The sequence below is a fragment of the Telopea speciosissima genome, chromosome 3, assembly GCF_018873765.1.
Source record: "Telopea speciosissima isolate NSW1024214 ecotype Mountain lineage chromosome 3, Tspe_v1, whole genome shotgun sequence".
Lineage (NCBI taxonomy): Eukaryota > Viridiplantae > Streptophyta > Magnoliopsida > Proteales > Proteaceae > Telopea > Telopea speciosissima.
Window position 1 is genome coordinate 26,682,615 of NC_057918.1, and position 144,179 is coordinate 26,826,793.

Below are 144,179 nucleotides of genomic sequence, written 5' to 3' on the forward strand. Positions count from 1 at the left end.
CCGGATCTAAAAGTTTTAAAGAAGGGAGAATAGAGGAACCCGGGTGACCCAGGCGGCAATGCCATAAATCATATGAGGATCCAGATGCTGCAACAATCAGGCGTGGAGGAACATCCAAGTAGTAGAGATCGCCATGTCGTTTACCCATCGCAAAAATCCTCTTCGAGCGAGGGTCCTGAAAAGCACAAGAAGTGGAAGAAAAATTAACTTCACAAGAAATGGTAGAAGTAATTTTAGGAATCGAAAGTAAATTGAACCGAAAAGTAGGAACGTATAGAACATTTTCAAGTGTTAAAGTGGGAGATAAAATAACAGTACCAATATGAAGAACAGGTGTTTGGGTACCATTGGGTAAGGTAATAGGTAATGGAGAAATAGGATCAGAAACACTTGAAAATAATGATAAATCAGAGGATATATGATCTGTTGCGCCGGAATCAATTATCCAAGGATTAGAGCCAACAGAGGATGCTAGACAAATGTTACCTGCAAGGTTTGCGAGAGGATGAGTATTACCAACAGGTAGGAGAGCCAATAGCTGCTCAATCTGGGCAGCAGACAAGATCGGTACAGAAGAGCTGGAGGCCGTGGCAATCAAAGATGGAGTTCGTGCAGGACCACGGGCTGCGGTGGTGGTGATCTTAGGAGTAGGTATGGCCGCGGCAGGTGTGGCAAATATGGCCGTGGAGGTTGAAGATGAATCATCTTCAGGCATGATGAAAAAAAAAAATTGAAAAACCAGAATCGATTAGGCTGATACCATGTTAAGGAGATAGCACAAATATGGGATTGAATTTTCTGTGTCTTCTCATTGGTATAATATGCAATATATATACAAAGAATGCAAGGGTCAATCACCCAACAAAGATGGAAAGAACCTAATCTATTCCTAAGAATATGTTACAGGATCAATTATCCTAGTCATGGGGTAGGTATGAAGACTTATATGGTAAGACATATTTATTATCAGAATAGCGGAAACAACCATGATTCAATGGGTCAGATCCACTTACTTTTTCTTTTGTTGATTTCTAATTTTTACATTTTTACAATAGAATAGATTTGATTGGAATAATGGACAAAGTAGGAATATTTGGTGATTCCTAATTGGAATAATTGGAATTAGGTAGATATTCTATCTCTGTCCTAGATTGGGACTGACCATGAAAATCTCAGCATATATAGTGAAAATAAAATGTTATGTTTCAAAGTATTGAAGTTTCTTTAGAACTTGACCAAGTTGAATTTCAAGTCTATACTGTATAACTGAATTTAATATGGTTCTTTCATTGATTTAATACGCAAAAAATATATTTCTAAATTAAGCCAAGAGTCTGTTTGTCATCTTGATAGTTGGACAGCTTATGTTGTGGAGAAGGGAGCCCTTGTGAATCAACAACAATGACAAAAATTCGAAGTTCATTTCAATCAGTAAGGCCTCTGTGCTGGTTTTACACTTTCATGCATTCTGTTAATGAATCAATGGCTAATGTAGGTTCTAAACAACACTATTAAGCAAAAGAAGAAAGAGAACCGATAAATGGGTAGTTCCACTACCTAAGGTAAGCTAATCTTTGACTTTGGGCCTCTTTATTATTTTCAGATGTGCTTCTTTGAGTTTCTTCCTACTTTAGCCCACCCCCACCCCCACCCCCCAATAAAAGAAAAAAGGCTACAGACCTAGAGTGACTGCATTTTTGTTTTGTTTGGGTACCCTTTAGTAGGGTGTGAACTTTATCACTATTCCAGTATACTTGCTGAAATTGGTGCATTGTATGTTACAATTGTCATTGCTATCCATTCTAATATTGGATTCTTACTTGCTTTATACTTTTTTTTGAATTATTATTATTATTATTATTATTTTTATAATGGAAACGCTTTGTAAGGTGAGACTAATATTTCCTGTCTGACTGTCATAGCTTGTTATCTGTACACTTCTGTCTTTTCTTGGTTTTTTTTTTAAAATTATCATTGTTTCTGAACAAAGACGTTTGCGATTTCAGACTACTATTTTCATCTTATATCTCTGATTCTATCCCCCACAACAAAGTATGCGTTTTGTGTAGCCCCTGAGGATTTTGTTTCTGTCACTTATTTTTGTTGTTGAGCGAATGCTTATTTAGCTACTTATTGAGATTTTAGTGACTAGAAGAACTCTATGTACTTGTGAGGTTGCTGATTTAATTGTTGCAATACCTTATGTGCTGTGACCATTAATATATTTTAGTATAACATTTTATCTTCTAAAATGGTTCTTGCCTGTAAATTCTGTCGTAGCAAAGTTGGCTGGCTGCAAAGGATCAAGGGGCCTATGGACGTCTCCAAGACCAGTGCTGCTCTCATTGGAGTGGCTCCTTCGCGTAACACCTACCTGTCCAAAACTATTATGTCTATTGGGGGCATGTCATGACTGAGAACCAAAACTATAAAATGTTTTTTGGTTGGGTTGAAGAAATTGTAAAATCTTTAAAGCTTGTTGCCTGGATTTGGTTCGTCCTCCCACCCCAATCCAGATTACAAAGAAGGGAAAAATTACTTCTCTGTATTGTTTTATACTAGAGAAGGTATGCAGTTTGTTGGATTCTTGCATCCGCATGGTAGCCATTTACGAATTCAGGATTTTCTATTTGTTGTATGTAGAGTTGTGATGTTTCTTGATGTTTCTTCCTATGGAGAAAAGACAAGTGTAAATTCAAGTGAAGAAAAAAATATTAGGCAATGCAATATTATTATTCTTATTCTTTCTTTGAACTATGCATGGAGTTAGAAAAGTCTTAATGACAGCATGAGTATACTCAACCTAGAATGTGAATCTAAATTCTTCTTCGTTAAGAGTCATTAACAGTGGACACAAAATGTAGGGAACTATAGTATGATCCATAGTTTGTAGAAGCTCGGAACTCTGACAATGTTGGGTACTTCTTGCTTTTATAATCTACTTGGCTTAATATATACTTCCTGAATTGGAACTCCCCTCTACCAACCTGATTCAGTCATTTTAGACGATACTACTAATAAGAGCCTAAATAACATGCTCTCTCTCTCTCTCTCTCCTCAACATAAAGACACACGTGTGTATATATATATACATATACATTTTTTTAGAGGGTGGACCTTGGTGCAACGGTTACGTTGCTCCATTGTGACTAAGTGGTCATGGTTCAAATCTTTTGAAACAACTTCTTCGCAAAGTAGGGTAAGGCTACAGTCATTATGACCCTCCTCAGACCTCATAGTGACGGGAGCCTCGTGTACTGGGTATGCCTTTTTTATTATATTGTCATTTTTTCATTGGCCTAAACTGAAAAATGTGTAGCAAAATTAGCTTTGTGAAAGTTGTGTTACAAAGCTAGCATGAGAATGGTATATTTGAAAAAGGAAAAATCTTGTTGTAACCGATATTAGAATTAGAATAAATATGTCATTTCATATGGGCAATGACAACTTCTGACATAATGTTGAGTCACTTTCAACTTATTTTGGATAAAAAAAAAAAGATTTACCTTGTATTTAATTGACTTTTTTTTTTGGGAGAGAGAGGGGGATCAAAAGAAGTTACAACTTCTAACTTCACTACCTTGGGAACAAGGCGCACCCTCCAAATAATTGCAATAGTTAATGCTTCTTTTTAGTTCAATTTCTAGCTAACACCACCTGCTTCACTGGAACCGTTCTGCAGTTGTAGGTAGATAATTTTTTTTTTTATATATATAAGTTTCTTTCCCCATGCCATTTTGACAACAAATCCAGAACCTTGTGCCTTTTGATATACACCAATTTTTTTTTAATGGAAGCCTGTTGAAATACATCAACTTGCTTCATTTATCTGGTAGACCTTCTCAGAAGGAAGATATTTTACAATTCAAGGCGCTAAAAACATCATCTAAAGCACTGTCACACTGGAGTATTCCTGGAACTTGATGCCTCCACCATGCTAATCTACTGTGAAGATCCATTAGCATCAGAACTCCCCCTTCATTTTCATCAGTTTTAAACTGGAGTAGCTCCTTGATACACTTAACCAAGTATCTGACAGCCTTAACTTTCAGCTGGTAAATAAACTCAATACACCTCTCTTCAATCTCAAATACGGAAGTTGATATATCTACAATTAAATCAAATAAATTAAAAACAAGAGAAGCTCCTGCTACGGCCTCCTTCCATTTACCACTCTCTTCAAAGCACCTAATTGAGCCTTCATTGCCATCATGCCCTTCAATTTTCCGATTCATATACTTACAACCAGTAGTTTTAGTTTCCACTGACCAAAGGATTTCACCATTTGCAGCATAGTGAAGCAGCAGCTCACATCCCTCTTCATCTAAATAATTGGAATACCCAATCAAGATGCCTAAAGAAATTCTTCTAAATAAACAATTTTGCTGGAGGTGAATAGCATGTGGTGCTTTCACATTTGTGGATGCACTACTGTTGACAGTCTTACTCCAATACCTTGCGTAACTGTCATGGAATTCTTTCAGCCAGAGTGCAATTGTCTGGCCATCATACTTCTTGGAGCCTGCATGATCATTATGGTTATCATGGAATTTGGGCTTCTTGAGCCTTTTCTTGCAGCCAACTGTACTATTGTTATGTGTACCTGAACCAAGTTGTTTTAGAGTCCATGATCTTGATGTTTCAGTGAAACATTTAATCAGCAGATCAATATGGGCTTCACTACTGGGAGTCAAAATCCATGCAAGGTACCTTGCAGCAGCAGTTGAATGTGCTTTTACATCATGTGTTTGCTCAATGTCCGCCATTGATGTGCATTTTGACAGGAAACTCTCTTGCCAATCTTTTCCAGTGAAAAGCAAGCCAACAGCAAAATAGAACCAACGTGGGAAGTCCATCAACATAGCCCTGTTACACAACAATTGAATAAGGCATGGATCGTTGGATAAGAACACCATTAATGGTTGTTAATTACGGGGCAAGAATTTACCAGATAGATTTATGATTTGTCATTTCCACCTTTCTTGCTGTTGCAATTTTCATGTCAGTAGGATCTGGATATTCTTTACTTCCAGGAAACAGCTCCATTATAAGATAAATCAAATGCAGAAAACTTTTGCACGACAGAGGTCCAGTTAAAATCACCAACAGTTTGTGTTCACTGGGGAAATATGCATGAGAAGATGGCAGCTTAGATCCCACTTCCATTGATATACCCCACCACATTGGTCTGGCTAGTACATCCAGTATTGATGAGACTAGTTCAACTTGAAGCTCTAGTACAGAAGCCAAGCCCCTGTGGAAAATAGCAACTCTTATGGATTAACAGATAGATTAAGTACACATTGATCTGGTGCATCAATTTTCAAGTCCTGGCATACTTTTCCTCCAAAAAATTAGAAGTCATGATAGCCTGGTAAAAGCATACAAGCCGAATAAAGTTATTGTGAAATAGAACCCCAGTAATAGGATTCTGAGCTGATAACTGCTTTACAGAGTATTTACATTTTCCCTTCATTATATGAATTTCTTTTGTTGTAAATGGATCTGTTTGTTTCTATGTAAGCTGACTGAAAAGTAAAAATTTACTGTAAAATAGGATTTTCCACCATTTGTATGGACAAAAAAAAATAAAATTATGTAAGATTTCATTTTCAGGAAAGTTTTACTATGAAACCAACAAGAGAAAAATTACTGTTATATCATGCTTTGGCTCTCATACAACATGGCTATTTCACATGATAGGAAGACATAAATAGAGGACCTGGATTTCTTAAATGACTGTTTAAGATATAGTCTCCTTAACGGGCACCTAGTTTTGCCACCAGATCAGATTGGACTGAAATTTTGTGTTCAGGTAGATCCCAAGATCCCCTCCTCAAGTCAAGTTTCAGCCAAATGGAGTTGGCCATGTGGCAAAACAAGCCTTTAAAAGTCTAGGACTGCCAAGAGGGTATGCGGGACTATGAGGAGGTGTATGGACATACATGGAAAGGTATCCATTACATGGGGGGATATGACTCTGAAATTTGACATGTGGCCTATTTAGACCATTCTCTAGATATCCAACGGCTGGATTTGCCATATCAGTCTTTTATATGGAAAAACTAGGTATGCCTGTCAAGGAGACTCCATCCTAAACGGCTGTGCAAGAAATTTTTTGCCATAAATAAATCATAGATGTATTTTTGTCCGTGACTAGAGCAGAGCTCACAGAAAACAAATATACAAAGAGAATTTGAATCAGAAGCAATGTTCTGAAACCCACTCATAGTATTAGATTCAAACATATGACTACAATTACAAACAAAAAACAGCGTAAGAATCCATATATGAGTCAGGAACTCACGTTGCTAGAAACCAGTTATGCAATAGGCACCTTGTCTCAATAAACATAGCAGGAGAAAGTACCAAGCATATGATTAACGAACGCCAATTCATCCTATCATGCAGTTCTTTGTTTACTGAAAGGAAAGGCCTTCGCACGGTCTCTTGTAAAACTCTTGAAATATCATGCTTCAGACTCAGTGGATTAAGGTACCACAAAAGCAACCTGAAATGGTATCATATTTTGCAACAAAATAAATAATAATTGCAAAGAGAAAAATCAAAGCGAATGAGAGTAACAAAAGAGTTGGAATGTTGAAGAAACAATTGAGAACTTTTACACAATGTCCATGATGGGGGTCCTCCTGAGACGCACCACAAGGGTTGGTACCTTTTCACCATCATGATTGATAGTATACACAAAAGCTCTATGACCAGTATTTGCACAGAACTGTCACCTCAGAATCTTCTGGATCAACGATGGGAGGGATCCAGACTGTAGATTTGTAGACTACCCTATCTATACATGAGAGAGAGAGAGAGAGAGAGATCTAGAATCACATATATATCCTACTAAGCATATACCTGTGATAGTGTGATTGTGATTGTGCGTGTGTGTGTGTCGGTGGGTGAGAGAGAGAGAGAAAACTATAGAACCCCCACTACCTAAATCTGCTTTAACCTTAAAATTATAGGCATGGAAGATATCATCAACAACCAAAGGCATAACAGAGGTAATTAAACCAAAACAAACCAATGTAGTGAGATTGTTTACTTTCACAACCAGATCATTGTAAATCTCTACAGGTTACTTCAGAATACCTCAATGGTATTTCATGGCTGTTGTCTGAAATGTCTTTTGGCATAAGCTGCTGCAACTCTGTAACCAGGATGTCTCTTTTATTGCTTGCCTTTACACTAAAAACGTGTTCAAATGGTAGTAGACTCTGGTAACACGATGCAAATGTTGCCACTCTTAAAACTGCATGTAACAGCAAATGGGGAAGCATCTCTGCAACATCAGGAAATTATGTTAAAAGACATGATTAAGACTTGGCAAGCAATGAACTGAAGTAACTAAACCATATCCCTAAGTAGTAACATCAGTATTGTTATCCCATTTTACTCTATTTAAGGACATAACTGTGGGGTTAAGTCACAAGTACTCATGCCTAACCAAGTCATTTACAATGTTCATTCCTCACCGGTGGATTAAATGGTATTCTTCCATGTGTTCACAGCATATATTCTCGGATTCTTAGCCAGAGTTAGTGGCTCAAGCTTCTATATTTAATAGCATTCTATAGATGACACTAAAAAAGTCCACTGTAATCGTAACTAAATAAAAAGAGAGCTCCCAACATATTTACAGCTCATGTTAACCGGAGGAGAAGCTTGATTTTTATATAATTTGGAATTATTAACTTAATCCCAAAACTTTGATAATTGAGAAACTTTAGATACGCTAATCTGTTTCAACATTTACTGACTCAATGCAAAAGATCAGTGAAGAATGCTACTATATGACTAATCACTTTGAAAACCCTAAGGTTTAGCCATCTAAATGGCTTAACTAATTTGTTTTAGGTATAGTCCTGAGTCCTGACCCTTCTATCTCAAAGGGTTTGGATACTACATCCATGTATTGATGTGTATGAGCCATATTCGTTAGGTAACCTCTATCAAGGGTTTGTTGTTGTTCTTGTCAACTATCCTGAGAGGCAACCTATAAGATATTGATTCAAGAGGGCTCTGAAAGTCAAGAATATCATCCACCGGCGGTCTCTTTAGAATCTAATTCATCCAAATATCGAAGCCCAGTAACAATGTTATTAAAAGTCAAGCAGCTATAAATGGTGCAAGTGGTCAATAATTGATTTTGAATAGAGATATTTTGAGGATTTAAGTAGGAAGCCAATACTAAACGCTGATAAAGCATGTTGAGGTAAATTTGGCTAACAGATATCATCATGATTAGCAAACAGCAAACAACGTAAAAGTTGAATAATAATTCTAACAGCATATGCAGCATATAGAGAAGAAATATCATTTCCTGCAAAAATCAAGTTATGAGCATCCCTGTTCAACCTACCATGGCTCTCCAATTTTCCAAGCACATCCACGCACACTCTGATCAATTCAGAACATTTATGGCTAGGAATTGAGCTGCCGACCAGAAGAAACTCATGTCTCTGAAAATGCAAAACCTTGCAAGATATTGAGGATGACAGAACGGTCACAATCGTCTGCACCAGATATTGGACTGTCGCATTAAAAACCTAGATAACGAGAACCAACACGAGATATAAAGAGATTAGGAGAGACAGCGAGAGAGAGAGGAATGGCATTAATATGGAGAAATTGTCAGAAAATTGCATTATTATGCAAAAAAACCGGGACGAACCTGGGGTCCTTTGAAGCACATCAAGGAGAGTGCGGTATCCAAAACCCTAACCCTAGATTTATCATCCAGGTTGATAGATTGATTAAGTGAACAAATTGCGGGATCAGCAACTTCTTCATTGCCAGTAGAAGGAATTTCGCTTTGGAGGTGTGTAGCGAGCTTCGCGAACAGTTCACTAATTTCTGGTGCTCCGCTCATGCTTTGAGGTTGGAAGCCCGGGAAATGAACCCTGCAACCGAAAACCTGAAACTAATAGTTACCCGCCAAAACCCTCGATTTGAAGCCTTAGAATGAGCCAGGCTGCCTCAAACCCGGTCCAGGTCTTCACAAGCCCAAACCCGAAAAATAATTGATATCAAAGAAGCCCAACCAAGTTGTCGTCGCTGATACCGATACGGATCCGCCGTATCGGATTAGATCGAACACTTTTGATACCACTGATAAAGTATGGGGCAGGTATCGGTATCAGCCGATCCGATCCAGAATTATAAGTTTGGTATCGGGTGTATCAGTTCAGCATCAGACAACTTAGAAAGGAAAAAAAAAAAAAAGTATTCTCTGCATGGCAGTGTGGTCCTTGTGCCAGGGTGAGGCCAATCATAGCATGCGCAAGAACATTAACAGGGACAAATTTTCTCATTTCACTACGAATGGTCATTGTGCCTTGAGCTGCGTTTGAGCGTGGAAACCACGCTATTGGGCAGTGTTATTCCCCCCCCCCCCCCAACCAACACACACACACACAAAAAAAAACCCCTTTTTTAGTCGATAATGCTGATATGTATTGATATCAGTCTCTGGTGATACCAATACAATACTAATACTTCAATCCATGTTATAACTTTTGACATATTTCTAAGAATTGGCTTATAAAATTCGAGTCAAATATATGCATTAGGAGATTTTAATTTTCAATCTGATTTGATAATAAAAATTAGGGAAAAAAAACACCACCCGATCGCATAGCGTATAACGCCCATGTGCCCAGACATAGAGGCGTGTGTAACAATTGTTGCATCCCTAGAAAGATGTAAATGACTAGGGGTGCAATCATTTCACGTGTCCCTTTGTTTGGGTTAAGGGGCAACATGCACTGGGCGACCAGGTGACGTTTTCTTTCCCTAAAAAGTAAAATCAAACCTGCATAAAGAAATAAAATCCATCCCATTCCAGTCTAATTCACACATGAATTTAATATGATAATAATATTCTGTTGTTAACAACAGGTGGGTTTTTTTTTTTTTTTTTTTAAATTTTGGCAACCTCATCCTCTTACCTCATTAATGGATACGAGGATTAAGAATTTTAATGGATGGTCGAAATCCAAGACCAATATAGGAATATGGTTATGACCTTATAGTGTAAATGTCAAACCTCTTGTCTATTGAAAAGTTGACTACTCTTCTTAGGGCGAATGATACAGTTGATACAAATCCCTTATGTATTTTTCTTTTTTAATTTAAAAAAAATGATACAGTTATGGATGATGATGATGTGTGAGTAGAGTTTGAGGAATTTAGACCGATTTCTACACCTTTGAAAGTCAATAAAACAAAATGGGAAAAAGTATTGTAAAACACATGTTCAAAAAATAAAATTGCACACTCCCTTATATATTGCTGTTCGTGTGGAGGAGATATGACATAGATGCCCCTCTTTCTATTGTTAGATTCAAAAAGGAGGTTTCCACATTCACCACATGTGTCCCTCCAAATTCTATAATAAGGAAAGCTTCGAGAGATGAGGAGAAAGAACATTGATATGTTTTACTCCGTCTCATCCTTGAGTATGTTTCAGTAAAATGGTGTTGATAACGTTTTCCCTGTTTCATCTTTGAGTTTGTTTCAGTAAAATGACGTTGATACAGTTTCCCATGTTTCATCTTTGAATCCGTTTTAGTAAAATGATGTCGATACAATTTTTCTTGTTCCATCTTGAGTCTGGTTCAATAAAATGATGCTGATACAGTTAACCCTGATCAATTATCGAGTCTGTTTCAATAAAACGACATTAATACATTTTACCATGCCCATCCCCTTAGAGTCCGCTCCAGTTTTATGTTGTTGGTATGATTTACCCCATTTTTTACCCAAGGAGTCCGTTCCATTTCTATTTCGCTAGAACGATCCCCTCCCCTTGGTCGAGTCCATCCTAGTCGCATGTTGCTGGAATGGACTGCTTTGGTCTTATGTTGCCGATACAACCCACTTTTCACCCTAATCGAATTCATCATAGTGCTTCGCGCTATAACGTTTTGCGACATTTATCTTGTGTCTGCCCTATCTCGTTCAATTAGTTATGAATACTAGGGAGAGAATGAGAGTTCTTCTCAATTATTATTAGGGGAAAATGAGCATGCTCGGAGCATGGCCCCTGTGCCTAGACAGAGGATGGACGAAATGATCATTCCAACCCCTATGAAAGGTGAAAATTCCATCCCTATTGATGCTTATGTAGGCCTACTATTGACCCTTATGCTGGTGCAAAGGCCACTTTGCTGGACAGAGAACTCTTCCACTTGTTATTATTGGATCCAATTTTTTGTGCCTTTCAAGTGTGGTGGCAGAAGTGTAATAATACATTTCCTCTCTCCACCATCCATGGTTGAGGGCACGACCGTGTCATGTTATTTTTTATTTTTGCAAAAAAATTATTGTAATTATTAATTTTTAGGGGTTAAATGACTTATCAAATATCTAGAGAACAAATAGATATTGATTCGATCCGAAAGCCCAAAGGAGTGTATTTGGGATTTTGGCTTTATCCTTAGCGCACACGTATTCGGTATCCCCTCCTCCCCTCAAGACGCAGATATATACTGCAAAGGTGCAGAGCAAAGCAACAATGGAAGTTATCGAACACTTCGAGCGTCAGGCATGTGGTTGTGGGAGAGAGAAGGCTTGACTTTGGAGAATTTGAGGAAACCCTAACCTTCCAAGTTTAAACAGAGTATTCGGGACGAAACTGTAAATGCATTGGATTTAGAAGCGCTTAGACTTCGAAGAACAACAAAAACCAGTAAAGGCCGTTTCTTCTTCTGTATTGTCTGTGGTTTCTCTCCCGTCCCGTGATGACGCGTTCTATGGCGATGGCTTCTTCCACTTTCTCATCTATTTGCTTCACTTATTCATATCTCATGGAACATCATCACTTACTTCTAACCCCCATGTTCATTGCCCTCTCCCTTGTCTCTCTTTGCGTGTTCTCCCTTTTTATGTTTAAAAGATTGAAGAGAACAGAAGAAGAAGAGGAAGAAGAAGAAGAAGCAACGGCGGCAGCTGAAGTATCGGCTCAAAACCCTCACTCCATCATCACATACTCTCCACCGAACACCACCGATAAAGCCCATCAGACTCATCCGCTAATTTTAGAGATCCTCTCATCCGATCCCTCCAAATGGGACTCTTTCCTTCCTTCTCATTTGTCCCTCAATGATACCGGGAAAATCGGTGTTAGCCAGCTTTCTGATGTGCCCAAGCTTGATAACGATGGTGGCGATTCTATCGCCCAGGATTTGATGAAAACTGGGGACCAGAGGGGGAAGAAGAAGAAGAAGAGGGCCAAAAAGAAGCACCAGAATTCCCCGGCGGACAACGGTGCCGAAGATGGGCGTCTTCAGAGTAAAATATCTATTGCACAAGACAAGAATGATTTGGATTGTTTATATCCCTTCACCTCCTTGTCCAGTGTAACGCAGAGGAAGATCAAACAGCAGTATGATCAACTTGTTAAGGCCCATGATTCACAGTCCTTAACACTGGCTCAGGTTCTACTTGCTTCATCCAGTACTGCTTACTGTCTCTTTTGTTCTTTTATCTTGCATCTATATGGAGTTTTTCACAACCTCTGTTCAATTCAAGGAATTGTGCTCGCTATCCAATTTAATATTTATTATGTATTTTCACGGATTAGTTTATAAATTTATGTTGGTTTCTGTGTGGATGGCGATTGACTTTTAATGACAACGAAATTGATGTGGTTAAGAACAGACCTTCCGATTCAAATCATGTTCTGTTGGGAAAATATGTCCGTTGTCTAATCACTATCGTTGTCATTCTTTTCCTTGATTCCATAGCCCATAAATTCCCATGATTTACTTTCCATTCATAAACTTTATAATCTTTCCCACCTTTATCATGTTCTACCTGGATTTATGTTCTGTTTGTACTGGACTGTTTTATACTTTACTCAGAATTATAAGGCTGGGGATGTCATTGTTGTACTAGGTTTCACTACTGAGAAGGGGGGGGGGGGGTTGAATCAGTAGTCTTTAGAAATTACTTTCCAAAACATCCCACTGACGACCACCAAACTCAAATACACACAATGGGCTGCCAAGAGCTGATTCAAGTAACCTATAAGCACCACTGGTTGGGGCACCCCGTTGGCCAGCTACAGTTCGTGTGTACCCTTGCTTTCCACTAAGATTGTTTAGGCCTACCTTGAGTAACACACCTACTCTGCACACACGACAACACTTCACAAAGTACAAATAACAAACCACAACATATAAATATACGTGGTTTGGCAATAAGCCTACATCCACGGTGCAATACCCATATTGGGTTTCGTATTTGCACAAATACTCTCCAACACTGCAACAACAGATATGATTTCAATCCTTGATCATACAAAGACGAAGGGCAACTAACCCAAACAGTCACACCCCTAACTGTGAGTGCCTAAGTCCATCTAGGCTTTTTATCAAATACCTAGTGAGCAACTACTCACAAGGGTATTACAATGCAATAAAGTGGTTGAAAACAAAATCCCAATCCCAACTAAGATCAACTAGGCATTTACAATAATATTCATCACCACCTAGGATCTAAGAATATAAAAATTGGGAAGAAATCACCTAAGTGGGAGCCACTTGAAGTTCTCCACATCCAGTCATCTCCACAAGCTTCAACATGCTCATACACCTTCAAAATGATGATCTCAAGCCATCTTCAAGCCCATCCAAGCACTCAAAAGCATTTAGCATAAAAAATCTTCACAAAACGCACTTCTGAGCACACATGAGTTCCTCCAAGCACTCCCAATGTGTAGCTCTCGAAAATCTGAGAAAATCTTTCTTTGAAGCATCAGAATCTGACCTAAAATGGCCAAGATATGGCCAAATGAAGTTGAGGGGCAATTCTATAATATTTGGGCCATTTCATGACAAACCGCTCATCACTACTTAAAGTCGTTGAATGCTGCACGTGACCAGAGTGTCGGCAAGAACATAGGCCGTCGGATCTGAGATATTCTGGCGTGTGGAATGTCAGTTGTTAGATCTGAATCAATTTGCACTTTGAAGAGATGATGCACAACAACCAATGAAACAGAATCTTGGGAACTTCGCGTGTGCACTGGCGCTACACAAATTCCGACTGTACCTCTGATGCGTTTGTCGCATGTGACACCGCACCTGCATAAATCCCTGCACAACTCATTAAAAGCTCGGCAGATGAAATCTCGTCAGACTCAATGGTTCAATGTAGCGCTTTTTATTGAGGTGCTTTTACAATCGCCCAATGGGAAAACCCGCGATGGAACCTGACGCAGCAAGTAAATCTTCCGCCAACCGATTGGAATCTGTGCCTGTGTGGCACAATCTGGACCAACCATCTCGAAACATACAAACTCCTTAATATTGCACACAACTCCTTGCGCCATTTTCACTATTTATTTTGATACCCCTTTGCCTTTTTTAATTTATTTTTAGGCCTGCCGACTTTTAGAATTTGCTTTAAAAGATAAACATGTTTGCTTAAAAAAAGTGCTTCCAGAATGCACTCAAAAGAAATGGGCCTTAGAAAAAATAAGGCATGGAAAACTCGCCCAAGGTAAAAGCCATGCGGCATACCCGACTGGCATATCTGCACGCGCAGGGGCTATGCCCCTTGCCAGCGTAGGGCCATGCCTATGCCACATGCTTTGTGGCCTTGTGCCGCAGGCCATGTGTGCCCTTGCGACGCCCATGCGCGTGTGCCATGAGGCCTTTTTGATGCCCATGCGTGCAAGCCTTGATGCCCACCCATGCATCTCTGAACCTGATGTAGCCTAGGTGAAATAAATCTCACTTAGGACCAGGTTCTGTTTTAGGGTTGGCCAAATGGGCAGTTTAGGGTAACTAGGGCAAAATTAGGGTTAGGAATGGGAGATTGAGTTAGGGTTTTATTGGGTAATGGTCTGCAGAATTTTAGGAGTCTATTAGAATAGGTTTTAATGAGGTTTGAATAAGAAATAGAAATTCAGAAATATTAGGGTTAGGGTTTTGGGTTTTCAGATTTAGGATCTAAGCTGAAACTAGGGTTTAGGAGCAGATTTAGGGGCTGGGCTTTAGGTCGGGTTTTCCTAGCAGGGAGGGGGTGGTTCGGCTGGACTTTGATGGGGTTTTGATGGCTGGTTAGGTCTAGGCAGATCTTAGGGTTTCTGGGTTTTATGTTGAGGGAGGGATTTAGGGTTTGTAGTGGATAGGTGAGGCTGCAACTGAGATCGAGTGGGAGGGTTACTGTGATGGGCCTGTGGTTAGGTTTTGAGTGTAATCTGATGAGGGAATAGGGCTGTGATGAATGTAGATGAAGCTAGGGTTTGGAGAAGTCGATTAGGTTAGATGGAAGTAAGAAGAAGAGATGATAAAGTTGCAGGAAATTGTAACTCTTACTGGAATTGCAGAATTTCAGCAGCAGCAACCTTGAAGAACTTGAAGGAAGAAGAAGACGAACCTCCCGATCTGCAAGATGCAAGGAGTCGCCGGATTACTCCAGCCCTAGCCCTTGATATTACTCACAAGGGGTCTTGATATGACACACAAGACAGAGAAGCAGCAGCAGTCATGGCGGCAGCAGCAAGAGGAAACAAAATTTCAAACATAATAGGTGGGGGAGCCTCCCACGATTCTACTATTTATAATAATAAAGGGGGGCCAAAAGGCCTTACAAATAATCAATCTAAAGCAATCCTAATCAGATTAGGAGTTGGGATTCCTAATTTGAATCCTAATTATAAAACATAGAATAGACTTATACTCTAAATAGGAGTATAAGTGTAAACAACTAAAACAAATAAAATAAAATACTAATCCCTCTAAAATCGTGGAGGGGAACTAAGAAGATAAACCATGAAAAAGACTGTTTTAACCCTAGGCTAAAAGAACAAACAAATAAAAAGGCTCCAACGAAAAATCAAAGAACAGCCAAATTAATCATGGTTTCGCGCATCAACTCTCCCGACTTAGAAACATTCATCTCTCGATGAATGGGTGAAATCCATGCAACGCTCCGGCAACTTGGGGTGAGCTTGTTGACTTCATGAATGGGAGTCCACGTACCATGCTTGTGTGAAGAAACTCGTCCACGAACCTTGTGATGAGGAGGATGAAGTAACATGTGGGCAGCAGCTTCAACACTTCCCTGGCAGAATTCTGTTGAAGTTATAACAGTGGGAATATGGTCTTCAAGTCGTGGGGCCTTCTCTTCGAAGAACCAAGGGGGCATCACAAAATCAATGTGTTCAACCTCCAAAGGGTCTTCAATATTTATAACCTTCTCATTCAGCCCCACCTCTTCAAGAACAGCAACTTGCTTGATACTGTCTCCCTGTGAAATGTTCCCAATTACCTTGTCACAATCGACCACATCATCCATGAGAGCTGGAGCAATTGTATGGACACCTTGAGCACCACCATCTAGATCTTCAAGGTGACGGTCTAAGTCTTCATCACTATCAGGGGGTAGTGCATATATGCCATGCTCATCGTGCTCTTCAGAGGTTTCCTCTGCCTTGGCAGCCACATTAACAGGTCTATGCTTTTGTGGGCAATCTTTGGCATAGTGCCCAAGTTCATTGCAATGGAAACAGTTGTGGGGTTCATTGCTGTCCATGGGAGCTTTACCTTTATAATCAGCACGTGGAGGACGGGAAGAACTACCAGCGGAGTAGCCTGATCGAGTAGGACCAGCAATAGAATTTCCAGTTCGGTTGTGACTAGTGGTAGTAGACTTGAATGCTGAAAAAGTTTTGACAGTACCCTCAATGGAAGAATCAAATCCTCTATTCCCAACCAATAATTCTTCAGCCTTCAATGCCTTCTCAAAACAATCCTTGACGTCCAGAACATCCACAACGCCAATAGCTCTGAGGATGTCAGATCTCAATCCCAACCGGAATCGGGACAACATCTGAGTAGCACTTTCTATTGTGTCAATGCGAGATGAGAGAGAGTCAAATTTTTGCATGTACTCGGATACAGTCATGTTCCCTTGACGAAGGGAGTTGAATTGATCTTGCATCTGAGCAGTGTAGTGTCTTGGTAAGTACTTCTCTTTCAAATCATACTTCATATCCTCCCAGTGGGTAGGTGCTTTACCTTCACGTTCCATGTCCCGCTCTACCTTGCGCCACCATTCTCGAGCAGAACCAATTAGTTTAGTGCGTGCCAGTCTCATCTTTCGGTCTTCAGGCAAATCATACCAGTCCAAGTAGTCATCTAGGGCAGCAAGCCAGTCATAGAATTTTTGTGGATCACCATGCCCATCATACTCTTTCAATTCTAGCTTGACCTTTTGTGTATCGAACCGCCGGTTAGTAGCTTCATCTCCAGTGAAGTAGGACCTCAAATATTCCTCAAAGTTAGGTCTTCGAGGTGCTTCAGTAGTTCTGTCCCTGTCTTCTCTGTAGTCATCTCTGTCATACCTACGTCAATCCCTGTAGTCTCGGTCATGTCTAGACTGATCTCTGTGGTCCCTGTGACGTTTGGGATGACTTCTATGATATTCATCCCTTCCCAGAGTTCCATGTACTTCAGAATGAACTTGGAATCTGTCTTCCTCTACATATAGAGGGTTGCTTACAAGAGGCACAGCTTGGCTTTGTTCTATTGTTGTCATTCGATCACCAAGAACTTGCTGGTCTGTTGAGATCTTCTGCAGCATAGCCATGATTGCAGCAAGGGAATCAGGTTGGGATGGTCGTGTGGGATCCATAGCAGGGCTGCCATGTTCAGCCATGGCTCTGATACCAATTTGATGTAGCCTAGGTGAAATAAATCTCACTTAGGACCAGGTTCTGTTTTAGGGTTGGCCGAATGGGCAGTTTAGGGTAACTAGGGCAAAATTAGGGTTAGGAATGGGAGATTGAGTTAGGGTTTTATTGGGTAATGGTCTGCAGAATTTTAGGAGTCTATTAGAATAGGTTTTAATGAGGTTTGAATAAGAAATAGAAATTCAGAAATATTAGGGTTAGGGTTTTGGGTTTTCAGATTTAGGATCTAAGCTGAAACTAGGGTTTAGGAGCAGATTTAGGGGCTGGGCTTTAGGTCGAGTTTTCCTAGCAGGGAGGGGGTGGTTCGGCTGGACTTTGGTGGGGTTTTGATGGCTGGTTAGGTCTAAGCAGATCTTAGGGTTTCTGGGTTTTATGTTGAGGGAGGGATTTAGGGTTTGTAGTGGATAGGTGAGGCTGCAACTGAGATCGAGTGGGAGGGTTACTGTGATGGACCTGTGGTTAGGTTTTGAGTGTAATCTGATGAGGGAATAGGGCTGTGATGAATGTAGATGAAGCTAGGGTTTGGGGAAGTCGATTAGGTTAGATGGAAGTAAGAAGAAGAGATGATAAAGTTGCAGGAAATTGTAACTCTTACTGGAATTGCAGAATTTCAGCAGCAGCAACCTTGAAGAACTTGAAGGAAGAAGAAGACGAACCTCCCGATCTGCAAGATGCAAGGAGTCGCCGGATTACTCCAGCCCTAGCCCTTGATATTACTCACAAGGGGTCTTGATATGACACACAAGACAGAGAAGCAGCAGCAGTCATGGCGGCAGCAGCAAGAGGAAATAAAATTTCAAACATAATAGGTGGGGGAGCCTCCCACGATTCTACTATTTGTAATAATAAAGGGGGGGCCAAAAGGCCTTACAAATAATCAATCTAAAGCAATCCTAATCAGATTAGGAGTTGGGATTCCTAATTTGAATCCTAATTATAAAACATAGAATAGACTTATACTCTAAATAGGAGTATAAGTGTAAACAACTAAAACAAATAAAATAAAATACTAATCCCTCTAAAATCGTGGAGGGGAACTAAGAAGATAAACCATGAAAAAGACTGTTTTAACCCTAGGCTAAAAGAACAAACAAATAAAAAGGCTCCAACGAAAAATCAAAGAACAGCCAAATTAATCATGGTTTCGGCTTCTGCATCAGAACCCTTGCTGCCCAACTATACCAAGCCCAGGTGGCCTTGCCACTGCTTCAACAAGCCATGTGGCCAATCATTTGCCACATCATCAAACCACCTAAATGCCATATCATCGCGTCACCTAAACCCCTGGTGGGCCCCACACACATTTAAACACCAAAATGCATGCCAATCTCAGTCAACATGTACTAAATGCATGAATACGCACCCGAGCATGATGCCTACCATGCCATGGCTAGGGAAAATTACGAAAATGCTCCTAAACCATAAACACATCGAACGTGTACTGAATCAACTCGAAAGCATCCGAAGCTCATCAGACTCATACTGAACATATTACCAACCACCAGAGCACACCATCTACCTTATTGGGGCCAGAGCAAAAAAGACCAAAATTCGCTTGGGCCTCAAAACACATCTAAGAACATGCAAATCATCCCAAGCGCATCTCTAACATCTCCATCACATCTCAATACTATCACCAAGCATTTCGTTATGCACACCACCTGACCCTTATGCTCAAAACATGAAAAATGGGACCCACATCATCAGAAGGCCGAATGCTATCAAAACACCTCGGAATGTGCGCCGTATAGGCCATATCCCCTCCAAACTTGCAACCTTCCCAGATTTGCTCCTAAATCGTGTGACCATACGGAAGTCAACATAACTTTTCCTTACAAACTCGGAATTCAATGATTTCAGTTGCGTTGGAAAGACGGCTCATCACACTACAACTCTCATTTCATGACTTCTTCAGATTCTGCCAATTGGATGTTCCAAATTGGCTCCAAAGTTGCCCCTTTCGTGTGCTCCTATGATGCACTTTCGCAAACTGACATAAAACAAAACCATGTTGCTTCCAGCCTCTGTCAAACATCACCAAACACCATAAAACACTTCCAAACACCTCTGAATACTACTACATATTCCCATATGCCTTAGTAAGCTATCTAACATGTGTTTGACCTGTTTGACGAATCCATCTATGCCAACTCAACCAGTACACTACCAGAAATGTTGCCATAACACTGTACATGTCTATATGGCCACTGGTACCCACTGACAATTGCCACACTGTACAAACAAACTTTATTAGCACATTTCTCTGCTCACAATGCCATCTGTGTGAGTGTGTTGCTCAACTGACTGTGTTGATAACAATGACAACAACACCATCCATAGTCCAACAGTTATGATGCCCCTAACTATGTTATGAGGCTCTCCAAAGTCTCCAAGTTATTTTGAGTACAAGGTTCGAAACTGAAATATTTTGCGAAACTATGAAATTTTGATCGAAACCTGGTAAGTTTCGGCTGTAGGTTTTGACTACTAGTTTTGAGGCGCAAATGGCCAAATTAGGTCCCGAAACTTATAAGTAATCCTATTCTAGGTCCTCTAACCATAATGGAACACGTAGATCATAAAAAAACCTAAAATGGTAGTTTAGCTTCGGATCCTAGGTTGGTAGTGTACGTTGTACATTGTTATATACTTTTATCTAATATAATTGATTATATACAAAATTTAGTACTAAAACAAACATAATTCAATTAAAACGACTAAAATATGCATTGGGAATGAATAAACATAAAATTAAAAATCATTTCATAATTATCTAATGTTATACATGGTTTATTACAAAGTAATGAATAAACAAAACTGAGTTTTTCTAGAACATTTCCCTCTTTGGAGTCTAAACTAGCAAAACAATACCGAAACATGGTTAAAATTTCACTGAAACTGCGAAATTTCGATGAAAACCATGCATTTGATACGAAGTGTTCGACTGAAATGATACAGAAACCTGAAACACGAAGTTTCGACCGAAACTTGGTAAGACCATGGTATCACACCTGGTTTCATTTCCAAACTTTGTTGAAACCGAAAAATTTCGCGAAATTTCAGTCACTTTGACCGAAATTTTGAACATTGGTTGAGTCTGGCCAGGTATTGAGTTTGGTAAACATCTTCAGCACCCAACTGTTCATCTGTTCCCCATCTCAATATATACATGAAGCACTAAAGCACCACTTAATGTTCAGCATGCTTCTACAACAGCTGTATTCCTGTAGTGGAATAAAGCTCCACCGAATTTAGGGAGGGGTGGTTGGGGTGGGGGGAATAAAACATAATCTCATAAAGGGGAATTCACCCCTTAGGCATTACTTGATTGGTCCAAGACCATTTTGCATTATGATCTATCTCTTTTAATGAAATTTTATCTGATATATAAAGTTGAAGAATCTAGAATATAAAGAAAGAAGCATGGACTACTGGAGAGACAGTGTTAGAAAAAATGAATCTTCTGAAGGTATTATAGAGAGATCTAATTTCTTGGTGACACAAATTAAGTCACATATGGATCAAGTCAGGGACTTGGGGGATAGGCATACAAGGTACTTCCAAGTTCCAATGTTCTGCCAATGCTACAAACAGAAATAACTAAATGACTAGATTAGAAATGAAAGGTGAGATAATTGAGGACATGGATGAGTTGAAAGATTGTTCATGAACGTCTGAATTAACTCTTTGTTATCTTGAGCCACTTTTGTTGTAATGACATAAATGGAATTTGTACCATGTTCTGATGAACGTGGCCCTTCTAGGTGATTTAGTCCCAAACTTCATGTAACATCAAAGAGGCTTCTCTGCTTTTACTTTCAAATATGCTTAGTTCAGAAGAAGTTGAGAAGAATAGATTGGCTTGTCAAGATAGACAAAGGCCATACTTTATATATAGAGATAAAAGATATTACATATATGGTATGATAGGTAAGGTATGAGTCAGCACTCTTATCCTCCTAACATACAACGAACCTAGACACATGAGCTGTCTAGTCAATCCTTAACACTCCCCCTCCAGTTGGTGCATAGATATCCCTCATTCCCAACTTGAAAACAACGGGATGGAATGCCTTAAGCGGTGAATACATCAGCTAGCTGATTCTCCGAAGTGATGAAAGGAATGCAAATTGAGCCTTGTTCCAGTTTCTCCTTGATGCAGTGTCTACCAATCTCAATATGCTTGGTCTGGTCATGCTGCACTGGGTTGTGGGCTATGCTAATCATGGCCTTATAATGCCTCAGCATTGGATCTGGATACCACTGATTGCTTCTTGCTTCTCCAAGTAACCAGATTACCTCCAAGAAATGTGCAATATCCTGAACCTGAAGTAGATGGCCGGTCATCAATGGAACCTGCCCAATCAACATTAGTGAAGCTAGTCTAATTTCACATTATTGTTGTTGGAGAATAAAATACCCTTGCTTGGAGCTGATTTTAAGTATAGCAGTATCCGATACAAAGCTTCAAGGTGGTTGGCTTGAGCAGTATGTAAGAAGCGACTCACAACACCCACAACATCAGCAATGTCCGGCCTAGTATGGGAGAGATATATCAATTTGCCAACAACTCGCTGATATCTCTCCTTTTCTACCAGGTCACCTTCGTTGCAGCTGAATTGGTGATTCACCTCAATTAGAGACTTTGCGGGCTTACATTCCAACATCCCTGTATCACTGACTATATCTAGGAGTATGTAAGAAGCGACTCACAACACCCACAACATCAGCAATGTGCAGCCTAGTATGGGAGAGATATATCAATTTGCCAACAACTCACTGATATCTCTCCTTTTCTACCAGGTCGCCTCCATTGCAGTTGAAGTGGTGATTCACCTCAATTGGAGACTTTGTGGGCTTACATTCCAACATCCCTGTCTCACCGACTATATCTAGGACATGTTTTCTCTGGCAAACGAAGATACCCTTATCTGAACGGGCTACTTCGATCCCTAGAAAATATCTAAGAGGTCCTAAGTGTTTAGTCTCAAACTCTGTGGCCAACTGATTTTTCAACAATGAGATTTCTGCATCTTCATTCCCTGTTATCACTATATCATCGATATCGACAATGGGGCCAGTAACTTTCCCATCCTTGCATTTGACAAACAAGCTATGATTAACCCCAACATGGCTTTGTTTGTACCCAAACTTTTGCATAGCCTTTTGAAATCTACCAAACCAAGCTCGAGGTGATTGTTTAAGACCATAAAAAGACTTTTGAAATCGACACACCTTGCCGGTTGTGGATGATGAGGCCAACCCTAGGGGCACATTCATGTACACCTCTTCCTCAAGATCTCCATTGAGGAAGGCATTCTTCACATCAAGTTGTTAAAGATTCCAGCCAAGATTTGCTGCACAAGATAACAAAGCTCGAATAGATTTCATCTTTGCAATAGGGGCAAATGTGTCCTGGTAGTCAACCCCATAGGTCTGGGCGAAGTCTTTGGCGACCAGTCTTGCCTTGTATCTGTCAACTGTTCCATCGGTTTTTTGAATACCAACTTACAGCCTACTGCTTTCTTTCCTTCAGGACGAGGAACAAGTTCCTAGGTTTCATTCTTCTGCAAGGCTTGTATTTCCTCCGCCGCAGCATTTTTTCACTTGGGGATATATAAAAGCTTCTAACCAATCATGTGGAATAGACATAGAGGACACAGAAGAAATGAAGGTATGGTAGGAAGGAGACACTGATGCATAGGAAACAAAATTAGAAATAGGGTGTTGAGTACATGTTTGAACCCCTTTTCTAAGAGCAATAGAAGCATCATCAGATGAGAAAGAGTTACCCGAAGTCTGAGATGGAGGAGCTGGATCTGGAAGTACTGTAGGAGTTGGATCCGAGAGCACTGGTGGATATGACGGATTTGTGATGGGCTATTGTTTCTGTTGCCGGGAGTAAGTGATTAGATCCCTTTGTTTAGTGGTATACTCAATGTTTGTTTCCCCTTGAAGCCGAACAATGTCAATGACCAAAGAAGGAAGCTCTTCCTCAACATTCTCCCCCTGAAGAGAAGATTGGTAGGTAATAGGGTTTATCCTTGTGAAAAGTAACATCCATGATAACTTTTTAGTGGCAGGGGGGATGGTAACACTTGTAACCCTTTTGAGTGGTAGAGTACCCAAAGAAAATGCAACGGAGAGCCTGGGGATCCAATTTGGAACGAGTAGGAGAGGAATTGTGAGCAAAACACATAACCGAAGACTCGGGGAGCGAGGAGAGAAGCAAGGGCGGGATCAGGAAGAAGACTTACTGGAGTTTTGAAGTCTAGAACACTGGAGGGAACCCGGTTTATAAGGAAGGCAGTAGCCAGGACTGCACATGGAACAAGAACTCGCCGACGAGATCTCGGTAATATCTTGGTTTTTTGCAAAACCGAGACGAGATCAAAGGTGAAATGGGAGAAATACACTGTCTTGGCCGAGATCTCGGTCATCTCGATGGGAAACCTTGGTATACAAACACTTATTTATGCCAGAAACCAGGACAAACACTTATTTATGCCTAACATCATTTAAGTTGAAAATTGCATCTACCGTCGAAAATCCAGTTTTTGTTCTTGAAATGGGGGGAGGACCTTTTATCCTATGGAATTTTATTTTTTAACTATTTTTATTGGATTCAACTAGGAGGTATTTGCTTATTTATGAATAATATCTTAAGTAAAAAACATATAGTTAAATGATATTAGGCATAAATAAGTGTTTGTCCTGGTTTCTAGCATAAATAAGTGTCTGTCCTAGTTTCCCACTAAGTTAAACTCCTATTTGGACTTTGATTTTGGACAATCTGATAGTGCCACTGTGTTTAAATAGCCCAAAATAGGCTGTATACCAAGATTCATGAACAAACTAGGTCAAAAACCCACCAAAACCATCAAATGAGTTAAAAAAAAAGTGCACCAACTCGCCGAGATCTCGGCCGAACTCGGTTTTTTAGCTGGGTGAAACTAGTACTGAAACCGTGTTCTCGAACCATGGGATTGCATCACCCCAATAGAATTTGGGAACATGGGTGGTAAACAACAAGGAATGTCTGGCCTTAAGAAGATGTCTGTTCTTCCGTTCTGGTATACCATTTTGTTCGGGAGTACAAACACAAGATGTTTGGGAAAATATACCGCGGGCATCAAGGTATTGAAGAAATGCACCATCAATATACTCAGTTGATGCAGCCCCATGTTCCCACACCCGAAGGAAGAAGTAGCCTTGAAATTAGGGCTTAGTTTGGGAGCCATAGCTTAGGTTTACATTTAATAGGTTCTATATTTAGTTTTATTTCAGCTTATTTGTAAACCTAAATTGAACCGGTTCAAACCATGGTTCAATTTTAATGATTTAATTAAGTGTCTTTTGTTTTAAGTTATTAGGGGTAAATAGGTCTTTTAACCTTTTAAAATTTTAAGTTGTTTTAATTAGGTCTCCCTCTCCATGATTTAAGTGAGGGAACAGTTTAAGTTGTATTAGGATTTGGCCTATGGCCTTTTATTATAGAAGTTCAAATAGTGGGAGGCTCCCCCACAAGTTTATGAGTTTTAAAAAAACCATATTGCTGCCTTTTTGCTGCTGCTGCTCTTTGAGAGTGTATATCCTTGTGGTTCTATCAAGGTGGAAAGGGTAGGTGGATCTCCTACGACTCCTTACACCGTGACGGCTGGTTGGATTTCCATTGAAGGTGGTTCTATCCTTCTCCATTGCTCAATCCAGTAAGTATTTTAGTTGTCTGCAATTCCCTTCTTCTCCTAATCCTCTACAGCCTATCCTATAGCCCCCCTTTTATTTTATTTGAATTCCCCCAAAACCCTAGATCTTCTTAACTCCAGCCAGCCTTCATCCTTCATTAGATTCAGGCCAAATTAAAACCCAGTTCCCTCTCCGCACCCCTTACACTCGACCTTAAGCTTTGCCCCATTCCCCCATCTTAAACCCTAATTTCCCCCCAACTTCATTAAACCCAAAACCCTAGAGTTTTCAGAACTAACACTTCCAGCCCTCACCTAGGCCTCATACCTTGGTCGAGTATTGTTCCCTACCAGTACAGTACTCGACCTTAGCCCCATGCCCTAATTCCAAGTTTTTTTTTTTTTTATAACGCGAATATTACCTGGGACCCGGGGCTGCCCCTATACTTTTATTAAGCTCCAAAAAGAATAAAGAATACACGGGGGGGACATGCCGCCTTACCCCTAACCCAAAAAAGAATAAAGAATTGTGAGAACCAAGGCACTAAAGTCTGAGAATAGGCAAACCAGCTCTATCCTCCCTCAGAATACGTTGGAAATCACCCTGTCGCAGCTGTGCCTGATCGTACGAGGTGGAGAGCCCTTCATTGCAAGCATGATTTGCCAACCAGTCGGCCGCCCTATTGCTCTCCCTATAAGCGGAAGTAATGCAAGGCCTGACTAATCCTATCAGCACCAAAGTTTCCTGAAACCAGTACCAGCCCTTCCATAAACCACAGTTCTTTCCATTGACCATACGCACCGTGGAGACTGAATCAGAGTTAACCACCACTCCAGAAAGGCCCAAGTCATAACATAACTTCAATCCATCCCTCAAAGCACGAAGCTCCGCAATAGCATTGGAGCAGGGGCCGTAGAAGTTAGCGAAGGCTGCCAAGACACAACCCTCCCTGTCTCTTATCACCCCTCCCCCCCCCCCCCCACCGTCTCCAGGGTTCCCTCTACACGCACCATCCACATTTAGTTTCAGCGAAACAAAGGGGGGGCACCAGTTGATCAGAGTCGGCCGAGCTATCTTAGGAGAAGGAGCCGCAATCCCAAGACTACATAGAATCTGCTGCCCCCTCATCGATGAGGTTGTTCCAAGCTTGAGTGGCCGCGGCAAGCCCCTCACCCAAACTTTTATGTTGTCAATGATGCTCAGAGCTGACCTCATCCTTTCTCCATGTCTTCTATTGCACCTTTCCTTCCACAGCTCCCACACAATCAGGGAGGGCAGGTAGCCAACAATGTAATCAGAGAGGCACTTGCAACTAGCCGACTCCTGCCAAAGCAAAATCCGGCTTCTGACATCTTGTGCAGGGATAACAGGGACGTCAAAGATCCCTGAGAAAAATCTCCAAACCTTAGAAGCAGTCCCACCTGCTACCAGGCAGTGATCCGTTGACTCGCTTCTAGGGTTTCTACAACAATTGCACTTTGAGGCCAGGGGGATACCAACCACCATCACCGACTCATCCGTGGGTATCGACCCATTAATAATCTGCCAAGTGAAAAAAGCAATTTTTGTTGGTAAAATCTAGTTCCAAATCCATTTGGATTAAGGAACCTCCGTCGAGCGGCCCCTCACAACATTCCAAACAGACTTAACCGAGAAACGTCCATCACTAGCAGGAGTCCATACCAGCCTGTCCTCCTCTCCTGAGAGCGTATAGCCACCCTGGAGGATGGCCTGTCGTACCTCATTGGAGTCTATTTGGCCTAAGCCAGCCTGATCCCAGATTCCAAGTTTAAACCCTAATTTCAACCTAAATTCTAAAACCCAAAACCCGAAACCCTAATCCTAAATTTCTGAAATTTGAAATTTTGTTCAAACCTTGTTCAAACCTTCACTGTTAGCTTCCCCTAGACCTGCCTAGCATTACCATATAAAAATTACCCCCCATTCCCCCAAACCTAACCCTAAAAATTGACCTAAACGCCTATTTTGCTCTATTGGAACTGCAGAACCAGCAGCCCCTTTGGTCCTTTGTCATTGGATCCTGGATAATTGGCCTCTAGTAGGACCTTTACCTATCTAGAGCTACATTATCAGTCCTATTATCGCTCCGCAAAATCCGAACCTGACCTAGAATTGGGTCTTAATTATAGTATGAAAAGACTGGAAGCAAGAAAGGCTTCAGACTTAGAGTGGAGAAGGTACATCCAAGTCAATCGAGTACAGTTATCAATAAAGGTAATAAACCATCGAAACCCTCCCCTAGCAACAGCTTTAGATAGTCCCCATAAGTTTGAATGAATAATGGAAAAAAGGAACAATACTTCTATTATCACTAAGAAAGTAGGAAGACTTGGTTAGCTTAGCGAGTTCACAAATGTCGCAAGCTAACCAATCCACATTCCAATGTTTTATTAAGGAAGGAAATAAATGACGTAAAACATGAAGGGAAGGATGACCAAGTTGGCGATGCCATTGATGGAGCTGAGTAAGAGCACTGTCAGCCGTAGTTGTCAAGGCGGCGCCTTGGTCGACTTGTGCGCCTTAGATGCCTAGTTGGTGTTGCCTTGATTTTGGACCCTCTCCAACGCCTTGGGTCGCCTAACCACCGTGACAACTAGGCTGTCAGCATGATTGATGTGAGCAGAAACAAGTGACGAGGTACTAACATCAGGAGCAAAGTAGTACAGTTCATCACACACCCTACCATGTCTAATCGTTGCTCTCGTCACCAGATCTTGAAAGACACAATGTGAAAATAAAAGTGAACACAACAGTTTAGGTCAACAGGAAGACGATATATGGGAAGCAAATTGGCGCAAAGGTTAGAGACGTGAAGAACTGATGACAAAGAAATGGTAGGGGAGCAGAATATTGAACCTTTACCAGAGATGGCAGACAGGGACCCATCAGCAACTCAGACCTTATCCTTTCCAGAACAAAGAAGATAAGTGCGAAACATGTTTGAGGAGCTAGTCATTTGATTAGAGGCCCTGGAGTCAAGAAGCCAAGATAAACTAGAACGAGAGGAAACATGAAATATACCTGATTGAGCTACGTGAGAAGCAGTTGTAGTGGAAGAAGCCATGGTGGGAGATGTCGTACCAAGCTAGGTCATCATACGTTGGAGAGCCATCATTTGTTCCGAGGAAAAAGGAGAGGCTGTAGTAGATGAAGAGCCATCAATAGTTTCAGAAATATGAGCCTGAGGGCAGGAAGAAGATCCCTGTTTTCCCCCTCGGTCCCCTCCTTTAGGGCGCCCATGAAGCTTCCAATAAGTTTCCTGAGTATGACGGGGATGACCACAATAATCACACTTAACCGGTTCTTTGACAGGAGCAGCAAGTTTAGTAGCAGTGCTAAGATCCACCTGATGAGTAGTAACCAGAGCTGAACGAGGAGGGGCAAGAGTGGGCAACATAGTAGAGCAACGACATTCCTCATGTTAAACCAAATTGTAAGCCTCAAGCAAGGTGGGAAATTTATCACGACCAAGAACGTAGACACGGATCTGGTCATATTCTGGGTTCAGCCTGTGAGAAAATCGTACACCTTTTCTATCTCACGCTCCTTCCGAAACGTACTAGCATCAGTATTACAAACCATGGAAACAGGTGATAGAAGTCCAACTGTTGCCACAATGTATTAAGGGTGGAATAGTAAGTTGGTAGGGACAATTCTTTTTGAGTTGTTTCACAAACTTATCGTCTCAATTCATAGATCTGTGCATATGTCTGTTTTACTGCATCCCAAAGTTCCTTGGCAGAATTCAATAGAACAAAACTGGGGCTAATAGTAGAGTCCATGGAGTTCAATAAGGAGGAGTGGAGGACACGATGAGGGCATCATTAGCCAACCGGGTATTAGCTGCTGTAGGGTCAGTAGGTTTAGGGATGTTACCAGTCAAGTACACCCCAAAAAATTATTACCACGGATAGTAAGAAGGCAAGCCCGAGACCAAGTGAGATAATTTGTCTTATTCAACTTAGTAGGTCCTATATGAAGAGTGGGGTTATGGCCATGGATTCCAAGACGACCCACCACACCACCCTCAACTCCCCCCTATAGAGGTTGCAATACTTTCCGCCATATAGAGTGGTAAAGATAATTTCATATGATAAGTGGGACGAAACTCGAGATAGAAATCACTCAGTAGAGAAGAAGCATAGACAGAAGATGGTAGCAACGAAGTAAAATCCCTAGTAATAAGATAGGCAGCAAGGTATAAGGCCTATAACGGCCTTGGCAGTGGTGTGTAGACCCAACACAAGAAGACGGGGAGGCCTAGCAGCGAGCAACGAAGGACAGGGGGCCTATTGAGGGTCTGTGTGAGGTCTGGATGCGAGCGGAAGAGGACAGAGGCCCTGTCAAGGCCTGGATGAAGGCAAATGGCGGTTGGAAAGGGCAACAGCCCTATCAGGGTCCTGAGTGAGTCCAGGTGAGGCGGAGACAGGCCAAGAGGGCTTTGATGGGATGGCAGAGAGGCCTGGGCGAAGTGGTAAGGCCTTAGTGGAGGCCGAAAGGATGGCAGGGAGCCTTGGTGGGTCTCGACGAGACCTAGCAGGAATCACAAGATTGACGAGAGCCTTCGTAGGGGCCTAGCGGAGACGTGGGGTTGACTGCAAGGGAGCAATGGCCTTGGTGGGGGCCTTTGGCGTGGCTGGTCGATGATCGCAAGAGGGCTGGAGCCCTTAATGGTGACCAGTGGAGAGGGCGGGAGCCCTAGTGGTGATTGGTGAGGACCTGGTGGCCGGTGTGATGTGGATAGAGCATAGAGCCATTGTGTGGTTAGCGGGTCAGCAGGTAAGTGAAGGCGGCACATCTTAGGTAGCTATGCCCAGCCTTGGGAGACCGAAGCGTCTCTGGTGAAGGGCTGACTTCTTGTGATTGGTGGCGAGAAAAACCTTGAAAAGAAAAAAATACCCAAAGTATTGGGCTCTGATGCCACATTGAGAAGAATAGATTGGCTTGTCAAGATAGACAGAGGCCATGCTTTATTTATAGAGATAAAGAGATTACATATATGGTATGATAGGTAAGGTATGAGTCAGCACTCTTATCCTCCTAACATACAATGAACCTAGTTAATCCTTAACATGCTTATATTACCGTCATTCCAGCTCATGTAGGGAAGTTGCATACAAGATTGTCTTTAGGATGCTGACTTATCTTCTACTTGGTCTTGTCCTTTTCACATGCGCTAAATTTATTCAACTGAAAGTGTGAGAGGACTGGATAACTCAACTTGTCCCATAAATATTGCCATATTTAAAGAGAAAGACATTAGGACTGCAATTTTTTTTGTTGGGAATGGGTACAGAACCCTTAGATCTGATGGTGTTTCCTAAGGGTATCTGCTAGGATGTTACGATGGGATGAAAATTGACCTGTTTTGAGGTACTCCATGGAAAGTGGATTAGCCAGTGCATTATTTGTACTTTTATTGTTTATCATAACAATTCTGGTTCCCTTTGCTTATTTGAGTGTATTCACTGTTAAAACTGAAGTTTTTGCCTCAAGGAGGAGAGAGTTTCTATCTTGGTTGTAATAGTGAATTTCTAGGAACCATTAAAGGATTTGGCTAAAGGTATTCTGAATGTTGGCTCACCATTTGACACACTCACCCTCCTTGTCCAAGCTGAGATTCTCTTTTGTTAGAAGTTATCGATTAAGGGGTTCACAGCACTGTTCATGTGAACAGTATTCACGGGCACTGTTCATGTGAACAGTAATTTTATTATTTATGATGTATTTCCTGTTATGCCCTTAATAGGGTTATGTCTTATTATATTGAATGAAGTGGGAGGTTCAACACAAAGTTGTGACTCTCAAGTTACAGCTCTCTCCCTTCTTCTCTCTTCTCTTCTCCTCTCCTCTCTTCTCTTCTTCTTCTTCTTCTTCTTTTTTATTATTTACATCTTTCACCATTTTGGGGATCTTTTTTTGTAGTTCTCTTGGAAAAGTTGAATCCTTTGGCCTTTTTCCCCGGTATTGCTTCAGGGGCGCTGATTCAGATCATAAGGAGGAGATTTGGAGGATATTCTAGAAGATCTAGAGGGGATTTGAGTGGAGAATATTCTGTTAAAGATATTCCTGCTACTATGAGGATTGTGTGTTTCACTTTATGGCTTCTTACTTTTTATTTTGTAGAATTGGATAGATATGTTACAGTCCATCATAGTTTCTATTTTGTAATCTTTTAGTATCTGTTTTGAAGGACGATTCTAAGTGATTGAGAGACTGGGCTTTTGCTTCTTTGGGTCAGTGGTGATGTTGTTCCTTGGACTGTGGTGATGCAGCTCCAGCCCTATTGTGGTAAAGCAATAGGTTGGGTTTGGTGGTGATTCCATTCCTGCAGGCCTTTGGTGGTTAATCCAAGGTCATGTCCCTTTTATTTAATCTTTCATGTTTAAAAAAAAGTGTTAGAAAATTCTGTTATCAATATTGGTTTGTCTCTATATGCAATCCTGTTGCAGTTGATCCCACTGGTTTTTCCCTGGTTCAAGATCAATTCTGTATTACAAACACGCACAAACACACACACACACACACACACACAGTCTTCCCTGGGTCAAGATCGATTAGTATGGTATGGTATGGGGTTACAATCATTTTGACACGCTTTGTTAGCAGAGCTAAATTCTTGTGTAATCAGAGGAACATCTCATTCATTTGACCAAGATCTGTCAACTCCTTGACTAGAGATGGGCACTTATAGAAAAGTTATAAACAGGGCCTTTACATGTGACTAGATGTGAGGAGTGTGAGGAAAGTCTTGGCTTTGGGTGAATCCACAGATCTGTTGTAATTTGTCTCTATGTTGTACATGTCTTCTTGCCATGGGCCAAATAAAATTCTTCTTAAAAAAAAAAGAGCATCCCATTGCACGAGGCTCTCTTTACCGCAGGGTCTGGGAGGGGCAAATGTACACAGCCTTACTCCCTGCTTCGCAGGAGAGGCTGTTTCCAAGTTTCGAACCCTCAAGCAACAGGTTGCAATAGCGCAACTTAACCGTTGTGCCAAGGCTCGCCCACTAAATAAAATTCTTCTTTATACACTTGAAAAAAAAAGGAAATTCAATAGAGAACCTTGAATTTGGCTGATGTAGGACAAGTGGCCTCCTACTTGCAACTTTCCTGGTTGCTGATATTCTGTTGTACCAGATAAACTTAATTGATGTTAAGATTTTGGTATAATTGATTGAGAATAATGGGATGAAAGATAAACCTAGAGGAAAACTAGGCCCATTGCTAGTTTGTAGACTGAAGTTTCTTCAATTGTATGATCGGCTTTATATGGAATCCTTGTCCAAGATTTAGAATTGAAAGAAGACAGCGTCTTTTGTAATGAAATTTATTTGTAACTCAAAATCTTAATTAAACATTTCCATCTTCATGTTTATGAATGAATCTCTATTACTGATCTGGTAGAGACCTTGATTACAAAGTGTTAAATGAACGCCTAATTAAAATAAAACTTCGAGAGGGAACATGCAAACAAACACCCAGCCACACACCCATATGCAATATCATCACAAACTGACACTTTGTACGTATTTTTGTCAGAACTTTCTCAACCCATGCTAGATTATAACGATCTTGAACTCGTGAGTTAAGGCATGAGAAACATTTCTGAATATTCCAAAATCAAGGTCAAGTTTGATGCTCGAAACATGACTGCATTAGAAGTGTTGTACCTGTGTCATTCACTTTTCAAATTTTCATAAACTGACTCTATAACTGCAGAAAAAGAATTCTAAAATATGTTCAAATTTCTAGTAAGAAAAAATATAACTTTTATAAATTATGATAAAAGTTTATGTAACAAAAGATTTGATCTAGGAAATGGAAACTTCAATTGATGAGGATTTCTTCTTTGTGTAGTCTGCCCCTCTGACCGTGATCCTTCACTGATCTTTTTTTTTCTTTTTTCTTTTTTCTTGGAGGGGGGGGACATTAATTATAGGCTTGCTCCCATGACATCTGTACGAGGAGTTAAGATTGTAGGTAGGTTGCATGATTGAATTTGCCAATTGTAGCTTAATCATTTGTTGATTTGAGAAACTTGGACTTGAAGGTTTGTCTTTCTTAAGTTAGGAATTTCTCGGCATTAGAGCTTTTGAAGAGTTTATTGCGCTCAATTGATTGAAAATTTTCAAATAACGGTGTTTATTAGGGTTGGCAATGACTCATTTTGTTTTGTGTTCGGGTCGTGTCAATTTTGAGTTTTGTTGAAATTACCTCGTCCCTAACCTGACCTCTTTATCGTGTGAAAGTATCCTAATTCCCAACCCTAACAATTCCCGGTTATTAATGGGTCATTTTTGTGTTGAGCCACAATAACGCATTATATCAACATGACATTAGTTTTGGATCATAACCCTATAATTTCATGTTGTGTTTATGTTGGGTTGACTTTTCATGTCGTAAATTGCCACCTGTAGTGTTATGAGTCATTTTTGTGTTGAGCCACAATAACACATTATATCAAAATGACATTAGTTTTGGATCATAACCCTATAATTTCATGTTGTTCATGTTGGGTTGACTTTTCATGTCGGAAATTGCCACCTGTAGTGTTATGAGTCCAAGTTCTTATTTAAAGTAAGTGGAATGTAGAATATATTTATATAGCTGATCCCATGACCTATCAGTACATCTGTGTTATCTTAAGTTGTTAGCACATTTGGTAGTTGGTAATTTTTAAATTGTCACTGTTAAAATGTGTGCATATGCATGTGAATTCTTTTTCTTCTAAACAGGTAAATGTGTTATTGTTAATAGAATATTAAAATGCAGCAAGTCTTTTCCTACATCCAAGAAGGTTTGTCCATTTTATTTACTTATTTATTTTTGAACCGGTGATTTTGTAGGTGTACATGTAAGGCTTAGCGCATTTAAGTTAATAATTCTCTAGGTGTTTGTCTTACCAAATTTTAAATCCTAAAGCCAAGTTGGCATTTGATCAAAATTGTTAGTTTGAGATGCCTATGAATTCCTTGATGATGTCGGGATCATGCGAAGAATGATAGGCTCTTCCAGTGAACGCATGCTTTTTAGGCCAGTGGGACTAGAGAGAACTTTCAAGTTTCAAGGTTGCTCCTTATTACCTACAAAAGTTTCTCCAATCCTTGCTGAGCTAGGATAGCTGGTGTAGCATCCATTGAAGTCAATCCTGGCCCCGCTATAATTATCACTCAATTAGTTGGCATATCACGTTACAACCACGAAGATGGATTTAATGCTGAGCAAAGCACTATTGCAGGCCAGATTTGGGTTTCTTTGCTTGTGACCTACTTGGGGTGGTACTTGGGCTATATTTTTATGTCATTAGGTGGGGTTTGTTGAGTCTTGACTGTTACGTGTGGTTAAAAGGGCCTTGCTATAGAAGGTTTTCTGTGTGGCAGTAGGAGTATCGCATTTAGTTATAACTGGGTTTATAGGTCTTGGGTTTAACTGTTTTTTAGGTTCTTCTGCTGTTCTATTTTTTGGGCTTCAGTGGGTTATATTGATTACTACAATTTTGTTTGTGTGTGTGTGTGTATGTGGGGGGGGGGGGGTTGGAAGAGGGGGGGATTAACAGTAGCTCACTCATATAGATTACTGATTCTACCAACAGCCCTAGTGACTCAGACTCGAGGCTGATACCAATCCGGACGATCCGATACCGATACATACTGTGTTTGGTATCGCTGATGTCAATTCACAAAACAAGTGCTTGCACTGGTTTCCAGAAGTGCCGTGTTGTGCTGTTTGCTTTTAATGAGAATTTGCTATTTTTATGACTCAACAACAACTATGTGTAGGTCTGTTACCCATATAATAATTTATCAATGACAAAGTGTTCTCCTCTGGCTTTGTGCTATATTCGTGTGGATTTGCAAGCCCTTTTTGAATGTGGGTTCCTTCAAACCATAAGATTCTTTTCCCTTGTTCCGCTTCCTTCTATTTTTATTTTTTGAAGTTTCTGTTACAACAACGTATTCCAATCATAGAATCTCTCTCTTCCAGCATCACGAAATCAATTCCTTTCTCACTCATAGCTTGCTCATATTGACCCTTGCCACCCCACCTTCCTCCACCATTAAAGCCCTAGCATTGGTTTTTTTTTCTCCATATTTTTTAATTTTCAGGTTCTTTCTCACAGAACCCTTCCCGGTTGTTAAAAATTCACATCCAACTTCACATAACCCCAAATCTGTTAGCCTATCCTATTCCATCTGTTCATCATTCTAACCCTAACTTTTTCACTCCTAGTGCTATGCTCCTATTTTCCTTCATCTAGAAGTTCTCTCTCTTTTTCTTCTCTCATTCAACTAATTTGTTTGGCTTGTGGCTATGTCGAATTCACTCCCTGAGGACTGTTATAATTGTGGAACCCTAATCATGCATCACATTTGGGATGTCCTGTAGCTGTTCTGAATCAGGATTTTCCACTTTAAGTCACCTTAGAGGAAGGGGCGAAGGGAAAGAGAGAAGTTTGAGTATTTTTGTATTTCTCTTCCCTATCTTAGTTCCACTTTATCCTTCCATTGAGTAGGCCTGTCAAAAAAGCCCAGCCGGCCCGAACCCGCCCTGAGCCCGGACAGGACCCAACCTGGATTTTTCAACCCAAAGGCGCGGGATTGGGTTTAGCATTACCCTGGCCCTGGCAGGGTCGGGCCGGGTTCGGGTTTAGGCCCCGGGCTTAGCCCAGCCCGGCCCGACCCGACCCTGTGCCATATAGGTTGGGCTTTTGGGTGTCCATATTTTGTACCGTAGGATTTAAGTTTTTTGTTTTTGTTAGAACCGTAGGATTTAAATTGGTTTAGAAAACGAAAAACCCTAATCTCCTAAGTCCTAACATTTCGTTTCCTCTCCCACTCAAGTGTCTGGATTAGCCTCATCTATCGTGCTCGTTTGGACTTTGGAGGAGAAGGCTGATGAGGAGAACTGCAAGGTGAGTTTGGAACAATTAGGTATGTCCGATTGTTCTTCTTCTTCCATATCTCTCTCTTGGTTCTGTCTCTCGCTCTCTTCTCTTTGCTCTTTCTCCTTTTTTTTTCTTTTCACTGGGTTGAACCCTAGAAGGGGTTGATCGAAGTTTCAGAGGGCAAAAAAGGGGTGGTGGGCGTTTTCGCTGGGAATCGACAGTGGGTTTTTTTTTAAGTCAAATGGCTGGGTTGATTTTCAGTGAAAATTGAAGAAGTTATCTGGTTTGGGGTCAAGGAATTGGGTGGGAATGAGAGTCGGAGGGATGTGTGTTTTGCTGTGAACGTCGAGGGTTTTTGTTTGTTTGTTTGTTTGTTTGTTTGTTCGCTGTTACAGGCTTACAGCAGGGGGTAATGAAAGGAGAATAGGTTGTTACTGTTGGAGTCGAGAGGGGGGGTTGGGGAGATGGGGCTACTGTAGATGATTTTTTTTTACAGCTCTCGGTGGCAGAGGGCAAAGGCATGGACGACAAAACTGGGTGTAGAATGTAAAACAGAGATCTCTTGAACTTTTGAATTAATAGATGGAAACGGATAGATACCCAAATCCATGTCTTTTCTTAGATAATTTTTTTTCTTAAATTTATCTTGGATTATTGAATATTTTTTTTGTCTTTTAGTAACCCGGCCTTCGGGTTAGTGTGATGGTATGTACATGTTTGATTTCATTACTGAGGACTTGTAGTACTGCAGTTTTTTTCTTCTTCCGATCTATCATCTATCTTTTGACTTTCAAGTTTTTTCTTTCCCGATTGATATTCATACATAATTAAGCTTAGAAAGGAGAGCAGAATGGGGAGAAATTTCAGATCTCAAGCTAACGAGATTCATTGAGTGTACTGTTTATAAACTGTTCAATTTTACTGCTTCAAATTCAGTTAAAATATTTTACTTGCAAGAGGCGGAATATGACAATCACAATGCTGACAATCCTAGAAACTTACAATCTGATCAACTGACATAGTAAAAATTACAGGCATAAGAAAAACCATTTCCAAAAAAAGAAATAAAAATTAAAGTCAGGGTCAGGGACAGGGTCAATCAGGGCCAACCCGACCCTGCCCGACCCCATCAGGGTCAATCAGGGCTGGGTCGGGTTAGGGAAAACCCTGGCAGGGTTGGACTGGGTTGAGGGACTCTTAGGCCCTGCCAGGGTTGGGTTAGGGTTTAGGGCAGGCCTGGCCCAACCCAACCCATTGACACCCCTACCATTGAGACTGAATTCTCTGCCATCTTTAAAGTCTATTTTCCTATATCTTTTGAATTCCATATGGAGTCCAACCATTGGTGGAAGGAATTGCAGTACAGGGTCTGGGTAGCTGATCCCAGTCCAACTTTTTTCTTGCATATGGTACACAGTTTCTTTTTCTTTCCTTGCCTTGAAAAATCCTCTTCTCTCTCCTTCCAGGCTCCTTGACATTTGGATGTACATCAAGTTCTTAATAACACGAATGAAAGAATATTTTCAATAATATCGTTTGTAGTCCCAAGCACTCTAACAATTCATTCATCTTTGTCAGATGGACCCACTTTGCCACAAACAAGGGAGGGAACTTGGTGGTAAAGATCTAGCTTATTCATTTGACTTTTTCTCAGCTTCCTTCTTCATGAATTCACATTTTTAAATATTATAAAGGAATTTTTGTGTAGTTTATGATGGAGAGACGTAAGATAAATTTAATGCACTGCCTCATTATTTTTGAGGGGCAGCATCTTAGGCATTTTTGCGTAATCTAGTTATATTTCTCCCACCCCAGAAAGTTTTCAGTGTAGTTGTGCTGACAGAAGTATTGTTCAAACACTTTCGGATCCAATTATCCAAGAAGTAGTTCATGTTTCAAAGTTCAATTATGTGAAACTTTGTGAGGAAGTTTGTTAAGCTTCTAGACACCTTCATTTTTTTTAGATCTCTTAGAATGATGGCTGCTGGGATCTTATCTAGAGTGGTGTGTATGAATGAGGTGGTAATTCCTGGCCACCCTGATAACTAACCTGGGCCGAGCTCTGTAATGCAGGGTTCATGTTGACCTTTCCAGCTTGATTAATATGTAATAACTGGGTTAGGTCCAGGTTGAGCACTTGCTCTTATCCTTATGTTTTGGGTGAGCAGCAGTTGGCTCTTATCTTGGCCCTTACCCTGGCTGAATCCACCTGAACCCACCGATTTCTAGGGTTAGGGTTGGATATAAAGGGTTGGGTGCTTTTTTTTTGGGGACAGGGGGGGGGGGATTGAGAAGCACTTAGTTATTATCCTTGGTCCTTAACCTTGCCCAATCCACCTGAACCCACCATGTTTCTTTGTTTAGGTTGGGTAATATTGATAAAATTCTTCTGAAAAACGTGGGTTGCTAGGATAGCAAATTGCTTTGGGTTCTTTCCTGGCTTCTGTCCAAGAACCACTGGTTTTGGAATTGATTCAGATTTTTTATACCTGTAGTTCTTTCCACTTGTGCTGTATGGTTAATTTCCTATTGCTTCATCTATTCTTATTTGTTTGTAGGAAAAAGCTACAAGCCTCCTTTGGTACGTGCTGTCCACGTACTGATGGTGTAGTAATATTTTAGGGGGTTTGAATCACCCCCCCCCCCCCCATATTTAAGTTACTAAATTTTCATATGGATGGACATGTGTTAAAACGTTTAGATGTTAATTTTCCTACTACACCAAAGAGGTTGCATGTTTTTTGGAAGTATTGCTTTTAAGGATTGGTTGATTAAAGTCTGGTAGGAGATTTTATGATTCTGCTCTCTCATTCCCATTTCCACTAGTTCATGATTTGGGTGGTAGATAAAAGGTGGAGGCTTTTCGTTTAAGCTTGAGATTTAGCTGAAGAAATTAAAAAGTGCTTAAAAAACAACCAAAAGATAGATATTCAATTAAGATCCAGTGTGCAGAGATTGAAATATAGCTGAAGTAGTCAAAAGTGTTCCACTACCCTGTACTCCTGAAGTGTGGACTTAACAAGGGGAGATTCCTTGCTTATTTCTTAATGGCAATGTCCACCTTTGTCCTTATCCGTAATCAAAATTGTATAGTATTTGAAACAAGGAATGGCAAAACTAGAGCTAATTTAGGAGTACCTCCGATGCATGATAAGGTGAGAGAAAATAGTTTGAGGTGCCATGTAGATGTGCAACGAAGATCTTTGAATGCACTGGTAAGGAAGAGTGAGTTGATTCAGATTGGAGGAGCTAAAAGAGCCAAGGACAGGCCTAAAATGACTCTAGAAGAAGTGGTAATGAATGGCATGCATAGCTTTGGACTGGTTACAAGTATGGGGTTTGATAGAGTTGATTGGAGAAAGAGGATCCATGTAGATGACCTCGTTTTGTTAGGATAAAGGTGGGTTGAGTTCAATTTGAATATTCATAATGACAGTCTTGGCAGGGATGTACCCATCAGTTTTCTTGTTTAAAACTGTAATCATATGAAAAAATATGAACTTCTATAGATGTTAATGATGACCTCTCTCTCTCTCTCTCTTTGAGGAAATGGTTGAAATTTGTGGTTCTTTCAGAGGGGCTTCTAATTTATCTTGCACTGTTTGGATGTCAACAAAGCACTTATTGGAAATTAGGGGATTACTGTGTTAGTTTTACTGAAATGCTTGTGTATACATCTGTTTCCTTGTTCCTGTAGTATTGGGAAATTGGTTGCCTGAGATTGTACGGGGTAACAACTTGTGACACATACAAGGGTGATTTCTTTGCAGTGCTGTGGGTGATCAGGTTGCTGTTGCTACCATCTCTGCTACAGACTTGCATTCAAGAACTCATTGGACTGACATGTAACTTAGAACTTGGCTCTAATCCGAGTCAATCATGAATTCTTTTTTAGTAAAAAAAATTCATTACACGTCCCATTATCTGTCATTTCAAGCCACATGGAGTCTGGAGGGCACCTCTGGTAAAACTGACTGTTGGATCTTTTTAACAGTTGGATGGGAAGCTTCCACCTTGGATTAGCCACATGTCAAGGCTCGGGTCTGATTTCCTTATGGCCCACCATGTTAGGCTTTTACTCCTGGTATTCTGAATGCTTACAGCTAGATTGCCAAAGTTGAATTTTTTTTCATACAAATTTCGAAACTTTATATCTTCTCATAAAAAATGGGTCAAGCTGTGAAACATTCCATATAGATTATGACTTGGAAAACAAGGCTATGAAATTTGAACACCAATAAAGATGCCTCGTGGAAGATATTTGGGGAAAAGCTCTTTAAACGGGCTGTGTAGGAATCCTTTTCCCGTCTATATTTGGAGGGCATATGGATCCTTCTGAAACTTTGTTGAATAGAGTCATGAAAAGACTAGTCAAGTGAATAAATGGCTTGGAGATATCTAAAAGAGCAACCCAGTGCATGAGGCTCCCACTACTGCAGGGTCTGGGAGGGGCAAATGTACCCAGCCGTACCCCCTCCTTTGCAGGAGAGGCTGTTTCCAAGTTTTGAACCCGCAACCAACATGTTGCAATTGCACAACTTAACCATTGCGCCAAGGCTCGCAACCAACTGCTTTGTAGGAGAAGCTTGGAGATTTCTAACGGGTTTTTTTTTTTGGTTTTTTGTGGAGGGTTCTCTCTCTTGATTGTTGTTTGGTTGATTTTACAAATCTAAGTAGTGTCCATTTGACTCCACCTAGGAACCTTACACACATACCAGGAAGAATTTCCATTTTAGTTTGGTCTAGTTCCTTGCTTCCCCTTCTTCCTTGTGTTGTCCTCTTATTGCTTAGGATCATTTCAGTTTGGGAGCCTATGTTTCAAGTACATTCAGAATTACTGAACATGTAATTTTAATGGATCACTTTTTTAGTTTGATTAAGGAAAGATTGAAATTCTATTCACTTCTTGTGATCTTAAAATGTTAGGGAATATAGTCAGTATTTTCTTTTTCTTTTTTAAAGTGAATAACAGGTGTGACTTGAGTACACCATGAAAATATTTAATTAACCTGCGACTAGTTGTGCAGGTTTATCACTTTGCTAATTGCTTGATTGAAGCCAGGAACGAGTTACAGCACAAGTATGCAATTCAATTTCATGTTAGAAGCTTTAATATGCTTTCTTTTGAACTTTTGTTTTATTATACTGAAAAACCTTCAAATCTAGATAAATGTTGACCTCTGTTCTTGTTTTCTTACAGGTCTGAGATCATTCAACGGAAATTTACAATAACAAAGGCTCTACTATTCAAGGCCGACAGGTCTTCATTTGATCGTCTTTGTCAGCAGGTTGGCGTACTACTATATATTTTTAGTACCATGTGGAAGCAAGTAGTTTTCATTGGACTTACTGTTGGTGTGACCTCCAAAGTTGGTTTATTATGTGTGCTATCATAGGTATACAAGTTAGAGGCAGAGCAAAAGAGATTAGAGGAGGATGCAGTCGTCTATAATCGGCTCCAATTACAGCTTAAGCTCTCACCGGCCTTCAAGAAAGTAATACTGCAAGCCTTATGGATGTTGTTTGGTAGTTCAACTGGTGCAAGATCTTGTTGTCGGAGTTTAAAACCCAGACCGAGTGTGGGATTATGTATCCTGTTTGTTGGGTGCTGCTGGTCATGCATTATGCAAACTATTCATAATCCACTCTATAAAGTTCTAGGAAATTGTTTGTTTTTACTGATGACTGTGAGCTCTAAGTCTCTTTCTCTCTCTCCAGATGCTTGAAATTAGTTCCCGCATGGAGTTGAAGGCTGCAGCCGATCAGCTGGTAGAAAGTAGAGACACAGAATTTGCTGATATCTCATTTGAGGAGTTGCTAGCACAAGAAAAGAAGGATGCATTCTGGTAGGTCACTGAAGGGTAAATTATCAAAGTGAGTAGCTTATGGGTTCTAATTTGCACTAAACTGCATTTCCACACCTTTGCAGGCACAGAAATGGAAAGCTGAGGTCATGCACAAGTTAGTGGCCCTGTTCATTTGGCTGACTGATGCTGCCATATACCCTGGTTCTTCTTGTTGAGCAGTATGTACATCTGACACTCAAAGATTTGCACTAAAGAGAAGATTTTTTAGCTGCATTCCTCTGTTAGGTCTCCCCCATACTGGGGAGGAGGGGTAGGACTTACCCGTTCTATTTTATTCTTTGTCTACTCAAAGCTAATCCTCTGTAACTGCCAAGATTTTTCATTTCGGAGAAAAGAACAGTTCACTCCAATAATCTGATAACACTTATCATTTTGTACAGAAATCTGACCCCATTGCTAATAATTGAGAACTAAAATACATTCTAACATTGCAAACTTAACGTGATATTTCCAATGCAAACCCAGAAGTCAATTCCTTGCTTCTGATTGACAAAACAAATCAAATATTAGATGTCTAAACATGAGGAGAGGGTAATCCATTATTGTTATTCCCGTTTTCGCAGACAAATTCTTCTGATAAACAGACAGTCTATGTTTTGGAGGGAGGGGGAATGGGGAAGAGTATATATTGTTTTATTCCCCATGAGGAGTCATCTTCGATGCACTGCAAACCAGACTTCCGCACCAGAGCATGGATAGAAGGTTGCTTTTGCAAAGGACTCTTTATGCATTGCAGCTAAAATTTAGCCATGCTTGTGTAACGAAATGTTTGTCTAGTATTTATTGACATTCAGCAGCTGAGATGGAAATCCTAAGAGTTTTACATGATTCTCAGTTCATCCTCTTTCCATGTAGTAAGTTTCAACCAAATATTGATTAAAACAGCCACTTTTCAAGCCTTGTTTATTGGAGAACACAAAATATTTGCAGAGCCAAACTGTATTTCAGGTTGGGGTATGATCTGAAGTTGACTAGGAACAATTCATATGGCTAATTCAGGTCATCTCCCATAATCTAATCCTTTGGCCTTCTTTTTTATCTTTTTCAAACGTGAATCACTTCTTCAAGATCATTTCTTCCCCTTTTTATGGCCTCGTGTATCTGCCAACATACCCCCTCTCCCCAAGCTTAATGGCTCTCCTAATAGACTACAACTCGTCATAATGAGAAAATGTTCTACTTAAAAAAAAAAACTAATAAATGACAATGCTTACAGCGCCTTTTTTTTTCCTTCAAAAATCTCTATCTTCTACTGAAAAATGTAGACTAAGACTGGAGTTTCGTGGAAAAAATAAGCCCTTTATCGGATTTGAACCGATGATTGATGCCGTATGAAAACTATGAGTCACAGCAAGTAATTCTTGGCAGTACTTTCCAAAACGTTTTCTTTAAAGCAAATCTCTCTAGAATCCGGACAATATCTCCACTCTGTAATCTCAATCACAATTCTATTAAACCTAGATTCAAAAGATCCAACCGAAAATTTGTTTGATCTCTTGACTTCTTCTGAACTGTGTATTCAAGTGGAACCCTTCTACAGATGACAGCCATAGATTGATGGGTACTAGATGATAAAATATTGATTGTCGAAAATATCTCAGCTGCCTCACCCTGTATCTCAACTGTTTTCATTGTAGTCCTTAACCTTCTTGCTTTCAGATCTCTAAGCAGGCAAGAGTGGTGGTAGGAACTGAAGGGTCTTGATTTTCCTGGGAACAGAGTGACTTTGTGGATTACTTGTAAATTATTTGCCTACAAAGTGGATGGTATAGCTTTGGGTGAAAAATTCACATTCGAGAATTTTATTTTTAAACAGTGGTACAGACTTTAATTTTATTTTTACAGGGAGAGGTTTTTCTAGTTTAACAAATCTAGTGGATATTTCTAGATGAATACAAATATCTGTCACCTGACAAATTAGATAGAACTGAAAATTTGTGAATGAATAGACCCCAGGATCTTTTGCTCACAATTCAAGTTCCAGCCCAAACAGATAAAGCTTTGAAAATCTAACAAAATGTTGCTTGCCCATCAAGAATGACCTTGAATTGTTGTAGCAAGGTCCTGGGATCAAAACCCCAACAACTACCATTGGGGCAAGCGGTAGTGTGGCACCTTCATCGGCCCAAGAAGTTCTTGATTCAGACCCCAACAACAACAACATGGCCTTATCCCAAATAAATGAATTTATTACAGGGATCTTTGCTCTCCAACCAGCTCTATTCAATTAAGATTGAAGCTTAAAAGTTTCAGCAAGAATTTGAAGTGGAAGGGTTTCCAATCCCTCCCTACCTACCAAACAATAAGGTTCCCGGTATAAAATTTTCCCTGCAAGTGATATTTTACATGAAAATTTCTTCCTGTAAAAAAATTTCTTGTATTTCAATGTAGTTTTCACAATTTACATAAAAAGGTGAAAATTTTATTTTACCAGAAAAATTTTCTTTTTCATGAAAATAAATAGAACCCAAGGGAAAAAAGACAATTGTTATCCCTCTCAATCTATTCTAGTCACTCTCACTCCACTGTAAAAAGTGGAAAAGGAAAGCTGTCCATCAAACAACTACCATGGCCTCACACTACTACGAAGTTACTACAACTACCAAACAAAAAACCAAACTAAAACCTTTTGGTGCATCCAACCTCACCACCACCTTCAAGATTTTCAACCTTTCATTGATTGTTTCTTTTGACTGGTAGAAGGTTAGACACGAGAAAGAGGGATTTTGGGTAATCTATAGGCCATCATGAATGAATGATAAAATGTACATTTATTTGTTGCAGACTGATGTGCATATCTGAGAATCTGTTGGAGAGAAAAGTTGGATTTGAGGAGTTATTTTGGGTGGGTAATTCCAAAATCCAAAATCCAAAATCCAAAATCCAAAGCCCAAAGGACAACCGACACTGAATCAAGTTAATCAAAACAGACTATGGAGAAGATTTGAAGACAAAAAAGAGGGAGAGCGCGGGACTGGTATTGTACATATACATACGAAGGAGAAGGAGAAAACCCTAGATTCCCTCCCTCAAGTTATCAACACGTGGAACATGGGAAAGTGTGCAATGTATTGGTTGGTTCTCCTTGTTCCAGCACACTACTGCACTTTTAATTTTTAAAAGTAGTGTTGGAGATACTCATTTGATATGGGAGTTAAATCATCCCTTGCCCCAAGGCCAAGAGTCCAAGACCCAAGTTCCTTTGTGGAGTGGTAGTGAAGTAGTATATACAAAATAAAAAAAGTACCCATGAGATCATATCTCATCATTGATTGATGGGTCCTATGGCCTCATCTATTATCTATCTTCAAAAGGAGCTAAGGTTAGACAAAAGGTGGATTTCTGGCAATCAATCCAAAGCTTTATATTCTCTTGGCCAAGCTTCTATGCTTTGATTTTTAATCTTTTCCAATATATTTAAATATTTTTTTGGGATGAAATAAAAATTTTCTTTTCCAATATATTATTAACTGTAACAATCTTTGATGAATGGTTTCAGAAAATCTCCATTTTTTGATATTCAGCTCAGGTTCTTTTCATCTCTCCTAAAAGGGGTGTATTCCAACAGCATGATCATGTTTGGTCTTCATTTTTTGTTATATTATCTTTTTGGTCAAATGTTCTTTGTGTCGGGGTGTAGGCTGCGCTCAAATACATGGGGGTCGGCAAAATGACCACCTTGTCCTCTGAATGGCAGGAATACCCAGCCCATTTGTCTGGGCTCAGGCTGCACTGCGGCATAGAGAACATCAACCCTATCTTTTTTTTAGTCAATAAGATAGCAATAAGATAGCAGAAAATCAATAAAACTTACCTCTTGTAACAAGATCTCTAAAGAGTTTAACAAACACGTGAGGAATGAAACTCTACTCCCTATCAGTTTGTGGGCTCTTCTACTTAGACTCTCAATGACACTAATTGAGGGGTCGGCCCTAATTATTCTTTTAAGTGAAACTTATCTGTAAAAATTATGGAGGTAGAGATGATGATGATGGCGACGATGATGATGATGATGGCGGTGATGGTGATGACGGCGGGGTGGTTCATACTTACCCTCCAAATTTACTTTCTTTTTCAGATGGTTAGAACTAAATCATTCTGATCAGTGACACTACCCAAGAGTGTGGGTACCCATTAGTTGATAACCCAATGAGTGTTACTTGGACTAATTAAGCCAAGCTCTTTGTTTTCGGAGGTAAAAGAAAGTGGAGGTTGTGAGATGCAAAATAAAGTAATAATCAAATTTGTTTTTGTTAACTAATGCAATAATCATGTCGGACTGATGATTAAAGCCTTTAATCCCTTCTCCATCTTCTTCCCAAAAAAGCTGTAACCAGGGAGGGAGTTGGGAGTTTGGGGTTGGGACCTATTTTGAGGTATTACTGTATTAGGGAATGGAGAATCTCATTTGTTTGTTTATGACAGATTGCAGAAACAGAAAAGGACATAATGCCAGATTGTTTTACCCTTTCTACACAAAATCATCAAAAGAAAGATTAATTGAATCCAACAGCCACGAGAACAACAGAAGAAAGAAGATGAAGAAGAAGACAGTTTAGTGGGTTCCACTCCTCTGTTCTTGGGGAGGAGGTATGTGCCAAAACTAAACAAATAATGGAATCTCCCTATTGATATGAATGGCTACTTTGATCTTGACTAGTCATTTCCTCCTCCCAACAAAGAGCTTCACTCCTCATCAGGCTTTGGGATGCAAGGACTACTACATACATCACCAGTCGTCTCCACCACTCTTAATACTATTTAACATCACTACTCACATAGTCACTATATTATATGATATTTCTGCTTTCTTTGGTGGGGTGAAGTAAAGGTTTAGAGACTTTGAAGAAGGAGAAGGAGAGAGAGAGAGAGAGAGAGAGATCCACTACCTTTAGTACTCTTTTAACATCACTAGTCACATAGTCTCTATATGATATTTCTGCTTTCTTTGATGGGGTGAAGTAAAGGTTTGGACTTTGAAGGAGAGAGAGAGACAGAGAGAGATTTTTGGTATCAGATCGGTCAATATATATCGGTATCACCAGTACCCGATACATAAGGCTTAAGAGAGAGAGAGAGAGAGCACAATATCATATCGAATGATACATATCAGTATCAACAGAGCCCGATACGAATACATATTAGTATTGCCGGAGTCGATACCGTTACAGTACTTATGATATCGGCTCCTTGGGTCAAAAAAATGGATTTTTCAATCAAGAAGTGAACTTTTGATATTGTGGTGTTTGAAGGTATGAAGGTATTGTGAAATGTGATCTGTATCTTTCGTCGTGGAGTGTCAATCGTTTTCTTTCATTCACATCACCTCTTAGGCTGTTTACTCCACACAACCCTGCCAGCCCTACCAATGGCCAAAACAAAAAGACCAAGATTCAATTAGGTTGGCATGGAACTGTTTCTCATTTCATGGATTGTTGTCTCCCTCCCTGTGAGGTAGTAGTAGTAGTAGTAGCATCAGAAGACATCCCAAGCTGGAAAGGACCTGGTTTATCGGATCCTATGCAGTTAAAAGGAATTAATTAACAGAGATAGTGAAAGGGAAGAAAGAGCTGGATTAGACCTGAAGAGATGAGATCATGGATTCATGAGATTGAGACAGAAAATCTCTTTCTTTTGCTTTTCTTCTTCTTTCCAATATACAAATGCCAAACATGATCTCAACAAAGTTAGCTCTCAAGATCATAAGATCAGATAACAAATTCTCAAACAAAAGCATCCAATGGAAAACATGAAAAAAAAAAATCGAAAAGAGGGTTCTTTAATTTAATACATTCAATACATCCTTAATTGAAAAAAAAAAAATAATTATTATACCCAATCCATCTCTATTTGTTTCTCATTTTATCACAAGGTGTTGGGCTAAGATTGAGACTTGAGGGGTCCTTTCAGAATTCTACTGTGATACAAAGAGCTCTGAAAATCCACCACCACAGTGATAATGCTGGAGGAGTCTATTAGCTTCTCTTACCCCACTTAAATATGCTCCATGGGTTGTAGAATAGTGTGTTCTGTGTGTAGCTTCCCCTGCAAATAGAATTTGAAGAGGAGAAGCTTCTCCAACACATTCACTGTTGTTGTTAATGTATGGCAGTGGCACCGCCATTAAATCCAAATCGTCTCCACTTGATCCCACTGCTACGTAACTGTAAGAACCCAGAAACAAAGGATTGCTTCCCCATTGGCTCTTTAGAACCCTAGTGAACTTTACAGTCCCGTTGCTGTATTCAGGTGAATTAACAAGGTTTTGGGGCTCGGAATTGGACAAGAAACTAGATACAGTCGTCAACACTCCGTTTACAATCTGTTCATCTTTAAGTGACTCGAGCGCCAGAGCTTCTTCTCCGGCAAACCAAGAGAGGATAACACTAGAGTTCTTGTAGATTGGACAGATTGAAGCTGTCTTCCGCATCCACCAGGGGATCTTCTGGTTTCTTGAGTCCGAATTAGAGCGGTGGAACACCATTTCCAGGAAGGGAAACGGTTCAAGATTCTTGCTTTCTCGATCCAATTGCAGAAATAGCTTGTTAACGACGCCAAAACCAAGTCTTGAAATCGCTTCGGTTTTGAAGGAGGGGAGTGGAGGACTGAACATACCTGACTCTTCCCGAATCCCAGCTTTGAGAACCCCCAATGACACTGTGACTATGACATGATCGGCCACCATTTCTGAACCATCATCGAAACAGAGCTTCACAGGCCTCCTGCTGCTGCAATCCCCTTTATTCTCCCTCTCCAACGACCTCACAAGACCTTCGGGCTGCCACTGGATCCTCTTCACCTTCCTACCCAGTTGGATCAAACCCGTGGGAAGTGCAGACGCTAGCCACTCTACAATGCTCAAGTATCCCTTGGCAATGGTGATCTCCTCACCTGGGAACCCACGGTATTCGCTCTCGGCATTGAAGTCCAGGGTTGAGAGGTCCCCTGCCGAAGTATAAGTCCTCTCCGTGTTCTCGTGCATCGCAAAGATGGCTTCTTGGAGCATTTTCGTGCTCCAACTGCCGTACCCTTTGACATCATCTCTCCGTTTCACGGAAGCCCAGTAAGCTTCGATGGCCCGTCGAAGAAAAGAACCAATGCTGAGACCCTTCTTATTGGAACCCATTTTAAGAGCTCGAGCTGCAATTGCCTTGTAATCGACATCGACACCGCCATTGTTGCTGCTATCAGTGGCTTCTGCTTCAAATAGCATCCCCTGAGCGAACTCCATCATATTCCGGTAAAGAGCGAAAATGGGTTCAACGATAGAGGGTTGAAGCTGAAACCCACCTTCACCGACGGTTAATGGGTCTTCAGCGAAACCGTCCATGCGCTCCCATGGCTGGTCAGACTCCAACGCATGGATTTCTTGGGCAATCTTGTGAATTGGGCTTCCACCGATGCCATGGATCCAGGTGGCGCCCATCTCAATTCGGTCACCACAGAACTCCGACGTGCGAATTCTCCCACCAATCCTGTCTCCTCCTTCCACAACGCAGAGCTCAAAGAGCTCTGTTGCAGCGGTGGCACTATAGATCTTATGGGCAGCTGTAATCCCTGCCATTCCTGCTCCTATAATCACGATTCTGGGTTTCTTGACCACCATGGTTGCTGGTTTCACAATCACACACAGACGCAGACAGAGACACAGATAAAGAGAGATAGCAGAGACAATGAGATCAAGACAGAGAGGGCAAGCAGAGACCAGAGAGTTGTGTTAAAACGTTTGGTTGGATTTTAACTTTAACAAGAGATTTATAAGTGAGGAAGGAGGCGATGAGTGTTTTGTGGTTGAGTTGTTTGTAAATAAAGAGGGGCAGTGAAAATTGATGATGTATTAGGGAGGACCCCATTAATGTTTATTTAATTGTATTGCTTGAATAAAGACGAGTCACTCCTTTTATTGGGGTCAATTAGAGTAATTAGAATACTAATAAATCACATCTCTCAGTTCATTAAGATTAGGGAATAGGGTTTAGGGAACCACCATCCCCAAATCTCTCTTCTTACTCTTTTCAGCTCATTGTACTCTTTGCCTTGTTATTAAAGTACCCAAAGTACCCAACAATCAACTACCAAAGCTGTGATGTGTTGTTGGTTCTGAACCAAGTGGACATACGGAGGAGAAGGGGGAAACAAAGAATTATGTAGGGGGGTTTTCATCTTTTCTACTTAGGCAAAAAGTCATGTGCACAGTCACATGTGTATTTAGGATAGAATCTTCACTTCAGCTGTTGGAAAAGTATAAAGTGATAACTTGTTGGGGAAGTATTTTCTGTCTGAGAGTGTGGCTCCTATACTTACGTGAGATTCAATCTATGATTTCCTTTTGTTTAAAGCTATAAGAGGCAGAGATGTCATTTTATAAGGAGGAGAGATATAGACACAATGTTGCAGGTGTGGGAGCCACGCTCCGAGACAAGAAACTTTCCTCCTAAATTGCAATCTCATTTTGGGAAAATGTTCTTAGGGGAGGGGAGGGGAGGGGAGGGGAGGGGGGGGGGGGGGAGGAGGGGTTGTAGGCCATGCCCAAACACACTGGTGGACGAAATGACCGCCCAACCCCCTAAGATGCCAACATGTCTGCTCTCATTGGCTGCCGTGCATGTGTAGTCCCTGTGTTCCCCTACAAAGAATGCTCACATATTTGTTCTTTTACACGACGAAAGGCGATCATGTACATATACACTTTTAGGAGTTGTCACAGTAGTTTCACATCGATTTGTTCAAGTCCTTGGTGCCTTAACATACTTGAGGAATTCTCTTTACCTAATGCCTTAAGGTTTGAGGTTGGATCATCCAATATGGTATCAAAATTTATGGGTCCTTGGTTCTTTCCCTCACATCTTTTTTTCTTGTATAACGACATCTCATTCCTTCCACACATGTAAGGGGTACTAAGAGTTATAATGTTTTAGTCCCACATTTGTTCCACATCGATTTGTTCAAGTCCTTGGTATCGTAACATATTTGAGGAGCTCTCTTTACCTAATGCTTTAAGGTTTGGGGTTGGATCCTCCAATATGGTATCAGAGCTTATGGGTCTTTGGTTCTTTCCTTCACGTCTTTTTTCGTGTATAATGATGTCTCATTTTTCCCATACATGAAAGGGGTACTAGGAGTTATAGGGTTATAGTCCCACATTTGTTTGTCCAAGCCCTGATGCCTTCATAGAGTCGAGGAGCTCTCCACATCTAACACAGTATGAAACTCAAACCCTTTGTGATATAAGAAAAGAAGAAACTTCTGTAAACGATACCATACATTTTGACCAAAAGTAAGGAAAATAAAATTTTCATTTAGCAAAGTGAAATGAAATTCAAGATAGAGGCCTGCAGAATATCCTAGGTAGTAGATGAATTTTCATTTTGAAAATTAATATATTTTTTAGATTGGAAATATAAATGTTCATCTAAGGTAAAATATTACCAACAATGAGAACACATGGAATCCAAACAAATGGGGATTAAATTTCAATATAGAAATTGTTGACCTATAAAATAATTTGCATTACATTCAAAAGCTAATCCAAACAAATGGGAATTAAGTTTCAATATAGAATTTGTTGACCCACAAAAGAATTCCATTACATTTAAAAGCTAAATCTTTGCTTTACAAAAGATTATATTTTCAACTATCACTCTCTTATCAATCTACATGGAACAATCTCTTTGAAATCATTGCAGGCTATTGTCATTGATCGATCTAAAATGTTTCATTCCCATCAGGCCATAGACCCATCCATGGATCATTTTGCCACAGCAACCTTACTTTTTCACTCCCTCAAGGCTGGTCTCTAAACCCACAAAACCTATTTGTGTTTGTGGTAAAGCAAATCAAAGTCAAGTTCTACAAAACACTTCAAGTCTCAATCCAATAATGGAGCTATCAAACAATCCTAACAAACCACACAACCAATACATGAAATTCTTCTACAGTAGTCTTCTGTTAATATTTTCTAGGAAGAAGCATCAGTGATGTCAAAGGAGGGGGGACCATCCATTTTTGACTTTTGCTTTTGTTTCAAATAGTTCAAGACCAATCCATCACAAGCAAAGTAAAAAAGAAGTGCCCAACCATCCCAAGAACTCAACAAAACTATAATGGTTCAGAATGGAATTGGTCAACTTAGGTCTGGTCTCTGACCCATTTATTTATATTAATAATCATTCAGGTTGAAGACATTGGTAAGGTTGACAAATTGACCTTTGGAGAGTGGCCAATACAGGTAAAAGTTGGAGAGGCTGTAGTAAAGTAGTGCTTGCACCATCAAGGCATAAATTAGTCAAAAGGTTGACCTTTTTTGAAGAGAGAGAGAGAGAGGTGTGACTTATGTGGAAGTTGAGAGAAGTGCCTGTCAACGTTAAACATGATCTGGACAAAAAAAATTAGGGGTTCTCTAAGGAGCAGCCAGCCGTTGGGTTGTGCCACACACATATCTAGGTGTGCATCGAAATGTGTACAGTATAATCTCACTCTTAAATACCCCTTGAACGCTGAGTTCGCTGGAGAAGAGCTGGATCCGATAAGGGCCAGGTTAGTTGGAATTTTGGATTAAAAAGGCAAATGGGAAGTAGTTCTTCCACCAAATTAGGGCCACATATACATTAATTAAACAAGTGCAAAGCTTGTTCCTGTTGTTCAAGTACTAATAATGTCAACCATGTAATGTACTACTACTATCCCTGGTGCTGATGGCATATAGATTAATTAAGAATCTAATCTGATCTAATATAATCTAATCTAATCACCCGGTGATTAAGGTATTACATTTTTGCTTACCTTGTTCTACTGATTTCGAGATTGGATCAAATCAAATATCTATTTGAGAACTCTAGTCATTAATGAAGGGCTTGCAAGAACCTTGCAAGATGGGTTCTGTTATTATAGGAATTTGATATCAAATATATAATCCATAAGTTGATCAAAGGAAGAGTCATCGTCGATCATGATCACTTGTCCACTCACTATCCCTGAAACCAGACCATTGGAAGACGTTTTCCCCGACAAAGACGCCACTAACCAAGAATTAGAAAATAAAGAATTGGTCAATAAGCAACTGCTATTTGATGGGATATGAAGCTGGATCTCCCATCCAATTTGCATTTAAAATAAACTTTAAGAACAATGTTTTTTCTTAGCTCTTTTATTATATAACATTCAAGAGATGCCTTTAATATATACGGCTAAAGTCAAAATCCAATGCATTCTTCCTAATATTGCTCCATATCGTCTCTCGAGTTGACACTACTTGTTTGTTTTCCTTGAGCACCCCACCCCAAAAGTCCCAAATAACAACAAGAACACTTACCCTAGCTCCTTTGGGTCTGCCATGTCTAACCTTAATTAGGTCATAAATCATATCATTAAACATGCTAGATGATGTCTTCGTTTCTATTTGAATCATATTTAAAACTTTTTTTATTTTCTAATGATAGGTAAGCCCTAAGGAGAGTTGAACTTATGAGCTATAATTGTGAGGTGTTGGTCCTTACCAAATGAGCTACCTCTTAAGGTTTGCCAAAAATAGAGCTACCTCCTTGGGCATTTGGAACTGAAATTGGGTTGGGGTTCAGCTTAAGCACACTAGGTCTTGGTTAGTTTAAAATTTTAACTTAAAAATCCAAGATTGATGGAGGATCCTTGTGTCTCTTAAGATCAAATTTTTTTCCTATTGAAGATATTTCTTTTTGAGCCCTTACATTATTGAAATTGAATTGGAATTGTTGATAATATTTATAAATAAATTTTCTATACATTACAATAAAAAATATATATTAAATATAATAAAATAAAATTAAATATATTGATAAATATTAGTAATAAATATTGATAAAACGATGATAATATATGATAATAGAATTTGAAATTTTCAATTCAATTTTAAATTGAATATGAATTGAATATTCAATTCATAATAGATAAATTACAATTGAATTTGAAAGACATGTATTAAGTATTAAAAATTCATATATGATCTTTGTTTAAGAATTAAGGTACATTGGAAATAGGGATTGGATGTGGAACCACCAAAAATGGATCTAGCTCAAATCAATACCATATTGTTTGTTGGCTAGCTACTCGTTTTAGATCCAATGTTCCTTCACCCACGGTTTGTTCATGTGTTTCAAGCTTAGATGAGATTTCTGGAATAGTTTAAAGAGCATTTCAGATTTTTGCAAAATTTAAAAAAAAAAAAAAAAAAAAAAAAGAAGGAATTTTAGGCCCAATGGATGATGAATGGGTCAAATATTCCAAGGTAGATAACAGGAGGATGTGTTTTCATGTCTTCTCACATTCTGACCATGTGAATCTCACATTAACACTGAAGTATGGTATGGGAGATCACCCCCCCCCTCCTTCACGACAGTGTGTAATAATAGATATTAAGTTAATGTCCCCTCAAACTTTTTAATCCGTACAAGTCCCAAACAGTATATCCAAATCCAGAGATGGGGGCCCATATCGATGGGCCCTCAAACATCCCCACGTGATGATGTGGGTGAGACTGTGATTGTGTTGTTAGGTATGAAGGCTAATCTAAGAAAGTAAAAGGGAAGAGAGGAGTGAATAATGATGGATATAATACCAAAAGATAATAATAATCATAACAATACCAATAATAATGATGATAATGTTTGATGGATGGAATAGGATATTCGTATATAATAGAATGAGATTATTTAGGGGGTGAAAAGGGCAGGAATTGATTTTCTCATCCTATCAATCAAGACCATCCAATGATTTAATTTGATTAGCAGTAAAGTATTATTAGTAATAATAATAATAGTAGTAAATTCATGATGGGATGTTGTTACCATTGATGATTAGTGGTTGTGGGCCCCAGCCCATCCCTCCTTAAAAGGTCCAAAAGATAAACTAAAAGATATCCTTTTCTTTTCATGGTAAGATAAACTATAGAAGAAATCAAAGAAGGGATGGAATAATACCAAGAGGGAAAATGATCCCCACGATGTTGGAGTAGGGATTTCTTTCCACACCTTCTCACATAATGAGTTTTGGGATCCACGTTGATATTCTCTCTCCTCAAAATACCATTGTTTTGAAAAAACGGTATCAGATCGGTGGAATGGTTCTTATTAAGGGTAAATTTATCTAGAAAGTAATTTTTATTAAAATTGACCATTAGATTCAACTTGATAAAATCGATCCATATTGGCATCAATATCTACGAAGACCGATACCACTGTTTTTTAAAACCATGCCTCATACATATGTAGGCCTCTACTAAACGAATCTGTCTCCCACCCTCTCATTGGTGGAATTTCCTACTCTAACATCATGGGAAACCTTTGACCATACAATATAGTGTAAACCCCTTTTCAAAGTCCCCCACTCCAGCAGTCCAAGTCCAAGCTTAAGCTTGTGGAATCCCTAATCACTTTACCAGTGATGAGGTCTAAATTCTTGGTAATGAAACTAAGTTGACAATGTAGCAGGGTAAGTCTATTGTGGAGGGCTATGGAGTATGGAGGAAAGGATTAGGGATTAGGGATTAGGGAATGGGACATAGGGCCACATGCAATTTAGATTTTTTTTTTTTGTGTGGTAAGAGCTGCTTAGAAGTTACTAGCTTTATAAGGGTTTTTGGATTTTTGGAACTACCCTAGAGAGTTTAGGAGTTGAGGGCTAGGGTTTTAGGGATTCCAAAATTGGTTAAGTCTCATTGCATTCTCCAATCTATCCTATGGAATAGTCGAACAGGGGCTTATTTTTCTAAAAAATAAATTAAGAGAAAAAGAACTCTGTTAGGGAGTGTGACCTACATCAGTAATTCCATGAGTCTAACTCTCCTCCCAATATGAAAAGACATCTATGCCCCCTTGGTTTGAAGAGGAAAAAAATAGACACATGGGAGTGCTGGCATAGCCACACTCCCGCACAGAAAACTACTTTCCATAAATTAATAACTCTCTATGATGGAGCATCTAGGTGTGATGGGTTAGAGAACTCTAGCCATTTTTCTTTTCTCCATTAGTATTTACTTTTACTTGAGCCACAAAATGGCCAATTTATATTCTGAAGCAATGTTTGTGATATCCCCTCTTTTGGAAATTAATTTTTCTTTTTTATGGTGCTGCCACATGGATAGTTGACTTTTTTTAATGGGAAAGAAAAATATATTAAACCATAGATAATAGCGTTTGCACAATATTGCCACTAAGCATCAAATGCTTCATATTGCTAGATACAAAATTTGTTAAAAAGTTCTACTCAAAAAAAAAAAAAATTTGTTAAAAAATTAAGGTCCAAAATGTGGCCATTAGTAGTGTGAATAACAAAAGCAAAAGCAAAATCGTGATGAGCTTTAAAGAGCATAGTAAGTACATACCAAGGCCTCACATCAGCAGTTGGATTCTTTATCATTTATACAAGGTTTTTTTTCATTTGGACAGTTGATTTTGAAAAATGAATTTTAGTTAGTAGATTAGCCATGTATCAAATTTCATAACCAAATTCAATTAAAAATCACCGAATATATATCCATGCATACTTACCTACCCTCTCAATTTTTTGATTTTTAAATCTTTATTTTATCACTTGAAGAACTCTATTCTGAGCTGAAACTTGATATGTGGACAAAAAAAGACCTTAGGATCTATGTATCCACAAAATTTGAGCCCAGATGATCTATCAATTTGACCCTTTTGTAAACATTAACCCCTTAAGAGATATGGCTTGCCCCTTGTGGTGGGATTTTAATCCCACATCGGGTAGATGGGGTGTGTATGTTTGTGTTTATTTGCATTCCGTGGCTTGAAAGGTTGGTTAACCCTTTTAAGCTGACGTGTGAGAGAAGTGTTAATTGACTCATTCACCTTTACTTTGATAACATTATTTTGCAATCAAATTTCATGTCAAAGCAGGCTTTACTTGTCCCTTACATATCTAAAATATTTCAGGTTGTCCACAAAAGGGCCAAATGTTATCCAAATGAAAAGGGAAAAAAAATCTCATAAATCAAAAAGTGAAGTTTGAAATGAAGGAGAATATATATTTTTCGGGAAGTAGTTCTCTGTCCAGGAGTGTGGCCTATGCCAGCACACCCATGTGTCTGTCTCTCTTCTCCTCAAAACAAGGGGGTAGAGATGTCTTTTCACATGGGGAGGAGAGAAATAGACTCATGGAAATGTTGGCGTAGACCGCACTCCCGGACAGAAAAATTTTTCCCATATTTTTTTTTAGGTGAAAAGAAAATATAAAATTAAGGTTAAAGTTATCCATTCCCCCCACCCCCCACCCCCACCCCCGCCCCCAAAAAAAAAAAAAATAGTCATAGTTTTTGTAGTTGGTACGTGGACCAAATTGATCTGCCAAGTGGAAGAATGATACAATAATTTTGACTATTAATTATCTAAGGCATCATTTCAAAAATGTAAATCGGATTGGTTAAATTGGTTGATTTAGATTTTAGATTGAAGTCAACCTCGACTGAAAGGAGATTCTAGGGATTTTAGGATTGATTCTGATCCAAAGGATCGGGAGCAATAAGGCCGATTCGACCTTCCATTTTAATAACCTTGATCTAAGATGGAGCCTTTTCAGCCTTAATTCAATTATTTACCTGCCCATGTTCCTAGTGCACCCTCTGCATCCTCTTAATAGTAGGGGTGTAAATGAATAGCCGAAATCTGTTTCTGTATCCGTGTTCGTATTTGTTTAGCACTATCCAAATCCGTCCGAAAGCTAAACGGATGCAGATATGGATAGGCTATAGCTATCCGAAAAGCTATATTTACATGTAAACGGATAAAATATCGGATCCGTATCCGTGTCCGTATCCGTTTAGCACTATCCGAATCCGTCCGAAAACTAATCGGATGCGGATGCGGATGCGAATATAGCACTATCCGAGCCGAATCCGATCCGTTTACAACCCTACTTAATAGTCCTTCACTTTTTCCATGCTTTGTCTTACCATACAATCTTGGGGGAGGCAATAGGAGTGCAATCGGAAACATGGACGGGCGGATATTTCCACCTTGCATAGAGGTGGGGCATCATTTTGCGCCCTTGTGTCTGCACAGGGTCACGCTCTCCCACAAATACAATTTTCCCATAAAAAAGCGAAAAAAGCCCACCGCCACAAATCTTTTACTTTTCCTTGGGATAGAACCAAATGTTTCAAAAATCATAATCAAACAGATTGAATCAGTCCATGATTCATCCCAACTCTAGATGTTTCGGAGAGATCGATTTTAAGGTTTTTGGGACCAAATCATTGGGTTTTCATATCTGAAAGCCGATTGCAGGGTCTTTTAAGGACTGATTCTGTCCGATCAGTTTGGAATCATCCATTTTACCAAAAGAAAAAAAAAAAACTTGTAATCATCCGTGATCCATCCCAATTCTAGACGTTTTGAATCGCCCGATTCTAGGGTTTTTAGAATCGATTTGATCTCAATTCTGACCAATTGGATCGGGATTGCAGGACCGATTCCACCGGAATACTAGTTTAAAACCCTTGGATAGAACTACATGGTACGTCATTGTCGGAATTGTTGGAACGATTCAACCCCAAATGTAATTTGCATATATTAGTAAATAATGCTAAAAAATTAGGTGAATTAAAATTTAGGGAAGCAGTTTTCTGTACGAGAGTGTGGCCTATACCAGCACTCCCATGTATCTATCTCTCTCCTCCTTAAAACAAGGGGGCAGAAGTGTCTTTTCACATGGGGAGGAGAGAGATAGACTCATGGGAATGCTGGCGTAGGCCACACTCCCGGACAGAGATCTTATTCTCTAATAAAATTTTTTATGGCTTTACCTGTCTTGAATCTGGACCCTTTACCCTGGCCTTTATGGCATTTCTTAATGGTAATTGAGTTTCTCAGAAGGTATGAGGTAAAAGGTTTCTATTGTCCAAGAAGGGTAAGGATATGGCGAATAACATCTGACCCTACAGTACTAATCTGGTGCCCTTATTATATTTTCATACTGAACTTACAAAGATTCCCATGCTGGGTGAGCAACTCAAGTACAGCTAAATAAAAAAAAAGGGGGAGAATGTTTTTTTGCGTGGGACGCAGGGCCATGCCCACGCACAATAGGGGCCGAAATGATCGCCATGCCCACCATGTATGACAGAAATTCTGCTCTCTTTTCTGCCTCTGCATGTGTTCTCATTGGTTGGCGCATACGGCGTGGCCCCAATGTCCCACCCAGAAAACAGCACCCCAAAAAAAAGTGAGCAACTTAAGTAAAAAGTTGGGGCGATGTTCTCTGTCTGAGAACGCACGGAGGTGCAAGCTGCACCTAGACACATGGGGCAGGATGAGGCTGTCATTTCAACCATTCAGGGGGGTGGGGCAGTCACTGCGCCTACCCCCAATGTATACTTATGTAAACTTGGGCTATATTTAAAGTATGTGAAGCAAAACTTATTAGTTGTGTAAACTTTTTGCCCAAGGAGTCTGAGCCCACCCGAAGCCCACCAAACATTTTAGGGCCTGGGTTGGGCTAGGCCGCAAGGGTTAGGATTTTTCAGGCTCGTGGTTGGGCTGAGTTGAGGCCTTGGTCGAGCCGAGCCTGGTCTTGCCTTGTACTTAGGTGTAAAATATCATAATTTACATTTAATATATACCATTTTATTATATAAAATATATACATATTTAGGTTAAAAATTATCTATGATTATAGTGTTGGAAAAAGAAAATATATTTAAATCCGCAAAATTTTGAATTGGCCTCGTTTCCATATGTTTAGCATGCAAATATTTGCGGGTGTCCTATATATATATATATATATATATATATATATAGAGGCGTTGTTCTCTGTGCTGCAGCGTAGCTTGTGCCCAAGCACGTGGGGGTGGGTGAAATGACCACCCTGCCCCCCTGCACAGGCTAACCTTGTGACTGGGCGCAGGTTACGCTGCGGCACAGAGAAGATTCTCCCATATACATATTTTCTTGTTAGATAATATTTTACTTAAATCCTTCGTTTGTTTTGACAATGAATTTTGATAAATAAAATTAAAGTAGGGTAATATTTAGGGTGCAACTTCTTGTTACCAAAGTGGTGAATATAGATTTCATCAGGAAAAAAAAAAAAAAAAAACTAAGAAATTGTAACCTTTTTTTAACGGGATTTTCTAAAGGTATCAATTAATTTGTAATCTTACTTCTTAACTCGTTTAGTATTACATACAATTTTTTTTAAAGAGGATGAGTATTGTCATTTCATATATAGAGGTGTTGTTCGACATTCTTTTTTACAATTGTCCTTTGTTTTATTATAAAAAATAATTAAATGAAGAATTTATGTGAAATGACATTATCTACCCTCATTGAAAAAATATGTATTGGCAAAAAAGTAAACTCACAAATTTTCTTTTCACCAACCATGGTTACAAGAAGATTTTCTTAATATTTAATAGGGAATGATTCATGCACGGTCACATGAATCCCAACGAAGCTTCGTCAAAGTGGGGGGTTTTGGATATTTTGATGGTCGAATGTTCCCATCCAACAGGTTTGTGTGCGACCGTGCACAAAACCTTTGATATTTTATTTCCCTCACTTTATTTGACAACAATAACATGAACCTCGTTTTAAAACTTTAAATCTCTATTATATTATATATTAGACAAAAAAGAAGGGGGTTTGTTGCTAGGCTACTTGGCCCTTGCGCCAACGTGAGGGCCACTGAGAACCCGCACACAAGCATCCTGAGGGTGGGCTAGGGTGGTCATTTTATTGTTCCATGTGAAGGGGCACAATGGGCGCTATCATGCAACATGCTTTTTCCTATTAAAAATTTGAGAGAGAATTCCCCATGTTATAAGTGTGAGGAGGAATCTACATGCCACATCTAAAGGTGGCCCACATTTTCAAAATAGGTGAGAGAAAATAAAAGAGAATCTGCACACTACTTTCGGGGCAATCTTTTTCCCTAAAAAAAATACTCTCTCTCTCCTTTGATGGCATACATCAACATTATTACTTTACATCAATTACCATAGTAGGCCTCATTTCTAATTCTAAACCATCCACAATTATTTAGATTGGTTCTTTCGCACGTACCAACAGGTGAACATACATGTGAGAGTCAACCACCTATTCTATTTTTGATATTTACAAGAGGAGGAGGGTTTTTATGGAAACAAAATTAAAATGTGATTGGCTCTGAGATGTACATCCTCGTGTTGGTATGTACAGATGATCCATTCTCCAATTTTTTGGTGAACATTTGGATTGAACCTCATTTGACTTGTGTTTTTCTTTGGTTGTGTCCTTTTTTAATTGTAGGGGAGTGTATGAATGACATCTCTACAGGTGTATTTACAACTTGATACATTCTTTTAATTGTCCCTTGTTTTATTCTTAAAAAGTTTTTATGATAGGGCTATAAGAGAGTTTTCATTTACCGTAAAAAAAAATTGTATAAAAAGATTTCAATATTAAGTTGAAAGTGTCATCATCAAAATGTATCATTGTCATGCAAATTTTTTAAGTATATATATGAAATGAGACTATTAACCTCGTGTGAAAGTTTGTATGTCATACAAAAAAGTAAATTACAAATTATTTGACACCTTGAGGTATGTCAAATCCTAGATTGAAGTGTTGCATAAAAAAATGTGTTTCATATTCTGAAGAGATCCAGAAAGCCTCTTCACTGATGAGGAGACTCATGTCCTTAACATTTATTTCCCCCCCCCCCACCTCTCTCTCTCTCTCTCTCTCTCTCTCAAATTGTTGGTGGAGTTTTAAAGTTCTTTTTGTCCTTAAATTAGTTTACTTTGTAACGGGTTTAGAGTAGGAAGGAATTTGCATACCACATCAATGGTATAGTTAAGAATGGGATCATTTACATGGGTTCCATATAGATAAAAATAGGAGAGAGTGTCAATGTGGGCTCACAACTTATTATTTGAGAGGACATTTGTTTGCACATACACTGTGTGCTTCTGTTTCCCTACTAATATGACCAAAACGAACAACATTTTTGAGTTGCCACATGAAAGATTGCACTATAATCTAAATTCTGATTACAAGAATGAACTGAGTTTTTCTTAAGCCGTGAGTGGGAATCCATTCATTGCAGGGCTTAAAATGCGTGTGGGAGGAGGGTATTGAAAGAATATTTTGAGGAACCTACTAAAATTCTATAGGGTTTGTGATACCTATGATGGTGTGGTGAACCTTCACCACAAGGTGAAGGAAAACTTTCTCCTACAAAAAAAAATTTGTATATATCTTTTAGGCAAAAGGTTTTCTGGTCGGCGGACCAGCTAAGAGAATCTGTGGTTGGAATTAATCCCATCTATCCATATCGCATCAACAAATCTTGTTCGTTCTTTAGATCCATAATCCCATACGGCCATATACGACATACGTCACTTCGTTCGAGGGAAAATACGATCTTTTTTTTTTTTGGTTAACAGGGAAAATACGATCTCAAAATACACTTTCCTCCCTCCTTTCCCGTCGTTTGCTTCCTTCTAAGCGAAGGCTGCACCTCCACTCCCAAACCCCAATCTCTATCCATTCTCCTCTCTGTCTTCTCTTACCCTTACGAAAAAACACAATTTTTTGCTTCCTGCAGAAAGGAGAGGTGTTTAATTCAGTGAGTATGAAGTTCAATCAAATATGGTAGCAGTTCACGAAGGCTTATTTTTGAGTTTCCGCCGTACTGTGAAAGCTGCTCACGAAGGCTTATTTTTGCCTGGACCAGTCCGATCATAGTGCCAGGGTGGTAGCAGTTCCCTAGTGTTCGCAACTTTGCTTTCGAAAATACCTTTCAATCGTTAAGAACTAAATCATGCCGACAGCGATCAAGGATGAATGAGGAAAGGAAGGGATTCAGATCTTCCCTGTTTCCGGAAGTATGGACTGCTTTTCTATATAGCCTTTTGGGTTCCATTGAAGAAGAACTGAAACAAAACCTAGGACCACAGAAGGAGGGCGAGTGAGTCGCCACTGGCGATGGATCAATGGCACTTCCGGATGCTGCAACCAATTCGAGCTACTTGGTGTTTGCAGGTGGCGGTGGAGAAGGCCGAAGCGAGATCCCTGGTGCCATTGTACTCGTAGAATTCGATTTTTCTTCGAATTCTCTCTCCCAAGAACTGGTGAGTACTTTTTTATATGATCTAATATCAGGTAGATTTTGGGGGTTTTAATAGTACCAATTCATTCAGTTCTATGCTATCTTTCGTAATTCAATTCGATACTTGCAAATAATCTATTCCCATATAGTGTGGAACTGTGGATCAGCTGCGTTACATACGTACATTGAGTCGTCTCCCTGATTTTCATGGAATTTACCCTTAACTGTTCTATATGCATTTGATCATTGTTTTCATTGGTGGATACATATTAGATATCATCTTTCTTTCCAGTTTCAGGCTTTCAGCCGTCTTAGTGTTCATGTTATCAGCTGCTACTGTAATAGTAGAGTTGATCTAGCTAACGTATTGTCATTTCAGGGCTTGTAATTTACTTCTTATGACCCAGTATGTGTTTCTTTGTATCTTGTATGCTATCTTTAATTTGTGATGGAATGGTGCTATGCTGCAGAGCTCTATTTGTCTAATTTTTTAAATTTTCTGTATCAAATGGTACATTGTCGACAATGAGCATGTTCCATATGTATCCTTGCTTCCATTTACTGGACTTCCCCAAATTCATGAAATGCAGTATTGGGATACACCTGTATGAAATTGTTGTAGACAATTTATAGCTCAATAATCCATGTGTCTCCCGCAATTCACCAGTGGTCCAAAACTCATGCATGTATTCCATATTGGTGTGAATTTGAAGAAATCTCCTTTGCACTGTGGTAAAAAGTTAGATTAACAAAAAATTTATGACATTCTTTTCTTTTCTTTTTTGTTTAATGAGACAGCTTAATTTGTCAGTTTAGAGATCTAAGCCAAAACTTGAGGGATGAGACTTAAGATATCTGAGATCAAAAGTCTCCTCTTCTGTTTATTTATTTTTTATTTTGGGTGTTGTCGATACTCTTCCATTTGATCCATGGAGGTAGGTGATTGTGATTATATAGAAACTTGTCCCTGTTAATCCATCAAGCCAGAATATACTCCATGTCATGTTAATGCACTGTGGTTTACAACTTCGACAGCTTGGCATACACTTTAATCTATTTATGGGAAAGGATTTCTTAAGGCATGGCATTGCTGATAAAAGCAAGCATTAATAATTATTTCTTTCAATAAGCCCCAGCAGCTTCAATGTAAAGGAGGAGGACAGGTTGATGTGGCCTTCCATCTCCTGTTTGAATTTCCCTACATGAATAATTTCTAAATTACTCCTTGGTCCAGACCTTTGAAGGACTCTTCCTTACGCAACTATTGGAAGCAAGGTTATAGGTATCGGTATCAGCATCAATATCGGTCTTGGCCAATACCAATACGGATTGGCTGGAATCAGGCCGATACCAATGCAGAATTGCAACAAAAATTTATTTTTCCAGTTCTGATCCATGTTGCAATTGCAATTAATTTCCAAGGGTGTTTTCAAACCGCTAGTCACTACAAAGGGTCATGGAATACTTTCCTTTTTGTTATAGGTTTGCATGCGTTTCAGGATTAAATTGGACAACAAGGCTGTTACTTGACTTATCCTATTTTTATTGTTGTTGAGCACCTTAGGATTATCTTAAAGGAATTACCCATTTATTTCTGCAATTTTAATCTTAGCATTAGTATATAGAAACCATATTGGTGACATTTTAGTATGGAACCGTTTTAGTGACAGATTATTATCGTGACTGGTCATATGTTCATCGTTACAGGCTTTTCTAGAAAGAAGGCTTAAGGAGCATTCAGAGAGGCAGAACCGTATTAATTATTATATCTTTACTGATTTTGATGCGGGTGTGGTTGATAATCTTGGAGTAATATTTCAGAAATATCCAAATTTTTATATTGCTCTAACTTTTCGGAATAACAAAACTAACCCCTAAATTCAGGATTCATTGCAATGAGGGGCATAACTGATGAAATTTTAAGGTCAACGACTTGAATCCCATTTGTCATTGCATCAGGTTGTATTTAGTTAGATATGAAGGGAGTGAAAATGGTATGGTGTTGAAGTGGGTGTCTCTTATTATCATTGGTTGGAATACAAAAAAGAATCTAGCAAGTCATGCATTCACTTGTTGCCAAAATTTTCACTCAATAACTTTATTTTTCCCCTTTGATTTTGAAATGATATTTGAATGTAACTTCATTTTCCACCAAAAACTCAATTTAAAGTTGCTTTCTTTTCCTGCTTGAATCCACTTTGGATATTTCTTCACTTCTAAAGAAATACTAGCCTAAGGTGGAGCCCTGTTTTTGACTTCATCTGCGGAGAATGGGCGGAGGGTTCTACGCGGTTCTGTTTCTTCAAAAGTTGTTCCTTTGAAGCACCAAATGTTCTTGCATTAGGCAGTGAAGGCATTGGGTTGAGGCCTTTAGTTAAGAGATCTTGTATTCAGTTGACAAGAATCCCAGGAAACATTCACACTGTCTCTACAGGGAGAATTCAAGCTGAGGAAATTGAGATAATAGATCATGGATGCTCTGGTGAAGAGTTCCAATCCTTCTTAGCTGTTGAAAGCTTGAATGTTAGTATTGCAGCAGGTGTGCTTCTTCACCATTTTGCTAGAAACAACATCAACAGACATAATTCTCGCTGAGGTGATAAGCAAACCTATGCACTTAGTGCAAACGCATCAAATGATTTTTCACATGGTTATTTGGCTTCCTACATGGATTTGTTATAACCTATAATCAGTGTAGAATTCTTGACTGAGCTCGGAGGTATACCTATTGTTGCTTATTCTTCTACTTAAGTTGATATGTTATACTCTATTATTGTCATGTTTTTTTTAGCATTCTACTGCAGTTCTTGCTTTTAATCTATTGGTACTTTCAGAGTTCAGACATATGGCTTGGTTTACACTCAACTTTAGGTAGATTTTGATTACTCATTTTTTGTCGAGCATTTTGAATTCATGAGCTCATAAAGCCTTACCTTCTAGAAATGGAAGAGCAGAAGTGTAAGATCAGGGATACAAGCCATAAAAGGAATTCTTTGTTCTTCATATTTTCTGTTTTATGCATGTGGCTGTGTAAGCATTTAACTTTACTGCTTCATCTATCATAATTGCCTATATAATGCCAAGCTAACCTTACCAGACCATGACGTCTGTCCGGATGTGGAAGGAGACATAATAACATCTGCTTTTCGATCAAGGGTGAACTGAGGCCAAGATGTTTGGGCGATTGTCAATTGGTAGGGCTCCGAACATTCCTAATTTAATAAGGAGATATTTTTTGTCGTCCACCTCAACGTTGCACATAGAATTCTTGGATTTATCAGATGAACATTGTATAAGAGTTGTCCTGACTTGAATTTTTATGGAACTATTTTGATACTTTCAGCACGTCTTCCGAAATTATATCTCACCACCTTCTGTTTTTCAGTTAATCATTCTAAACTTTCTCTTAGTTTCTAACTTTCTTCTAGGCCTGCAGATACCTTGTTTAGTCGTATTCATGAATTGCTTAAGAAACTTCAATATAGTTATCATAAGTATTATTATATTTCCGGGCCAAACAATGGGGTCACCATTGGGTAATTCTTTGAAGCAAGGTTTGTGGAAATGTCTCATGGTTACTTGTAAATTCCAAACTCTGCTTATAGTGGGTCTTTAGCTCAAATTGGTAGAGCACTTGGAACATAAGCTTGTCTCAAGCATATTCTAAGGGGATGGTGGTTCAAATCCACCAAGACCCTTTTAATTCAACTGTTCATAGATAGTTAAGGAATCATCCACACAAAATAGTCGCGCATGATGTGTCAACAACCTTGATATGTTGTTTGGAGATCCATCCTACAGTTCCAGATCAAATATGTCTCAACTCATATGTGCAGTGCAATTGCCTATGTTGTAAGGTAAACCATTGGTGTGCCTTTTTGTTTTTTTATTCCTTCTTTGTTACTTGGAAGATGTCCATTTCATACCATGCTACATATAAGCACTCATTGGTGATTATTATTATTATTATTTTTTAATTCGTATAGGACAATAGTCGAGGCATCATAAGATGTACTCTAGATGATATTTTGTCTGATTCCCCTCATTGACACATCGACGCATGTGACAACTCCTTCCCCCCCCCCAAAAAAAAAGGTCAATTTTTTTTTTGATGACAGTGTAATCACACAAACCACACCAATCCCAAAAGGTCAAATTGTTTTCCCTAAAAAACACATCGGCGATTGTTTTTTAAAAAACTTAACCGAGATAATAGAGGAGGCATTGTATGATCCACTCGGATTGACATCTAGATTAGTTCTTCTTGTCGACATATCGATGCTTGTGTTTAATGGCACAAAAAAAATTCCATTACCAAACTAGGTCAAATTGTTTAGAAGAGACATCTTATGATCCACTCAGACTAGGGCATTTGGCCAAGAAATTTTTTCGAAAAAGAAAAAAAAAAAGGACTAAAGTCACTATGTTTGGTACTTATTCTTATTTTAATGAGTAACTATGCCATATAGTACTTATGTTTAGTACTTATTTTACTTTAATGAGATCATAGTGTCGGCATTTGGACTAGTTACCATAATTGACATGTCAGCAATTGTGACGGGAAAAAATAATATTCAAATTCCAACAAATCAGATTCCAGTGCTGAAAATAGTTGGGGATATCCTCCATCTTGCAACTTTTTTTACTTCCTGTTCGTTCCACCATATTTCCAGGGAAATTAAAAACGTAGCTGACTCCTTGGCTCAGAGGACGTTGTCCATAGCGTGTAGTACTTCTTGGCCCATTTCCTTCACATGATTGTATGATATTTGTAATTCTGATACCGTGTGTCGTTCATGTTTCAATAAATAGCTTCCTTTATACAATGTTTTCCCAAAAAACCCATCACTGTTTATTTTAATGAGATCATAGAGGGGGCAAAATAAGATCTATTCGGGTCGTCATTTGGATCAGTTACCATGGTCGACATGCTCACACTTATGATAAGTGGAAAAATATATATTCCAAATCCAACAAACCAGGTCAAATTGTTTGCCTTGAAAAATCAATCAGTGTTTAATTTTGCAAAGAAGTGGCAAAAAAAATAAAAAAGGGAAAATTTCACCGACACCCTTTGTAAGTATATGAAATATCACGGACATACCAAACTTTGGAAAAATATCACAGACTACCTTTACTTTATGTTTTTATTTCAACTTAGTCCACTATGCAGTTAAGTTGCTGTTAATTCTTTTATCATGGCGAAATTACCCTTACCACAGGGTGATTTCCCTATAATACCCTTACATCTAAAAACAATTATTGTTCATCTTTTCCCTTCCATCCCACTCGATCCCAATTCCACTGCCGACATCCACCAGGGAGGTGAGTCCCTCGAATTCCTTGTAGGTATCGAGGATCTTCTTCATGGTGATGGTGGAGTGGTTGGACATTCTGCTGTTGAACACTTTATTTCACCTTTGGGTACTAACTGTGCTTAACGTCAGGGGGAAGGTTGCCATTTTGACCAAATTTGGGAAGTTCGTGACATATTGAATATTTACTGGGGGTGTCTGTGAAATTTTCCCTATTTTAACATCTTCTTTGTATCTATATACTTTGCAGTGGTCTTTAGTTGTTGGATTTGTTTCTCAATACATTGTCTGTGTAACCATTGTTATCTGATGATTTGCCCTTTGTTTTATCTAGTATAGTTGGTGTTTTCTGGTACTGTTATCCTAAAGTTGTGTTGGTTATGGTTGCATCTTATGCATAATGAGTTTGGGCATATTATCATACGTTGTATGCACTTGCACTAATGTAGTTTCAGTTAAGTTGAAACTGTGCCACATTGTGAAGAATCCATATTTTGTTCATTAATACCATTTTCTGTTTTTGTTCCCCTCCCTTTCTTCTATTTTTTGTTATGATTCAACTAAAGAAAGCCTAATATTCTTTTCTCATTTTCCTTGATATATCTTAGGTTTATTAATAATTTGTTATGCCAGGTGCTGATTCATGCATCATCATATCATTTGATAATTAGGCAAGGACTGCATTCTCAGTCCAAACAAGCAGGCTCAGCTTGGATGATGGGGCAAGGATTGATTAGAAGTTCTTTGGATGATGGGGCAAGGATGGATTAAAAAACACTACTGTTCTGCCCTTCGTGTCCTGTTTTGGAGCTGCTGCAATATGGAGTGGTGCCTTCTTTTTCACCTGCATGTGCACTAATGTTACCATAAAAACCCCATTAGAATAGTGTTGGATGCATACCAATTCAGCATAGAAGGAACTCTTATGAATCTGCGGATCATTTAGAGACTGGAGGAGCTGAAGAAGACATTTACTTATTATGTTATTAAATTAGTGAAAACTTGTGATCAACATGATTTTCTCAATCTTAATGTGAGGGTCTTCTTAGACTTTGTGTTATATGCTAGGCAGGCCAGTCTTCAAGTCACAGCTGAGCATTGGTTTTAAATTATATCATTGTAGTTTACAAATTTAAGAAGTATGTTCTGTAACCATCAGTAGACAACAGGTCATGGACTTGTGTACAATCCGTCAATTGAGTTGATTTATTTGTGAAGTCCCTTGGCTGGTGAGTACACATTGTATATTGGAATTTGTCACATGTACTGTAAATTTCAAAATCTATTGCAATGGTTCATCATGGCAGCTCCATTTTTGAGAAATTTATGTACTTAGGCTGAATGCCTAAATCTCTGCCCCTGAACCCAAAATGTTGATTGTCCAATCAATATTTACCTCCAAATCAAGGATTTAAATCATAGATCCAAGGATATGGATTGGCCGATATGCTTGATCCAAAGTATTGCATATCAATCAGTTTCTTTTAAGACAACCCAGGAGGAAAGAAAAAGGAATAAGAATAAATTGGACGGAGTCATTTCCATGTGCTGTACCCAAACCATGAGAAGAACAAAAAAAGCCTCAAAAGAAGAATCCAATCTTACTCCTCCCACAAATGCCATCCAAAGCAAAAGAGAATTTGAACAGCCCCAACCAGCTTTCCACTTGAATAAGCACATTCCGGAAGAAGGGCTTCAGTATCTCCATCTAGTCTAAGAATTGTTTCACTTTTGCTTGGAAAGATCCTTCTACTTCTTGATATACAAACCCCATAAGGTAAAAGGCATGATAAAATCAATGGTCTAAAGAATCAGTATTAATTTACACCGATAGAACACGATAAAGCTTTTCTTCTTTTGTCTTTTTCTTCTCCTCTTGCTGCACCATAATACTTTAAAAAAAAAATAACTCTGAAAGGAAGACAACAATTCCAAGGTCAGAATTTGAAAGAAAATTTATTAAATTAATCAACATGAGAGTCATGATGGACTCGAACCATCATCTCTTGGTAAAAAACCAATTGTTCTTCCTTTTTGAGCTAAAGACTCACCCACATCAATTAAAACCATGTTAGTTTATACAAGAAAAGATTAGAGTGATTTGTAGTTACTTTTTAAGAATTAAAAAAAATTGTGTCAACTAATGATGCAAAAGCTATTAGGGTAAAATATCAGCTCTGTGCTTTCCCTTTCAAAGATATTCATGAAATATCAGTTTGAGAAACCAAATTCAGAAGGGGAGGGGGGGATTCAAACAGTTCACCATTCCTGAACAGCTAACAAATAAGAATGCAACAAATTTTAACAAAAGAAAAAGGGGTTTTAGGGATTCAAAACTTCTTCACCAGTCTATAACCCACCTGAAGAGAGCTTAGGCAAGGACTTAACAACGAATTTTGAAGAATAGTCTCTTTTATTTTAAGATTTTATGAAAAATCTAGCAAACATTAAATATAGCAACAGTTTTTGCCTTGATTGGAAGTCAAAACAGAGAAGTCAGTGTTGGAACAGAGGAGGAGGAGAACAGAAGTGGGAAAATGCATGAGAACTTCATAAGATTGACCATGTTCCCGGTGGCATCTCCTCTGAGTTAGAAGCTTTTACAATTATTATTTGAAGAGTTATGTCTCTTTTTTACAAAAATAGAAGTATGGAAGCCCTGTTTCAACTTTCAACTTCTTCTAAGTAAGTTGCTTAATTTTATGGATTCCTGTAGACACTGAATTTTGTCACCCTCCGGCAATGATGACAACAGGACATGGACAGACATCGGTATCTCTCTCAAGAAGGACTCTTGTTCCTACATCTGAACCAAATCACCCTAAACATCCCTAAAATGGCTTATCAGACCCTTTTACTAAACGTTGAAGGAGGTACTGCTCACCCTCCTCCACCACGACGGTCCCACTAACCGTTTAGCGGGCCGTGGGGGTCTAAGGGGGCAGGCAGTCCCCCTGTGGGGGGTGTAGGGCGGCGGAGTCCCCCGACAGAAAATTTTTTGAAGAGCCAGAAGGAAGACAAAACCCAAAAAGACCAAGCCCATGGGCCCAGATAGAACCCCATTAGAGCCCATCTCAGGCCCAAAAACAAAGGGACAAAGGCACTGCGCTCCCACGGCGCCGTGGGGCTCCTTCCCACGGCACCGTGGAGACGAGTACCTACTTTTCATGGCGCCGTGAGGGGGTGTGACATCAGCTTACTGACGTCACCCACGGCGCCGTGGAGGATTTATCTGGCCAAGAGAGAGAAGGGGCCCCTCCCTATAAATAGGAGGGTCCCCCTCCCTCATTTCCGAAGCTTTTCTGGGGTAGGGAGACCCTCCAGGGCTTGTTTTGCCCCATTTTCATCATCTTTTCATCCGTCTTTCTCTCATGAGTATGTGAATGAGTGGAGTTATTCGACGTGGGTCAATCCTTCGATTATCCATCCAAGCATAGAGCGATTCTACTCTTGAGTATTATTATCTCGTCAGTGTACGGATAACGAAAACCCCCCTTCACAACCGTTATTCTGTCTGCACACAGATAACAAGAATCCTTTATATAGCCGTTACTCTGCCCGAAGTTTGAGTAGCGAAACCCATCTCATATAGTCCTTACTCTGTCCGACAAGAGAGAGACAAGTCGATCGTCCGTCTCCACCTGAGCCGTGGGACATCACATATTTCGCACTCAGTGCGCTTTCGTTTATTTCGTGTATTTCTTGACAGGTATCTGTATCTTTCCTTCTTATTATTTTTGGCATAATGTAGACAATTAAAGTAACTCGTTTTAATGTACATAGTAAATGATTTTTCTTTCTTTGTCATGATTAGTGCATCATAACTTAGCCTTACATGTTAGTATATGATATATTATTAAGGGAGAATATTCGAAAACCAGCATCTAGTAGAAAGACCGGTTTATCCGGGCGAAGTGGGTGCCTAACACCTTCCCACCCTCGTAACCTAACTACTTACCCTGAATCTCTGACCAGACCATATGGAATCACGTAGCCCTTTCCGCTAACCCCGGAAGGGGCTACACTCATTGGGTCCTAGGCCCTAACCCTAGGTGGCGACTCCATTTCTTTATAAAGCATGATCCCAATCCCCATGATGATATATCAGAACGATACGCCGTTATTCATCAAAGCCAATCCTTGTCGCCAAAAGGCTGAAGACCCATCGTCCCGAGGACCACGGTACTTACAATTCCATTAATGAATCTCTATTCATAATCCTGCCAGGAAAAAAGAAGAAAATAATAAGGCAATAATTACAAAAGAAGCAGCTTCTTAAATAACCTCTTAATTTCACCTTTTCTGATTACTGTAATAACACTAGAAAAAAAAAAAAGAATATGATTCTCAAAGATAAATAGATATATCACAGAATAAATTACTAATCTTAGTGATAAAACAGATATTTCACATAATAAATGACTAACATCTTTTCCCCCCACCTTGATGGAAAAAGATCCAGTCAATCCGAGTAGCGTGCAGCACTTGTGTAACTCCTGGGATTGACAGGGCGCTTTGACCGCCTTACCCCTGCTCGGGAGACAATCTGCTATTGTTACTGATTCTCCTCTCATAAATCAAGGAAGTGAAAACCATAGACAGCTTGTCAGATTCACTAAATATTTATCATAATCCTGGTTGGTTCAGGGGGGAAATCCAGAATAATGTTTCAGAAACATATCCAACTCCAAGTTATGAGATACATTTTACATTTATTTTGGAGGAAAAATTAATTCAGACAAGAATAAATTCCTAACAGTTGGACTTAGCAATGGATGAAACATAAGAAGCCTCACCAAGGAATCCCAGAACCAAATTCTTCTAGAAAAAACCTGAATCCTTATCAATGCTGCTTTGCCCAAGAAGAAAATAATTATACCCAGCAATAATACTAAACAAGAAATCCTTTCATCACTGCAAAAGTCATAGCAATACTCTTCCCCTCTCCCACCCCCACTGGTGGGTAGACTCATAAGGGCTCAAAAAACCGTACAGAAAAAAAAAAAATGCACAAGGTAATTCAAGAGTGAAACCTACTAGTTCTGGGAGAAAATAACTCAATTACCGATTCGCATTAAGAAAGAAACTCCAGCAAGTCAACTAAACAGAATAAAATTTTGAGAAAACAAATTGTCCCTTGGAATTTTCATATAATTGATAATAGTTCTTAGAAAGAAATACCTGGAGTGATAGAAGTTGCAGGAAGATGAACGATCGTCTCAGAGTTTGGCAGGGAGGGAGTTAGGGATTCCAAACCCAAGAAGTTCGATTGCAGCTCGTCTCCGTCGAACATTGCGCCGCACCGTCGCCGTGATACTCTGGTTTGGCTGTCGTTCACGGAGTGCATTTTTGTTGGATGGAGGGACTCTTGTCGTCGTTCACAGAGAGGAGAGAATGGAGGGAAAATCTTTACTTTTTTGGGGTTAAAATTTGGTTTTTCAATAGTGACCATCGGATTGAAATAAGTCACGTGTCGAGCTACTGGGGGAGTACTTGAGGAGAAATGGGGGATAAGTACTGGAGGCGATAAAAATCCGATTCCGTCATCCTTAAGGAGGGTGAATTGAAAAGTATGTTTCACTTAGCATTTGGATGCGAAAAATAAAATAGAAAGGCACTTCCTAAGTGTTGTCCGATCACCAATTGAAGAGTAGATATGGCTGAGGAGGGATGTTTAGATCATTAAATGGCACAACTAGAAAAGAGTAGAGTAACAAACAAATGAATTGGTAGAAACCTAGCAGTAGCATCAATAGATGACAAGATTAGAGAGTTCAATGCAATTGTTCAGGCAAGTACAATGACAACCAATGCTGAGTAATGATTGAATCAAATTGACCACTAAACTGTTGCATCTATTAATCAGGCTAAAAGGATCTAGTATAAGGAAATAAATAAGGTACGAAGACCATGGGTATGCAGTAATCTTGGTAGAAACTTGAAAAAACCCTTGAACATTGATTAGATATTCAAGGTAGATTCAGTTTTGTATTATTAATGTACAATTTACAGAGTGTTAGGTAAATCTAGTTTGAACAATACAAGCATCGAAATTCATCATTAGAAATCTTTATCATAAAATAACTATTGTTCTGTAATAGATTTAGAAGTGTCTTGAACTGCAGTATCATGAGTTTCAAATCCATCCTTTCAACCAAGAAACCAGAAAAACAAATTTACCTCACTTTTAATTCCTTTCTACAGGCATTCATAGAAAAACCGGTCTCAACCAGAACCATTTGATTCTTCCCTTGGAGAAGGAAAGGGCAGAGAGAGAGAATCATGCTTGTGTTTGCGAAGGTGAGGTTGAGTAATTTGCGGAGCCTCCAGGGATGAAAACCTCCAACAAATGGGGTTTCAAACTCTTTATTTGGGTCGACGAATGCCTCAACGATCGAACACGTCCAGGAACGAAGGGGGCTATACGGTATGCCCTGGTTCTTCAGGTTCTGCAGATCAGGGCACCTTTACCAAATGGGGTTTCCAACTTTGGAATACAACATTTGAATCATAAATCTAGTTGTAGATCGTCAAGGCCCCTTGAGAGAAAACCCTAACTCAGCTCGCAACAACAAGATTGTAGAGAGAGACGAAAACGATGGTAGGAGGGTCTACGACGAACTTAGTTGTTGGATACTCTCTCCAGGGTATTTTGTACTAGCAACAACAAGGCTCATCTGCAGGGTAATCACCCCATTTGATTCATAAATCTAAGAACACGATACAGAAATGCAAGATGAAGAGGAAATGGGGATTCGAGAGGAAGAGAGGAGTCCAAGTTTTCGATTTCGTCAATCGCGATTCATACGTATATACGCTCATATATACAGAGTATATATAATATATTTGTTATTTTGTGCAATACATATTTCATAACATCGTATTATATTTTATTCCAAATCAAGACATTGGATTTATGTGCCAACATCCTACGGTCCAAAATTAACCCTCAAAAGATTCCTATATGAGGGTCTTTTATGTGTAAAAGTCTTCTATTGGTTGAGGTCTAGTATATGATCCACTGATTGGTAGTCACATGCAGGGTGATGTGACCATGCCATTGAGGATATATGGGATACTCTTTTAATTTTATTTTTTTTGGTAAAGATACTCTTTTAATTAAACACATGTCAAATTGAACCAAGGCATTGATATGATTCACCAGTTTATCAACCCAAAAAATAAAATAAGATTGTTGGCAGTCACAAGTTTTTGTGGCAAAATCATAAAAAAGATTTGAGCTGTTCATATTCAAGATTTCTTTTTTCTATTTAAACCATATGTTTTCTTCCAAACTTGGAAAAGTACTCAGTAGGCAGTAGTCACTGCCTGCTTGTGTGGCCCCTACACTGATATCGAGTCGATACCGATTTCTAAATCCCTGATCCCGGTTCCCCGGCAAGGGTCAATTCCTAGAATAATCCGGGGTTGATCTAGACCGATCCAAGCAAACCGAACCGGTATTTAAACCCTGGCATAAATAAACCCCACTTATAGAGAGAAAACAATAGAGGGAGGGAGGGGAAGCTATCTGCTTTACAGTGCTACCCTACCAACGGTCCTACACCAGTACACCCTATTGATATTTTGATTACCTTTTTCTTTTAAACAAACTGTCGCCCTCTCTTCTCAGTTCAGGACATGCCTTGAAGCTTCAAAAGGGAAAATGTACGGTTGCTATAGTACAATGTCCAGAACCCACCACAGATACCCAAAAAAAAAAAAAGATATTCTTGCCGATTGTCCAGAGGATTTGAAAATGATAACTCTGAAGACTATGCCTGACTTCTAGAGCACCTCTCTCTCCTATCCCTCTCTCTCTCTCTCTCTCTCTCTATCTCTCAAGGGGTAAGGGAAAAAGGAAGATTGAAAAAACCAAAGAAAAAGGGCGAGAAAAAGCTGCATTTGAGAAGAAAAAAGCAAGAAACCATACTCTTTACTGTATCATTCATTTCTGTCCACTTCACATGTTCACAAGGATTAATAACAAAAAAAATAGAAAAAGAACGACAAAAAACAGTAAAACCCCTCCCTCTTCTTCTTCTTCTTCCTCTTCATCTCAGTCTATGATTTTTTTTTCCTTCTCTGTTCTCTCTACACTGTACTCTATGTTCTATAGACAAATGTAAAATGCTTCTTCACAAAATAAAAAACCCAGGTGTGACTTGTGAGAGAGGCCTCAAAGATCGGTCTCATTGTATTCCACAAAAGGAGCACCACTCAGGACACGAGCCAACCACTCGTCGTCAATTTCCCCAACTTCAAACTCACAGCCATTGTTCATTCCTTCGTCTGAAACGGTAGAAACAGAGACCTCCTCGATTTCCGGCTGCAACGGCTCCTTTTCCGCCGCTACCGCCGGTAAATCTAGGGTCCCTTTAGAGAAAGGGAACCCCTTACCGGGACCCATGAAGTATGAAATGTTAATACCACTTATGTCGAAACTCGCCATCACAGTTGAAGACGAGTCAGAGAAGGAAGGTCCACAACTCTCTTCGTTGCCGTTGATCGTCACAAACGACGAAAATGGCGGAGAGTACATCGCTGAAGACGACGGCGCAGGATTGGCACTGGTAACATCATTATTAGCATGAGCAGGACAGTTTATCTCCTCCTCCAACAGCTTCATTACCTGCATCAGCTGCTCTTCTTCCACGGAAAACCGAGCCAACAACATCTCCTCCTCGTCCTCATCCTCCGCCTCAGACAGCGCCGGCGTTCGTGGTCGTTTTCCGACGGCTTCGAAGGGTCCTTCGTACTCGGGCCGTTCCCGGATCTGTTTCATCCTTTTCTTTTTTTTTTGCTTTTTTGGCAGAGAAGGAGAGAGAAATAGAAACACTGAAACAGTAGTGAGTAAGGGAAGAGAAGAGAGTATTAAATAGGGGGAAGCAGGGAGTGGGGTTGAGAGTAGAGTATCTGCCAGGGTGGCAGGTATGTTATGACACGTAGGATATGTGACACGTGGCAAATGGCAGGATTGGTCTGTCACTGTAGCAGAACTGGCGGGGATTTCATGTATGGTAACTGCGGTCCAACGCCGATAAGTCCAGGGGATATGTCGGTGGGCTGTTTTGGGAAATTAAAGCTGCCTCCAGAAATTTTCCTTAGCTTTTCCTTTCCTTTCCATCTCGGATCTTGAATTTACGATCTTGTCCTTGGGCTCTTATATTTCCCTATCAACCTCTATTTTTTTCCTTGGTCTCTTCCACACAACAAGGCGTGTCAATTGGGCGGTCTAATGCAGTTTCGATCTGTTACGGTCAAATCGAAACCAAATTCATTAAATAAGGTTTCAGTTTTAGTTTAGGTTCATGCATAGTTGAAAAATCAGGTTTTCTAATTTGAATTGTCTTTCAAAAAAATCTGATGAGGATTTGTCAAATACCATTAAATGAGTCACCTTTTTTATTTATTTTTTAATGCAATGAACATATATAAAGCAAAAGAGAACGCCATTTGGTTGTGCACGTCGCTCTGTCTTGACACAGAGGTGCACAACATGATCGTTGCACCCCCTAATCCTAGAAATGACCAGGAGTGCAATGGTCATTCTGCGTGCCCCTGTGTCAGGGCGTAGGGTATGTTTGACAAGTTTACTGCCTTGCAGTCATACCATACTTCTTTGAGGTCTATACCCAATAAAGATGCATGACCGAGACCTTTCTCTATGCTTACCACTGTGGCCTCCGTGGTTTAACCTGTATCCAAAAAAACCTACAGCCACCAAAATAATGCTTCCATACCTTTCTCTATGCTTACCACTGTGGCCTCCGCATTTTAACCTGTATCCAATAAAACCTACAACCACCAAAATAATGCATGATCGAGACCTTTCTCTATGCTTGCCACTGTGGCCTCCGTGTTTTAACCTGTATCCAAAAAAACCTGCAGCCACTAAAATAATGCTTCCATACCTTTCTCTATGCTTACCACTGTGGCCTCCGCGTTTTAACCTGTATCCAATAAAACCTGCAACCACCAAAATAATGCTTCCATCTACCAAAAAACAATAACTCCCAACTGATCTTTTTAAAACTGGGTCAGTAGATCCTACGCAAATCAAAACAGGAAAGTGTAATATAGGAAATTTTGCATTCCAAGAGAGGTAATATCATGAGTAATAGTTACATCATGGGGGGGGGGAATAAGGGAAGGGGGTATAGATTCAAATTAAACAACCATTTAGAAACATTATGAAGGACCTAGTGAGGATCAGGCTTAGCAACTCCATGAACAACTTTGTTCCTAATACTCCACATAAAATAACAGGTGATAACAGACAGAGAAAAAAAAAAAACAACAACAAAGAGATTGTTTATCCAAGATCTTGGCAGTCAAAAGGGAGATGCAGAGATTATCCAAAGAAGAGGTAGAAAGGAATTCTATTCTCAATCCCAAAGGGCCCGCGACCTAGATCCACTTGACCCATTCACCTGACACAGAACACAATGTGGATCAATTTGTATCCATGGTGAGAGGTTGTCTTGATCAGAATTCCTACATTTAAAACACGTCAAAAATATATTTGAATTTAGGGTGTATAGGAAGCTTCCAAAGATAATGCCACTAAGATGATTTTTGTCTTAAAATTTCAACAAATCTATATGACAGTAAGAATTTAGTGGCCATCTTAGTAGTGAATTTTCCATCCTTTGCAAGAATACACCACCACCTGTCATTAGCAAAAGAGATAGGAATCGACAGTATTGAATGAATAACATTGGTAGGTAGATATGAGCTAAGTAAGGGAATATTCCTTTAAGAACCATGAATAAAAAATGCTAATAAGAGCCTTAGAATCACCATCATTAGACAGATGAGAGATCCCAAATCCAGGGATCTTTGGAATCCATGGGTCTGTCCAAAAGACAGATTGAAATCCAGTATCAATAATCCTAAAAACCAACTATTTTAGGATATAATTTGTTACTATTTTACTCAACTTAATTTCTAAGTGAATCCACTTTATGGTTTTTTTAAAAAGGACTAAACTTGCCAAGTCTGTCATAATCCTCCAGGTAAAAATATTGAGTCTAATTTGACTAAGACGATTTATGACCCAGTCTCGTCATTTTTTATCCTAATCTAGTCTAAAGGACTTTTGACCAGATTTTTCAAAATTTTGACTCGACTCGGGTGATTCGGCCTAGTCAAAACCCAGTTTTCCAACTTTGATCAAGCTTCTTATTGTTTTTTGTTATTGGGTTTGGTCTGGTCCAGATTTCAGGATTACATGTATACTTAAGTAAATTAGTGACAATTTTTTTGGGGGGTTTTACCAATGAGAAATTTTTTTTCCAGTTTCTGATCAAGTTACCATTGATCCGGTTTCGTTTCTAGGGCAAGAGATCGTTGCTTGGTCATGTATCCCTTACACCAGCGTACTAGCGTGGGGGTGGATGAGAATGTGCACAGAAGCATCAACATAGATGAAATTTTTTATTTAAGAAGGGATTGGGCAGTAATTTCACGTGTTCCTGTGTCTAGGCGCACTAGTCATGCGACCAAGCAGCGTTCTTTTTCTCTTGTTTCTATTATTGGGTTCGATTCATCGGTTTAGATTGAACTTTGACAAACTTACTCCCAATTAGAGGTGGCAATCAGTTGGTTTGGTCCGTTTCGATTGGGCTGAATTGGTTTCGGTCTGGTACTAGGCCAAATTGGAACAAAATCATTACAACAAAGTTTGGTTTCGGTCCGGTCTTTTATTAGATTGACTTAATGGCCTCTTATTGGTCCAATACTGTGTAGGAACTTTCGTGTGCTTCTTGTGTCTAGGTGCAAGATCCACACGAGGGGAAAAGAATGCTACTTGGTCACATGGCCTATGTGGCTCTTATAGGTAGACGTGAAAGTACCATGCTGCCCCCATAAAAGCCAGAAATTCTTCCCAGGGCAATGCTTTCACGTGCGCTTCCATTAGCCAGTGCACATGTGCAGCCTTTAGAGGTCCATGCAATGATCATATATGGCAAGAGTTTTCTGTGGAGGAAGCGTAGCCCCTACATGCATAACGACATCAATAGGGCGGTCATTACTGCCTTTCATGGAGGGGGGGCATTTCACCCCCCATGTGTTTGGGCGCAAGGGGTACACTCCTCCATAGAGAACATTTCTCCATATATACAATGGAAAAAGGTTGGGCACATCGCCTGCATATGCTAGCAGCCGATGTGTCTATCTCTCTTTTCCCCCTTTTGAAATGACCCCCTACCCATTTTGTATGATGCCTCGTCCTGTGCCCCCATTGGTGCTGCCCGCTAGCTTATTGCACACACGGGAATGTCTATATCTCTCCCCTATATATATGGGATATTCTTATTGACACTCTCAATGTATCAAATAATTTGTAGCCTTAATTTTTTTGCCTTTTTAGTATAGCATACATTTTTTTTAATTAGGATAATATTGTCATTTCACATGTATATTCGAAAATGTGCATGACAATGGCATTGTATGATAATGACAATAATGATATGTTACTTACAAATTACTTTTGAAACCCTTAACTTAAAAGAACTCTTAAGAGTAAGACGGGGTAATTAAAAGGAGGTGTCAAGTTCTAAATACACCTATGGAGGTGTCATGTAGAAACTCCCACACATACATATATAATCTTTTGTGTCACTATGCCAAGTGAAGCATTTCACTTCACTATGATGTTTCTACCCTCTCAAATATTTTGCTGAATGGGGGCGAATTGGAAATTTTTGTAAGGGAGAGGGTTCCCTACACTGCTCGAGTCCAACTTCAGGCGAATGGGGGAGCCCTCTTTGGAATCTGACAATGGGGGGAGGAATAATGATATGTGAGGGGGTGTACAATTTCATTTTTGAGCTGGCGTTGTGCACAACTTTTTCCGTTTTTGTAAAATCTTGTTGAAACCAAAATTGGTTCTTTCACAAATGTGCAAAAGCGGATGTTCTTTCACACCAATGTGCCAATGATCCCTACAGAATTATCAATCAATAGTTCTTTCAAACTTTATCAGTGTTGGGTAACAACACAAATTCTCACAAATTACATCACAAATAATTTAGGTGGGCATTTTGTTTCCATTTCGGATTTTAAGCATCAACTGCAGATTCTCATATTTAACATCACCCTCTCCAGGAAGATAAAGAGAGAGATGAACAATTAGGCTTTTGAATTCCTCCCATCAGCTTCTTGAAATGACCTAGTTAGGAAAAGAATTTCCTTCCTGCCACCCATGTAGGGTAGAATATTAACACTATCTTCCTTCTAATAATTCTCAAGAATGCAGCAAATAGTCCTCTCTGTTTCTGTGAAAGTTGAGTTCAACAGGTGAACATATTGCTTTACCTGTTCGTTACTCTATCAACAAAACCAGTAATAGCTTGTGAACATTCAGACACAGACAGTAGCTTCCTCTCACTGATGATGTGCATGAATTTGCCATGTTATAAACTTTGTTAATGGTTCTTATTAGATCAAGAAGCCAATACTTCTAGGCTGGCAGCCTACCCATTATAAAAACATGGAGAGAGAATACCTTTTTTGCCCGTCTCGAATCTCTAATTGTATAGACTGGTAGTCTATACAGTTCGAACAGGACACCAACTCTCCGTAAAGTACACCTAAATGCAGAAAAAAGAGCAGCAAAAATGTACAAACTCCATTACCAGTCAGACCTTTCTAAAAAGGAGGTTGTGTTGGACAAGTGTGTGTCCATCAAACCCGGTTCGGTCCGGTTCGGTCCGGTTCAACCCGGTTCACCTTTGTATTGAACATTTATACATTTTAGTTTAATATTGTCACATGCGATATAAACTTTTTGAGCATTATGTGTCCGTAAGTTATACTTAAAATGGTAGTCACGACTAGGGTTTGGGCTGGGCACCCTTATCATATGGTCGTCGCATTGGGTATGCCTAGACATGTGATGTCAGGGTACGAATGCAAGTGCTCACATGTTTGATGTGTGCATTGGCGAAGAATCTACTTTGTCGATTTTCTCATGTATTACTGCCAGACGTAGGAAGGGATAGACATGTGTCACCGACACCCTGTACCTGAGGGAACCCTATCACTGCAAAGTGTGATCGCATTCTTTGGTTCATCAATGACTGAGACTCAAGCGAGTCAAAGCCGGTGTTCTGGGAATGCGTGAACACTTTGTGAGTGAAGGAGTTATCCAACACGGTCACCACTGCCCGATTGGGGAACACCAAGATAGAGACTGTCCGTGCATGGTCGGATCAGAATCTGGATCCAGTACCGTTTTGGAAATGGTTTTGCAAAATTTATTTTACATAAAATGATACATTATTTATAGTTATTTCAAATAAAGTGTTTTATCGAGTTTTGCGGGACCCGATCGGATGCACAGACGCTCTTATATGGACATGTACTATGGATTGGGGTTTAGCAGTACATGTGTACATGCCCTAGATTCCATAATGATGGTGTTGATTAGTGGGGGGGGTTGTATATGATAAATTGTTATCATATAGGGAGTTATTTGAAATTTACTAATTTAATTGACTCTTTATTTAATTAATGGATTTGGTGCTAATTGTAATTATCCATTAATAATTAAATAAAGAATCTAATTAATACTTTCCCTATTAGATTCTGCTTCTTCACCTGTGTAGCACTTTGAGTTTAAACAGAACTGCCAGACTGAGAGAGAGAGAGTCAGACTCTCACTAGGGCTCTATTAAATCTATATAGGATTTAATTAAATCCTATTATTATAAATAGGGGACCAAAAATACGCAGAAGAGGAGCTCTCCACGTTTTTGGAGCAGACACTCTCTCTCCTACGTTTTTGGTTTCTCTCTCTCCCTCTTGTGATCTCTCTTCTTCTTCTTGCTTCTCTCACCTGTGTTTGAGAGTTAGGGTTTGTGAAACCCTAGATCTGTGCTGAGGAGTTTGAGGGCATCTGGGATTGGCGTGTAGAACCTTGGTAGCACCATTGGAGGTTCAGATCTGTTTGCTTGGAGTGCTCATTGGAGGAAGAACCACTATCTATTGGAGGATCAACACTTGAGGCTCACCAGGTTAGCAGTTCTTTATTAATTCCTTCTGTTCATTGATTATTAATATTTATGGGATGCGAAAGAAACTCGAATCGATTATTTTCCGCTGCGCATTCAAGTATGGGATGGATCCCTCTTGCCATGTGATGGACTAGAGACGAGTTTCTCCGTCCCTATTGTGATAATTAATTTTATGGATTGCAATAGGGAAGGAGAAACCCTAATAGGGATGCACCAGGGTTCCCATGGGCGACCATGGGAAACCCTAAAATTAAAATGGGGCACCCATGGGACACCATGGGCTAACCCAGGGCGTGCAAAACCCTAAAGATAAATATCTTGGTCTCCCTAGGGAACCATGGTTTGATCCCTGGACCGTTGTTTGGCCAACAGTGTGGTATCAGAGCCACCTTTCCCACCCATGAATATTAGATAATTAATGGTTAATATGATTATCATGAGTGGGATGCAAGTTGGCACATGGGTGGTTAGGATATGGTTGTTGTAACAACCTTCCCATGTGCACATGGGTAGTTACAAGGTTGTTAGTGTGACAACCTACCCATGTGATGATGGATTTGGTTTGTTTTGTTTATTCCAATTATTGAAGCATGTATCCAATTAGGTTGTGATTACTAATTTTTATTTTAAAATTTTTTAATCATGTTCTATATGTGGGGGGGGGAGCGCACGCTACCAAGCCTCTGTGCACGCCCTTCCCCATGAACCTACCCTTGTGCGCATCCCCTTGTGGGCTGCTGCTTGCTGCGCCTGAGCTGCAGTCTTGTCCGTGGGCTTTAGCCTATGGGCGGCAGGCTGCGCCTACAGCCCAAGGCCAGCTCCGTGGGCCCTGTGCCTATGGGTCGCGCAGGAGTGCTGCGACTGCCGCGCAAGTGGGCCGCATGCACCCCCCTTTTTTTCCCTCCAGTTTTAAAAAAAAAAAAAAAAAAAAAAACAGATTTTTCAAAACAGAATTTTATTATTTTGTTTTGTTTTTGGAGGATGATGATGGGTGAAGAGATTCCCTCTTTACCCACTTGCAATTAAAATGCGATTTTAATTTTATGGGCTTGGATACATGATATCACATGCGATGTGGTGGTTCAATAATTGAAGGAATCCATGTTTTAATTTTTGGTTCACTTGCTTTAATGCCCATGCATGAAATTATATTATGATGTGATTATGGGAATGGCATTCTAATAAATGGATGGATTGTTTATGTATGTGATACATGGGGTTATGGGTGGATGTGATGCTTCTCTCTCTTTCTCTCTCTCCCCCTTTCTTTTTTATAAACAAATGTACTCCACCCCATGGGCAACCCAAATGGTGAGTTGGTTTCTCCATGCGGGGTTTCTTTATTATTATGGAAAGGAAAGTGTATAGAATTTTTCTAGGTTTCCATTGTAATTTTAGAGGCGTTAGGACTCCCAGGGCATGTAGATGGTGATCCACATGTGGTGCTCAAAGCTTATGGAGATGCAAGTCACCTACTTTGAAGACGTGATCGGACGGAGGAGATGATCGAGGCGTGGCATCCATGGCATGATAAATGCACCCAAAGTTATTAGTTTTATTTTTATTGGGAGGGTTCTTTAATTGCTTCTAATAAAAATGCCGTCATCCCATAATCACTTTTAATTAATGTTGATTAATTATGTTGTTTAAATCTATCCATGTATGTGAGAGTTAATTAATCCCTCTTTATTCACAATACATGTATGATATGGACTAGTCTTAATCGGTAGACATGTCCATGGCCTCCTATTGAAGATAAATGTAGAAAATGTGTGACATGACCCCGCATAAGCCGACAAGACATTGCCAGGACCTCTGTCACGCATTTATCTATATTTACCTCCATCTAGATACGTTAGGGTATGGATAGTGAGAGGGCACTGTGACAGTGGGCCATCTTTCATGATTCCATGATTCTAACTAATGCGATAGGTAAGTACATGACTTGGGTGTATGTCAGCCGACAGGATCTGGACATGACACCCAGGTGGCCGAAAATATTGGAAGCCCATGAGGCGGACAGCTTAGTCTACACTACCATGGTGTGTATAATGACTCCCGACAGGGTAAGTTATGCATGCAAGGGTTGTAGGTATCCAATTCATCTTTTGGGTTATGAGGGAAACCTTAATTATGAAAGACCATTGATGTGTGTGTGCTCAATTTATTATTTTCAATGGTCATTAATTAGCATGTGGTTATTTACTTGTACATGTGTAGATTAATATACGATGGCTGCCGTTAATTCCAACCTGTTAACACTCATTAGCGAATACAAACTTAATGGTACAAACTATGTCGATTGGTACCGGAGCATTAAGTTGCTCCTGACTGCTGAAGGACTGTACACAGTTCTAGATGAACAAGTTCCTCCTCAACCCGACCTGAACGATTTTGAGGCAAATGAAGAGATGCAAGGGTTCCTCATGAGGGATTCCAAGGCATCACTCTATATCCTAGGATCGTTGGAAAAATCAGTTGTAGACTCAGTCAAGGATATATGCACTACTGGGGGTAAAATGGATAAGCTTGCTGAATTGTTCAACTGGCAGTTGACACACGCACATTCTGATGCGGTGAGTCAAATCCATAACTCCAAGATGTCTCAGGGGACTCCAGTGATGGATCATGTAATGAAAACGATCAATCTGTTTGAAAAACTGGAATCCATGGGGACTGATTTCAGCCTGTGATACAAGACTGATGTGATCTTAGCGTCACTCACTTCTACCTACGCACCTTTTAGGATGTCCTACAAGATGTCCGAGAAGGAGATGGAGCTCACCGAGCTTGCTAATGCACTGGTAGAGGCTGAAGCGTCCTTGAAAAAGGACAAGGCTGAGGTCAATGCAACTGAGGTAAAGCCTTCTTCAAATGGGAAGAAGAAGAAAAAGGAAAGTAAGGGCAAGACCCTGAAAGCCAAGGGTGGGAAGTTTGGCAATAAAGGCAAAGGCAAGTGCTTCTATTGCAAGAAGGAGGGTCACTGGAAAAGAAACTGTCGTGCTTACTTGGTAACTTTGAAAGACAAGAAGCCGAATGAAACAGAGGCTGCTAAAGAAGGTACATGTGATGTTCACGTTCTTTATGAGTCTAATTTATCTTTTGAACCTACCAATTCTTGGTTGGTGGATAGTGGATCCACTGTTCACATTTGCAATGATTTGCAGGGGTTCAAGGAGACAAGGAACCTGGAAAGAAATGAAGTGCGTCTTCGGATGGGCACTGGAGCTGAGACCATGGCGTTGGCTGTGGGAACTTTTAATTTTAAATTTTAGTTATGCTAGTTTAGTTTTAAAGGATTGCTATTATGTACCCTCTTTTAAGAGGAAGATAATTTCGATTTCAAAACTTGTTTTGGACGGATATAGTTTTTCCTTTAATTCTAAATTGATTATTCGTTTTAATAATTCCTTTGTGGCATCCGGATATATGCAAAGTGGTTTGTATTTTCTAGATTGCCCTATTAGAACGAATGTTGTTTCAAATGTTGATTTGAAACGGAAAGCAGCTCCAGTGAACTCAACATATCTGTGGCATCTAAGATTGGGTCACATTAATGTGGACCGAATCAGTAGATTGGTGAGGGATGGGTCCTTAGAGAGTCTGAGGGTGGAACCATTCCCCACCTGTGAGTCATGCCTTCAGGGCAAAATGACCAAGAAATCCTTTAGCAATAAAGGTGCTAGAGCCACAGATCTGTTGGAGTTGATACACACTGACGTGTGTGGACCCATAAACATACAAGCAAGATATGGGTATGAGTACTTTATCACGTTCACCGATGATTACTCTAGATATGGTTACATATACTTGATGCGTAAGAAATCGGAAGCCTTTGATAAATTCAAAGAATTCCAAGCCGAGGTCGAAAGACAGCTCGATAAACGCGTCAAGTCCTTACGATCAGATCGTGGAGGGGAGTATCTATCGGATGAGTTTAAAGAACATCTCATATCCCAAGGGACAGTTAGTCAACTAACTAATCCAGGCACACCACAACAAAATGGTGTATCCGAACGACGCAATCAGACCCTATTAGATATGGTCAGGACGATGCTCACTTATAGTGAGCTGCCTCTTTCTTTCTGGGGGTACGCTTTAGAGACGGCGATATATATATCTTGAATAGGGTTCCATCTAAGTCTGTAGCCAAGACACCCTTTGAGTTGTGGAAAGGGCGAAAGCCCAGTATTCAACACCTTAGGGTATAGGGTTGCATAGCACATGTGCGAAAGCAACAAACAGACAAGTTAGAATCCAGGACTTCGAGATGCTATTTCTTAGGCTACCCCAAAGGCACGATAGGCTATTATTTCTATGACCCAGTTGACCAAAAGGTCATTGTAAGTAAACATGTCACATTTTTTGAGGAAGAAATGATGACCCAGAGGTCCGAACCAGTAGTCATAAAAGAGCTATCAGATGGCTCAAAAACGTCACTTCCAGAAGTGAGACCAACTGACATACCCGCTGAAACACCAACACCTGAGGAACCTCGACGCAGTGGGAGGACTGTTAGACCACCCACCAGGCTAACTCTTCTAACCGAAGAGGAAACAGTGGAAGAGTTCCACATGGTATCGGTTGAATCGGATGATGATCCGATGACATACTCTGAGGCTCTAAAGGATGTTGATGCCACTAGGTGGCTGGAAGCAATGCGCTCTGAAATCGATTCGATGCATTCCAACAAGGTCTGGACTCTAGTTGAGAGATTCAAAGCGAGACTGGTGGCAAAGGGTTATACCCAGAAAGAGGGTATAGACTATGAGGAAACCTTTTCACCAGTAGCGATGATGAAATCCATCAGGATTTTATTGGCTATCGCAAAGACACTTTGATTATGAGATCTGGTAGATGGATGTGCGATCGCATTTCTAAATGGGTTCCTTCAAGAGGAAATCTACATGAAACAGCCAGAGGGGTTCTCTTCCTTGGAGGAAGAAAGAAAGGTGTGCAAATTGCAGAGGTCCATTTATGGGCTGAAGCAGGCTTCCAGGAGCTGGAACATCAGGTTTGATCAATCAATCAAATCATTTGGTTTTGATCAAAACATGGATGAACCATGCGTTTACAAGAAGATCAGTGGGAGGGCAGTATGTTTTCTTGTTTTATACGTAGATGACATATTGCTGATTGGTAACGATGTAGGATTCCTTTCATCAGTAAAACAGTGGTTATCCACAACGTTTTCGATGAAAGACCTTGGTGAAGCTAGCTATATCCTTGGGATCAAACTCGTAAGAGATAGCCAGAAAAGGATGCTAGGCTTGTCACAGGCTACCTATATAGACAAAGTCCTGGCCAGATTTAGTATGGAGAACTCCAAGAAGGGAAGTGTTTCCTTCAGACATGGAGTCAGTCTTTCCAGATCACGATGTCCTCAATCTCAGACGGACATTGAAGAGATGAAGAGGATTCCCTATGCCTCAGCAGTAGGAAGTCTAATTTACGCTATATTGCACACGAGGTCGGACGTCTGCTATGCAGTAGGTATTGTGAGTCATTACGAGTTTAATGAGTGGAGGTGCCATTGTATAGAGGAGTACAAAATAGAAATCTATAGCCGATCCCTATTTTTATGAACACCTTGCATCATGTGATGCGGCTAATAAGGTGTTTGGGTTAGGAAGTTCCTAACATTTCTGGAGTAGTCCCTGATCTTGTCAAGGACCCTATTCCCCTGTTATGTGACAACAGAGGGACCATTGCACAAGCTAAGGAGCCTAGGGCTCATCAGAGGAACAAGCACGTGCAGCGAAAGTATCACCTCATCAGAGAGATTATCCAGCAGAGTGACGTGAGTATCTCCAAAGTGGACACAACTGAAAATGTGTCTGATGCCATGACAAAGGGTTTGTCACCAAGAGTGTTTGAGAAACACATGGAGGGCATGGGTTTAAAATGTATGGGGAATTGGCTTTGATGTACAAGTGGGAGATTGTTGGACAAGTGTGTGTCCATCAAACCCGGTTCGGTCCGGTTCAACCCGGTTCACCTTTGTATTGAACATTTATACATTTTAGTTTAATATTGTCACATGCGATATAAATTTTTTGAGCATTATGTGTCCGTAAGTTATACTTAAAATGGTAGTCACAACTAGGGTTTGGGCTGGGCACCCTTATCATATGGTCGTCGCATTGGGTATGCCTAGACATGTGATGTCGAGTCGAATGCGAGTGCTCACATGTTTGATGTGTGCATTGGCGAAGAATCTACTTTGTTGATTCCCTCATGTATTCACGCGGATGTAGGAAGGGATAGACATGTGTCACCGACACCTGCACTGAGGGAACCTCTCCACGCAAAGTGTGATCGCATTCTTTGGTTCATCAATGACCGAGACTCAAGCGAGTCAAAGCCGGTGTTCGGGAATGCGTGAACACTTTGTGAGTGAAGGAGTTATCCAACACGGTCACCACTGCCCGATTGGGGAACACCAAGATAGAGACTGCTCGTGCATGGTCGGATCGAATCGGGATCTAGTACCGTTTTGGAAATGGTTTTGCAAAATTTATTTTACATAAAATGATATATTATTTATATTTATTTCAAATAAAGTGTTTTATCGAGTTTTGCGGGACCCGATCGGATGCACAAACGCTCTATATGGACATGTACTATGGATTGGGGTTTGGCAGTACATGTGTACATGCCCTAGATTCCATAATGATGGTGTTGATTAGTGGGGGGGTTGTATATGATAAATTGTTATCATATAGGGAGTTATTTGGAATTTGCTAATTTAATTGGCTCTTTATTTAATTAATGGATTTGGTGCTAATTGTAATTATCCATTAATAATTAAATAAAGAATCTAATTAATACTTTTCCTATTAGATTCTCCTTCTTCACCTGTGTAGCACTTTGAGTTTAAACAGAACTGCCAGACTGAGAGAGAGAGAGTCAGACTCTCACTAGGGCTCTATTAAATCTATCTAGGATTTAATTAAACCCTATTATTATAAACAGGGGACCAAAAATACGCAGAAGAGGAGCTCTTCACGTTTTTGGAGCAGACACTCTCTCTCCTACGTTTTTGGTTTCTCTCTCTCCCTCTTGTGATCTCTCTTCTTCTTCTTGCTTCTCTCACCTGTGTTTGAGAGTTAGGGTTTGTGAAACCCTAGATCTGTGCTGAGGAGTTTGAGGGCATCTGGGATTGGCGTGTAGAACCTTGGTAGCACCATTGGAGGTTCAGATCTGTTTGCTTGGAGCGCTCATTGGAGGAAGAACCACTATCTATTGGAGGAGCAACACTTGAGGCTCACCAGGTTAGCAGTTCTTTATTAATTCCTTCTGTTCATTGATTATTAATATTTATGGGATGCGAAAGAAACTCGAATCGATTATTTTTCACTGCGCATTCAAGTATGGGATGGATCCCTCTTGCCATGTGATGGACTAGAGACGAGTTTCTCCGTCCCTATTGTGATAATTAATTTTATGGAATGCAATAGGGAAGGAGAAACCCTAATAGGGATGCACCAGGGTTCCCATGGGAGACCATGGGAAACCCTAAAATTAAAATGGGGCACCCATGGAACACCATGGGCTAACCCAGGGCGTGCAAAACCCTAAAGATAAATATCTTGGTCTCCCTAGGGAACCATGGTTTGATCCCTGGACCGTTGTTTGGCCAACAGGTTGGGGATCAACAATTCCAAGTTTCCAACATGACAGAACACAAACCAATGAATGGAAATTTGAAATGTTTATTAATGGAATATTATGAGTTCGTGTGGCTTTTTCTTTAACAACCAGATGCAAACCAAGTCAGGATCTAAACAGGGGAAAAGACGAATCTCTTGAATTAAAAAAAAAAATTGCATATGCAAAGAGTTGTGTGCTTAACTTAAAGTCAAAGAAAGATTCCTAATTCAGATCTTGATGAGAAAACAATGGAAGGAATGGCACCTGCCTTCAGTGCATAAAGCAGTATCCAAAACCTAAATACACAGCCAAGAATGCAAAGAATTCCTGCAATGACTCAATAATACTTCCTTTTAAGGCAATACAAAATGTTGCCCAAATAAGAGCATGCGAGTAAAATTCTGTGGACATGAACTTGACAGATCTCTTGATTTACCCTGAGAAATCCTTCTGATTTAGTTGAGCCAAACTGCCCACAATTGGCAAGTGGTGAACATTATTGAAGATTCTTAAGCTGTGTGTGTAAGTCTCAAGAGAAGAATTCACAAAGTGGATATCCAGCAGAGGGGAATAATAGGGAAAAATAGGAAACTAACAGAGAACAAACTGGAATAACAAAATAAGAAAACAAGCTAAGAAATAGAATTTAGAATATGGATATCGAAAATTCCAGAACTAAGGGAGTATTTCAAGTAAGAAATCAATAGAATACGGTAACAAAATATCACCCGCCGAATTACAGATCAATCCGAACTGGAATAAACTCATGGGAGAAAATTGCTTCAAAAACAAGGTATCACCTAAAAGACCGCAAAGAACTTGAAATCACTAATCATAATTTTGAAGAATGGAAAAAGTGAAAGTAAGAAATGAAAACTAAACCAGTAAAATTATGAAGAGCAGTAATTGAAGTGTGCCATCAAGTAAAATTTCTTATACTACCAAGTTAGATATATAATTAAAAATCACAAACTTCATTTCCCTAGGGAAGCTCATTCATCAAACCTGGGTTTTGAGTTAACATAAACAAAAACAGCTTGAGAGGGGTAAAATTACGAAGAGCAGTAAATTGGTTGACAGAAAAAGTGGTGATGCTCAATGAATTTTGTCCTCAAGGTCATATTTTGGGAATATCATTAAATTTTCCAAGGCTTTATCCACTACAATGGGCTTCTCTCCTTCACTTGTTACCTATAACTGTGCCACATTGTAGACGTTGAATTTTGGCATCTTGGAAGTGTGACTCGGCAATGATGATCAAACCCGACTGGCTTGCGTGGTGACCAAATGGTAAAAAATTACCAATTTACCCTTATCCCACTTTTTGTAACCAAACTGTCCCAAGTAGAGCCCAAATCCCTGGGATAGCCTTATTTAACCATTTTAAGCCCACAAGTGAAATTTTACTCCAATCTAACACCTTTTGTTAAAATGACTGTTTTACCCCTGGCATGGTTCTCGGTATCTGGACCGCCCGATTTGGCCCAAAACACTTTGGATGACCTTATTTGGTCATATTAAGCTTTAATGTAAAGTTTTGGCCAATTCAGATAAGTTTTGTGAAAATGACCGTTTTGCCCCTGGCCTAGTTCTCTGTATCCGGGCCACCTGATGTGACATGAAATCATTTTTATAACCTTATTTTGTCATATTGTGCTTACACGTAAAATTTCATATAATTCCAGTATCATTTGGACCTTGATCGATGTGAAACATCATTTATGTGTTTTCTTTGATATCCGTGCCAATTTTAGATAAAATAAGGCCATATCGGCCACACGGATGGAAAGTACGTGTCGAGACCTTTGCAACGATGTGTGGCACGTCAAAATCGGCCATCTAGTTTGGGAGATATTAGCATTTGAATGTGGACCCTTAAAATGGAATATAAAAATAAAAAAAATTGACTGAACCGAATCAGACCGGGTTAACCCGACCTGGACCAACCCAGCCTGCTTGGGCCTGTCGGCAGCCTAGCCATGTCAGCAGCATAGGCTGTCGGCAGAGGCTACGGGGCCTAAGGCCCATGTGCACAGGCCATGGCCATGCACCTGGCCGCAGCCTGCATGCGCACAGGCCACAGCCCACCAGCCCCAACCCCCTTTCTTGTCAATCAGCATTGAATGCCCATGGCTCATTCAGTCATTCTGTCAACACATTTTTGCCTATAAATAGGCTGTGTTTTGGAGAGGTAAGACACCTAGAAAAATTCAGGACAAAATACCTTCATGAATTTCACGATCCCCTCTTTCCATCAATGCATATAGATCCCCATATCATGCTTCCATAGACATAAACAATTCCTCAAATATCCCTTGTTCACCACTCTTGCCATTCGGGGCAACCACACTTGGAGCGACTTTCGGTGCCTTTTGACAATAATTCCGATCATCCAAGGATATGTAAACTGAGCCCAGACATTTCCACGCTTCAAGGGTAGTTTTTATATATTTTTAATTATTTTTATGTATTTCTTTTGATTTTCTTTATCTAAAAGATGTTGTTTTCAGTTAAAAAATCTTCAAAACTATCACAAGAGTGATTAAATTCTGAAAATTTTAGGGAAGATGTTCTCCACTGTGCTTGATGTCCATTAATTTTCCCGAGCTCTAAATCATGTTTTATGTGATAATTTTACCCCTGTGAGTATTTAGAATTTTATGAAATCTGAACCTGTGGGTGGGGATTTGGACAAAATCATTCTGACCATGTTAAATATCATGTTTTGATTAGTGGGTGTGGGCTCTGGTTTGATCCAATTCGGATCTGTGAGAGGGTTTTGTACTTTTCTTTGTTTTCCCTTATTTTTAGCATTTCAAAAATATAAAAAATAGTATCAATGCATAAAAATTCATAAAAAAATTATGGGATACATATTTCATCAGGATTGATTTTATGGGATCATTAATCACTGATATGAATGTTTGATCATTTTCATAGGTGTTCCCTACCATGTTAGGCATGTAGATGTCATTTTTCTATTTGTTGTGAAAATCCAAGAAAATCAGAAAAAATATATTTTTAAACATGAAAATCGGTTTCAAGTTGTTTTATAATGTTTTCATATGCATACATGCCCACCATGAATCATAACCATGCGCAAAAAGTCATTCTTACCCTCGAGGGCATTTTTGTAATTTACCAAATGCAAGCCCATTGTGCCATCCAGTAGTCTTACTCAACATGTTTAGTAATTTCAGAATGTTTAATGACATATCAAATACCTTAAATGACTTAAAAGTTCTTGTTCTAGCATTTTTACCACTTTGCCCTCTAGGGGCATTTTTGTAATTTTGGTCATTTTGATCCTTAAGCCATTTTGTTTATCAAACTTATCCATGATATTACCATTGCCCTAGGATCTTAATAAATTTGCACAATTGACCGTGTTTTTTTTATCATAGAGTTAGATTTTCTAGCTTAGGTAAAATAAATCAACTAGATTAATTAGGGCGCATAATGTACATAATCACCTAACTTATGAGTGGTAATTAGGATTAAAACATTAATTTTAATTTGCCTAATTAGGTCCACAAATTTCAACAAAGATAATCAAAACACAAAAAATAAAATAGTTTAATTATGTGCATAATACGTATAACACAACAGTATATAATAGAGTTTGGTCTAGGAAGACCGGTCGTCGGTCGGGCGGTTGCTGGGTGCCTGACACCTTCCCAGCCCGCAATTTGACACTTACTCAGAGATCTGGAGCAGACCATCCATTGAGTCATTGGAGTTAATTTAGCGCCTTTCTGCGAAGGATGGGCACCATTTGTGGGTCCTAGACCCCAATCTAGGTAGTAACTCCCTACACCATCAACAATAATCCCCGCACCGCTCCCACGCTCGGGTGCACGACGTCAGAAAGAGGTCGCGGATCGATCTTCGTCCATTGTGCCTACACACATATAGATAGAGACTACTTCCACATTACATCAAATTTTATGTTAAGGCAAGTTTATAACAACATGACTCTTTCTTAAATTCCATGTTAGTACTCAAATGGGGAGAACAAGGAGCCACATAGAAGCAATAAGGAGAGAAAACAAAGAAAGGTATATACAAAATGTTTTTACCAACACAATCATGCAAAATCCATGGAGCTGATCTTACAAGGGAGCTTCCCTTCTGGTGGACATTGCTCAGGTTCACATCCATCAACTCATCCTATTTCATGGGAATTTTGGTGCCTCCAGCCTCCTGAAACTCACCAAGGATTCAGTAACTGAAAATTTCTCATTACCCAATAAATATTAACTTGATTCTTGATGAGTACCAAATTAAGTAAGAAAGTCCTCCACAGCTGTTGCACTGGCCAACTGGAACAGATCTATATGTCACACTTGGATAATTGTATTTGATATGCTGAAGAAGCTTTAATGCATTTACAATACTTGTAAACACCACTTATGAGGGGAAATTATCATCTGCCAGATAAGATTATGCACCATGAAGAATCCTTACCAGCATTACCTACATGTTTCAGTTCTACTTCAAATCTCAAACTTCCATTAGCTTCACCTCGTTGTGGCCACTCTTCAATGTTCTTGTCATATGTTCCAGTGTGATGCCATCCAGCTCAAACCTGTAGTATCACAATATACAACAAAATGAATTAGAGAATCTTCTCAACTTTTTTGCTTTCTTTCACCACCAAAAATACACACCAATCCGGGAATCCCGCTTCCTAAATTAGTATTACCATATGAAACACAAATTCAAGCAATAAAACACTGCATATAATGATAATGGAACCTATGCTTCAGTTCAATCATCTGAGAGAGAGTTCAACGTGCCTATGTAGGCTAGTTTGCAAAAGCAGAGAATGAAATTTTTGTTCTACATTTTTTTTTTTTTGGGGGGGGGGGGAGAAAGGAAAAATTGTCCTTATTTTCTCATTGCCGCATTCAGTTGCCATTTCATTTATCAAATAAGACCAAATAATTGATCAGACAGCATCATTAACCATGACTACATTTTAAGCACTACTTTTAGCAGACTTTTTGTTTTTGCAATGCATTTCTGCAATTCTCTGATTGGAAGTATTCAGCAATGTATTCTTGTGATGAAAAAATAAACTAAATAAAGAATAATTGCAAAAGTTTGTCTGTCTAAAAACCTAGTATGTCCTTACTGATATGATAGTTTTCTTTTCAATTTGATAGAAAACTCAAACAGAATCACAATTGGGAGCTACTGATTGAAATCTCCTAAAGCAATTCCAAAAGAATGAAATGTTGTACAACAAGAAGCGGGAATTTTTTTCAAAGAATTTTAACGAAAAGATTTAATTCATGCATTAGGAAATTGTTATGAGTATATCCTACAAGCTTCACATTAAGAAAATATAGAACTCCCAAAACAATTACAAAAAGCATCCAGAAAAAGTGAAGACTGAATTAATGCCCACCAGTTTCCCCCCAAATTAGATATCTGAGAGCCTTCAAACTATTTTTTCTAGTTTGTTTAGTTCAAGAAGCAGAGTTCAGGAATGCACTTCCAAACTACCACCAGGATTTCGTAGTGATAAAAATTCACAAATAGAAATCCGACGTTACATAAGCAGCTTAAGTTCAAAACAGAAACAAACAATCAGAATGACATCCAGTCATGGTCTACTCCATCTCCCATCCCCTCGAGCACCCAAAAGGAAACTAATGCAGTGTAGTCACTACAAGAAAAATGGTTATTTACGACAGTATTTTTACTATGGAATACTTTTACCATCGTAATAAATATTATTTACAACGGAAATATAATTCCATGTGTAAAAGGTCCTACTTTAACGATGGTATTCTTTCAATCGCAATTAAAAACTCTAAAGCGACGTAGTTTAGTTGTCCATCGTAAATAGGTAGATAATTACGACGGAAAATTTTTTTTATGATTAAAAGTCCTTATTTTCACCATAGTATTTTATTTCCGTAGTTTAATTATATTTAAAGGGTGGGTGGTAGCAACACGTTCGGCTAAAAAACTTATTTTCACGTTTTTTGGTGTTAACCGTACATGTGGCATGAAGCAATCTAAACCATCAATTGATTTTCTTCTCGTCACTGGTTCTTAGTTTTTACGGTGACAATTTTTTAGCCATTATCGTTGCTCGCCCTCGGCCCTTCCCCGCCCTCTGTCTCTCACTCTCTCTCCTCTGTCATTGCAAACCCACATCACCATGCTCTGTCTCGCCAATTTCCCATTCTCTATTAAAGTACGGAAAATTGTTTTAATGAGGTTTTTGTATGCAGCGAGCCAGAGAGAGATGATTTTTTGGGTTTACGAATTGGGGGAATTTATCCCTATATTTTGCAGGCTCTGACACATACTTGGTTCCTCTTAGTTTCCATAAGATTTTGAACATCAGCCCTTAAGCCATTCTGTGGGCTCCCTTCTGCAAGTGAAGAGCTGATAACGTTGATTCATTTTGATCTTCCATCAATCCAACCCACCCTACAATTGCACCTTCAGACTATACTCATCAACGCCAAGATCGAAAGAGTCTGGCAGCAAATTTGCTATGTTGTTATCATCATTATAAATGCAGTTCGCTGATGAAGCTCGCCTCTTCCTGATGTTGGTAAAGCTAGTAGTCATCGAACCATGTAGAGGTCTTCACCAACTCCCACCACTCTGCAGAAAAATCCTCTACTTGGCGGAAGGCTATTGGAGGCTTTGCAACGAAGAAAGAGGCATCTGGGTTTAGCGTTAATGTTCTTCCAAAAGCTAATTGACCAAATTACCATTATCACAGAGACTACACCTTGGTCCAGTAAGAATCTCACGAAAGTAGGCTTCGAAAAAATACCCATCAATAATTTTCGAATACTACCTATTCCATCTGCAGTTATCTCCTAAGGACCCAAGCATATATCAAAAAGCTTGGAGCTCTCACTAAGAAATCACAGCCCTTCATAATCTAAAAACGAATAGAATAAGAGAACCAAAATCAGGGAACAAAACCATATCGGCAAGAAGCAAAAAAATGAAGTACAAATCTAATCAAAAGCGATGAAATTAGGAAAAAAAAATCGATTGATGAAGAGGGCAGAAGGAGAGAGAGAGAGGGTGGGGAAGGGGCTGCCGAGTTTGCAGTGGAGAGGAGAGAACAGAGAAGAGAGGGCAAGGCAGGGCAGGGTGGGGCGGGGCGGGGTGAGGCGGGAGATGGAGAGGCATGGAGAGTGGAGAAAGATCACCACCGCAACCGGTTTTAAGTAAATAGTACAACGGCTGAGATTTGAAGTGGCTAAATCAACAATTATCAATTGAAGAACGTCCTGTCAAGCTATTATTTAACCATTAAAATGACGGATATAAAATGCTGTCGTTAATAGAGTATTTTTTCCGTCGTATTAGGTTTGGAAATGGCACGGTTTTAGGTTTTTTTTTTCTTTTTCTTTTTATGTAACACGGTTATTGAATTCCCCGCCCCCTTGTTTTGGTTTCCCGCATTTTTTTATCATTCCCGCAATCAAACCCTCAGATTTACTAGCTCGTCTCTGTCTTTCTCTTTCACTCTCGCCCTACCTACGAACAGTTCCTTCTCAGTCATGCCCTGCGAACTCCTCTCTTCCCTGTCAGTCTCGCCCTACACGCTCCTCTCATCTCTCTCTCGCCCTCAATCTGTCACTGATTCCTTTCGCCCTACGAACTCCTCTCATCTCTCACGCCCTCTCAATATCTCTGTTATCATCTCTCTCTTTGTGGGTTTCCAACTGCTTTTTGAGGAGAATAGATCAAAGAAAACAAAAGACGCTGCTGGGATTGCTTTCCAGAGGTAAAATTTCTTTTGGCATATTGTGTATTGAGCAATCTTGGTTTATTGTTTGTTTCTTTGTAAAAATCTGAATGCATCTTTCTTCTATTCATTGTGTATGGAGGTTCAGATGTATTTTTTTCAAATGAAACATAAAACCCTAGTACAGAGGATACACGATGGAGTGGGTTTTTTTTTATTTTTTTGTTTCTCTTTCCTTCTTCTCTCTATTCTGTTTGTTCTTTGTATTTTTCTTGTAAATTCCTTTCTAGAACCTTGAACTACATTAATAATCCCTTTGTAGATTATGTGCAGAACTTTGCTCTGATGTCTAGAGAAGTAAAACTACAGTAAGAAAGATTAAGAATAGGACCACACATTTTATCATGAAAACTAGAAGGGTTCCAATGGTTTGATCGAGGATTGGAAGTTGATAGGTGATAGAGAGAGATGAGAGACTCTAAATGGGGGAGAAATCTTTCTTTAAGGTAAAAAATTTATTTTAACGTTGATTACATCCTTGTATAGGTCTATTGAACCTGTATTTATTCCCTTGTTAGTACACTTTATTTGGTTTTCCCAGAATTTTATGGCATCAAAGCCTCTCTGCCTCCACAGCCTATGAGATCCTTGAGTTTCTCTGTTAGCCACAACCGTCCCCACTCTGTTTGTTGGTTCTTGCAACAGATCCGTACTTTGGTTCCTCTCCAACTTGTCCTGCAATCTGTGACTATCATCTGGAGCTCTTTCCTGTTTTGCTGGTTCCTACAACAGATCCATCATCTGTTCCTCCTCGACCTTGTCCTCCAATCTGCGTTTAACATCTGTTGTTCTTTCCTATTTGCTGGTTTTGCCCACAACCACCCACCTAGATTTTTTTTCTAAGATAATACATGAATTGGAAAGGGCACTTATTTCTTCTCTGTTTTTTGATTCTCCACTTTATCTCTATTCCATCAGAGCATTTAGGTGAGCTAGATTTTTATCTAGAATAATAAATGTATCCAAAATGTGTTTTTTATCTCCATCCTGGAATTAATTGTTCCAACCCTATCAATTTCTGACTTTCTTTGGGAAAGTGCTTTGATTTTCAGTCCTCGAACTTTGTCCTCAATGATAACCTGAATTGTTTGTTGTCAAATAAATGAGTTGGAAAATATCAGACATACTATATTTGCGCTTCTGAAGTTCAATCTTTAGGTGAGATGCATTCACTTGCTGTCCTTTCATATCTAAGAAATTATCCATGATATTCAATTGTTTGTTTGCTAAATTTTGGGATTGTACATTGTCACCACTATATTTTTTGCATCGCTTCTGATATGAATGAAGTCTTTTGATGATGATTTTTTATTCTGCTTCTTGAGTTGTTCTAGAGCCCAAACTACTATTCCCACTAGTAAAAATCTCCATTACTGTCCCTTAAAATCCAGCCATGTACTCCTTTTTGTTTTTTCCTTATTGAAGCCTGCATCTCGGTTTAGAATGTGTACAATAGGATCCATTGCAGGCCAAGTTACCTCTGGACACTCCTTTGATTTGCACGCATTTGTATCACCACCACCAAGAGGTTATGGGTCATCTGCCACAGCATTACCCTGCCTAGGCGCTATGCTTATGTACAAAACTGATAGAATGAAAAAGAGGGTTAAGTCTTCTACCATCTTCCAGGGAGAATCAGAGATAGGACCAACCAGTAAGTCTGTTACAAGCTGAGAATCCCCTTCCAACATAATATTCATCTGATGATGATTGAGAGTCAGTTGAAGTGCTTTACGAGCTGCTAAGGCTTCAGCCACAAAGGCATAAGAAAAGCCAACATAAGAGGCGAACCCAAAAATAAATTTTCCAGAGTTGTCTCAACAAACACCACCAGTCATGACCAGGGGAACCCTAGCATGAACCTTCAAAATTAAGCTTGAAAATAGTACTAGGAGGGGGAAAGGGGGGGGGGATCCAAGCAATATGAATGCATATTTTAAGAGGAAATTTTGTAGTTAGAATCAGAGAAGTATTTAGTAGCTAATCTTTTGCTCCTAAAAATAACTTCAGCAGAGGTGGGATGTTCATCATTATATAATGCAATGTTAAAAGAGAACCAGATGTTCCAAATAATAAAATAATAGAGGTTGAGCATGCGTAGATCCAATCCCTCTCTCTATTGTCAATTCTTAGACTATTTAAGCCAGTGAACCAATTCTTAGTCTATAGATGGCAAACAGTTTGATTTCATTAACCTCTCCCACAATGATTGCTGAGGAAAAAGAAGAGACCACACAAGTTTTGCAAGAAGAGCTAACTTCAAATTGAGGCCTCTAGATTTCTTAGATTTGCAAATGGTTCTCCATCTAATAGTGGGAAATTGAAACCTATATCCATTGGACCAAAAGAAATGAATGCTAGAAGAGTCCAATTTTTTTAGGGTATCTGCCATAGAGAAAAACATGACATATAATGTTTGGGAAGAGCAGAAAGGATTGATTGAATGAACACTTGTTTCCCTGCTTGACTTAATAATTTAGATTTTCAAGTACTGAGTGCGAGATTAACTCTATACAGCAAATCAGAGCATTGAGATTTGCGAAGTTTTCCATGGAAATAAGGAATAAGGAATGCCCAGATAGATAGATGTAGCCGATGTTGACTGAATATTAAAGGTCTCATAGAAAAGCATCTTCATTGAAACAGAGACATTGGGGCTGAGTGAGCTTTAGTCTTGAGGAGATTGAAAGATTGACCAGATTTATACAGAAGTCCTCCAAGATAGATGCAATGCTCAAGCCTCTTGAAGAGTTGCATGACCAAATAAAATAAACTCATCCATAGAAATCTTAACACCTCGAATCTTCTTTTCAAAAGTAGCCAAATAGGGATGAGCTAAGAGAACTTCGGCACATAAAACAAATAATATGAGGACAGTGAATCACCTAGACGTAGCCCACGAGTTGGCTTGAAAATTTTAAGTGGAGAAACCATTAAGAAGAATGGCAACTTGGATAGTTTGGATACAAAACATAACCATATCAACCCAAGATGGCATGGCAACTTGGGGAGTTTGGACACAACATAACCATATGAACCAGTTTCTTTAGAACTATTCAGCTTGAAGTACACTGGCAGACCCCACTCACTTACTACCTCTAATGTTATGGATCCAACCGAGCCTTAGTATGCTGAATCACTCTTTTTGTAGTCTCCTCTGGTAAGGAAAGCAATTGTAGACCATGTTTTTGCTTTCCAGATCACAACAGAGAAGAACTCACATGCAAAAGAACCAGTAGTCCATCGATTCTCTTCTCCCAGCAGCTAAGAAACACACATTGCTTACTTTAATGAATCAAACCCTTGGAGCTACTCCCTTTTCTTGAGCCTTTCCATATGAAAGAAAGAAAAAGTATTTAAATAAAAAGCGAGTGGATGTACATTCATACAAACCTCATACCTCCAATTAACCCATGCTTCCTCAGTAGCCCCTACCACACTTACAATAAAATTAAGGCGAGAGATTGCTGCCTGGGCCTCTAGAGTCTGCATGTGTACGTTGGCCAATGGGAGCGTACACGTCTTTTTATAATGAATGAGTTCTTCAAACAAGGAGAGACCCCATATATATTTATAGCAATTGGTTGGTGTGACAAGTACTGTGTAAATAACTTTAAATTTTGAATTATAATGTGGGTTTTGAGATAGATTTGAAAACTATGGATAGCAAATGGTCCCTTGATTAATATCTCTATATAGCAGCATTGATCATCTTTTCGAATCCTAGATAGATAAATCTATGATGTGTGTCTCTTTAACAGAGATAAATATTTTTTTAATAATTGATGAGGACAAAAGGCTAATATATATATATTCCTATATACCTACCTAGTAGTTGTTAGTAACTTTAACCGATATATGGAAGGAAGTTGGAGAACAACCTGATGACGTGGATAGATACTTAAAAAGCTAAAAGATGTCTTGTACTGTACTGTACTGTCCAGGATAAAGTATCTGAACTTAATTTGATGTCTACAGGACTATAGGTACGCAATACATATATGGAACAGGTTCAAGGTATATATTTGTATAAGCAAGTGATTTCCATGTTTGCTGAAGTTAATTTATTCGATGCCCATGAACTAGCTCAATGGGGCTTTGCTCATCAGTTTTTCTGTAATAGTTTTAGCTTTCAATGTAGAAGAAAGTTATGTTTTCTTATTCTTGTCATCTAATTTAAGTTTCACCTTATGTGCATCTAACCCCGTCTAGCATATCTCTTCTACAGTATGGCAAATTTCATGGAAATGAAGAAATAGATCTCTGCAACTGACAATTTGATTGAACAAACTGAAGAATTCCTAGAAGGGATCACTTACTGGGCCTGGTATGAGCTTCTGGTAGCACTGAAAGTTTGAAGAACAGTTACTCTCGGGTGAATTGGTGGTTTGAAGATTTTGCAAGTTTATGTAGCCATGGCGAGGCTGTCATCCATGCCATTGTAGTTTGTTTTTAGTTTTCATACATGAGGAATTTTTTTGCTACATTCCCTGTTAATCCTGACTATATCATGGTTCATCTGTAAATTGGTTGAGAGATTAAGAAATGATACATCAGTAGCTCAAAAGATGTTAAAGATTCATAATTTGTGTGTGTTCATAATTTAGTATCTAGTTCACTTGGGCAGCTAGAATGTGCTTGCTTGGTTGTGCAAAATGAAATGATTTCATTCCAAGTAGCAAATCCAATGCAGTAGAACTCGAAGTAGGTGAGTTAAATTCAGTGAGCTATCTTGAACCATGGCACAATGTCACCCCCTATTTGTTGACTGCTTTCAGGTTTTTCTCTTTTTGCTGTGAAATGTGGACCTTCAGGCAGTGGTAATTCTAATTCTACTCTTTTATCTCCGAATTTAAATAGAGAATGGAAAAAAGAAGTTTAAGTTTCCAAGAAGTGTTTGATTTTTAGAATTACAGATTACCTATTATAGGTCTTTTTAAGTCATACCTTGTTCATTCTCTCAGCTTTGCCATGGTTCATTTGATTCTATTATATATATGCACTATATATAAGACTCTGCCTCTACAAATTCTAGCTTTGTCCCACCTCTTGTATACGCTGTGTTTGGGAGCTCAAGGGACCTTGCTATTGGCCCAGTATCCATTGCTTCTCTTATATTAGGGTCAATGCTTAGGCAAGAAGTATCCCCTACCAAAGAACCTCTCCTATTTGTTCAACTGGCCTTCACTTCAACCTTCTTTGCTGGTCTTGTTCAAGCTTCTCTTGGAATTCTAAGGTAAAATTATAATCAATCTTCTTCTTTACTTTATGGGGGTCTATAAGGTTTGAAAGGTTATATAAATGGTTTGATTGATCTTTGCAGGCTTGGATTTATAATAGATTTCCTATCAAAGGCAACCCTTATTGGGTTCATGGCAGGTGCTGCAATAATAGTCTCTCTGCAACAACAGAAAAGCCTTCTTGGCATCATTCATTCACCAAACAAATGGGTTTGGTTACTGTTTTAATCTGTCTTTCATACAACACATGAGGTGATGATTTCTCTCTCTTAAAACCCACAAAAAAAAATCAACTTCTCTAATCTTCTTTTTTTTTTTTTTTTGTTGGTTTCTTGGTGGCTTTTTGTGCAGTGGTCATGGCAAACCATAGTTCTGGGCTTCTGCTTCCTTTTGCTACTTCTTGTGGCAAGACACGTAGTACGTTATTGAAGCATACTTAAATAATCCTATTGGGCCATCACCTTATATTCTCACTCTCAACCCTTCCAAACACCCTTGTCATGTGTATCCCATTACTCAAATCCATGTATGGAGATGATAAAGAAAGTCTGATGATTCAAGCTATGGTTCTACAGTGTGTTGTTTGGTATACTTGATGTTTTTCTTGTGTGAGTATAGAGCAGCCAGGAATATTCTGATACAGCAAAAGTACTTCAATGGTACCAATGGAATTATTAATACTGAAAGAAATGTGGACAACCATGGAGGAGTTCAAAAGCTTGGAGGTGGAAGTGGTGGTGTTGACTGGGCATTAAAGTTTGTATTAGCCCTTTGAGTTGTAACTATAATGTATTGTATCATGTGTCATAGGGCGCGTATTTAGGATGTTGTGTAATAGTATTCTATTATTGAATAATATTGTATTTATCTTTTATTGAAATGCAAGTTCTACATTCTTGAATATACATGATGATGTATTTCTTCCCTTTTGAAGCATGGATGTATTTATAGGAATTTATATTGTATATAAAAAAATAATTTTTTTAAATAATATTTTTATTTACTATGGAATTTTATTTCTGTCGTATAAACACAAGTCTAAACCACTACTATACACACTATATCTTAAACGACGTTATTGTATAATCGTCGTATATAATATATTTTTAATTACGGTGTTTTTCTTCCGTCATATATACTTTATTTTATGTTATGGAATTTTTTGCCCATCGTAAAAGAATTTAGAACCCATGTTGGCCATTTTTCCATCGTATATGGATATGACGGCAATATATCCGACGGACTTGCGACGGAAAATTACCATCGTACATGAGGTATTTGCTACGAAAAATAGTTTTTGCTATGAAAAATTTCCGTCGCAAAAGGCCAAATTTGTTGTAGTGAGTGGAAAAGAAATTTTATGAGGTCTCAGTAGTATCTTCAATTTCTCAACTTCGATTGAAAAGCTGACTCTTTAGCCTTAGGTCAAGAGCTACACCCATTTCACAGATTGAATTGAAAGATGTTTAATATCAATAGTTTTTTGATATTGAAGTACTCAGAAGACTTCAGTCTCATGGCAAGCATTTCTTTTAGACAAAAATATGCCACTTCAAGGTAAGTGCCACATTTGACTGCATTCTTCTACCTCTTTTTCCCTAGTGGGATATCTGTCTAGTTTCTTTGGCTATTTGTTTTCATTTAGGGTGCAAAACCTTCTTAGTATCTCCTTTTAAGTGCTAGTAACTTTTTCATTTTTTTTCAATAACTCTCATAATTCATCCTAGAATAACCATGGCTTTCTCTAGTAAACAATCTACTAACTATTACGACAAAATTTAAATTTCAAAGAAATTTTTAGACTTGATATTGGAAAAAACTTGTATGCAAAAAATCTTGAAGAGGTCTTAGAATGAGACCTCAGACATCAGAACAACCATCCAAGCCAAAAGTTCGCTGTAACATTTCAACCTTGGAAGAAAATTATTTTTAAGACAATATAACAATCTTAATTGTTAGTCATTTTGTATTCTCACAAAGATCTGTTGTTGTAACAGTAATTGAAGACAAAAGAGAATACTCTTTGTAACGATGGGAATCTCCAGGAAAACTCAAAAAATATGGGGAAAATTTTTCCTGAAGGTAACCATCCACCTTAATTTTGTTCAGAAATGTAACAACATAAACAATTCTGTAAGTAATATTATCACTAACCCAAAGTCCCAGACAACATAGCTAAAGCATGAATAAGATGTAATCATTAAAAAACTCATTAACCCTAAAGGCAAATGATAAAACCAAAAAACATTACCAAAATTGGATGGCAAAATGTAGTGTTCAGAAGTACTTTGATATCTTCTCTAGCACTTTTCAACTGTTCGGGATCAGACGCGAAACAAGTTGGAGCCATGATATTGTGCTTCCGGCATTGGGTCTTCGAACCGACGACCTTCTTTGGAGCAAAAGCATGTGTGTTAATTTGAAGAGAAAATATAAAGAAAGCAAGAGAATATGAATCTGCAGGACTGTATCAGCAGCTTTAATTATATCCATGAAGTCCCATAAAAAATTAGAATTCTCCTAACCCAGCCAGCAGAAAAAAGAAATCTCATTCCAAATTCCTAAAACATCTTTACCCTTTTTTCTTGAAGCAAGTAGAGCATTGAAAAATCATTGTTCTTTAGCATTAAGAGAATATAACAAAAGAAACATATTTTATCAAAAAAAAAGAAAAAGAAATATAACATAACAGGAAGCAGTTTCCTGTTTCCTGTACGAGAGTGTAGCCTACGCCAACATATATATAAGTGAGAGAACTTTTTCCCTTAACATATGTATGAGAGAGAGAGAGAGAGAGTTTGATAACCAAAAGTGGGGAGAGAGAGAAAACAGGGAAAGAAGGGTAAAGGGGGGATTGAGCTCCTTTCCAGAGAGCCCAACATGCTCAGGGGGCATCCAGCCATTGGGCTGTGCTGCACAAATCCCTAGGCAAGCATCGAGATGTGTGAGGCACAACCCAACCCTTGGATGCCCTTTGGGCACTGAGTTCCCTGGAGAGGAGCCAGATCCGGTAAAGGGGGAGCCGGCTCTTCTCCAGGAAGCCCAACGCCCAGGAGTGCCTAAGGGGCATCCAACGCCTGGTATGTGCTTCACACATCCCGATGCCATATTTGGGTGATTTTGATTAGGCTAGACAAGAAAATTACTACCCATAAACTCAATGCCACGTGGTAAGTTCTAATTCCTTATTTAGGTCAAGTGGTAAGTTCCAATTGAGGCACATAAAAGAACCAACCTATGATTACCATTAAATGAAATTATACATTATAGCAAAGGCATTTCATGTGAAAAGGAGAGAGAGAGGCACAGAAGTGCTGGTGTACCCTACTCCATGGTTCATAGAATTTTTTGGTAAAGGGTGTCAAATGTTACCGTATCTGATATTTGGTACAGTATTAGAATGGTACACTATACATTTACTTCATACTACTAAATATTGAATGGTATGATTCATTTTTACCCTTTTTTCCATATTTATACCGTACAGAATATTGACTCGATACAGATATCTCATAGGCTCATACCGAATTTATTCGATACAAACAATATAACTAGTATGGTTTCGATGTCAATATACGATATGTGGTATGAGTTGATAGTGGACACCCTTATTTTTACATGATTATATCACCTACAGATGTTGTAGAATCCGGATCAGCTACCCACATGGGGACAGATCTAAATCCTCAACTCGATGTTGTATTGGTGTAAGAAATGAATTCGACCGCATTTATGTAAAAGGAAAAGCACATTTACGTAAAAGGGAAAGGTTTTTTTAACTCACGCAGGATGGCAGGAGGCTATGCCATAACACCCCCTCTCTCTCTCTCTCTCTTTCATTTTTTTTGATAGAATCTCTTTCTCCTTGTCCTATTAAAAATAATCCATAATCTTAAGAGATGTAAACGGATATTCAAAAATTCGTATTCAACCCCCGTTTGTATCCGTTTAAGAGAATCCGAATCCATCCGAAACTAATCAAATATGAATATGATAATCCCCCTATCCGATCGATTATTATGCGTTTCGTTTAGCAATCCGATGGTAATAAAATATCTAAAATATATCTATGTGTCCGTCTATCTTTTAAGTTACCATATTGGATTTTGTTATCTTATTTTTATAAGTTAAGATAATGTGATACTTTTTCTATATTTTCTATTGGTTTATATATATTGTTTTATGTAATGTGATACATGGAATCACATATCGATGTGAGAAAATCAAAGACTAAGAAGAGTAGAAGAAAGGGTAATTGTTGAACGCTCAAGTCTCAACCCCAACCCCAACCCTCATCATAAAAATGGTAAAGATGTCAACGAATAGTCGAAAATTCATATTTGATTCGCATTCATATCCATTTAGGAGAATCCGTATTCAAAAAATACTATTCGAAAACTATCCGAATCCGTCCAAAAATCAATAGGATATTATCCAAATCCGTCCGAATATAAACAGATACGAATATGATAATGTCACTATCCGATCGAATTCGATCCGTTTACATCCCTATTAATCAATGGATTCCCAACACTGCCAGCTTAGAAAACCCTCTCTTATTTTAATAAAGGGAAAATGTTTTATGGGTGGGATGCAAGGGCCACGCCCACGCACAATAGGGGCCGGACTGACTGCCATGCCCCCATGTATAGCGAAAATTCTGTCCCCTTTTGGGCCACCACGTGCGCTCTCATTAGCTGGCACCTGCAGCGCGGCCCCTGTGTCCCACCCAAAAAACAACGCCCTTTAATAAAAGTGTAGGATTTCCATCTTCCACGGTAAACTTGTTGGCACCTCATTTTCAATATGGAATAGTTATGGGTCCCATTGTGGAATAGTTGCACAATGATATGGTTGTTCCATTATAACCATATGATCCCATGCTCGAATCTAAAAATAACCTTTGTACGAAAGTAAGGGTAATGTTGCATATATTATGACCCTTCTCAAACAACCCCAGAGTGACGAGAATCTCGTGCACTAAGTACCCTTTACTAATAGTTATGGGTCCCAACCATGCATGACCCAATGCATGCCTTTTGCTTCTCAACAGCCTAAGTTGATATAAACCTTACATATTAAAAGGACCATATTGTTGTGCATGATTCTCATGGCTACACATTCAACTGAATACCCTAAGTATGTCAATTAATATTCTCAAGGAACATGGTCAACCATGGTTTGAAGTATCGGTATCATATCATTAATATCAGGCGATACATATGTATTGGTTTTAGAATTTATCGGTCCTGATATCGTGCCAATATCATATCAAAACAAGGGATAAAATGGATAAAAAACCATTTTTAAATGAGAGTCAATGGCATATTTGTCTGATACGTCGATCCATGTTGATACCGATCCAATACTATTTCGGTTTTCGGGTTGACCAATACAGTGCACTAAAACCATGTGAACAAGAAGAGAGACTAATTTAATGTTCTTGAAATTAACGCTATTACATGTAATCTGTTAGCCGCCTGACCATGTCCCACCAATTGATATGTACTAAGTTGCCCCCCAGCGAGTGAGCGAACGGGGTTGTCTGCTCTGCTCTCATTTCTTTCTACCTCTTCCCTTTGTTTGGGATTGAAGTTGCGGATTTCTTGATGATGTTGCAGAACCTCAAACAACTTCTAAACGTTAAAGAAATTTCTTGATGATTAAAAAGGGGTAAAGGGAGGAAAAAAAAAAATAGAAGAGAAAGGAAAAGCTGCATAAGAAAAGAAATAAGCTAAGAAATCCCACTATACTATACGATTGTATTCATTCATTCTATCTTTGTCTGTCCATTTCAGATGTTTCCTTCTTTTTCACAAGGATTAACAGCAAAAAATTAAACAAAAAGAAGACTGACGACTCAGTAAACCAAGAACAGAAGACCCAAGAGGAAGAGGAACAGTAGAGCCCCCCTCATCATCTTCTCCCTCTTCTCTACATCTTGATCTCAATCTATAAATTTTTTTTCCCTCTTCACTGTTCTCTCTACAGTAGATCGTCTATGTTCAATAAACAAATTTAAAATGCTTCTTCACAAAATCAAAAAATACAGGGGTGAGAGAGAGAAGCCTCGAAGATTGATCTCTCTCTCTCTCTCTGTCTCACCTCTCACTGTCAAGTATATATTCTACTCCAAAAATTCAAAAGGAGCTCCACTGAGGACACGAGCCAACCACTCGTCGTCACTTTCCCCAACCTCAAACTCACAGCCTTTGTTCATCCCTTCCTCCGAAATGGCAGAAACAGAGACTTCTCCTTTTTTCGGCAACCACTGCTCTTCTTCCACCGCCACCGCCGGCGGCGGTAAATCTAGGGTCCCACTAGGGAAAGGGAACCCCTTAATGGGACCCATAAAAATACCACCCATGTCGAAACTCGCCATCACGGTCGAAGACGAGTCAGAGAAGGAAGGTCCACAACTCTCTTCGTAGCCGTTGATCGTCACAAACGACGAGGATGACGGAGAGTACATCACTGACGACGACGACGACGATGAAGGATAGGCATTGGAAACACCATTATTAGCATTAGCAGAGCAGTTTATCTCCTCCTCCAACACCTTCATCACCTGCATAAGTGTCTCTTCTTCCACGAAAAACTCAGCCAACAACATCTCCTCGTCGTCCTCATCCTCCAGCTCAGACAGTGCCGGCGTTCGTGGTCGTTTTCCGATGACTTCGACGGGTATTTCAAACTCAGCCCGCTCCCGTAACTGCTTCATTCTCTTCTTTTTTTTTGTGCAGAGAAGGGGAGAAAGAAACACTGAAACAGTAGCGAGTGAGGAAAGTAAGGGGAAGAGGGTATTATATTATATAGGGAGAGTATCTGCCAGGGTGGCAGTAATGTTATGACACGTAGGATGAGGAACTACGTGGCACGATGGTAGGGATTGGTCAGTCGCTGTTGCAGAATTGGCGGGAATTTTATATGGTAACTGCAGTCACAACGCCGAAGAGGCCAAGAGAGATGTCGGTGGGCTGTTTTGGGATATTAAAGCTGGTTCCAGAAATTTGCTTTTCCTTTTCATCTCGGATCTTGAATTTAATATTTTCTTGCCTATCTTGCCCTTCCTTCTCTAGTCTCTTCCTCCCAGGCTCCCAGGGCAAGGGTGTCAATTGGTTGGTTAGGTCTTATTTTTGTCGGGTTAAATCAGTTTTAGTTTGATATTAAGCCAAATCGAAATCAAACCTCTAAGACAAAGTTTGGTTTCGGTCAATCTCGGTTTTGGTTCGATCTTTTATTGGGTTGGTTTAACAGATTCTTATTGGTTCATTATCATTTGTTTTCGGTTCATATACATTAAAAGTAATGAGGGGAAAAAAACATGTTTTTTTCTTCAGTTCAAACGGTCTGGTCTGGTTCCATTTCCTACTGTTATTCATGAAAATCCAACTTGATAAGGATTCAATTTGATCCAGTTTTCCCAGTCGGTCCAACCGATTTAGGCTGAAAAATAACACCCCTAATCCCAGCCTAACGACTAGGATGACTCGTTCTACATCCTTTATTATTTTTAAAGGAAAAAGAACAGTTCCTGGGTGCATGCGGTGCGCTGCCCCTATGTCTAGACATAGAGGTGCATGAAATGACTGTCGCACCTCTATGGAAAGGAGAAATTTCTTGGGGGTGTAGCGGTCATTTCGTGCACCCCTGTGTCTGGGTATAGGCGCAATGTACCGCACGCGTCCAGGTAGTGTTCTCTTTCCCTATTTTTAAAGTAAGAACCTTATTAATATACATAATTAATCTACTAAAATTGAATTGTCAAATAAATTATTCTCTCTCTCTCTCTCTCTCTCCCTCCCTCTCCCTCTGAAGGCTTAGAACATTCTTGGCATTTGAAGTAAGTATTATGAATGGAAAATTTCAATTTATGAGCATTAGATAGTTTTTTCAAACATCATTAATACACGATGAAAATTTTTCAAATTTTAATTAATGGCATGAGAATGTTAACCGGTTGTGTAGCTTCTGCACTAGCGTGGTAGGCAATGACTGTGCGTAGGATGGCATTGGTTTTGTATGCGTTTTTCAATTTCATTGAGGGCTGAACGGTCTTTTTGTAAACAAAGGCATTGGTTTGTGTCTAGGAAAATCACATGACCAATTAGCATTCTTTACCCCTTTAATTTTTAGATTTTAACATGTCAAACTGTAATGAAACTTTTATGAACAATCTGCGTAGCCATTTGTCAATGCTATGTGTATGACACTTTGTAAGACATTAAAGGGAGGGTTCTTATCGGGTAAAAAAAAAAGGAGAGGGTTCTCTGAGCTAGCGGTATAGAGAACCCACCAATCAGGGTGGTGAGTCATGGTTCGTCGATAGGGGTAGAGAGAAGAGCAGATGGCGTAGCCTCCATCAGCAACTTTGAGATACTTTTGCCAACAGCTTAAAGAAGAGCAATATATAGGTTCAAGGGTGTCATTTCAGAATCGAAACTGAAAATCTGCATTTGTTCCAAGCTAAAAAAGTCGGTTATAACCTAAGCATATGAAGTGTAACCCGTATAAATTGAAATCTAATCTAAACCATACTAAACCCTTACAAGGTTAAGATGCGAAATCTAAAAAGATTTCACTTTGTATCTTTCGCCCTCTGTATTCGATTATTGACTCTCCTTACATCTTTTTCTGTAGTTCTAAAATTTTGCTTGTTTTCTTTTCAATTTTCATGCATTGCTTTTCCAAATTCAATACGAGACATTTCCAAATCTCATATGAATCGAAGAAATAAAAATCCAACAAAACCAGATAAATTAAACCAAATTACTAAGACCATATACAAATCGAATGAAACGAAATATAAAAAAAATGGAATAAGAACCAAATTAAACTGAACCAATATTGTTCGATTTTGGTTTTAAATTATGCAAATGATTCGGTTTGGATTGATTGTAACCTGAATCGATTGGCACACTCATATGAGTTTTCTAGACATTTTATTGAAGTTTAGGGGTAGAGGGAGAATTTGGTCATCTGGAAAGGGTACAGAGAAGCGTAGAAGACCCACTGTCTGCCCAAAAGGAAAGAGAAAGGGAAATGATATTTAAAAGCTAGAAACTCTCCATCCCAATTCCCATCCATGACAAATCAGGGGTGGGTCTTGTTTCCCGTGTGTCTTTTTCTCCTATGATGGCGTATCACCGTCGTGAATCACGAATGCCGACGTGGCAAATGGATAAAGACGATGGGAACACTGAGAAACAGGTGAGAAAGAGGGGAAAGATGGCCAAATATCCTCTCCAATCACTGTCACTGTATCTGTGAAACAAACCGGAGCAGCAGAATCTGTAGCACTTCCTACCATCTCCTCCTCCTGTTCTTCCCCTGCTCTGCTTTAACCGTACATTCAAGTTACTGGAGAGGAGAAGATACGCCACCTGAATCGTCCATACCTCTATATATTTTTGGACCGAGTTCAATAACGTCAGTTTTTTATTTTTTCTTTTCGAGCTCGACATCATTGGATGTCCAAGCTGTCAGCTGTTGACATCTCCACTTCGAATTGCCGCACTGCACATTTTAAGGAATTGGAGAGGATTATAATGAGATGACTAAACCCCCACCTTGCTGACTATAATTGAATCGAATCAGAGGCATGGATTAAGGTATGGTATCGGATACCAATACCTGATCGATCTTGGATCAAGTATTGGTATCGGACAAAGGGTAAAATTGTTAAAAATATTTGATTTTTAATGAAAAGTCAAAAAAATAAATTTGATCAATTCAGGCTGATACCGACTGATGGAGATCGATATCAATAGAGATATCTCAAATCCTTAATAAAGGGTGGATTGAGGAGCAATGATTTAGGTTAGTATCAGTCATATCAGACGGATTTGCCCTTGGTCTATATCAATCCACTGAGGCGGGATTGGCCAGGAATTGATATTGACCCAGATGATACTTAATGCAAATCGTCTGATCTATCTGATCCAAGACCGATTCCTCAGATCATGATCCTCATAGAGGAAGGGATGGAGTTGTATTTTTGAAGTAGGATTCAGTGGAAAATCTGTTTTAAACACTTTGAATAGAACCCCAGAGCTCTGAAATCTCTGTATCCTTCTTGATAAGAATCGTTGGGTCTTGAGACAAACAGGGTAGCCTTTACTCTGTTTTATGCTTCGCTGCTCTGCACTGCAGGGATTGGCTTGTCTGTGATTTTCAGAATCTGTATAGGAGAACTGGAGAGATAGGCTTTGTTGTTTGGAGAAAAGTAGTTATCAAATCAACTTTAGCTCTCCATTTCTAAAGTCTAGTGACTACGATTAGATCTATTCAATTGATAACTGAAACTATCCCATCACTCCACTCCTCTGTTATAAAAGTTCTAAGCTTCCAATCAACTCTTTATATTTGTCTAATCTCTTAATTTTCAATCATGTTGATGGGTGCAACATCGACGAGCCATGATCTAACCGTCAAATATAAACATCTATGTGGCTGCCCGTGCTGCCGGTGTGCAGCCTCACATAGGCAGGGGCGAAATAACCACCCTACCCATTGTTCGAGCATTCTGTCGAAGTAAGATCTATTGAAATCAAAGAGACAATAGAGGCGGGAATGGATATTAGGAGGGTATTTTGGAACAGTACTCTAAATCACCGAAATCTTTTATGAGAATGCATATCAAACACAACCTAAATCACAATTAGAATGCATTGAAATTGAAGCTTGTCTTGCCCTATAGATTATTCATCAAATTATTTTAAATATTAGATGAGGAACATGGGGCCAATCCCGATTCCAATTATATACGATTTCTCAACCCATGAACGGAATTGGATGATCCAATCCAGTTTAATCCGAACCACTCCAATTCTCCACCCAAAAGTAAAAACCTGAGCAATCAACCTAAGAGGCTAAGACTTCACTTCTTTTAATCAATTTGGCCAAAGTGATTATTTTTGGCCAATCTAGAAACCCATAGCCTCCAAATCAGCTTAAAATATTGGATATGGGAGATATAAAACCTGTTTTTCTCCAATTTATGAGACATTTCTTGTAACATGAGGCAAAACTCAATCGTTACAAGGGAAATTAAAAGGAAAGGAAGTAAAACAATTTCAAACTTAAATATTCAAAATTGTATAAATCACTTAAATTTCTTACCATATTAAGATTCTTTTTAGATGCAATTTTTATTTTACTTTTCAAATCTAAAGGATATAAATGCAAAATAAAATGAATTTATAAATAAATATGGAATGATTTTGAGTTATTGATTAATACCCAACCAAACAGAACCTTAGTGATTAGTATGCCCAAAAAATTTCTAATACCTCAGTGACGTTTAGCATTTCACAACCTATCATATGGTGGGGAGTGGGGGGGGGGGGGGTTCATGCATCTTCTATTCCTCAAATTAATTAATCTTCATTTCATTAGTATGAAATAATTTACATATAATATGTACACCTTTTTTTTTTTTTTTTTTTGATAAGAATATGTACACCATTTTGAGATCAAGAAACTTTAGGATATGGATATCATTGGGCACGATAGGTGAGACATTGAAGGAAACCATTAAACAAGTATGTACACAAATTGACTACAAATTATTATTTTTAACACATTTGAATTATGATTTCATGGCAACCATTACATTTTACTTAAAAATATGGCTTACTTTACGATTCTAATGGAACCGAAAGGTAATAATATTCATTCATTCATTTTGTTTGTTTGTTTGTTTTTTCACTTTCCTTTCTATTCATTTCAATGGTCTAAAGGATTATTCAGTTCCATGAGGGGGTGTAGAAATGATAAAGGCAGTGCTAGTAATTTTTTTTCCACTCTTTTCGGGTATACAGTTCAACTCTGTTTCAAGTTGATGCAGTTCAACAAGAGGTTAAAAAAAAACACAAGAATGCTCCCATACTTGAAGTTTCAATTGTTTATTTAAGCATAAAGATCATGATGGTAGGCACGAATTTTTCCCTATTAAAAGAAAAAGAATTTTGAAACCATAATCTTTGGATCCGGCTCTTCTACTTTCATCGATTGTACTTCCATGCCCTCTGAGAGCACCACCTGTCTTTATCAACAGTTCTTGAAAAAATTCAAATTTTTTTGAAAATCACCCACCTGTTTGAACCACCTTAAACCTTTAACACTCACTCAAACTGGTTCAAACTCACTCAAACCAAACCCATCAACCCTTAAACCAAACTAGGTTACAAAACAAATCCCCAAATAACTGAACCTCTCAATCGTTCTTCTCTTCTCTTCTTTTGAAAATTCAGAGTAACACTCAGGAACTCTTCTCCTCTTCTTCCGAAAACTCAGAGCAACACTCATGAAGCACCACGATTGAACCCAGAGCTCTTCCCCTCTTCTTCCGAAAACTCAGAGTAGGGCAAACTTAGATGTAAGGCCTGAAACTCAGAGCAGGGGCAAACTATTATTTGTAACATGATTCATGAATTTTCATTTCAGTAAAAAAAAAAAAAAAAAAAAACAGATTGAGCTTAAGTTTATTCATATTTTATATAGGAATCACAAAATAGGATACTTTATCTATGAAATTCTAACTAAACAAGATTGAATTTTCAGAACTTGAGACCCATTATTCCACCAAACTGTCTGCTTGTCCTTCAAGAATTAGTTGAACAATATTGGGCTTCACAACCAGAGAAGAGGCCTGAGTTTCGGCAGATCATAAAGGTATTAGAGCAATTTGAGTCTTTACTCACTAGTGATGGTATCCTTAACCTAGTTCCGTACTCTACTTGCCAAGATCATAAGAAGGGGCTTCTTCATTGGATTCAAAACCTTAGTCCTGTGCATCCTGATGATTTGCCCATGCCTAAACCCAAATTCTTTTCAGTCTGTCTGGCTTTTTAGTTTTGCCAGGTCACTGCGATGTAATTAAAATGTTTATTTTTATTGTTTCTTTTTATTTTTTATTGTTTCTCAATGTTCCTCTGCAAATAGCCCTTGCAGCATTTGTTAATTGGATTGTCATTTGTGAGTTCTAAGTTTCTGATGTTCCACCTTCCCGTACATTATGGATTGCGGCTTGTTGATTTAAATTGTCACGCATTCAAAACACATGCTAGTTTTTGTTAAGAAAATTGTATCTTTACAAGTGATACTATGGATGAGTGGATCTGATAACTTGTTGGAAATTGGTTTGAAATTCTCTTGTATCTGGGTCTTTGAATTCCAGGCCCTGCATCTAAGTTTGATCCTACTCTGATTTTTTGGAAGAAGAGGAGAAGAGGTCCGAGTTCGATCATGGTGCTTCCTAAGTGTTACTCTGAGTTTTAGGAAAAAGAGAAGAGGTATGAGTTCCGCCGGGACGTGCTTTCTAAGTGTTGCTTTGAGTTTTCAGAAGAAGAGAAGAGAAGAACGATGGTGAAGTTCAACTATTTGGGGATTTTTCTTTTCCTAAACGTTTTGAAACCTAGTTTGGTTTAACGGTTGATAGGTTTGGTTTGAGTGATTTTGATACGATTTGAGTGAGTGTTAGGGTTTAAGGTGGTTCAAACAGTTCATGGTGATTTTTGAAAAAGTTTCAATTTTTTCAAGAGGCGTTAGTGCATGGAAATAGGATGGAAGTACAAGCGATGAAAGTAGGGGAGCCGGATCCATAATCTTTTCTATTGTGGAAAAATGAAAGTGAAAGTATGAATGTGTGTGTGAGATAGATGGGGATTTTATGTGTGTGCATGAAATGTCTAGAAACCTCTCGTCATTGGCTATCAATCAACTATAGGATTCCCAATCTTATTAGAAGTCATACAATTGGCTCATACGATTTTCGTTTTTGATTGTATCTTATATGTAAAATGCAACTCTATTTCATGTGTTAGAATAGAAATCAAAGTCTTGTGCCTGCATATACATCTACCATCGTAGAGCACACTAACAATTTTTATTATTAAATTATTTATCAGGGGAACTTTGGTCTAACTTATATGTAGGGGTGTAAATGAATAGTCGAAATCCGTTTCCGTATCCATGTTTGTAATCGTTTAGTACTATCCGAATCTGTCCAAAAGCTAAACGGATGCGGATACGGATAGGCTACAGCTATCCGAAAAACTATATTTACATGTAAACGGATAAAATATCCAATCCGTATCCGTGTCCGTTTAGAACTATCCGAGCCGAATTTGATCCGTTTACAGCCCTACTTATATGTCACAGTTTGGTTGCAAGATGACTGTATTGAAGATATTGATCATAGCAAACAAATAAATTATGATCAGGACATTTTAACATGTCATTAAAGTTAGAAATTCTCTCTATTTGTTTGGATTTCCGTGCCAAGGAAGAAAATGAGTAAGAATCATAGAGAAAGGCTCGGCTTCTTCGACTTTGATGATAGCAAAACAAACTTTGTGGTAGAAACTATCTGGCAAAATTGAGAAATAATGACATGTAGCTGAATAAATTATGTTTAAAAAAATCTTAATAAAAGTAAGTAATCAAACACATGAGCGGAACAAGCAGCCACAACCATCATTATGATTCCTATGACTCCATTTGGTTGTAAGGGGAATGAAAGGGAGAGGAAGGAAAAAATTTTCAAACCTATAAGAGAAACTTTTGTAATCATTACTCATGTGATTGTATAGACTACTTAAATTTCTTATCATATTTAGTAATGAGACATTTTACATGTTGTTGCGTGTGAAAACCTTCGCCCACGGATGAGCCTGCAAAAACCAAGCGATGAGCACAAGAGAACCGGTGTGGCTCCGGCCTAGGACTCTCCGATGCTCAAGTCAGGTCTCCAATGCAACAGCGTAACTGCGTAGTAAAAAGCCAGATGATCGATGGTGTTCCATACCTGGGTATTTATAGAGTGAGGAGGAGATGAGGCGGTTGGGAGAGTCCTAGTATGGTAGGAGTCCTTCTTTCGGAAGGTTCTCTCGCGTATAGCGGAGTGGAGAGCTATTTTCGGGGTCGGACTCTTATTAAGGTAAGAGTCCATGTAGAGTGCAATTCCGCGTTGCGCTGGGATCATGGCTCGATCCTTATCCCGTGATTCTCGGGATGTGCTGACGTGGCCCGGAGGTCCTCGGTGGGGTGCTATGGCAGCTTCAGTGGAGGAGGGCTTCGGCCTCGGAGGTCGGCCCAGGGGGTGGGCGGAGGAGGTCGGCAAGGGAGGTCGGCCCGAGAGGTTGGTCTCGGCCGCAAGCTCGGCCAGGAGTCTATGGCTGACCTGTATGAGCCCGGCCTCAGCCACCGGCTAGCTCGCTTGAGTCTGGCTCTATCAGGTGACTTATCGGAGATGGGGTCGGCCCGGTCTCCTACTCGGCCCAACTCGGTTCTCGGACTGAGGTCGGGTCGGCCATGTGGCAGCCTCTGATAGGAGGGGTGTTTTATGCCTCATCACAGGCCCCCCCACTCATCAGGGGTCGGCTCGGCACTGATGAGTGAAATTTCCTGGTCTGCTTGTCTGGAAGATTTTTGTGGTCGAGCCGAGGTTATTTTTTGCCACGGATTTGACGTTACACGTCCTGACGGTTGGGTGTCAGTGCCACGTCAGCAGAGTCATTATGGCAAGCTCGGGAATTCGAAACGTCCTTTGATCTGGGCCGTTGAACCATGCTGAGCTCTGATCGGCCGTTGGATCATTAAAACCCAAGGATTATAAATAGGCAACTCCTAACTATTCATTCATCACTCCTCTAAGTTATTGACTTCTTGGCAAGCTTGGATTCTTCAGCTCGGTAGTGCTCGGTGTTTACTTGTTCGTGATCAGCTCGGCCTTTGCTTCGTTCGCGCTCAGCTCATCCTTAGCTCTTCTTCAACCAGTAAGTCTTCTCCGCCCAGTATGTCAGTTGGCAGTAGTCCTATGGGCGAGCTGTTCGCCGGGGCGGCAGAGGGCGCGAGTCCGAGCCGAGAGCTCCCCGCTCGTTCTCCCACCATAGACCTGTTGGGCTCGACCACAAACGAACCCGATATAGTGGAGCTTCGTCAGGCTGAGGTGGTCGAGCCTCCGTTACTCTTGGAGTTTGACCACTCGGCCCACCCAATCGCCACAGACTGAGGCGAGAACTCTGGGTTGTCCTCATCCGATGAGGAATCAAGTGAGGGAGATTCGTCCAAGGTGGGGGTTGGCTCGGTCAGCTCGTTCGCTGACGCCCCTGAGCCCGAGGAAGGTAGTGTCGGCACCGTTCCGAGCATGATCACGGAGGCCGACCTCGACTATCTGAGGACAACCGATGCCATCCCCGAGGACATTCAGCTCCGAGTTCCTAACCCCGGGGAGATGGCCTGCTTCATCAGGCCCGGCGAGGTGGCTTTGTACGAGACGCCCTTCAAGTATGCGTTCAGGCTCCCCGTTCTCGGCCTGGTGGACCAGATCTTAGACCACTTCCACCTGTCTCCTGGTCAGCTGGTGCCGAACTCTTGGCTGGCCGTCTACGGCTTCTACGCCTTATTCTGCAAGATGGGCCAAGGTGCGAGTGTGGCGCTTTTCTCTCGGCTCTTCTTCTTGAAGAAGTCTCCTGAGAAGGGGTGGTACTATTTCTGCCACCGATCCGGGAAGAGTGCGGCTCTGGGCGGCCACAAATTTCTGGTCGGCACGCCGACCTTTAATAAGTATTGGAAGCCTCGTTTTTTCTTCGCTTCCATTCCCAACAGCCCTCTCCGAACCGAGTAGAAGGAGATGAACCTGAATTACGTCAATAGGGTACTACCCCTGACTGAGAACGAGATGACCTCGCTTGACCTGATCCTCTAGCGTCCGCCCTTCGATGTCCTCCAGCTTTAGGACGAGGGGTTTCTTCAGAGGTGGCATATGACCCCTGGTAGGAGCCTGACCCGAGCCCGTCTCTATGGTCCGAGCTGACCCCTTTACTTAGTCTTCTTTTCTGTTTCTACTTATTTTTTATGTTCTCGATTTCTCTTGCAGTGGTTGGCCACATTTTCCCTATGGATACAGCTCGGCTAAGGGCCAAGACCCTTGCAGATTGAAGGAAGAAGAATATTGAGAAAAAGTGCCAGGGCGAGTCTTCCAAGGCCCCCAAGGGCAAGGCCGTGATGCTGGGGCCGTCGGATGCTATGGTCTGCCTTGAGGCCGAGAAGAATACGGGCCCAGCAGGGTCCTCGAGGAATGGGAAAGGCCGAAAAAGCGAGAGGAGCCCGCCGAGAGACATCAAGCGTCAGAAGCTCTCGATCAATCTGACGAGTGGTGGTCTTCCGCCCGTGGCTTCACCCACCAACATCTCCCGATACGTCTTGGGGAGGGCCTCGGCCAGCAACGTTTCTGTGAGGCCGACCTGGCCCCTCTTCCCAAGGGACTCGGCATTGACGTCGGCCATACACGCTAAAGAATGGCTGGATGCAAGTCAGCTTCCAACCGACAAGGAGAAGCTCGAGGCGCTGTCTGACCCCGAGCTCCTCTCCACTCTGTTTCAGATTTCAACATAGTAAGTTTCCTGGTCGGCTCTTGCGATTAGATATGATCTGTGTAGTCTGTCTTGATTTTTGTTCTCATGCTTTTTTGTAGGGCTTCGCCAAGGCGGTGGAGACCATGCTTCTCTTTGAGCGGCTCCTGACCGAGAACCATTCCTTGGGCGTCCAATGCAAGAAGGCCTATCAGGATGCCCAGGATGCCGTTCAGAGGGGTCGAGAGACCCAAGAGAAGCTCACTGCTGCCGAGGCCGAAGAGGAGAGCTCTCAGGCCGAGGTGGTCAGGCAGAGAGAGAAGGTCCGGGCTCTGCAGGCTCAGCTTGCCGAGGTTAGGGAGAAGGCCAAGGAAGATCTGGCCACGGCTCGGGTCGAGGCGGTCAGCGACTATCTCCAATCAGAGGAGTATGCTGATGTGTGCCATGAGATCAGGAAGCCTCCCTACGCCGAAGGTTTCGAGGCAGGCCGAGCTGAGCTTTTGGCCGAGATCAAGGTGACATACCCTGATCTCAATCTCTCCCGGTTTGATGATGACGCGACTACCTTAGCCGGGGAGTTGGGAGATGAGGAGGGAGCTGAGGTCACTCAGGCTCTGCCCTTTGAGGAGCCTACTCAGGCCGACGTCTTCCCTCTGGATGCTGGACCAAAAGACCCTCCTGCCGAGCCTACTGCCATGGACACCGCCGAGGTCGCCTCCAAGTCCAACGCCGAGGAGATCGAGATGTAAAATTTTTTTTTTTTTTTTTTTTTTTTTGGGGGCCGGACTGCCCATCTTGTAACCATGCCGATCAGTCGGCTTATAATGAATGAAAAAATCTATTTTTGCCAGAATTTGTCTAAGTGTTTTAGCTCGGTGCTCTTCACCTTCTTTTCCTTGTGTACTCTGTTCTATTTGTGGCCGAACTGCCGAGTCGTTTTGCTAGCCGAGCTTAGGAACTTTTCTCTTTTTTGCCCATGCCTCATGTGGTCGGCAGCTCGGCCATGCCATGCCCGAGGTCAATGTGATCCTCGCCTTAGTTGGTTAATTCGCCGTTCCCTTTGGTTCGATTGGACAGGCTATCATATAAACGGATGTTTGGCCGAGCATCCTTCTTGGTCGAGCTTAATGCCTTAGCTTAGTTTTGAACTTTGTTAGGCTCGGCCAAAGGGGGATGTTTGCTCTTGAGAGGACGGCCGGGTCTATAAGAATCGGTCTTACAACTTGGCTGTCGACCTATGAGGGTCGGTCTTTGAGGTCGGCCAGGTTTATGAGAACCGGTCTTACGACTTGGCTGCCGACCTATGAGGGTCGGTCTTTGAGGTCGGCCAGGTTTATGAGAACCGGTCTTACGACTTGGCTGCCGACCTATGAGGGTCGGTCTTTGAGGTCGGCCAGGTCTATGAGGATTGGTCTTACAACTTTGATTAAGGAGCTTGCAAATACGTTAAGTGGTGGAGAAAGACTTTATTGAATCAAATGTCGGAGCTGAAGCCGAATACAAGCATTCTCAGTTATTGAAAAAACTTCTTCAAATTTTTTGAGTTCCAAGGTCTCGGTACCTTCTTGCCCCCCAGAGTCTGCAAGCGATACGTGCCAGGGCGAATTTGCTTGGAGACTATGTACGGGCCTTCCCAATTTGGTGCTAACTTTCCTTGCTGCCTCGGTTGGGATGCGCTAAGCTTTCTGAGAACAAGGTCCCCTTGACGGAAGTGCCGCTCTTTTACTCTTGAGTCATAGTACTTTGTCGTCCTCTGTTGGTATGCCGCGTTCCGGAGTAGGGCATTTTCTCAAACTTCATCGAGGAAGTCAAGGTTGGCTCTCAGTCCATCTTCATAGGTCTTCTCATCGAAGTTGAGCACTCGGTACGATGAGGCCATAATTTCAACCGGGGCGAGGGCTTCGGTCCCATAAGCGAGGCGAAAAGGACTCTCCCCGATTGGAGTTCTTACTGTCGTCCGATATGCCCATAGGACACTTGGGAGTTCTTCCACCCATCTCCCTTTGGCCTCATCTAACCTTCTCTTAATGCCGGCGAGTAATGTTCGATTGGACACTTCTACTTGTCCATTTGCTTGCGGATGAGCTACTGAGACGGGTCGAAAGTCAATGTAGAAGTGTTCGCAGAACTCTCGAAAGGCCGGGTTGTTAAATTGGGTGCCATTATCAGTGATGAGCACTTTCGATAGTCCGAACCGGTAGATGACCTTATCCCGAAAGAATTTCTCCATGTTCTTCTCGGTGATGGTGGCAAGGGGCTCAGCCTCGACCCACTTGGTGAAGTAATCGATCGCCACTACCACATACTTTTCTGTTCCCAGATGCCGGGGTGAAATCTCTGAGAATGTCCATTCCCCACATAGCGAATGGGATTGGGCTCAGCATTGAAGTCAACTTTGTTGATGGTCGGCTTGGGATTGGTGCGAACAGTTGACACTTCTCGCACGTCTTCACATACCTCATGGCCTCTTCTTGCATTCTTGGCCAATAGAATCCTTGCCGAAGTATCTTGTATGCAAGAGCTCGGCCACCCATGTGACTCCCGCATATTCCCTTATGCACCTCGGCCAATGCATACTCGGCCCCCTTTGGTCCAAGGCATCGGAGAAGAGGGGCCGAGATTGCTCTTTTGTAGAGCACTCCGTCGATCATGGCGTACTTGGCAGCTCGGATCTTGACCTTTCTTACTTCGTCTCGGTTCTCTGGGAGCAGGTTATTCTCCAAGTAGTTGACAATGGGGTCCAACCAGGTCGGCCCGTCCTCTTCAATGTGCTTTACGCTTTCTTCTTGTAAGGAGGGCTTCTCCAAGATTTCTATGTATATTGACCGGCTCAGATATTGGAGGTCGGCCTCGGCCAACCTGGACAGGGAGTCAGCCGTGGCATTTTCTTTTCTCGATATTCGAGCCATCTCAAAGTGCTCGAGTTCGGAAATCAGATCTCGGGATCGGCTCAGGTAAGCTATCATCCTTTCGTCTTTCACTTCATAGTCTCCATTGACCTGGTTGACCACGAGTTGGGAGTCCCCTTGCACCTTCAACTGCTTTATGCCCATTGCTTTGCTGACTCGAAGCCCAGCTAGAAGGGCTTCATACTTAGCCTCGTTGTTCGAGGCGGGAAACTTGAACCTCAGGGCATATTGGATCAGAAACCCTTCGGGGCTTACCAGTATCAGGCCGGCCCCGCTTCCTCCGGAGTTGCTTGAGCTGTCGACATTCATGGTCCAAGTCGGTTCGGCCGTAGACCCGACCTCTTCTACTATCTTTTCCTCCCCGACCTCAAGGTCAGGCCCTATGCATTCGGTGATGAAGTCGGTAAGGGCTTGTCCTTTTATCGCCGTCCTCGGACGATAGCTTATATCGTATTCACTTAGCTCAACCGCCCAAGTAATCAGCCGTCCTGAAACATCGGGTTTGTGCAATATCTTCTTGAGTGGCTGGTCGGTCAGTACCGCGATCGGATGAGCTTGGAAGTACGGCCTTAGTTTCCTTGCGGCCGTAACAAGAGCAAACGCTACTTTCTCAAACCCGGAGTACCTTGTCTCGGCATCGACAAGAATATGGTTGATGTAGTATATGGGTCTTTGAGTTCGACTCTCTTCCCTGATCAACACCGTGCTGACCGCTACAGGGGTAGCGGCTAAGTAGACTTGAAGGTCCTCTTTTGGTTCGGGTCGGCTGAGAAGAGGCGGGTTCTCTAGATATTTCTTCAGCTCTTCAAAAGCTTCCTGGCATTCGTCTGACCAAATGAAGTCCTTTGGGTTTCGGATATTCTTAACGGCCTTAAAGAACGGTAGGTACTTGTCTCCCGATCTCGACATGAATCGTGCCAACGCCGCCACTCGTCCGTTTAGCCTCTGTACTTCTCGGATCGTCCTTGGCGGGCTCATCTCTTGGATGGCCCTGATTTTTGTTGGATTGGCTTCGATGCCTCTGACAGAGACCATGAAGCCGAGAAACTTTCTCGAAGTCACGCCGAATGCACATTTGGCGGGGTTCAACTTCATTTGGTTCTTCCTCAATACGCCAAAGGCTTATTTCAGGTCGGCCAAGTGGTGTTCGGCCTTCAAACTTTTCACCAATATGTCATCCACGTAGACTTCCATGTTCCTTCCGATCTGCCCGCGGAATATATAGTTCACGAGGCGCTGGTATGTCGCTCCGACGTTCTTCAATCCGAACGGCATGACCTTGTAGCAAAAATTTTCTTGGTCAGTTCAGAATGCCGTGTATGACTCGTCCTCCTCATGCATCATGATTTGGTTGTAGCCGGAGTACGCATCCATGAAACTCAGCATCTCGTGACCTGCCGTGGCGTCGATCAAGAGGTCAATCCGAGGTAGTAGGTACTCATCTTTTGGACAAGCCTTGTTGAGATCGGTGTAGTCGACACACATTCTCCACTTCCCATTCGGTTTGGGGACCATGACGACGTTAGCCAACCAGGTCGAGAATTTTTCTTCTCGGATGAACCCTGATCGACGAAGCTTCTCCACGTCTTCTTTGATCGCGGTTTGTCGATCAAGTGCGTAGTTCCTTCTCTTCTGCAGGATTGGTTTTCGACCCGGATCTACGTGGAGTCGGTGCTCAGCTATATGTCTGGGTATGCCTGTCATGTCGGCAGCCGACCAGGCAAAGACATCGGTGTTCGCCTTCAAGAAAACTCTGAGCTGATTCCTTTGATTTTCATTTAGTAAAGATCCGAGCTAGACCACCTTTGTCGGGTCATCTTTGTTGAGATGAAATGGGGTTAGGTCTTCCACGGGTCGTCCTCTCCTCTCGACAAGCTCATCCCGATGATCCTCGGGGAGATGCTCGACGGATGTGGCCATTCCTCGGACATTACCCTTGTTTTGCTTGACGAAAGTAGCGTAGCACTCCCGGGCCTTCTTCTGGTCGCCTCGGACCTCGCCGACATCGTTCTCGGTGGGGAACTTCATCTTCAAGTGTGTCGGGGAGATGATGGCTTGGAGAGCGATCAATGAAGGACGACCGAGTATGGCGTTGAAAGCCACTATCGACCGTACCACCATGAATTTAACTTGAATCGTCGCCTAGCATGGAGCTCGCCCCATCGTGACCAGCAGGTCGATTGAGCCTTTGATGGTCGCGGCAGCTCCCGAGAACCCGTGAAGTGAGGTGCCTTCTGGCTTGAGCGCTTCATCGCCGAAGCCAAATTATCGGTACGCTTCTAGTGACATAAGGTCCACGGATTCGCTGGTATCAACCAATACACGGTGGACAGGTCTGTTCACAATTTCTACCTGCACCACTAAAGCATCATAATGAGGTAAACTTATACCTTCGAGGTCGGCTTCGGTGAAGGAGATCGTCGCCGCTGGTTTGAGTCTCTTGGTGGGCATCTCGGCCACTCCGATGAACCGCGCGTTTGCCTTAGCCTTTCGAGTAGTCTCTTGCCCGGGCCCCCCGAGGATAGTGTATATGGGAGCCCCCTTGTCACTGCTCGGCCCGGATCCGCCCTCTTTCTTCTCGGCTCGGACTTTATCATCATCTCGTTCGACTCGCCTGTTTTCGGCCCTAGGCTCGGCCCTTCTTTGATCTCGTTCTTCAGGCCGTCGACCTCCACGCTCTTCTCAGCCTCCTTTGACATATCGCTTCAAATAGCCCGCTTTTATCAGCTCTTTGATTTCTCTTTTCAGCTGATAACAATCCTCGGTGTCGTGATCGGTGTCCTTGTGGAACTGACAATATTTGTTGGGATTTCGAGATGACCCCGCTTGCATTGGTCGGGGTCGACGGATGTACCCCCCGTCCTGTATTTGCATCAAGATCTCCTTGCGCGAGGTGTTCAGTGGGGAGTAGTCGGGGCTCCTAGCTCGGTCCAACCTATCAGCTCGGCGATCCGTCTTGGGCCGTTTGTCTTCCCTACGGTCTTCTGTTGTCGGCCTTTTCTTGTCGGGCAGGGCTTCGTTTCCCTTCCGGGCCTGGAGGACCTCGGCCATATTTGCAAATTCATTGCATCTTTCTAAGAGCTCGGCCAGGTTTCTGGTCAGCTTCCGGGCCAAGTCCTTGATGAGGTCCATGTCAGCCAATCCATTGCTCATAGCTGTATGGGCCGTGGCCTCATCCAAATCCTTGATATCTAAGGATTCCTTGTTGAAGTGGGAGACGAATGCTCGGATCGATTAGTCGGGCCTTTGCTTTACGCTGAGGAGGTTGACCGTTGTCTTCTTGTGTTTCATACTGCTCTGGAAGCGCGTGACGAATGCTCGACAGAGTTGAGCAAAGCTTTTTATAGAGTTCGGCGGCAACCAGGAGAACCATGAGGTCGCCGCACCCTTGAGGGATGCGGGGAAGGCTCAACAAGAAACGATCTCGGTTCCCCCATACATGGTCATCGTCGCATTAAAGTAGTTGATGTGATCGATCGGGTCGGTCGTCCCGTCATATCGGTCGAACGGGGGAGGTTTGAACCCGTTTGGTAGTGGCGCGGTCATGATCTCTGGAGGATATGGGTGTCGCCCGACCAACGAATAGGCATCCGGGGTCGCTTGTTTCTTCAACCCCTCCACTTGCTCCGCCAAGTCTCGTAGCTGCCTCTCCAGCTCTGTTTCAGGGGCTCGGCCAACCGGCTCCTCAGCCCGGGGTTGGTAGGGTCGGCCGTCCCATTGTGGTTGGCCATTCTGGTCAGCTCGGTCCTCACCGTCCTTCCTTGTTCTTCTTTCCTCCTGGAAGTTGGACCCACGGGGGCTCCCCTGCTATTCTTCTCGGGCGGGCGAGCCTTGACGTCGGGGGTTATGACGTGATCCTTCTCCTTGTCTCGCAGCGTGTCGTTCATTCGGTTCTTTCCCTTGTTCTCGGGCGCTTCTCAGCTGTTCATCCTCTCCGAGCCACCCAGAAAATACCGACCTGCTCGCTACCGAGCCGGCTGGTTTGATTTCCTGCCCTGTTCGCGGGCTTTGGCGATGCTCTTGCTCATCCCGTCGAGCGCCTCTACTAGGGCGTGGAGGTGGAGTCTTCTGACGAGACGGGTGTGAGGATGCGACTCGGCCCTACGTCGGCCACCATTTTGCTGCAAGTTCCTCTTTGCGCGGATCGGAGCTGGAGGGGGCGCGGCCAGTGGTTGGCCCATCAGCCCACCTCGGGCCATCTGGTTCATGAAGGTGCGCAGCATCTCGTTGGTGTGGAGCATCTGCAACTGCAAGTCCATAACCTGTCGATTATTTGTCGGGGCTTTGGGGTCCAAACTCTCCGACAAGGGTGGCGGCGCTGGTAGGCCCATCCCGTCTAAGCTTGGCTCAGCCTGTATCCGGCCAGCCGCGGCCGTGGTTAGCACCGCTCCCCCATTCTCGCCCTCCGGTGGGGGAATGGTGCCCGTGATGGGCTGCGCAACCCCTGCCCTAGGGGCTTCGGGGGGCGGTGATCACCTCGTCTGCCCAACGGGTTGCGGCTCGTCCGTCCAGGAAGTCGAGCCATGCTGCCCTGACCTCGTGTGCACCATTATTATTGCTCTTGGAATTGGTAGAAACGACGATGTTTGCCGATTTCGTTCCCACAGACGGCGCCAAATCTGTTGTGTGTGAAAACCTCCGATGCTTGGTTCGCCCACGGATGAGCCTTCAAAAACCAAGCGATGAGCACAAGAGAACCGGTGTGGCTCCGGCCTAGGACTCTCCGATGCTCAAGTCAGGTCTCCAATGCAACAGCGTAACTGCGTAGTAAAAAGCCAGATGATCGATGGTGTTCCATACCTGGGTATTTATAGAGTGAGGAGGAGATGAGGCAGTTGGGAGAGTCCTAGTATGGTAGGAGTCCTTCTTTCGGAAGGTTCTCTCGCGTATAGCGGAGTGGAGAACTATTTTCGGGGTCGGACTCTTATTAAGGTAAGAGTCCATGTAGAGTGCGATTCCGCGTTGCGCTGGGATCGTGGCTCGATCCTTATCCCGTGATTCTCGGGATGTGCTGACGTAGCCCGGAGGTCCCCGGTGGGGTGCTATGGCAGCTTCAGTGGAGGAGGGCTTCGGCCTCGGAGGTCGACCCAGGGGGTCGACAGAGGAGGGCTTCGGCCTCGGAGGTCGACCCAGGGGGTCGACAGAGGAGGTCGGCAAGGGAGGTCGGCCCGAGAGGTTGGTCTCGGCCGCAAGCTCGGCCAGGAGTCTATGGCTGACCTGTATGAGCCCGGCCTCAGCCACCAGCTAGCTCGCTCGAGTCTGGCTCTGTCAGGTGACTTATCGGAGATGCGGTCGACCCGATCTCCTGCTCGGCCCAACTCGGTTCTCGGACTGAGGTCGGGTCGGCCATGTGACAGCCTCTGATAGGAGGGGTGTTTTATGCCTCATCACATGTAATATTTATTTTATAATTTAAACTAAAGGGAATTGGATGCAAAGTAAAGTGGAATTTAATAACCAAATATGAAATGATTTGGAGTTAGTGATATTATCACATGGGATAATAATTATAATTTTATTTTTTTTAAATATGAAAAGTTCACTTCCCTTCCCTTAACTTTCCTTGCAACCAAACAGAACCTATAAGACAATGTCTAGCAGCATAGATAAAGATATTCATGGAACAATGCAGAGGATTTGAAAATTGAAAATAAATACTCTTTATCATATTTTACCCGTTCTATAGGAGAACAAGGAAACTAGCTAGAAATCTACATCCACTATACTACTGTATCATTCATTTTTCACTACTTCATATATTGATGTTCACAAGGATAAACATGAAAAAAAGAAAATCAAAAAACAAAAGATGACGATTCGGTAAACCAACTACACAAGACCCAAGAGAAGGAACAATAGAAACCCCTCTTTTTCTTCGGCTCTCTTCGCTATCATTTTATTTTTGTTTTTTCGATACAAAAATGTTTTTACAGGTATTTGGTATCATTTGTGAACCTTATTTCTATTTAAAGGAAATCAAAATAATAGAAAAAATGAATAGGGTGAAGACCCGTTTTCTATTAGGGTAGAAGAATTTTTTTGGTCATTTTCGTGGACTATTTTAATGAGCACGTGTTCTAATTGCGATGAAAACAAGGGGTATTAAGTTAATTTCAGTACTCCTTTGTAAAACACTTAATTTAAAAAATCAATTCCGTGGGACCCTATTTAAATTCTTCTCCAACAGAGTCGCACTCGCAGGGCAAACAGCGGACCATCACCTCATCACCCCACCCCTCCATCTCCCTTCCTGCAACCCGCACCCTTCCCTGCCCCCCCCCCCCCACCCATGGTCCCACCCAAACCCCCCTGCATCGACCCAAGTTATAATTTTATTTTTTGAGGGTTGAATGATTGAATCTCCTGGTGATAAAATTCATACATGATCTATATGCATGTGGAAGCAAAAAGCGATTGTGATCACCAGAAACGGAGACATCCTCGATTTCCGGCAACCCCTACTCCTCTTCCGTCGCCAGTGGTGAATCTAGGGACCCACTAGGAAAAGAGAACAACCCCTTCGCAAGACTATGAATTATGAAATGTTGTACCACCCATGTCATACCCACCATTCTCGTGAACAACGAGACACATGAAGGGTGAAATGATCACCTCATCCTCGGTAAAATGAAAAATTACATGCTTTTGCATGCATTCTTAATCTCTCATTGGCCTCCATTCTGATACAGAGACCACCCAGCTTGACAGTTATCCCCCTCCCATTTCAATCTATCGAATTCCTTGTTTCTGTTTTTTTATCACGTATTATGATGGAGGAAGTTTCCAAACATCATTAATGTAGGATGAAAAGGTTCAAATATTAATTAAGGGAGACAGAATGCTACTTGGTCGTGGGTGGCATGTGGCCCCTATACTAGACACAGAATTGTGCAAAATGACTATTGTGTCTCCATGAAAAGTTAGAAATTTTGAGACATCACGGTCATTTCGCATAACCCTATGTCTGGACGTAAGGGCCATGCACCGCATGCGCTCAAGTAGTATTCTCTTTCCCAATTCCCATTAATTAATTTTAGGAAAGTAGTTTTCTCCGGGAGTGTAGCCTACACCAACACTCCCATGTGTCTATCTCTCTCCACCTTAAAACAAGAGGGTAGATGTGTCTTTTCAAATGGGGACAAGAGAGATAGACTAATGGGAGTGTTGGCATAGGATACACTCCCAAGCAAAGAACTTTCTCTCTTAATTTTAAGATATAACACGACATGTGGTTTATACATACGTACATACAGGATTAGATATTGTAACTGAAACAAAGAAAAAACCAAAAACATCAGTAAACGAAATAGGGTAGAATCTGCTTTAGTCATTTTTTCCAATGCAACGTGTGTGCACACTTTGTAAAACATTAAAGTTCCATTTGGTTGCAAGGGGAATTAAAGTGGAGGAAAGGAAAAAATTTTAAATCGATAAAAGAATCTTTTGTAATCTTTACTCCATGTGATTGTATAAACTAGGGCTGCAACAGGGTCGGGTTGGGCCGGGCTTTATAGAACCCTAGCCCAACCCTAAGTCCCTTTAGCTGGGCCCAAGCCCCACCCGACCCTGACTCAGGGCCAGAAAAATCCAACCCTGACCCGCCCTCAGGGTCGGGGCGGGCCGACCCTAATTGGCCCTGATCATGGGGAGGGGAAAAGAAATGCATGGGTTGGAATGGGCTGGGAAGAACTTATTAATTTTACATAAAATAACAATATAATAAATTATATTATAACGCTTATTATCTTCATATATAGTATATTATATAAAAAAATGTGGGTGAAATTTAAAGTTCATAATGTATAAATTATATCAATATATATTTTATAATATAACTTAAATCAGGGTCGGGCCAGGCCAGGCCAGGCCAGGCCAAGCTTAGCTCGAGGCCTCAACCCTAACCCGACCCGACCCTAACTCAGGGCCAGAAGTTTCTAGCCTTGACCTGCCCTTAGGGCCAAATATCTCAGTCCAAACCCTGTTCGGGCTCAGGGCGGGTTCGGGCCGACAGGGCCAAACTTGTACCCCTAGTGTAAACTATTTAAATTTCTTACCATATTTAGTAATGATATATTTTATATGTAATTTTTATTTTACATTTTTAAACCAAATGGAATTGATGAGCAAAATTGTAACTTCATGTTAGAAATAAAATACCACCACTCTTCTTCTCGATCTCACCACCATCACATCAAAAATTCTTTCACCACTGCTACCACCACCATTGCCACCCCCCACCCTTTCCAGCCCACCCCACCATGTCTCCTATCTGTTACCATCACTCTTTTTAAAGAAATATAGAGAATTTATTCTCAGAAATTGAACTATCGAATGTATTTCTTATTCTTTCAAATATTTCAAATTTATGTAACCAAAACAACTTTAATTGCTTGATAAAAAACTATTTGTTGACTATTTCTTAAAATCAATTCAAAATTTAAATAGAAATTATATCAAATCTGGCATAACCAAATATTTTTTTTTTTTGGGTAACTGGCCTAAGCAAACTGAGCATGACTACAGAGGATAATCGTATGTGAATACCTTTTCAATTAATGAACTTTTATTTCATAAAAAGAAAAAACCCTACCCGGCTGACAAATATCAGAGGCATGGGGTTGTACTTTGAATTTGACTCAGTGGAAAGTCTGTTTGTAATCAATCAATCTGTTTTGAGTCTTTTGACACTTTGGAGTTTGGATACAACCTTGAGCCTCGAATCCATCTTGATAAGTATCTTTGGGTCTTGAGACAAACAAGGGAACCTCTGCTCTGCAGGGCTTGGCTTGGCTTGATTGTGTTTTTAGAATCTGGGTAAGTAGGTTTCGTTCTTTGTAATAGAGGAGTGATGAAATCAGCTTTATCTCCATTTCTAGAGTCTAGATACTACCTGAGATCTCTCAGATCTATTGGGAAACTTATCTGAAACTATTCAATCACTTCATACTTTTTGTTTTTTTTTTATAAAGATCACTTCACACTTCACACCTTGTTCTAAAAGATTTGAAGCTCCCAATCGAATCTTTATGTTTGTCTAATGTCAATTCTCATTCAATTGATAGGACTCAAAGGGGAATCTATGACTGCTTGTACGCTTCTATCCACTAAACTGACTCTCCCCCCATTCCTTCAATTGGAATTACCCAAATGACCCATAAAGTCAAAACACTGTTAAGAGAAATAGAAATGGGCCAAAGCACCTCCCTGTTTCTTTGCCTCTTTTTTCCCCTCTTGCAACATAAAACGTGGAAAAAAAATTTTCTATAGAGAAAACATAATAAACTCTCGGGGCGTTGTTCTCTGTGCCACAATGCATGCTACACTCAGTCACATGAGATGGACACAATAATCATCCTGCCCCCCACACAGGCTTTACCTTAGTTAGTAAAGTCGCGTATCATACGCGTATTATACGCGTTCCCATATTTTTAAACGTATAATACTCCCATCCCCGTATTTTCTCGTATTTTTATAAAAAAACGTGTTTTTTAAGCAAGCACGTATTATACTCGAATAATACACGTATTATACATTTTTTTTATAAAAAAAAAATTATCCAAAAGATTAGAATTTAGGGAAACGATTTCACTTTCCCTTTCGTCCCTTTCGATTTGCGTTGAACATCCAACCGTAGCAGGCAAAAGTAGCCGCCCTCCATCTCCAATCATCCTCGCCATCTCCGTTCAACAAAGCGGCACTTAAGTCTTGTACTCTCCTCTTGTTTCTCTGGTCTTTCAACTTGCTCATGTCATTTTCAGACAATCTACATTCATTTCTTGTAGATTATTGATATTTTGGTATGTTAAATGATAATCTTAGAGATGTTATATAGCATATTATATTATTGTGTTTATTTTAGTTAATAAAATCATGATATTATTTTGTTTATTAGGTGGTGAATGCATGTTATATAATGAATATATGTCCATTTTTTTTAAAGTATTATTGCCGTCTATGCCGTATTATATCCGTATTAAACGCGTACCGTATTATTACTGTATGCATTTTATGAAGCCGGATTTTTGAAAAGTATTATTACCGTCTAATCCGTTTAACTGCCGTACGTATCCGTTCCCGTTCAATTGCCGTTCCCGAACTTACTAACTAAGGGCTTTACATGTGCCTGAACCTGTGCTGTGGCACAGAGAATATTCTCCCTAAACTCAATCACATCATTAATGATGAAGAGATTCACCATACTGAATCCATATATTAAAGTATTAAACTAAAGTGAGTATGGCCTCCCACACAGAAAACTGCTTTCCTAAAACCAAAAATTCTACCCATGAACTCTAGGTTTTCTTGTTTTTCTTGTACGCAGTAAGAAAAACATTTTTAAAATGGTTTTGTATTTTAGGAACATTCCCTCTCACAATGGAGGAGAAATACACAATACTCAAAGGTAATATAAAAATATATATATATATATATAGGCCCTAGTCTATCCTATTCTATTGGTGCTTAGTTTGTAATTGTTTTTATTGGAAAAAAAAAACAAGAACTCCCGACAGCAATGTACTTCTACACACCACATGCTACCAAGTGTATTAGACACTTGTGCAGTCGAAGTTAATATATAGTTGGATACATTATAGATCACCCCTGATTTTCAAACGAAACTCAAATCATCTTCTGACTTTTGAAAATACTCAAATTACCCTCTAGTTTAGACCCCAATATAGCAAATTAATCTCTACGATTAGTTTTATGGTGTTAAATAATGATGTCAGCTAATTAAATAAATTTAAATCCTTAAACTACCCTTGAGCAATGTAGACTTACTTTTATTTACCCTTGGATCTAAAAAACCCAACATGGACGATACGTTCATGAAACCCTCTCTAATGGCGGAGTCTCATTCCTCACCTGCGTTACCAGATGAGATAGGTATTTCTTTACTCTTTAGGGCACGCTCAAGAATCATCCATCGGTGGTTCTTCCAAACTCTAATGGCGGAGTCTCATTCCTTACCTGTGTTACCAGATGACCAGCCAGACACGTGTGAATCTGAAAAACCGGACATTCAACCAACCCAACCAGATCCATCGCAGCCTACGCCTGCTCCATCATCTTCGTCGTCGTCGTAGTCGTCTTCGTTGCCACCTACATCTTCAGATGTTGCTTCTGTTCTTACTGTCGCAGAAACTCCTAATTTGAATCTTACTTTGATAACTGTAAAATACCCAAACAGAATCCCAATAAAATCAGAAATTTGAAAGAAGCAAACTCTGAAAGCTGTATTCTGAGGACAGAGGGAGCCTGAACGAACCGAGGAAGCTGAGCTTCAATGGTGGAGATCTTGGAATCGACTTGAGGGTTTAAAGTGGAAACTGTGGAAATCGATTGGTCAAAAACAAAACCCTATATTTCAGATGTTAGAAAACGAGAAGAGATCGGAATTGGGGTTTTGTATCCGTGGTATGAAAGGGAAGAGAGAGAGATCCAACAGAGATTTGATGGAGCAGGGAAGCCGGGAGGGATGTCTTTGGACGCATCTGTGGTTAATTGGCAATTACAGAACCACCATTGAGATCAACCAAATTATTAAGGTTGCTTCTACCAAAAAAAATTACTAAGGTTACGTAACTGGATAATGGATGATTTTGAGAATGGGGGAATGGGGATGAGGGTCGTCGCCTGCTAATGTTTGATACAGGGGAAATTGTTCTGCTATTTCTATTGAAAATTGACGTGAAAAGAAATGAAATTGAGAAACAAAAGAGAAGAAAATTTCAGAGAAACGAAAGATATTTAGTGAATACAAAACTGCCATGACCTAATTTAAACCCTTTCCTACGGTTTTTGAGTGGGAGACGAGGGTTTTGGATCAGACTTGCAATTTTTTTGCAGCTCATGAGTTGGGGTTTCGGTTCGTGTTCTTTGTGCCTTTGTGGGCAGCTGTCGCCAATGGTGGTAATGGTGGTGGTGGTGGTGGATGGGGCAATGGTCGCTGTAGTGGTGGTGGTGATTTAGGGTATAATTGGAAATATTAAAATTGATATCTTAAGTATAATTTACAAATTTTGAGTATCTAAAGTACATTTTCTACGGACGTTGGGTAACTTTGAGTATCTAAAGTACATTTTCCATGGACGTTGGGTAGCTCAATTGTCATTGTTTATCTTATTAGCTGAGGTTAAAATTGTTTTTTCATTTTTTTGTTCGATTTAAATTAACACTATACTGTAGAGGGGACGGATGAATATTTTAAAAAATCAAGGGGTGATCTGAGTTTCGTTTGAAAATCAAGGGGTGATCTATAATTTATCCTAAATACTTTATATTTCTTGAATCTTGAGATTTTCTGAAACTTTTTGAAACCTTAGTTTGTGTTTGATCAAGGACATTCACCTCTAAATGGATCACTGATGTTCTTCCATCTCCAACCAAATGCCCATGGCTTTGAAATTTTTTTAAAGACCTACTATATATTTCAAACCTAACTCAGGATGTAAATTTTGGGAATCTTGGAGATACTTTTTGTCTAACTATAACTATGAACATGACTAACAATGCCTACCATACAAACTCTGGACTTTTCCAGCTTGTTTAATATTTTTATGTTATTTGGTTTCTCATCATAAAAAAAAAAACAAAAAAGACATTCGCCAAATTCAAAAAATAGTTTTTATGAACGATCGATGATCAAATGCACTATTATCTTGGAGAAGATACAAGCCACAAACAAATAGGTTATCTAGGGTTTTACTTGCACACAACATCGAGACAAACTATTTACCAAAAAAAAAAGGGGAAAAGAACTCTGTCCGGGAGTGTGGCCTACGCCAACACTCCTATGAGTCTATCTCTCTCCTCCATATGTGAAAAGACACCTCTGCTCCCATGTTTTGAGGAGGAGAGAGATAGACACATGGGAGTGCAGGCATAGGCCACACTCCCGGACAGAAAACTACCACCCAGAAAAAATTTTGAGACAAACTTATCCACACCTTTGTTATTTCTAAGCCACAGACACACAGCTGATCATCATTCTTTAACCGTTAGATAGATAAAACATTCCCACATCAAATAAATAGAAGTATGATTATGGTACAGGACAAGTTAGCGTTATAAGGTCAACTTAAAATTTTCAACCTCAATAGCCTAATTGTTTCATTGTAAAAATTTTCTATCATTGAAACAAGGGCGGGGGTTTCCTGGTCTGTCCACCCCATTTAAGAATCTTGTGAGGGATAGTTTTCGGATGGTAGGATTAAAACAGTTAAATATGATGCATTGATTTGGTATACAATGGTATACACTTAAATACGTATTCTTTTTTATATGAAATATGTATTCTCTTACTAAAAAAGAAAAACCTATCTATAATTGAAAAAAAAAAAAACCTAATACAATTAAAAAACGTAAAACACCCTTTCGTCTTCTCCCCTCAGTCTCCTAGGGTTCTCAGCGGATTCGTGCTTCCCACTTGGAATGTCATCAACTACCTGCAGGAGAAGCAACAGGTAACGTCTGCTGCTCTCTCTCTCTCTCTCGCTCTCTCGCTCTCTGTCTTTCTCTCTCGCTCTCTCGCTCTCTTGCTCTCTCGCTGTCTCTATCTTTCTCTCTCGCTCTCTCGCTCTTTCTGGCCTTGTGAATGATTGGATGTGGGTTTTATTTTTTGAAGCTTGAAAATACCCTGTTCACGAGCTCTGAAGACCACTGCATTTTGGATACAACATCTTCACCGCAGGTATACTTCATTTTTTTGTTCTTTAAACATGTTTAATCCAGCAGCAGTATAGAAGTATTTCAAAACCTATGGCAGCAACAAAGAAAGGGGAAAATAGGCTATCGGTTAGATTATATAGGGAGGATAAGAATATAGAGCCTCCATGTTAGCAATTGATTTTCTGTGTAACCTGGGGCTACCATGGAATGACTAGACTCTTGGATTTAATCCAAGATACTGATCAGGATTTCTGAGAATGAGGTTTAGGGAAATCATCAAAGCCCATAACTGCAGCTTTTATATGGCTAAACAAAACTGCCAATCTCCTTTTCTCTCATTGCTGATGGGTTCCTGAATCAAGAAGTTGAGTTTTGGTGAGAGAAACACACCTTCTGTTCAGCTGCACTCTTTAAACTTAGAGAGAAATCCCATGTCGGTGGGTTGCAATCTTATGGTGCCTCCTATTGCTTCAACTCAATTTCCATTATATTTTGCTGATCTTAGTCCTGTTTTCTTTATTTTCTCCCTTCAAGCCCTATGTTGCATCCCTGTCCATATTCTCTGTTTCAAGCCTATTTCGATACCCATATCCATAATTATTGTGCACAACTGGAGGTGCCAATCTGCCTAAGAGTGTCATGTGTGATGAATAGCAGTTTATGAAAAAGGAACATAAATGTCTCAGCAGAAAATTGCCAAAGAGATGGCGGCTTCAATTATTGCTTGTTATGTATAAAGGTGATAATTAGGAAAGTACCAAAAACATGATTGTTGAATTATGTGTGCAATGAAAAGAAATAATGACATGCCTATTGTTAGTAGAGTAGTGGACAACTAGAGATGTCAAAGACTGTCATAGGTGGTAAATGGCAGAAGTCAAAAGGAACAAGAACAATGACAGATTCTAATGTAAACAAAGCAGTAGAGAGTCAACGAGATGGTGATTTCAGTTTTGCTTGTCATGTATGGGGTTTGTAATGGGGAAAGTTGGGGAAATGTGAATGTTTATTTGTTGTATAAAAAGAGTGGTTGTTTAATGCATGAAGTGCTGGTGAGCCTGGCTCCATGCTTGAACCCTATAGATACCAAAGATATAGCGGATGTTTCACTATGGAATCAATGGCAAAGAAAGAATTTTCCTAATAAATAGAGCATAGAGGGCTGCCACACAAATGAATTGAGGTTGTTCAATTTTTTCGTTTTAGATATGGGTCTCATTTATTGTTTAATTATTTGTGTGGGAGACAAGAAAATTCTAGTGTCTTATCCCAAGAAAAAAGACCTCTATTTATATAGAGTTTTGTAGCAGAAATAGCTGTAGAAATCCAATAGGCAGTACCTTCCTTTGCCTGGTGGACCAGGGAAAACTCAGTTGGATAATAATTGGGTGGATCTGTGAGTATTCTAGCCTACCCCAGGTAGTTGTGATAAAAGATTCTGTTGGTCATACTATGATTGTTAATTTTGTTTCTTGATCTCTCTTCAGAAACTTCTTGGAAGGGGGTATGTTGGTTCACTGGGCAGAACTGAGGACCTACTTTTTTATAGTAATTATAGACCATATAAGTAGAATTCGACTCTTGCTCGCAGAAAATTCAATGTATGAAGCTGAGGTTAAGGTCTCTAGGTCAGAGATAGCATGGAAGAGTTTATAATGTTGTTCTACTGAAAGGTTTTAAGAGTTTGGTGGTCACTGTAGTAACTTTTTTTCTACTGTAAAGGTCTATGAGTTTGGTGGTCTCTACAGTAACTTTATTTCTGTTTCTTAAGATAATAGTTGGATTATATGAATGAGGATACCGGCATTTGGTTTGTGTCCTTGGCTACTTCCCAGTAGCCAGTATGCATTCATCTTTTCGGATAATCTTGTCATTCTAGAATTTTTTATTTGGAGGGGGGGTTGTTGTTGGAGTGCAGTTCAAGTTCTTGTATGAGCACCATTCGCGTATGGCCTAGCTGCACAGATGCAATCCAAGGGAGGTGGGTTCCACAGCCTGATCCCATCTGTGTGGCTCAGACCCGTACGAGAATTCTCGTATGAGAACCTGAGCCAGCCTCGGGTTGTTAGGCGTCACTATGCCTAGTAAAGTATAAAGCATATCAACTGACTGCTCAATTTGATATGGTTTGAAATTAATTACTTGTTAGGTCATCATGAACCTATAAGTAATTTGGACGACATTGACATTAACTTCTTACCAAAAAAAAAACATTGATATTGAGGTGTGGTCAAGGTATTGGGCAGCAGGGGGTGTTTATTTAAGAATCTTTTGGGGGTTTATTTTGGACCATTGGATCTAGGCACCATGGAGATACATGTGTTGATTTGTAATAAATGGTATAATATATGCTTAGGCATACATAATTTTCATGTGTTGAATTGGGTTGCTTTCTTCCATCGCTCTGTCACATTGCATCACCAAATTACAAGGAAATGGGAGTGACTATTGTTGCACATTATGACTACTCTATCAATTATCATTAACAATTATGTTATGCTTATATACTTACAGAGTTTTAGAGGGAACAAAAAAATGGAACATGACGATGGATTATCGTATACTATTGTCGATGGATCTATGGCAGAGGTTATTATACCATATAGAGACTTAGGTAAGTTTTACCTTGAAATGCTATTGAAATGACAACAAATAGAAATTAAGGTCCCTCTGATACATTTAGCTGTGTGTTTCATTTTGTAGAGGATGCGTATGCTAATGAAGGTCCCTCTGATATGGAGGAAGCTCTTCGATTAGATGTGGAAGATATTGAAAAGGAATTAAATAGTAGGGACATGGTAGTTGATGATGGAAGTGATATAACAAATGGAAATATAGTAGATCATGTATTTGTGGATGAACCAAGTGAGAATGGTGATGGGGGTGAAAATTTATTTGTTGATGATCCAACGGAACACTTTGACAATCCTGTTGAGCATAATGAGGAACTATGTATTGGGAAGTATTTTGCCAATGCAAACGCTGCATATGAATTTTATAACAATTATGCTCGGAATATGGGATTTAGTGTTCGGAAATCTAAAGTGGAGAGGTCAAGGAAAAGGAAAGAAGGAATGGACGTGGATGGGGATGTCTTGTCTCGCATGTATGTTTGTAGTAGGGAAGGTTTTAAGGATTGTAAAGATAAAAGACAAGAAGGGAAAGATGTTACTCGTCGAGCTGATAGTAGAGTTGGTTGTCCTGCTCGTTTGCGGGTAAAATCAAGTGAAGGGGGCTTGGTTGTTGACCAATTTATTTCAGCCCACAACCATAGCCTCGTGGAACCCGCTGAAATTTATCGGCTTCGCTCACATCAATGGCTCTCAGACTTGGTTGTACAGATTGCAAATACTCTAGATGATTGTGGTATTGGAATGGCAACTATTTATGAGGTTGTGAAATCTATGTCTGGTGGGGCCTCCAAGGTGGGTTTGCCAGAGTTGGCATTTAAGAATTTTATGAAGAGACAAAATCAGAAGTTTCTTGGGATGGACTTAAAAAAGTTAATAGAATATTTGCACCATTCCAAACTATGTGATCCTCAATTCTTTTGCAAAATGGCTACAACAGATGATGGTACTGTACGGGGTATCTTTTGGGTTGATGGGACGGCGAGGGCTGCATATCATGTATTTGGGGATGTAGTGGTATTTGATACAACATACAAGAAGAATCGATATCACTTCCCGTTTGGTCCCTTTACCGGAGTAAATCATCATGGTCAAAGTATTTTGTTTGGATGTGGGTTGGTAGCTGATGAGACAATTGAGTCGTTTATTTGGTTATTCTCTACGTGGTTGAAAGCAATGGGGGATCGACCACCAGTTGCAATTATTACAGACCAATGTCCATCATTGTTGAGGGCCATTCCACATGTGTTTCCTAGGGCAAAGCATAGGTATTGCTCTTGGCATGTGCAAAAACATTGCATGGAACACTTGAGCCATTTGTATGGGACGAGTCAGTCATTCAAACAGGATTTTGGGAGGTGTATATACGGTAGTAAGACGGAGATTGAATTTGAGACACGTTGGCAAGAGTTATTAGTAAATTATAATCTCGTTGAACATGCGTGGCTGAAGAAAATGTACGAGCAACGGGTGCATTGGGTACCACTATATCTAAGAGGTACTTTCTTTGCCGGCATGTCATCTACACAAAGAAGCGAGGGGATGAACTATTACTTTCGCGGTTACTTTAAGCAATCAATCCCATTGTACAAGTTTGCACGACAATACGAAAGGGCTGTAGAGAGACGTCGGGAGAGGGAAGCTAGTAGTAATTTTGCTTGTATAAACACAAACCCTCCATTGTTAGTTGGCAGTCCTTTGGAGGTGCATGCATCTAAAGTGTACACAAGGAAGATTTTTGAAATCTTTAAGAAACATTGGTCTGCAGCACTAGGATTGACAGCCTCGTTAATGGAAGTACATGGTCAAAAGCAAAAATATTTGGTGGGTCCCTTTGATGTTCCCGAAGAGTATAAGTGTGAAGTTTGGTATGACCTTGATGCCGGTGTTGTCACTTGTAGCTGTAAATTGTTTGAGTTTATGGGTTTGTTATGCAAACACATCTTGCGAGTCTTCCATAAGACGGACCTCAAGGAGATACCTTCCCAATATCTCCTAAAACGGTGGACCAAGGATGCAAGGCATTATTTGTCGAGTCACAAAGAAGTAAGTGATGGAGGTTTTGGATCAGTAACAAGTATGTGGGCTTTCCAAGATGCCGTTAGGCGTTTGATAGCCACAATCAGTGGTTCACAAGAGGCATGTGATTCTGCTACGGTTGCATTGGGGATTGTGAATCAGAAAATCTTACAAGCAATGGGTGAATCCAATTCACAAACTTTTGGTGTTGACCCACAACCCTCTGCCAATGCTACACATGACCTATATCGTAATCTCCATATTCCTATGGATGTGGTTACAAAGGGTCGGCCTAATGAAAGTCGTAGTAAACATCCAATGGAGATGACAAGTGGAAGGAAGAATAGATGTGGCAACTGTAAGGAGTTAGGGCATAACAAGTCCACTTGTAAGAAGGTTTGTTTCTAAGAAATTTGGTTTTGTGTTAGTACTTTTTAGTGCAATACTATTGATGTGGACTGTGCCTTATGTTTGTTCAGGTAGTATCAGCATCGGCAAATGATTTCAATGGCCAGTGCAATGAAGAATAGATATTAGAGAGAGATTTCTGGTCTGGTCTGGTATGTTTGATCTCATGTGTGTTGTCACTTTCTTCCTACTACTTCCTCCTCCCAACCCCCACCCCGGTTGCACTGTCAATCTACTTCTGTCTTTTTTATTTCTTACATAAGAAAGGTACAGCATAAAATTTTTTGTTTCATTAATGGTGGTACATATGGTAGACTCGGATACAAGATGTATGGGTTTGGGGTATCACTTTGCCAATGGTTGCTGTTATGATGATTCATGGTATGAAGGTGAACCAAGGGTTCATGAAGAAACACATTATGCTCTCTAGTTGCTGTATTTATTTATTTATTTTGGTTAAACTCATGAGATGTTAAACTTTTATTAATGGCAATTGGAATTGCTGCAATTTTTTTTTTTTGGTAATTGCCATGGTAATATATGTATCTTTTTTTTTTAGTAAATTACTCCCCCCTCCCCTCGATTATGCCCTCATGACATTATGCTCTGTAGTTGCTGTATTTTTTCTGTTATTAGGTGGGTTCTGTCCTGCATTTGGGTTATTTTATTATATTTTTCTGTTTGTAAGTTTAATTAAAAGCAATCTGTTGTTTAAGTATTTTGTTACTCAGGAATGGAGATACATATGCTGGAGAGTATTTCGGATACAAGATCTATGGGTTTGGGGTATGACTTTGCCAATGGCTGCTGTTATGAGGATTCATGTCATGAAGGTCGGAACCAAGGGTTCATGAAGAAACACAACACATTATGCTCTGTAGTTGCTGTAATTTTTTTT

General features: G+C 40.2%; 5 protein-coding genes and 1 long non-coding RNA gene across 9 annotated transcripts; 2 read left to right on the forward strand and 4 right to left on the reverse strand.

Moving 5' to 3' along the window:
* Positions 1 to 3,783: 3,783 nt before the first annotated feature.
* On the reverse strand, positions 3,784 to 8,894 carry LOC122653667. 3 transcript variants are annotated; one of them, XM_043847587.1, is made up of 7 exons: positions 8,690 to 8,894; positions 8,378 to 8,564; positions 7,108 to 7,297; positions 6,308 to 6,511; positions 4,949 to 5,254; positions 4,711 to 4,866; positions 4,386 to 4,603 (listed from the first exon to the last, which is right to left on the reverse strand). In XM_043847587.1, the coding sequence occupies exons 1-7, from the start codon at positions 8,885 to 8,887 to the stop codon at positions 4,594 to 4,596; spliced, it is 1,251 nt and encodes a 416-aa protein (XP_043703522.1). In that variant the 5' UTR covers positions 8,888 to 8,894; the 3' UTR covers positions 4,386 to 4,593. The 3 variants fall into 3 exon arrangements, with proteins under 3 accessions (XP_043703521.1, XP_043703520.1, XP_043703522.1); XM_043847586.1 differs by having other exon boundaries at positions 3,784 to 4,866; positions 8,378 to 8,531; XM_043847585.1 differs by having other exon boundaries at positions 3,784 to 4,866.
* Positions 8,895 to 11,468: 2,574 nt separating this feature from the next.
* LOC122656117 lies at positions 11,469 to 59,637 on the forward strand. 2 transcript variants are annotated; one of them, XR_006332045.1, is made up of 8 exons: positions 11,469 to 12,455; positions 41,344 to 41,396; positions 41,517 to 41,604; positions 41,713 to 41,811; positions 42,035 to 42,162; positions 42,246 to 42,408; positions 52,427 to 52,432; positions 59,627 to 59,637. XR_006332045.1 is itself a non-coding variant. In XM_043850567.1 (6 exons), exons 1-6 carry the CDS (start codon positions 11,760 to 11,762, stop codon positions 42,280 to 42,282), a joined length of 1,101 nt encoding a protein of 366 aa, XP_043706502.1. In that variant the 5' UTR covers positions 11,469 to 11,759; the 3' UTR covers positions 42,283 to 42,611. The 2 variants fall into 2 exon arrangements, 1 of the variants encoding a protein (XP_043706502.1); XM_043850567.1 differs by lacking the exons at positions 52,427 to 52,432; positions 59,627 to 59,637 and having other exon boundaries at positions 42,246 to 42,611.
* On the reverse strand, positions 47,937 to 49,918 carry LOC122656116 (probable polyamine oxidase 5). The gene has a single exon (XM_043850566.1). The coding sequence runs from the start codon at positions 49,787 to 49,789 to the stop codon at positions 48,098 to 48,100; it is 1,692 nt and encodes a 563-aa protein (XP_043706501.1). The 5' UTR covers positions 49,790 to 49,918; the 3' UTR covers positions 47,937 to 48,097.
* Positions 59,638 to 76,755: 17,118 nt separating the features above from the next.
* Positions 76,756 to 111,008, reverse strand: LOC122655030. Its single transcript, XM_043849281.1, has 2 exons — positions 110,800 to 111,008; positions 76,756 to 77,125 (listed from the first exon to the last, which is right to left on the reverse strand). Exons 1-2 carry the CDS (start codon positions 111,006 to 111,008, stop codon positions 76,756 to 76,758), a joined length of 579 nt encoding a protein of 192 aa, XP_043705216.1.
* Positions 81,417 to 91,530, reverse strand: LOC122653765. Its single transcript, XR_006331851.1, has 3 exons — positions 91,455 to 91,530; positions 85,890 to 85,892; positions 81,417 to 81,429 (listed from the first exon to the last, which is right to left on the reverse strand). It is a non-coding gene; the product is annotated as an uncharacterized LOC122653765 (long non-coding RNA).
* A 28,057-nt stretch (positions 111,009 to 139,065) lies between the features above and the next one.
* On the forward strand, positions 139,066 to 143,403 carry LOC122655031 (protein FAR1-RELATED SEQUENCE 5-like). Its single transcript, XM_043849283.1, has 4 exons — positions 139,066 to 139,188; positions 140,739 to 140,838; positions 140,928 to 143,269; positions 143,353 to 143,403. Exons 1-4 carry the CDS (start codon positions 139,066 to 139,068, stop codon positions 143,401 to 143,403), a joined length of 2,616 nt encoding a protein of 871 aa, XP_043705218.1.
* Positions 143,404 to 144,179: the final 776 nt, after the last annotated feature.

Excerpts from the sequence above, each read along its gene's own strand:
- LOC122655030 (XM_043849281.1), bottom strand. The coding sequence starts at position 111,008 with ATGAAGCAGTTACGGGAGCGGGCTGAGTTTGAAATACCCGTCGAAGTC. Across the intron at positions 77,126-110,799 it reads GCTAATGCTAATAATGGTGT|TTCAGCGATGTACTCTCCGC; the intron begins TTCCAATGCCTA and ends TGCGCCGTCGTC.
- LOC122656116 (XM_043850566.1), bottom strand. The coding sequence starts at position 49,789 with ATGGTGGTCAAGAAACCCAGAATCGTGATTATAGGAGCAGGAATGGCA.
- LOC122656117 (XM_043850567.1), top strand. The coding sequence starts at position 11,760 with ATGACGCGTTCTATGGCGATGGCTTCTTCCACTTTCTCATCTATTTGC. Across the intron at positions 41,812-42,034 it reads TCTCACCGGCCTTCAAGAAA|ATGCTTGAAATTAGTTCCCG; the intron begins GTAATACTGCAA and ends CTCTCTCTCCAG. Across the intron at positions 42,163-42,245 it reads GAAAAGAAGGATGCATTCTG|GCACAGAAATGGAAAGCTGA; the intron begins GTAGGTCACTGA and ends ACACCTTTGCAG.
- LOC122653667 (XM_043847585.1), bottom strand. The coding sequence starts at position 8,887 with ATGAGCGGAGCACCAGAAATTAGTGAACTGTTCGCGAAGCTCGCTACA. Across the intron at positions 8,565-8,689 it reads TGTGCTTCAAAGGACCCCAG|GTTTTTAATGCGACAGTCCA; the intron begins GTTCGTCCCGGT and ends CTCGTTATCTAG. Across the intron at positions 4,867-4,948 it reads ACAAATCATAAATCTATCTG|GGCTATGTTGATGGACTTCC; the intron begins GTAAATTCTTGC and ends GTTGTGTAACAG.
- LOC122655031 (XM_043849283.1), top strand. The coding sequence starts at position 139,066 with ATGTCAAAGACTGTCATAGGTGGTAAATGGCAGAAGTCAAAAGGAACA. Across the intron at positions 140,839-140,927 it reads TATACCATATAGAGACTTAG|AGGATGCGTATGCTAATGAA; the intron begins GTAAGTTTTACC and ends TTCATTTTGTAG. Across the intron at positions 143,270-143,352 it reads ACAAGTCCACTTGTAAGAAG|GTAGTATCAGCATCGGCAAA; the intron begins GTTTGTTTCTAA and ends ATGTTTGTTCAG.